Source organism: Mesoplodon bidens (assembly GCF_964165515.1).
Source record: "Mesoplodon bidens genome assembly, chromosome: 11".
NCBI lineage: Eukaryota > Metazoa > Chordata > Mammalia > Artiodactyla > Ziphiidae > Mesoplodon > Mesoplodon bidens.
The window spans coordinates 75,502,924-75,614,167 of record NC_138167.1 but is presented as its reverse complement, the minus strand read 5'-3'; the positions used below and the strand labels follow the sequence as shown (position 1 = coordinate 75,614,167).

The following is a 111,244-nucleotide window of genomic DNA, read 5'->3' as shown; positions in this document are numbered from 1 at the left end:
ATGCCGGGAACTGTAGTTCCTCACCGACCCCATCGAAAAGTGCGCCGGGGGATTTTCAACTTCTCACGTGTGTCTCTATTCCGAGAAGCACTGCCAGATAGAAAGCTGACTGCGAAAAGTTGCGCTGGAATCATTCCCAACGTGACCCCACGCATGGACAAGGGAAAGGTGAAGAACGCGTTGCCATGGCTACCGCTTCCCCTGGTCACGGAGTAAGCGAGTTCTAGGATCCGGAAGTGGTTCCGCGTGACCGCTCCGTAAGGAGGATGTGTTCTGTGCTGACGTTCATTGGAGGGTAGCCCTTAGAGACCGGAGCAACCCAGGCAAAGGGGCGGTCCCGCGTGAGAGGGGCCCGCGGAACCAGTTGATTGGAGAAAAGGAACCAGAGCTGACCAATCGGAAGGAGCCACGCTTCGGGCATTGGACACCGCACCTGGACAGCTCCGATTGGTGGACTGCGGTCCCCCCCACGAGTCCCCATTGGGTACAGGTGGTGCGTGGTACGGCACGATTGGTGGATTCGTGTTTCCCGTCCCCCGCCCTCGAGAAGTGGGGGTGAAAAGCGGCCCGACCTGCTTGGGGGTAGTGGGCGGATCGCAAGGCTTGAGGTGTAAGGATCTGAGCCCGGCGTGGGTGGGGGGGGCGGAGGCGGCCTCTGCGATCAAAGGGGACTTGAGACTCACCGGCCGTGCGCCATGAAGGCCCTGTGGGTGCTGGGCCTCTGCTGCGTCCTGCTGACCTTCGGTGAGTGATCCTGGAGGAGCGGTCCCCCCTGGACGCCCCCCCTCCTCAAGCGCGGCCTCTTCTCGAAGATTCTGGGGGCGCTAAGCCCGGGAGGGGGATTACAGGGCCTGTGCTTGGTCTGTGGGGTGTCCATTGCTTTTCCTCGAAAGAGGCTCGGGGTTTCGTTTACTCTCTCCTTCCTCTGGAAAGACAAAAGGAGAACGGAGTCGTTTTAATCCCTTACACATCTCCTAGTATCCGCTCCTAGAGGGCTCGGCCTCCTCGCGGTGGGGCCTCCCTCGGGCTCGTGCCCCCCTCCCTGCCCTCCCCCGGGAGCATTGTGTGTGCCCTTTCCGGAGGACTTTTGTCAGCTGCCGCAACCTTTGGCCATCAGAGTTTGAGGACCCCCCCGCCCCCCAGGCTTCCACGCCTCGCCAACGCGAGTTTCCTTTCTTAGCCGCTGGGCTGTGGAGCGTGAGGCCCGGGGGCAGCGAACCGGCAGTGTCAGCGTGTTTCACTCACTTTTGCTCGAGCTCCTTAACATCTTAAAATCTCTAAACGTCTCTTCGCTTTCTCAGGCCCCTGGGCCCTTCAGTTCCCCTCGCTAGAGGTTGCACAAATCCTTTTCGTGTTCTGACTTGTGATATTGAAGGCCTAAGTTTTGGCATGGTCAGTTTGGAGGCCTTGTCTCGGCCTGCGGGCAACACGTGTGAATGTAGAAGGGGCCTGGAATCGAATCTGCTCAACAGTATTTATAAAGGATCCCAGGGCCACCCTTTAGAAGTGATGGCTGCCTCCGTATTTCAAAATCTCCTGGGAGACCTCAGTATCTGAACTTACATAAGAAATACGCTTACGTGGGTTTACATTGGATATTTAAACCTGTGGATCCATTCTTACATCGCCCCCTCCCGTATTTGCCAACTGAATTTTGCAACCACTACGCTGGCCCCGTTTGATCTTGTTTCTTCTGAGAAGTACATAAAGCAACGATGCTGAAGAGTTTTCTGGTGTTAAATCTGCCTTCAGGGTCTGTCCACGCTGACGATGAAGTGGATGTGGATGGGACAGTGGAAGAAGATCTGGGTAAAAGTAGAGAAGGCTCAAGGACAGATGATGAAGTAATACAGAGGTTTGTGTTCTTCTGAAACTATACAGATAACCCGTTGGGAACTTGGAATACAGTAGCTTTTTTGTATCTCTTCTCGAAAGATCCAGATGCAGTTTAATACTCTGAATTTAAATAGAGAAAATGTTAGGGGTAGCAAGTGTGTGCATACATAGTATCTCCTAACTTTGCCACTAAGAATGACTGGTCAAAATGAGATGAATTCCCTTGAAAACTATTTTGATAACTCTGTTTCAGAATACTAGCACTATAGCCTTCCTAAGACCTTAGGAAAGGCTTTTCCTTTGGTTTTATGGTCAGTGTGTATACTTAGTAATTTTAAAAAGGAATTCTGTCAGTTGAGCAATGTTTTGATTCGGCTTCTTAGGACTTAAACTTTTGTAGACCCTTAGAAGCCAAAGTTTCCCAGAAAGAGGGTTCCCTGTGAGGAAACATAAATGAGTGTAACTTTGCTTTTTAGGCGAGGGAAGTTGGGTTTATTTTTCTGACAATGTTAAACACAGAGTATTTCCAACTTGCTGTTAAAGGTAATGTACTACTGTGATAAAATAATAATGAGATGGTAGACTAGTAATATAAAGGTTTGCATTTTAGCCTTTTAACCGTTAAGACAACCTTAAGAGATCACTGCGCTCTCATCACAGATCCTATATTTTTGGAGGGAATTAAGTAATGCAGTATTAGTTGATCAAATTTATTTCCTTAGAGAGGAAGAAGCTATTCAGTTGGATGGATTAAATGCATCCCAAATAAGAGAACTTAGAGAGAAATCAGAAAAGTTTGCCTTCCAAGCCGAAGTTAACAGAATGATGAAACTTATCATCAATTCATTGTATAAAAATAAAGAGGTAAGCAACATGTGGTTATGATAATGTTGTTTTGTTTCCGTATGGTAGCTAACTTGTTAACTTTCATAGTGAATGTGCTGACATAGCAATTCCAAGCAAGTAGTTGGCAAAATTAAAAAACCCAGTATGTGCAAGAATCACTACTAGATACCTATTTGTGTGTGTTTGAAGGGAGGGGGAGGGTTGCTAAACATTTTCCCTTCTTTTTTTTTTCCCCCTTTCCCCTCCAACTGTTTTCATGGCCTGCTAAATAGTTGTGAGTCTTAAGTTCAGTCATAACAAACTAAGCCTTGAGTATTGCATACAGAAAGGTCATTAGGAAGGAAAATAGAGTATCAGCTACGCTCAGCAGTTCAGGTGTTCCTTGTAGTCGCTACAGCCCTTTGTGTAGAGAGCTGTGCCTCCTTTTACCAGGAGAGTAATGCCACCTCTGTACCACAGAAGTCTAGTCCTTGAAGAGTGCTTTTTCAGAGTACAGAGCAGAAATAAAATGAGTTTGACATTAAATTTAATGTCTCGTGTATCTTGAGGCTAATCTAAGTGTGTATTAAATCTGGCTTCCATTTAGATTTTCCTGAGAGAACTGATTTCGAATGCTTCTGATGCTTTAGATAAGATAAGGCTAATATCACTGACTGATGAAAATGCTCTTGCTGGAAATGAGGAATTAACGGTTAAAATTAAGGTAAGCTTAGAACAATTTTCTTTTTAACTACAAAGAATTCTTAGAGATAGAGAATGCATATCACTCAAGATAGGCTAGGTTAGGAGCAATAACAATTAATTCCCAAGTGTCAGGGACTTAAATCAGGGGTCAGCCAAATATGGCCTGTGGGTCAAATCTGACCTGCTGCCTGTTTTTATTTATTTTTAACATTATATTTTATTTTTTTCTTTGGCTGCGTCGGGTCTTTGTTGCTGCGTGAGGGCTTTCTCTAGTTGCAGTGAGCGGGGGGCTACTCTTCGTTGCGGTGCGCGGGCTTCTCCTTGCAGTGGCTTCTCTTGTTGCGGAGCATGGGCTGTAGGTGTGTGGGCTTCAGTGGTTGTGGAGCGAGGGCTCAGTAGTTGTGGCTCACGGCTCTAGAGCGCAGGCTCAGTAGTTGTGGCGCATGGGCTTAGTTGCTCCGTGGCATGTGGGATCTTCCCGGACCAGGGCTCAAACCCGTGTCCCCTGCATTGACAGGCGGATTCTTAACCACTGCGCCACCAGGGAAGTCCTGTTTTTATAAATAATGTTTTTGGAACACAGCCATGCCCGTTTGTGTGTTATCTGTGACTGCTTTTAACAGAGACCGTATGGTCCACAAAGCCTAAAATACTCTCTGGCCCTTTTCCAGAAAAAGTTTGCCAACCCCTGGCTTAAATCATCAATCATGGCTGCCTGTGGCCTTTGCTTTGCATCATCTCTATGACACAGGCTGATTGAGCAGCCGCCATCTGAAGTGTAGCTGGTTGCCACGGTGCAGAGAAAGCTTGGAGGGTCTCGCATCAATTAAAGGCTCCAGCCTGAAAGCCACACTCGTGACTCCCACTTGCAACTCGTTGGCCAGAGCTAGTCACATGGCCTTATCCAACCATAAGTGGAGGAAGTATAATCCTACTGTATTTCTGGAAGGCAGAGAGCTGGGAATGTTTAGTGAAGAACATTGGTCACCACAGATTCCAAAGACAGAAGTCATTCAAATTTTGAATCCTTTTAATTTCTATCAAAGAAATAGATGAAACATAAAATTTTATTTTTCTTGAATTTTTTTTTTCATAAATAGCTTCCTTCATTTAGGTCTATCCATGCCCTTTGACATTTAGACCAGTCCTTGCCCTCTTTATATGGATACTTTATCAAATACACTGAACTTACTCTCTATAAAGATGCTTGTGCTTAAGATGTACGCTTTTTGAAAAGGCCATAAAATACTATATGAGGAAAATATCTCAGTTTTGTTTTCTGTATTGGAATTGATGCGGTCCAAAGCTGGTAGTTTCTCAATATATAGCTCAGTATTTCCTTTTTATATCATGAGTAGTGAGCAAGTATAACTGTTTTGTTCTTGTCTTGGTTTTAGTGTGACAAGGAGAAGAACCTGCTCCACGTCACAGACACTGGTGTAGGAATGACCCGGGAAGAGTTGGTTAAAAACCTTGGTACCATAGCCAAATCTGGGACGAGCGAGTTTTTAAACAAAATGACTGAGGCACAAGAAGATGGCCAGTCAACTTCAGAACTGATTGGCCAGTTTGGTGTCGGTTTCTATTCTGCCTTCCTTGTAGCAGATAAAGTTATTGTCACGTCGAAACACAACAACGACACCCAGCACATCTGGGAGTCGGACTCCAATGAATTTTCTGTAATTGCTGACCCCAGAGGAAACACTCTAGGACGGGGAACGACAATTACGTGAGTATTACTAATTCCTAATGAGAATTAATAGTCGTAACGAGGATCTTGATTCTCCGGTTCTGGCTCTGAGCAAACGGCTTATTCTGGGCCTTAATTTCTTTGCCTATAAAAATGAGGAACTTGAACAGTTTTCACCACTTGAAGTATTTTGAGGCCTTGCTAAGGGCCAGACCCAGAGTTATGGTGGCTGCTGTCTATGGAGGGCTTGAAGGAGGAAGGGTTAGCTCTCCAGGGAGAAGGCAGATCGGAGGCCTCACAGACAAGTGGCTTGTCCAGGTTTTCCAGGTAAGCAGGACTTAGAAAAGTGGTGTTAGTCTGTGGAGCATCATGGATAACGGCGGTGGCACAGCGTGTTTACAAGATTCAAGGTATTCCTTGCAGGTGGTGGCAGTTACTGATGGAATTTCTGATGAACTTTGTTAAGGTTTTCTGAAGGTGGTGTGGAGGGTGGCAGGACTGTATGAGAAGAGACTCTTGGGGTAACCTGGGTAACGGTTGAAAACATTCCAAGACAGTAGCCAGGGTTGGGGGCGGGTTGGAGAGCACAGGAACAGATAAAGGACTTGAAGAGAGTTAAGAAAGTTCTTTGGAAGAAAACGTCTCATTCGAGGATAGTTACTAGTTATCGAATTTGATGCGGAATTCATTTTAAGCCAGTACCTATCGTTGGTGTCGATGAGACACATCTTATGCCCAGTATCTCCTGGTGCTTGCAGCTTTGTGAAGCGTGAAGCAGACAGGCGACAGGGCAGCTTTCTGCCTTTTGTTTTTTTCTCCATCTTAGGGATAAAGAAATTCCAATTTAGAGGTCAATTGACTTGCCCAGTTCTGCCAAGTGAAAATGTGCCTACAGTCTTGATTTTTTTCTTAATTCAGCTTAAAATTTTCTCAACATTAAGGATTTTTAAATATTCAGGTAGGAAACAAGCATACATCTATCATTTCGACCAATTTTCTTCATCCCAGAAGACATTTCCTATCTTCATTGTCAGAGATTTTCCTTTCATGAAACTAGACAACTGCACTTTAGTATTTTTACTAATTTACTGTTCTAAATTTACCTTCTCCTGCCTTTCACATCTCCTGATCTCTTTAGGAGGCATCCCTAATAGTTAAACCCCAGGGCCCTCTCTGTTAGGTGGTAGGAGAATACAGGTAAATCACATCTTTTAACTAGAAAGAGATAGAAAATGATGTCCCAAGAGATGCTAATGTCTTAGGTTGCTAAGAGACAGGTGAGACATCTAGATGGAAGCTCCATGTGAGCAAACATTTTGTTGATACTCCATTCCCAGAGCCTAACGAATGACTGGCAGGTATTGGTGTGAATGAATAAGGGTCATCAGGATGGTTTCACACGGTAGCATGGATGGTTGATCAGTAAATGAAATCTTACAACAGGTCCTCCTTTCCTTGGCAAAATTACCTTTTTTCTTTAAGCCCTCCTTCCCGACCATTCACTTAACAGATATTCATTTGAGTGCCTGTTACCTGCTAGGGTTTAGGGCTACAGTGGAGAATAAGACAGTTGCTGTCCCTGCTTTCACATGGCTCATTCGACTAAGGAAGAAAAAACATGAGATAATTTCAGAGTGGCAAATGCCAGAAAGGAAGTTAAGGGATACCTCCCTCATCAGAAGGTCTTTCTGAAATGGTAATAAATTAGGTTCAGATATTCTAGGCAGCAAGCACAGCACGTTGGAGGTTCCAGAGGCAAGAGGCCCGTTTGAGGAACTGAAAGTCTAGAAGTGACAAGGTTAGGATCTTGCCCTGCATACATATGACTTCATCTTGTATTTGACTAATAAAGTAGAAACCATCAGACAATTCAATTTCCTCTCTACTCCTGTCTGTACCCCTAAATTAGCCACCACTGTACCCTTATGAGAGATTTAGTGAGGATTAAATGAGATCATGAAATTAGCATCCTGTAAGTGCTGTAAAAATTACCTCTGTCCCTCGTACTACCATGAGGGAGTATTCTACATTTCTCCCCAAAGCTAGTCTCTGCTTCTCATCTGTTGCCTCTCCCGCCACCTCCTCGGAGACTAAGCATAAATTGATGCCTACCATGTCTTTTAAAGCCTTTCCTGAGCACCTTCCTCTTTCCCATCCAAGTGTAAACGCATTGAAGTCTCTGGTAGGAGGAACGAAGGCAGGTGGTGCCGTGCCCCGTGCTGCTGCCGGGCGTGCGCTCTCTTCTTCCCGCCCCCCATCTACTGTTGAGCTTCTCAAAAAAGCAAACTTGCCTTTGTGGCTACTTCACCTTCTGTTCACAGCTCAGCCCACTGTGTTTTGACTTTATCCACCATCTTTCCATTGAAATAAGTCACCAGTAATCCTTGTTGCTAAATCCAGTGGATTCAGGGTTATTTTAGTTGGTATGGCTCCCAGCAATAGGTTCTTTTTTTTTTTTTTTGTAGTTTTTCTCTTGTGTTTTCTACAGAATTTGCATTCTACTGCTCATACCTTAAAACAATCCATTCAGTACCTAGCTTCATCTCTTTAAACTTCCCATTGCCTACATGTTGATACTCTCTTTCTTCAAAAGTTCAGTTTCAGCCCTTTCACGTTATCCCGTGTCCCTCATGCAGTCTGAACCACTGTCTTGGATCCAGGTTCCAGCTCCTCCTCAGGGTTCTCTAATCTATATTCTTAGTCCAGATCAGGAGTCAGCAAACTTAAAGGATCAGCTAGTAAATATTTTAAGCTCGTGGACTACAGGATCTGTCACATGTCACAACTCTCCTATTCTAGTTTGAAAGCAGCCATAGACAATATAGGATGAGGTTGTATCCTGATAAAATTTCTTATGGGTGCCAGCCAGGGTTTGCCAACCCCTGGTCTAGATCTCTCTACGGGGCCCTGGGCTCATATGTCTAATTGCCTCTTAAATACCTCTAACTAAGATGTCTAACCATGAGCTTCAATTTGCATCCAAAAGTGATGCAACTCTGCACTAACCCCGGATCACTAATGTGTATGCTCCAAGACCAGAGATTTAGTCCCCTCACTAGGCTGTGTCATCATGTGCTGTCTACGTGTTGGCAGGTGCTACGAAACTATAAGCTTTTTGAGGCAGGGAGAGAACCATGGATACAACATTGCCCATATTTACTGGGAACATAAACATCACGACTACCTGCTGTGTTTGAGAGTACGCTGTGATGATTATTTTTGGTGGATGGAGGTGGTGTTTGCAGAAGGGGTGTGAGGAAGAAGAGGAAGCAGTGCTACAATTTTTGCTATTGTAATTATCTAAGCCAGTGCTGTCCAGTAGAGCTTTCTGTGGTAGAAATGTTCTATCACTGCTCTGTCCAATATGGTAGCCACTAGCTACATGTGACTATTGGAATGTGGCAATATAACTAAAGAACTGATTTTAACTTGTATGTAAATAGTCACATGTGACAGGTGGTTACTGTTTTCTCGTCTAGTACAAATGTAAACAATAGTTCAGATTAATTTTCTAGCTTTTTTTAAGAAACATGTTTTTATTAGGGGTTAACTACAAAAATCCCTTGATTTCTAGAGTAGCTATCAGAGTGCATATGATTCTACTTTTCTCCAGAATATTGCAGTGATTTCCCACCTTCAGCTAACTTGAGATTTCTGTTCTCCAAATGAAAAACATCCAGCACATTGAGAAGGTTGAGAACATTTTCATTTTTTTACTTGGAACTAAGAATATTTTCCACCCAAGGGAGTACAAGAAAGTTCTTCCTTTACCATACCCATATTTGGTATATTTAGCTCACAAACCTTTATCGGTGATGAGAGTTCTTAACACGGGTAACGGGGGCATTGTTGGTTATACACAGAATTGCTGGCTATTATAGTCATATGAGTATTTAGACAAATTCATAATCAGATCCTTTAAACCATCATGTCTCTCTCTAAACGTCTTACTTTCTTTGCAGCCTTGTTTTAAAAGAAGAAGCATCTGATTACCTGGAACTGGATACAATTAAAAGTCTCGTGAAAAAATATTCACAGTTCATAAACTTTCCTATTTATGTATGGAGCAGCAAGGTAAATTTGTAGGAATACAATTTATGTGTATTACCTTGGCACATACTCGAATATTTAACACTGAAAGAATGAACGTTAAATATGGTTCTTTCAATACAGGATACTCTCAGTGTTTTCTTACTGAAGATCGATTTTTTCAGCTGTAATTTTGTTTCATATCCTATAGCTGAAATCAGAATTATTAAACAAATGAGTTCAACCGTAATTCTACTTTCTACTTCAACAGACTGAAACTGTTGAGGAACCCATGGAAGAAGAAGAAGCAGCAAAAGAAGAAAAAGAAGAATCTGATGATGAAGCTGCAGTAGAAGAAGAAGAAGAAGAAGAAAAGAAACCAAAAACTAAAAAAGTAAGTCTGGTTCATCTTCCTACTTAAAATATTTTTTAGGTTATAAAGTACCAAACTCGTAGAAAAAGAGATCAGATTTGTTGTTGCCAGGGGTCGGGGGGTGTTGGAAGAAGGTGCAAAAGGTACAAACTTCCAGTTATAAGGTAAATAAGTACTAGGGATGTCACGTACAGCGTGACAAGTAGAGCTAACGCTGCTCTGTGGTGTCTAGGAAAGGTCAGAGAGTAAATCCTGAGAGTTCTCATTATAAGGAGAAACTCCTTTCTTTGGTCCATTTTTTAAAATTGTTGTTTATTCTTTTATTCTCATCTATATGAGATGATGGATGTTAACTTATTGTGGTGATCATTTCACAATATGTGTAATTCAGCCTTTATGCTGTATGCCTAAAACTCATGCAGTGATGTGTATCAATGATATCTTGATAAAACCAGAGAGAGGGGAGAACTAAGGTAAAAAATATTGTTTAGCTTATGTTAGAAAAAACACAGAAACCCAAATATGCCCAGACCGATTTGAGGTACGCTTCAGTTCTTAATGGTCTTCTTTTTTCAAGGAGTGAGTCCGTAGGCCCAGCTTTTTTTTTTTTTTTTTTTTTTTTTTTTTTCTTTTTGCGGTATGCGGGCCTCTCACTGTTGTGGCCTCTCCCGTTGCAGAGCACAGGCTCCGGATGCGCAGGCCCAGCGGCCATGGCTCACGGGCCCAGCCGCTCCGCGGCATATGGGATCCTCCCAGACCGGGGCACGAACCCGTATCCCCTGCATCGGCAGGCGGACTCTCAACCACTGCGCCACCAGGGAGGCCCCGTAGGCCCAGCTTTTAAAACCAAACTGTGTGTGTGTGCGCGTGTGTGTGCGCGTGCTCTCCCTCTCCCCCTCCCCCTCCCCCCCTCTAAGTTTTAAGTAGCAGATGCAGGTCATTTTTATGAAGAGTTCTCTGACTTCCATATATTGCCCAGGACTGATGGCTTATGATATGTTTTGAATTTTAAAAGCTTAAAAAGCTTTTTTGCATCTTTTGTCATGTAGATATCAACTATAAAATTAGTTCTCTGGTCTGCTTAGGTAGTAGAGTAGGTAGAAGTAATGGTGGTGGATTTTGAGAAATATTTATTGTAAGATGTTGGGTTTCTATAAGTCATGAAATAGAAATACATAAGATGTATATCCTTCTAAACTCAAAACAGGTATTTTTAAGAAATAACATTTTAGCTAGTTAAAAATAACTGAAAAAACCTTAATTGGATTGTTATCAATGATAATGAATAACCATTTGTCTTTGTTGTATTAAATAACAGACAGAAGTACTTAAAAAAATTTTTTTTGATCCAGTTGGCAAGAACCATACTACAGCATAGGTACCCTTTGGTGCTTCCTATATTAATACTTTTTTGAAATGTTCTAAAGCTGTGGTTACTGTGGTATAACTATTGATATCACTGGTATATCTGCTAGGAGAGACTAATCAAATACTGTAACTTCAGGTTGAAAAAACTGTCTGGGATTGGGAACTTATGAATGATATCAAACCGATATGGCAGAGACCATCGAAAGAAGTGGAGGAGGATGAATACAAAGCTTTCTACAAATCATTTTCAAAGGTAAATGTTATTTTAGAATAATGTGATAATGAAACATTACTAAATCAAAAATATGTTTAAAAATAGTTTTATAACTATTTCAACACAACTGGTTTCCTTTTTAATCCTGTGTATTTTATATTATGCATTAAAAAAAATTTTACTCTGAGAAGGAATCTGTAGGCTTCACCAAATTGCCAAGTGGTCTGTGCTACAAAAAAGGTTTAGAACTGCCTACTAGGTACATGCTTGATTTCTACTACAGAACCTGTAAGACCTAAAACCATGTTATTGAATGACTTTTAACATAATATTGAAGAGCATGTTTACAACATCAAACATTTCTTTTGAGGTCATATGCCTAGGAATAATTACTAAATCTATTTCCTTGCCAACGTTTTGTTTTCTTTTACTGATCATTTCTTGTAACTCTTAGAATCCAAAACTAGCATTGACTAAAATTGTTTCAAGTTAATGTTTCCTGAAACATCTTGCACAAAAGAGAACAGTTTAATGGACTTAGCACGGCTAGAGAAAACTTAATGTTCTGTGATTGTATTTGTTCTTTGCTCTATTCCATCTGCTAACTTGTTACTTAACCTTTGTTTTCCTTACCTTAACATCCAACCATCCTTTCAGCTTTACTTCCAAAAACTTTCCCTTGGTTCTGCCTCTACTTTCATTCCCGTGAACTCGAAAGTCCTAGTGCATATGTAAAGGTACTTGCGTCTCGAGCAGCTATATTAGAAATACGTGAGCAGTGTGTGATTTTAAGTCTTTTAGAGGCTACATTTTTTTTAAAAAGTTGCAACAGGTGAAGTTAACTTTTAATAACATATTTTATTTAACCCAATGTACCCAACAGTGTTATTTCAACAGGTGATCAGTATAAAAAATTGAGTTGTTTCCTTTTTGGTTTTTTTGTTTGGTTGGTATTTTTGTGAGGTGTGTGTTTATACCATGTTGTCAAAGTCTAGTGTGTGTTTTACACTAACCAGGACATCTCAGTGTGGACTAGCTACATTTCAAGTGCTCAGTAGCCATATGTGGGTATGGTAATGTATAATGCAGGAAATTTCTATCCTTATGCTTTATAGCTATTTACATACCTCTTTTTATCCACTGCTGTTCCAAATTTCATGGAAGAATCCTGTTCCTGAGTACTTTTTTGGTTGAACAGTACACTCATGAAATGTTGTATATTATTTTGTCATTTAGGCAGGGCGGTGGTTTTCCTGTCCTGTTCTCTTACATGTGTGGAACCTAGACTCATCCATCCTTCCCCAGGTTTAGGCGATAGAGTATTATTGACAGTCATCATCAGAACAACCATGTACAGCCAGCTAGAAGTGCAATCTTAATTGTTTCTTCTTCCCTCCTTGCCCCCCACCTCCACTTTTTTGGTAAGGGTACTTTTTTGTTAGTTAAATGTTAAACTGTTAAACTGTGTTAGTTAAATGTGTACGACATAATAAATTGCTTAGCGTTTGCGCTGCCTTTTTCCTGTGCCTTTTGAATGACTAAGATACCAACTTTCTAGGAAAGCGATGACCCCATGGCATATATCCACTTTACTGCTGAAGGGGAAGTTACCTTCAAGTCAATTTTATTTGTACCCACATCTGCGCCACGTGGTCTGTTTGATGAATATGGATCTAAGAAGAGCGATTACATTAAGGTGGGTTTTTATATGGTAAAAACTGAGTTTAAAATTTGAAAGTATGATTTCCAGAAAGTCACCTTTTTTTTGGTTTCTGCTTAGCTGTATGTGCGCCGAGTATTCATCACAGATGACTTCCATGATATGATGCCCAAATACCTGAATTTTGTCAAGGGTGTTGTAAGTATCTGGAGATGAATGGGGGAAGAGGGGATTAGAGTGGGGGTCTGGAAGTGGCGTTTTCTTTGGGTTGGTTGGTTTTATTTTTTTCCAGTGTTTTTATTGCTAACTGAACTTTCTTTTGCCACCTGAAGGTGGACTCAGATGATCTCCCCTTGAATGTTTCCCGTGAGACTCTGCAGCAACATAAACTGCTTAAGGTGAGTGTCTCTGGGAAGAGACCGGCCGCCTTGCTCTTTGGTTGGGCTTCAGAGAACAAGACTCCATTAGTGGAGTTCCCAGGTTTTGCGACTAATCCTTGGCTCTTCAGATAAAGAACTTAATTTTACTCTGGAATGATCAAATCCTGAGAATCTGATTGTTTTCCCCCCAACATTTTATAATAAAAAATTTTCAGACTTACAGAAAAGTTGAAAGAGCAGTGAATACCCATATATGCCCACTACCTGGTCTTAAAGTTAGAATATAAACATTAAAACAATCTTGTGATGGTTTCCAGTGACAACTTAGTTTTTGCTCCATCTGACATAGGAGTACTCACCATTCCCCGCCCCTTGATAAATACCAGCATCTGTATCTTTCACCGCTACTCCCCTGCTACCTTGCGTATTGTATGTTCTCAAAAGTTTGCGATGAGCTTCTGTAAAGTTACTCTTTAATTCTGTTTAGGTGATTAGAAAGAAACTTGTCCGTAAAACCCTGGACATGATCAAGAAGATTGCTGATGAGAAATACAATGATACTTTTTGGAAAGAATTTGGTACCAACATCAAACTTGGTGTGATAGAAGACCACTCAAATCGAACACGTCTTGCTAAACTGCTTAGATTCCAGTCTTCACATCATCCAAGTGACATTACTAGTCTAGACCAGTATGTGGAAAGAATGAAGGAGAAGCAAGACAAAATCTACTTCATGGCTGGGTCCAGCAGAAAAGAGGTGAGGTGAACTTGAACTGGTCCTGGTGTGTAGCTGGGGATTTATAGCCAACTCTTGAGGGAAAAAAAGGAAAACTTACTTATAATTATAAACTGAAGTAGTTATGAGGCCTGTCAGTCACTGATAGGAAGAAAGTCATTTATATTCTCTGCACCTCTTAATTCTCCACCTGTAAAATGGGGTTGCTGGTACTACATAAATGTAGCTACGAGGATGAACAAATATACCAAGGCCAGACTTGGAAATTTTTGTTACTTTCTTAATTTTGTAGGCTGAATCTTCTCCATTTGTTGAGCGACTTCTGAAAAAGGGATATGAAGTGATTTACCTCACAGAACCTGTGGACGAATACTGCATTCAGGCTCTTCCTGAGTTCGATGGGAAGAGGTTCCAGAATGTTGCCAAGGAAGGAGTGAAGTTTGATGAAAGTGAGAAAAGTAAGGAGAGTCGTGAAGCAATTGAGAAAGAATTTGAGCCTCTGCTCAATTGGATGAAAGATAAAGCCCTCAAGGACAAGGTATTCTAGAAATAAGAAATTGTGAAAATTCTAGCATCTTCATTTTTAAAAATGTGTTGTGTCAGCAAATTAAACTTTGCAGCTGGTACTTTTGTAACCATTAAAAGTTGTACAGAACAACATTTAATATTGTAGTTAAATTATTGGGAGGTTGAGCTTAAAATTTATGAGCTACAAAGAATTGATAAGTGTTAGCCTGTGGGTGCGTATTTTTCTTCCCTTTTGTAATTTAAAGTTTTCCATAATTTAATACTGTTTTTGTAATAGCTTAAATTTTTACCGATTAAACTTAAGTTTTAAATGTTTTTAAAAGTTGATGTTTAAGTACTTATTTATGACTGAAAATTCAGATTATTAAATGACAGTTTCCTAAAGATCTGAAGGAGAGGTACTTTTCTGATCTGCCTCCGTTTATGATCTTAAGCGATGAGCCCTTAAGGAGTTGAAATGCAATTACTTCACGACCTTAACTGTTGATATTTCTATATCTCTAACTTTTGGTTTCCTTATCCTAAGATTGAAAAGGCTGTGGTCTCTCAGCGCCTGACCGAGTCCCCATGTGCTCTTGTGGCCAGCCAGTACGGATGGTCTGGCAACATGGAGAGAATCATGAAAGCCCAAGCATACCAGACCGGCAAGGACATCTCTACAAAGTAAGCATCCTCAGGGAAGTCCTGCCGAGGTGTTAGCTCTTGTACAGCCGTCCTTCAGAAGATAATGGCAGCTTCTATACAAAGAACTGAGGTGTTTTAAGTGTCCACCACTGTCTGTTGTATATTAGATAAGTTTACAAAGGGATTAGATTGCTACATTAGATTGCTAAAGAAAAGGTCTTGAAGTTGTGATTTATTTTAAAGTATTTTATCTACAGATGGAAATTTTCTTAATCTGTTACACATAATGTCTTTTGGCATTAGATTATATGCTTGGCCTGGTATCTGGACTTCTTTTACATTTTTAGATAATAGTTACAGATGAAGTTAATGACACTTAAATTTCTTAAAGGAGTTAAATCCTTTTTTTCACCCCCAACAAGTATGCTCCACAAAATAAAGGGTAGAGGGTGCACAAGTTAACGAGTATTTGAACTCAAGGGCCAAGTACTGGAGGTACACTGGGTCTTTGGTACCCTTTATTTTCAAGAAATATGTATTTCAAGTTTTTATTTTAATGTCACAACAATACCTTAGAAAATGACTTCTTCCTTGCTCTTATTCTCTTCTACCTGAAATATCTTCTTATTAGCTACCTAATCATCATACTTTTTTCCCCCAGGCCTAGCTTAAGGATTCTTTTCCTAAGTGTAGTATCCATTGTCACAATCCCCAAACTCCATTTAAAAATATATCTATAATTCATAATTAGCTTGACTCACCAGTGTGTAATATTTATAAAATAAATTGTGACATTCAGACTAGTCAGGATGACAAATCATAATCCTCTAAGTCCTGCGTGTATGATAGGTTATACCAGGATGTAGGGAGACAGGCTTCTCCCTGTCCTCGGCATGCAGCTATAGGAGGGAGAACAGTCACAGGGGATGGTAGGATGCTAACGACGATGAAGGTATACTCAGAACGCATTGCAGCTGACTTCAGAGAAAAGCAGCAGTTTTTCTTAGAACCATATAGGTTGAGGCATTGTGGAGAAGGTGTTACTTGAGCAGCACCCAGACCTCTGGGGAGACACAGATGCAATTAAGATAGTGAATACATTAAGAGGGGATGAACAAGACATTAAATCAGTTCATCCACTCAACAAAGGCACTTGGGATTCATTAGTAAATAAGAGTTCAGGGCTTCCCTGGTGGCGCAGTGGTTGGGAGTCCGCCTGCCGATGCAGGGGACACGGGTTCGTGCCCTGGTCCGGGAAGATCCCACATGCCGCAGAGCGGCTGGGCCTGTAAGCCATGGCCGCTGAGCCTGCGCATCCGGAGCCTGTGCTCCACAACGGGAGAGGCCACAGCAGTGAGAAGCCCGTGTACCACAAAAAAAAAAAAAAAAAAGTTCATTATTGTACTCTTTCATCTAACCACACATGTATAAAGCATGATGTAACAATATATAAGCATGTCGATTTTTCAAAAAGTTGTTCTCTGTAATTATGAGTTAGTAATAGAGTATGGGAAATGCATGGACCCTAAAATTTGATGTTTGTTTTTGTACTCTGTAACAGTTATTATGCCAGCCAGAAGAAAACATTTGAAATTAACCCCAGACACCCATTGATCAGAGATATGCTTCGAAGAGTTAAGGTGAGCAATATCATAGCCATACTCCTTGTCTTTTAATTTGACTACTTTGGACCCTTTAATATTAATCAGGTGTGACTTCTTCCATTTCAGGAAGATGAAGATGACAAAACAGTTTCAGATCTTGCTGTGGTTTTGTTTGAAACAGCAACACTGCGGTCAGGATATCTTTTACCAGACACTAAAGCATATGGAGATAGAATAGAAAGAATGCTTCGCCTCAGCTTAAACATTGACCCTGATGCAAAGGTTTGAAGTAATTTATTGAATGTTTGAATCCCCAGTGTCACGCACATTGCTAGAAATTAATGAGAAACTCCCCCTGTTACATCCTTTTTTTGTCTGTCTCCCTTTGTTAGCTTGACTGTTAACTCTAATTAGAGGATTGACTCTATAGTTCTGGATAAACCGGAGTGAGGTTAATTATGATCTTATACATTTATTTAAATGAGCAAAGTGAAAATAGATCCAAGGTGTTCAGTGCATTAATGGGCTCATAAATGTTCCCCTTAGGTGGAAGAAGAACCAGAAGAAGAACCTGAAGAAACAACAGAGGATACCGCAGAAGACACAGAGCAAGACGACGACGAAGAAATGGATGCAGGAACGGATGAGGAAGAACAAGAAACAGCAAAGGTAGAAACAAACCAAGAGTGGGACTTGCATTTTTAGTTCTTGCAAAGTTAAGACTGTTACAGAAGTCAAGAAATAAGTAGTCATCTGATTATCAAATTCAAAAGCTGGAGCAAATCCCTTTTTTCTTTAAAGTGTGTACTTTGATCTTCCCACTTCCTTTATTCCCTTAGGCTAGCCATCCAGTCTTGAGGTGTTACTAAGCAGATTGTTCCTTAGCCCACGGTGCTTCTGTGTTTTTGCCACTTGCTTCTGCCTTAACTGTAGTAACATTAGGCTATTTTAAAGTTTTGATTGTTTGTTCAGGGACTGTTGATCTTGTTGTTGGGTTCTAAGTTATTTCGCAGATTAGCAAGGTGAGGTGCCAGCCTACAGCTCAAGGTAATGGATAGGCTGGGTCCATTTCAATTGTCTTTTCCGTGCGTGAACCTTCTGTGAGCTAAGGTTTGTTGTGCTGGTTTTTAATGTCTTCTGATTTTTCTGTTTTCACAGAAATCTACAGCTGAAAAAGATGAACTGTAAATTACACTGTCACCATTTGGATCCTGTGTGGAGAGGGAATGTGAAACTTAACTCATTTGTTTTGGGAGAGACTTGTTTTGGATGCTCCTCCCCAGCCCCCTTCTCCCCTGCACTGTAAAATGTTGGGATTTTGGGTCACAGGAAGAAGTGGGTTTTTTAGTTGAATTTTTTTTTTAACATTCCTCATGAATGTAAATTTGTACTATTTAACTGACTATCGGTGTAAAATCTTGTCATGTGTATAAAAATTAAAAAATCCCAAACATTCAGTGTCTTGCCTGTCTTTTCATAATTCATTGATTTTTTTCCTTTCCAGTATTTATTGTGATGTAATTGACATACAGCACTGTATGAGTTGAAGGTGTACAGCACAATGACTTACGTACATCAGGAAGTGATCACCCCAGTAAGTAGTGAACATCCATCATCTCATATAGATACAAAATAAAAGAAAAATATTTTTTAGATCATGTGTCTTGGGTTTTCTTCCTTTCAAAAATAATTCATATTTACTAAAGTGTTTTTTTAAATTATCTTTAAAAATCACCCATAGAAAGAAGAGACATACTCTTCCTTACAGAAGAATTCCAAATAATACATGTAGAAGCTCCCCTTTCTAGGAAGTGGAGCTTAATCCTCCTTTTTCAATGTGGGCTGGATTTAATGACTGTCTTCTGGAGTATGGAAAGGAGAAAACAGTAACTTTCTATAGAGAAACTTGGCAAGTGCTACCTTAATAACCAAGTGATCAAGGTTCATATCACCAGGGATGTCATGTACCCCCTGATGTGATGAGGAGGGTACCTCACCTCTGGTATTCTTTCCAAAACTTCCTAACCTTAACCTAACCTAGAATATGTGAACAGTACTCTTCAAAATTTGTTAAGGTCAAAACCAAAGAAAGGGAGGGTGGGAGGAAGACACAAGAGGGAGGAGATATGGGGATATATGTATATGTATAGCAGATTCACTGTTATAAAGCAGAAACTAACACACCATTGTAAAGCAATTATACTCCAATAAAGATGTTAAAAAAAAACCCAAAAAATAAATAGTCACAGACTGGAGGAAACTAAGGAGACGTGGCAACTAAATGCAATGTAGTAACCTGGGTGAAACCTGGTGAAATCCAGAGTCTGGGACATAGTTCATTTGTGCCTTAGCTCTGGCATGTGTGATGTGTAGCATGGTCATGTAACATGAGGGCATTCATGGAAACAGGCAGTGGGATACAGGAACTGTGCTATCTTGGCAGTTTTCCTGTAAATCTAAATTTATTCCAAAATAAAAAGGCTACCTTTTTTAAATCATCTATAATCCTACCACAAGTATAACTACAGATACTGAGTGAAGATCCTCACCGAGCTGTTTAATTTGTTTTAAAATGTGTTATGGGAGAAACGGTTTCTCTAAATATAGCCATCTGAAATAGTTGCGTTTTTTTGTGGTTTTTTTTGCGGTACGCGGGCCTCTCACTGTTGTGGCCTCTCCCGTTGCGGAGCACAGGCTCCGGACGCGCAGGCTCAGCGGCCATGGCTCACGGGCCCACCCGCTCCGCGGCATGTGGGACCCTCCTGGACCGGGGCACGAACCCGTGTCCCCTGCATCGGCAGGCGGACTCTCAACCACTGCGCCACCAGGGAAGCCCCTCTAGTTCTACTTTTAATACTTGGTTTTTGTCACAGACTTGGTTCTCCGGGAAGCGCTGAGATGGAGTTGAGTGTGCAGAATATTTATGAAGGAGTGCCCTTGGATGAGCACCTGTGGAAGGAAAGCAAAGGAGACTGCACAGAAGGCGAAGTTGAGCAGCGACGCAAGTCCAAACCCAGGCTCAGCCAACCGTGTGGCGAAGTGAGCTGAACCGGGGTCCCTCACAGCTGCCAGCCCCTCTGTGCTGTGCAGCTTTGAGCCGGGTGGTGCTAACAGGCCATCCCCGCAGGAGCTGGCAGCTGAAGGGAGCTCGCTGACGAGCATTCAGCGCTGGGGTGACAAGCCTTTTCCTGGGAATCCAGAGGCCACATTTCTACACCCGCCATAATGTCCATTTTTCACAATGGGGTCAGCTTAAAAAAGGAAAAAATATATATAATATATACCTTGGTTAAAGTTACTTAGAATCAGCACTTACTGAAATGATGGCATTTTTACTTTTGGTACATTTGAATTTTAATAGCTATAAAATTAATTTTTCACCTTCATGAAGCCATTGTCTTGTAGGAGATTTGGGTTCAAATGATGACTCTTGTTGATTTATACTAAATCAAGTAACCTTCCCTAAAGCCTTTGGGAATTCCAACTACTTGCGGAAGTTAGGCACCTCGACTAGAATTACCAAATAAAATTTAGGAAAACATTTTTAAATGTTTAAAAAAAAATAGACTTCTTTCAGTTTTATATAAAGCCCTTGCAATGGCAGCTGTGGCAAGCTTCAACATTTGTAAAGTATACAATTTTTTTTCAAGAAAAAATGTATTCAGTAAATGATGCTATGAAATTTGATACAGAGAAGGGAAGTCTCGTGCACAAGGGCACAGTAAATAATGTATCAGCAAACAGCAATCAGTTTCAACTAAAAAGTCCATCTTCTGGGGACTTCCCTGGTGGCACAGTGGTTGGGAGTCCACCTGCCAATGCCGGGGACATGGGTTCAATCCCTGGTACAGGAAGATCCCACATGCCGCGGAGCAACTAAGCCCGTGCACCACAACTACTGAGCCTGTGCTCTGGAGCCCGTGACCCACAACTACTGAAGCCCGCGTGCCTAGAGCCCATGCTCCGCAACAAGAGAAGCCACTACAATGAGAAGCCCGTGCACCGCAACAAAGAGTAGCCCCCGCTCACCTCAACTAGAGAAAGCCCACGCGCAGCAACGAAGACCCAACACAGCCATAAATGAATAAATAAATGAATGAATGAATAAATAAATTTATTTTAAAAAAAAAAGCCCATCTTCTACCTCAGAATCCCGGCCCTTGTTTTCCTAGGGTAGGGTACTGCTCATCTGTCACTGACAGAATTGAAGATTCTCTTTGTGCTGGGAACATATGATAAAGTACCAAATGACAGAGAGCGGAAAGGAAAAATCTGGTATATAAGTCTGGAAATACACCGTTTCATTTAGTTGCTTTATACTGTTAAACTAAAAGGGCATTGACTATGGAGAGAAACAAAAGCATTTTGTTTGCACTTAGGAATTTAAGATTTCAGCATTGACCCCAAAGATCTCTTATCATGTAGCAATCTGGTAACTGGCTAAGAAGTAATAAGCTTAGACATTATCATTAGAAATTCAGAATTTTTAAAAACTTCTTTTGGAAAAACAGCCCTGAACACAGAGCTGACTGCTCTATAAATTACTTTCGACCTGCTTTCAGACTCAGAAAAGGGCTAACACGTTGCTATTAGTTTCCCAGGGCTGCCATAACAAAGAAACACTAAGTGGGTGGCTTAAAACAACAGAAATTTATTCTCTCACAGTTCTAGGGGCCAAAAGTCTGAAATCCAGGTGTCAGCAGAGCCATGTTCACAGACTCTGGGTAGAATCCTGCCCTGTCTCTTCCTAGCTTCTGGTGGTGTCCCCTGGCTTGTGGCTGCATCACTCCCATCTTTGCCTCTGTTATCACCTGGCATTCTCCCTGTGTGTCTGTCTTTACATGGCGTTTTCCTCTTATAAAAAGACACCATTCAGGGCTTCCCTGGTGGCGCAGTGGTTGAGGGTCCGCCTGCCGATGCGGGGGACATGGGTTCGTGCCCCGGTGTGGGAGGATCCCGCGTGCTGCGGAGCTGCTGGGCCCATGAGCCATGGCCGCTGGGCCTGCGCGTACGGAGCCTGTGCTCCACAACGGGAGAGGCCACAACAGTGAGGCCCGCGTACCGCAAAAAAAAAAAAAAAAGACACCATTCACGTTGGATTAGGGCCCACCCTAATGCCCTCATCTTTACTTCATTACAATTGCAAAGACCCTATTTCCAAATACACACTCACAGGTACTGGGAGTTAGGACTTCAACATCTTTTGGGGGGATACAATTCAACCCATAACAATACTCATTTATGTTTATCAGTTATTTTAGAATATATTTTATAAGAGAATTAAATGCCAAGTGGTGTCTCAAATTTGGGGGTAGAGAACTTGTGACCGTCCAAGTCACAATTGTTTATAATTTTGTTATGTATACAACTCTAAAAGAATTTCAAACTTTAAATATTTCAACTGAATTCAGTTTAGTACAAATAGTACTTTCCAATATTTAGAGAAATATTAACTTCTCACCCTAAGCATTCATGGTCAATGTCACTTTTATTATAGTTAATTTATAATTCCCATTTGCCGTTATAGTCAAGCTTATTCAGAGAAATAAACCAGAATTATAAGGGTAGGAGACACTGCAAATATGTTCTCTCACATGATATTTAAGACTAGGTATCTATCAAACCACATCAGAGGAGCTGATGATATAAGCTTTGGCAGTTTTCAAGAAACACTAGTCAAACCATAACTAAATCTCAATGCATCAGTTAACATCTGCTGAGCACTTCCTCTGCAGTTAGCATTGTATTAGTGCTTAAACACAAGTAGTTTGACTCAGTAAATTCTAAAAATACATATTTAACTCTCATAATATTATTCACAGAGTTCTTGGCAGAGATGAATTTTGAGGTTCATCTTGTCTCTCTTTCAGTCCCAAAAGCTCTGTTTTGTGTTCTCCAGGCTTTGGTGGAATTTCAGGTATTGTCTATAAAAAACAAAAATAAAAACAAACAAAATATATAGATACCAATGCTTTCTAAGGCTGTAATTAAATGTAACCTGAAAAACATCAAAGAAAGTAAAAAGTAAAAAAGAACAAAAAGCCCCCAGCTACTCAATGATAAATCTTTATTATGAGAACCTGCAGTTGATCTATGTCACTTTCTAGCCCTCTGTTTACATGACTCTATCATCTGGGCTACGTCTTAAGTACTAAAGGACTCACAGAGGGAAAGTTTGCATCAGTTATCGATTGACAGATCACGAATCTGAACAAGGCTTTCCACACTGGGAAATTCATTCCTGCACTACTTACTGACCTCTCTACCATGTGCCTGGCACAGAAAACAGATACTAGGAATTAATTCCTTTATTCAAAAACAGTAAGTGCCTATTACGCGCAAAGCATAAAGCAGTAGGCAAAAAAAATACAAAACTGCCTTCAAGAAAGGTGATTTGGGGGACTTCCCTGCTGGTCCAGTGGTTAAGACTCCACGCTCCCAATGTAGGGGGCCCGGTTCGATCCCTGGTCAGGGAACTAGCTCCCGCATGCCGCAACTAAGAGTTCACATGCCGCAACTGATCCCACGTGCCACAACTAAGACCCAGCGCAGCCAAATAAATAAATAAATATATTTTTTAAAAAGGTGATTTTGTTTTATTTAACTTGTAACAGCTTTAGTGAGATATAATTCACACACCATACTATTCACCTATTTAAATACTCAATGGCTTTTGGTATATTCACAAAGTTGCACATCCGTCACTATAATAAATTTTAGAACATTTTCATCACCCCAAAATGCAACCCAAACCCATTAGCAGTGGCTGCCATTTCCACACACCACCACCACCACCACCACCAGCAAGCCATTGCCCCATCTCTACAGACTTGCCTCTTCTGGACATTTCATATAAGTGATATTAGACAACATGTGGTCTTTTGTGACTAGTTTCTTTCACTCAGCATGTTTCCAAGGTTCATCGGTGTTGTCACATATATCAATACTTCATGCCCTTTTAGGAGCAAATAATATTCCACTATAAGGATATACCGGGGAATTCCCTGGAGGTCCAGGGGTTAAGACTCCACACTTCCACTGCAGGGGGCACGGGTTTGACCCCTGGTCAGGGAACTAAGATCCCGCATGCCATGCGGTGCGGCCAAAAAATTTAAAAAAATAAAAATAAAAGGATATAAATACCATTGATTTATCCACTCACCAGCTGATGGATATTTATTTGTATTGCTTCCACTTTTTGGCTAAAATGACAATTCAACTTTGATTTATAAAAAGGTAGCACTTCTTATTTATACACTAAATACATAACCAATTTTTAAGAGTAAAGTGATTTTGGCATCAAAAGTTAGCAATGTCAGCAGAGGTTCTAAATAGCAGTTTGTGTGCGTATGGGTGTGTCTGGACACAACCAAAAATGAATGCTGTAAAATGAGTCCACAGACTGTGTCTTTTGACCTTCTATGCCTCCAATAGTAAACAGATTATAAATTAAGAAAACCAGAACAAGTACAAGTAATGCAAGAGTAAAAGGAAATGCAAAAGGGAAGCTCGAGCAGAAAGCACTCTCTATTCCAGGACGGAGCATCCGCCCTGAGTCTTTGCCTCCTCTTCTGTTTTGATGAGCTGGGCTGGACGGCGAGGAAAAGGTGCCCTTAAAGCTTCTCCCTTAAGACAGCACTGAGCACAAGCCCTAGGCAGCCCTTCCAGTCTCCTCTGCTCTAGAATCCACCCAGACCTCTAGCTGCAGAGACTGAAAGACTCCTGCAAAGGCTGGTGGTGGTTACAATAGTGACTGTAATTGCTGGAACAATACCAACAGACATAGGTAAAGAACATAAATTCCTTAAATGTTAGTAAAGCCAACAGCCTCCTACACACAGTCAGCCCCGGCCTACAAGTCCCTACAGAGGTGCCCCACTGCCAATGTCACCACCCAATCAGGATGAGGTGGCCTGAAACACTTCAGTATGCCCCTTCTAGAGATTCTGGTTTCATGCTGCCACATTCCAAGGTCCAGGCAGCTGCTGGTAACAACGCTTGCATTTTCTGGCTTAAGAGATGGGTGAATGAAAGGGCAAATTTCCCAGGGTCAAATCACAGGCATTCCTCCCTTTGTAAAGCCTGTCTGATGTCTATTCCTGCACAAGCTAGAGACAAAACTGCATTTCTGTGTAAGGTTCTAACCCCTTTCTGTCCCCACTAAGTATCCTTGATGCCTCCGTAGAGTTCAAAAGAAGCAGTCTAAAGTGGTAAGAAAGAGCTACCGCAGCATTGTTTGTACAAAAACTAGATACCAGCTAAACGTCAATAGGGAATTGAGTAAATAATATACGGAAGGGCTTCCCTGGTGGCACAGTGGTGGAGAGTCCGCCTGCCGATGCAGGGGACACGGGTTCGTGCCCCGGTCTGGGAGGATCCCACATACCGCGGAGCGGCTGGGCCCATGAGCCGTGGCCGCTGGGCCTGCACGTCCGGAGCCTGTGCTCCGCAATGGGAGAAGCCACAACAGTGAGAGGCCCGCATACCGCAAAAAAATAATTAAAATAATAATAATAATAATAATAATAATATACGGAATATCTATAGTATGAAATACTATTCAGTGGGCAGAAAGAAAAAAGGCTGTAAGTAAATCTATTCATACAGACATTAACCAAAACAAGCAAGCCGCAGAGAAATGTGTATATGAATTTCTATTTACATGGGGAAAAACACCCCATAAACTCTATGTATGTGTGTGTGTGTATTCAACAACAGTAAACAGTCTGAAAGGATATACCAACCGACAAATGGTAGTTACCTTGGGGAGCAGATTGGATAAAGGAGGTTATCAGCGGGGGGATTTTCACTTCTTACTCTACATGCTTGAATTCAATTGGAAAACTCCAAGGGTGTTGTATTATTTCATTAACAGGTTCAAAAAAGAGAAACACTGAACAGAAAGCTTGGGCTTCAAATCGTCATTAAGCTATGCGACTTCGGGAAATCACCTTCACTCTGCTGAACCTCAGTTTCCTCTTCCGAAAACCAGAATAAACACCTCCAAAACTGTAGTGCTAATTCACTGAAATTAGAAACCAACGAACGATTGGTTCTCTGTGTTACCTGTCCAGAGTCCAGGCAGAAATGACTGCTCCCTGCACTGTGCTCCACTCTATTCACGCCCACAGCATAACACGGAGCACACTCTTGGAATTATTTGCACTGTACTTCCTTGCCTCCACCTCCCCAAGACCATAACTCCTCAAAAGTACCTCTAATTCTCAGTTCTACTTCCGGGAATGCTTATTAAAATTAATTAAAATTCCTCCCTCCTTTGAATGCGTATATTCACTCCTTCCTCATTCGACAAATATGTATTAAGCATCTACTATCAATACATTCTACGGCCTTTTCTAGGTGACTGAGACACAAGAGCAAACCAGACAGGCACAGTCCCTTCCTGGAGATTACATTCTAGTGGAGGAAACAAAGAACAAGTAAAAAGACAAAGGCATAAAATAATTGCAAATCGCCACAAGTGCTCTATCAGAAACGAAGGACTGAGACAGAATGGCAGAGGAGGAATCCTTTGGGGGCTGTACAAAGAACCCTCATTGCCAGAGGAGATATTTGAGCAGAGACTTGACGTTTTGAAGAAGTAAACCAAGCCAATATCTGGGAGAAAAGCATTGCAAGAAGAGAAGCAGCATGACCCTGAGCTTGGGACAGGCTTGACGAGTTTAAGAAACAGCAAGGAAGTCGGTGTGCTGCAAGAGAGGGAACAGGGCTTCCCTGGTGGCGCAGTTGTTGAGAGTCCGCCTGCCGATGCAGGGGATACGGGTTCGTGCCCCGGTCTGGGAGGATCCCACATGCCGCGGAGCGGCTGGGCCCGTGAGCCATGGCCGCTGAGCCTGCGCATCTGGAGCCTGTGCTCCATAACGGGAGAGGCCACAGCGGTGAGAGGCCCACGTACCGCAAAAAAAAAAAAAAAAAAAAAAAAAAAGAGAGGGAACAAAGAAGAAACACTAGAAGATACGGCCACTGGCAGACAGGTGCCAGACCGTGTAAAACTTCAAGACTGTGTAAGAGCAGGCCATGTATTGCTCTAACGGCAATGAGATGCCACCACAAGGTTTTAGGTCCCGGGCAGACGTTCTCCTAATTTCAAGATCACTTTTGCTGCTGTGAAAATGAAGTGGTCCAGGAGCGACGCGCGGGGACCCTCCTGCACTTACCAGGTCCGGCCGGTAGTACCGGTGCACCACCTCCGCGCCGGCGCACATGGCCAGGAGGCTGGCGGCGAACATTTTCAGGTAGGACGTCCAGGACACGCCCGCGGGCATGGTCGGCGGGCTTAAGGGGGAGGGAAAGCGTGCGATGTTAGAACGTTCCCAGGTCCCCACTAAGCCGTGGGGGTAAACAAGCCCCACTGCAACGCAGGGGCGGAGTCAAAACACTGGGGTCCTCAACCATGAAACGAGGGCGCTGAGCGCACGAACGCCCCCTGGAGGCGGAAGACCAGAAGGCCGCGGGTTCTTAGTTGGGGGGCCGGGACTTCGGAGTTCAAAGGCAGCTCTAGCGGAGCGAGCGGAAGGTCGCAGCCAAAGGTTTCCCGCGGGGCCCAGCAACCCCTGGGAGAAGACGCACTACAGACCGCACTGCCCAGCCTAGGGGTGCGCCCCGGGGGAGACTGTACCTCGAGCTGCACTGGCACTCGGAAGCGGGTCAGGGGACGGTTGAAGGGCCCTCCGGAGACGGAGCGGGCGGCCGCGGATCGGACCGAAAGTGCAGGGGATGAGGCCCGCGCCGGACCGGAAAGCCGTTTCACTTCCGGCGTGGGCACGTGACCCGGGCGGAAGTGGGGCTTTCGGCCAGAGCAAGTGTCTTGTTTTTTTCTTCTTTTTAAACCAATACCAGACCTTTCCCGGCCCCAGGCTCTCGGCGCCCTCATCATTCTCTCTATAGTTGAATTTTCTTGGCAGATGTCGAGTCTTGACCTCGGCTCTGGCTGGATTCTTGAATTATTTGTGCTTTCGCACCCACAAAGGAGGTTGCTCACGTTTTAGGAGCAGGTGGAGATTCGCACACTGAGCCACGCGTGCTTAGGTGAGGTCACTCTGGAGTGAGTGAAGTTAAAAGCATTCTCTGTAGTTGTGCCCTGCACGTTCTTTGATACCTGAAACAGAGCCACGCCCAGACAGCTATGACCTTGTGTTATGGTGCCACTGGAAAATGGAAGAATGAAATCGACATTATTTAATCCATGCGTTTTTAAGATTGTGCTTTGCAGACAGACAAATTTATGGTTACCAAAGGGGAGAGAGGCGGGAGGGAGGGATAACTTGGGAGTTTGGGATTAAAAGATACACACTACTATATAAAAAATAAACAACAAGGACCTATTGTATAGCACAGGGAACTATATTCAATATCTTGTAATAACCTATAATGGAAAAGATTCTAAAAAAGAGTATATTCTTATATATTTATATGTATGTATATATCTGAATCACTTTGCTGTACACCTGAAACTAACACAACATTGTAAATCAACTATACTTCAATTTAAAAAAAAGATTGTGCTTTGATATTGGATTACTTTTTGTTAAGCAAAAGGTTAATGCAAGACAATTCTGAAAAATCAATCTTGTGTACATAACATGTATCATGATACATTCACATTTGTAAAACCACTTTATGGCAGTACGTTTGACGTTCAGTAAACTGCATGTATTTAAAGAATACAATTTGACGAGGTGTGACATATTTGTACACCTGTGAAACCATTACTACAATCAAGATTATGAAAACATCAACCACCTCTAAAAGTTTCTTTGCTCCTCTAATTTCTCCCACACAGCCTCATTTCCTAGGCAACCTGATCTTGTTTTCTGTCACTATAGGTTAGTTTGCATTTCCAGAATGTTAAAGAAATGGAATCATACAGTATGTACTATTTTTGGTCTGGCTTATTTCATGCAGCACAATTATTCTGAGATTCATCCACATTGTCGCATGTATCAGTAGTTCGCTCCTTTCTATTGCTGAGTATAGTTATACCACAACTGGCTTATCCATTCGCCTTTGGTTGACATTTTGGTTGTTTCCAGTTTGGGGCTAATACGAATAAAACTGCTATGAACAGTGAAGAGTGCCAGAAAGACGTGTATACAAGTCTATGAATATATGCTTCCATTTCTATTGTGTACATTCCTATGAGTAGAATGGCTGCAGCTAGGGTAGGTATATATCTAACTTTTAAAGAAATTGCCAAACTGTTTTCCAAAGTACTTGTACAATTGTAGGTTCCCACCAACAGTATATGGGAGTTCTAGTTTCTCCACATCCTCTCCAACACTTTAATTAGTCTTTTTAATTTTAGCCATTCTAATAGGTGGGTAATGGTGTCTCATGAATAATCATGTTGAGAATCATGTGTTTATATTTTCTTTGAGGGAAGTATCAGTTCAAGCCCTCTGCACATTTTTTAATTGGGTTTTTTTTATTATGAGTTTTGAATCTTCTTTATATATTATGGATACAAGTCCATTATCAGATAGATTTGATCTACAAATATTTTCTCCCAGTCTATACCTTGTCTTTTCATTTTCTTAATCTTTTGAAGAGCAGAAGTTTTTAATTTTAATGAAGTCCCATTTTCATTTTTCTCTTTAATGGGTCATGCTTTGGTGTTACATCTAAGAAATCTAACCCAGGGTCACAGATTTTCTCTTGTATTTTCTCCCAGAAGTTTTAGAGATTTAAGTTTTACAGTTAAGACTGTGATCCCTTTTTTAAATTAATTTTTATTGTAGTATATTTGCTTTAAAATGTTGTGTTAGTTTCTGGTGTACAGCAAAGTGAATCAGCTATATGTATACATATATCCCCTCTTTTTTGGATTTCCTTCCCATTTAGGTCACCACAGAGCACTGAGTAGAGTTCCCTGTGCTATGCAGGAGGTTCTCGTTAGTTATCTGTTTTATACATAGTAGCGTATATATGTCAATCTCAATCTCCCAATTCATCCCAGACCCTCTTCCTCCCCTGGTATCCATACGTCCATTCTCTACGTCTGTATTTCTATTTCTCGTTTGCAAATAAGTTCATGTGTATCATTTTCTAGATTCCACATATAAGTGATGTTATACAATATTTGTTTTTCTCTCGCTGAATTACTTCACTCTGTATGACAGTCTCTAGGTCCATCCATGTCTCTGCAAATTGCAGTTTCATTCCTTTTTATGGCTGAGTAATATTCCATTGTATATATGTACCACATTTTCTTTATCCATTCTTCTGTTGATGGGCATTTACATTGCTTCCATGTCCTGGCTATTGTAAATAGTGCTGCAATGAACACTGGAGTGCACAGATGTATTTTTTTTTGAATTTTATTTTTTTATACAGCAGATTCTTATTAGTCATCAATTTTTTACACATCAGTGTATACATGTGAATCCCAACTGCCCAATTCATCACACCCCCACCCCCACCTCCCTGCCGCTTTCCCCCTGTGGTGTGGTGTCCATATGTTTGTCCTCTACATCTGTGTCTCAATTTCTGCCCTGCAAACTGGTTCATCTGTACCATTTTTCTAGGTTCCACATATATGCGTTAATATACGATACTTGTTTTTCTCTTTCTGACTTACTTCACTCTGTATGACAGTCTCTAGATCCATCCACTTCTCAACAAATGACCTAATTTCGTTCCTTTTTATGGCTGACTAATATTCCATTGTATATATGTACCACATCTTCTTTATCCATTCTTCTGTCAATGGGCATTTAGGTTGCTTCCATGACCTGGCTATTATAAATAGTGCTGCAATGAACATTGGGGTGCATGTGTCTTTTTGAACTATGGATTTCTCTGGGTATATGCCCAGTAGTGGGATTGCTGGGTCATATGGTAATTCTATTTTTAGTTTTTTAAGGAACCTCCCTGCTGTTCTCCATAGTGGCTGTATCAGTTTACATTCCCACCAACAGTGCAAGAGGGTTCCCTTTTCTCCACACCCTCTCCAGCATTTGTTGTTTGTAGATTTTCTGATGATGCCCATTCTTACTGGTGTGAGGTGATACCTCACTCTAATTTTGATGTGCATTTATCTAATAATTAGTGATGTTGAGCAGCTTTTCGTTTGCTTCTTTGCCATCTGTATGTCTTCTTTGAAGAAATGTCTATTTAGGTCTTCTGCCCATTTTTGGATTGGGTTGTTTGTTTTTTTAATATTGAGCTGCATGAGCTGTTTATATATTTTGGAGATTAATCATTTGTCCGTTGATTTGTTTGCAAATATTTTTTCCCACTCTGAGGGTTGTCTTTTTGTCTTGTTTGTAGTTTTCTTTGCTTTGCAAAAGCTTTTAAGTTTCATTAGGTCCCGTTTGTTTATTTTTATTTCCATTACTCTAGGAGGTGGATCAAAAAAGATCTTGCTGTGATTTATGTCAGATACTGTTCTTCCTATGTTTTCCTCTTAAGAGTTTTATAGAGTCCAGTCTTACATTTAGGTCTCTAATCCATTTTGAGTTTATTTTTGTGTATGGTGTTAGGGAGTGTTCTAATTTCATTCTTTTACATATAGCTGTCCAGTTTTTCCAGCACCACTTATTGAAGATACTGTCTTTTCTCCATTGTATATCCTTGCCTCATTTGCCATAGATTAGTTGACCATAGGTGCGTGGGTTTATCTCTGGGCTTTCTATCCTGTCCCATTGATCTATGTTTCTGTTTTTCTGCCAGTACCATATTATCTTGATTACTGTAGTTTTATAGTATAGTCTGAAGTCAGGGAGTCTGATGCCTCCAGCTCCGTTTTTTTTCCCTCAAGACTGCTTTGGCTATTTGGGGTCTTTTGTGTCTCCATACAAATTTTAAGATTTTTTGTTCTAGTTCTGTAAAAAATGCTATTGGTAATTTGATAGGGATTGCATTGAATCTGTAGATTGCTTTGGGTACTATAGTCATTTTCACAATATTAATTTTCCCAATCCAAGAACATGGTATATCTCCCCATCTGTTGGTATCATCTTTAATTTCTTTCATCAGTGTCTTATAGTTTTCTACATACAGGTCTTTTGTCTCCCTCGGTAGGTTTATTCCTAGGTATTTTATTCTTTTTGTTGCAATGGTAAATGGGAGTGTTTCCTTAATTTCTCTTTCAGATTTTTCATCATTACTCTATAGGAATGCAAGAGATTTTTGTGCATTAATTTTGTATCCTGCAACTTTACCAAATTCATTAATTAGCTCTAGCAGTTTTCTGGTGGCATCTTTAGGATTCTCTATGTATAGTATCATGTCATCTGCAAACAGTGACAGTTTTACTTCTTATTTTCCAATTTGTATTCCTTTTATTTCTTTTTTTCTCTGATTGCCATGGCTAGGACTTCCAAAACTATGTTGAATAATAGTGGCAAGAGTGGACAACCTTGTCTTGTTCCTGATCTTAAAGGAAATGCTTTCAGTTTTTCACCATTGAGAACAATGTTGGCTGTGGGTTTGTCGTATATGGCCTTTATTATGTTGAGGTAGGTTCCCTCTGTGCCCACGTTCTGGAGAGTTTTTATCATAAATCGGTCTTGAATTTTGTCAAAAGCTTTTTCTGCACCTATTGAGATGACCATATGGTTTTTCTTCTTCAATTTGTTAATATAGTGTATCACATTGACTGATTTGCGTATATTGAAGAATCCTTGCATCCCTGGGATAAATCCCACTTGATCATGGTGTATGATCCTTTTAATGTGTTGTTGGATTCTGTTTGCTAGTATTTTGTTGAGGATTTTTACATCTATATTCATCAGTGATATTGGTCTGTAATTTTCTTTTTTTGTAGTATCTTTGTCTGGTTTTGGTATCAGCATGATGGTAGCCTCATAGAACGAGTTTGGGAGTGTTCCTTAATCTGCAATTTTTTGGAAGAATTTCAGAAGGATGGGTGTTAGCTCTTCTCTAAACGTTTGATAGAATTCACCTGTGAAGCCATCTGGTCCTGGACTTTTGTTTGTTTGAAGATTTTTAATCACAGTTTCAATTTCATTACTTGTGATTGGTCTGTTTATATTTGCTATTTCTTCCTGGTTCAGTCTTGGAAGGTTATACCTTTCTAAGAATTTGTCCATTTCTTCAGGTTGTCCATTTTATTGGCATAGAGTTGCTTGTAATAGTCTCTTAGGATGCTTTGTATTTCTGTGGTGTCTGTTGTAACTTATCCTTTTTCATTTCTAATTTTCTTGATTTGAATCCTCTCCCTCTTTTTCTTGATGAGTGTGGCTAATGGTTTTTCAATTTTGTTTATCTTCTCAGAGAACCAGCTTTTAGTTGTATTGATCTTTGCTATTGCTTTCTTTGTTTCTATTTCATTTATTTCTGCTCTGATCTTTATGATTTCCTTCCTTCTGCTAACTTTGGGTTTTGTTTGTTCTTCTTTCTCTAGTTCCTTTAGGTGTAAGGTTAGATTGTTTATTTGAGATTTTTCTTCTTTCTTGAGGTAGGCTTATATAGCTGTAAACTTCCCTCTTAGAACTGCTTTTGCTGCATCCCATAGGTTTTGGATAATCGTGTTTTCATTGTCATTTGTCTCTAGGTATTTTTTGATTTCCTCTTTGATTTCTTCAGTGATCTCTTGGTTATTAATAACGTATTGTTTAGCCTCCATGTGTTTGTGTTTTTTATGTTTTTTCCCCTGTAATTGATTTCTAATCTCATAGCATTGTGGTCAGAAAAGATGCTTGATATGATTTCAATTTTCTTAAATTTACTGAGGCTAGATTTGTGACCCAAGATGTGATCTATCCTGGAGAATGTTCCGTGTGCACTTGAGAAGAAAGTGTAATCTGCTGTTTTTGGATGGAATGTCCTATAAATATCAATTAAATCTATCTGGTGTATTGTGTCATTTAAAGCTTCTGTTTCCTTATTTATTTTCATTTTGGATGACCTGTCCATTGGTGTAAATGAGGTGTTAAAGTCCCCCACTATTATTGTGTTACTGTCGATTTCCTCTTTTATAGCTGTTAGCAGTTGCCTTATGTATTGGGGTGCTCCTATGTTGGGTGCATATATATTTATAATTGTTGTATCTTCTTCTTGGATTGATCCCTTGATCATTATGTAGTGTCCTTCCTTGTCTCTTGTAACATTCTTTATTTTAAAGTCTATTTTATCTGATATGAGTATTGCTACTCCAGCTTTCTTTTGATTTCCATTTGCATGGAATATCTTTTTCCATCCCCTCACTTTCAGTCTGTATGTGTCCCTAGGTCTGAAGTGGGTCTCTTGTAGACAGCATATATATGGGTCTTGCTTTTGTATCCATTCAGCGAGCCTGTGTCTTTTGGTTGGAGCATTTAATTCATTCACGTTTAAGGTAATTATTGATATGTATGTTCCTATGACCATTTTCTTAATTGTTTTGGGCTTGTTTTTGTAGGTCCTTTTCTTCTCTTGTGTTTCCCACTTAGAGAAGTTCCTTTAGTATTTGTTGTAGAGCTGGTTTGGTGGTGCTGAATTCTCTTAGCTTTTGCTTGTCTGTAAAGCTTTTGATTTTTCCATTGAATCTGAATGAGATCCTTGCCGGGTAGAGTAATATTGATTGTAGGTTCTTCCCTTTCATCACTTTAAGTATATCATGCCACTCCCTTCTGGCTTGTAGAGTTTCTGCTGAGAAACCAGCTGTTAACCTTATGGGATTCCCTTGTATGTTATTTGTCGGTTTTCCCTTGCTGCTTTCAATAATTTTCCTTTGTCTTTAATTTTTGCCAATTTGATTACTATGTGTCTCAGCATGTTTCTCCTTGGGTTTATCCTGTATGGGACTCTCTGCATTTCCTGGAATTGGGTGGCTATTTCCTTTCCCATGTTAGGGAAGTTTTGTACTATAATCTCTTCAAATATTTTCTCGGGTCCTTTCTCTCTCTCTTCTCCTTCTGGGACCCCTATAATGCGAATGTTGTTGCGTTTAATGTTGTCCCAGAGGTCTCTTAGGCTGTCTTCATTTCTTTTCATTCTTTTTTCTTTATTCTGTTCCACAGCAGTGAATTCCACCATCCTGTCTTCCAGGTCACTTACCTGTTCTTCTGCCTCAGTTATTCTGCTATTGATTCCTTCTAGTGTAGTTTTCATTTCAGTTATTGTATTGTTCATCTCTGTTTGTTTGTTCTTTAATTCTTCTAGGTCTTTGTTAAACACTTCTTGCATCTTCTCGATCTTTGCCTCCATTCTTTTTCCGAGGTCCTGGATCATCTTCACTATCATTATTCTGAATTCTTTTTCTGGAAGGTTACCTATCTCCACTTCATTTAGTTATTTTTCTGGGGTTTTATCTTGTTCCTTCATCTGGTACATAGCCCTCTGCCTTTTCATCTTGTCTATCTTTCTGTGAATGTGGTTTTTGTTCCACAGGCTGCCGGATTGTAGTTCTTCTTGTTTCTGCTGTCTGCCCTCTGGTGGATGAAGCTATCTAAGAGGCTTATGCAAGTTTCCTGATGGTAGGGACTGGTGGTAGGTAGAGCTGACTGTTTCTCTGGTGGGAGGAGCTCAGTAAAACTTTAATCTGCTTGACTGCTGATGGGTGGGGCTGGGTTCCCTCCCTGTTGCTTGTTTGGCCTGAGATGACCCAACACTGGAGCCTACCTGGGCTCTTTGGTGGGGCTAATGGCAGACTCTGGGAGGGCTCACACCAAGGAGTACTTCCCAGAACTTCTGCTGCCAGTGTCCTTGTCCCCACGGTGAGCCAAAGCCAGCCCCTGCCTCTGCAGGAGACCCTCCAACAGCAGCAGGTAGGTCTAGTTCAGTCTCCCCTGGGGTCACTGCTCCTTCCCCTGGGTCCCGATCACACACTACTTTGTGTGTGCCCTCCAAGAGTGGAGTCTCTGTTTCCCACAGTTCTGTCGAAGTCGTGCAATCAATTCCCACTAGGTTTCAAAGGAATTCAAAGAATTCCTCCTCCTATTGCTGGACCCCCAGGTTGGGAAGCCTGACTTGGGGCTCAGAACCTTCACTCCAGTGGGTCGACTTCTGTGGTATAAGTGTTCTCCAGTCTGTGAGTCACCCACCCAGCAGTTATGGGATTTGATTTTACTGTGATTGTGCCCCTCCTACCATCTCATTGTGGCTTCTCCTTTGTCTTTGGATGTGGGGTATCATTTTGGTGAGTTCCAGTGTCTTCCTGTCGATGATTGTCCAGCAGCTAGTTGTGATTCTGGTGTTCTCACAAGAGGGAGTGAGAGCACTTCCTTCTACTCTGCCACCTTGGTTCCAATCTAGAGTGCACGTATATTTTTGAATTATGGTTTTCTCCAGGTAAATCTGTGACCCATTTTGAGCTAAACGTTTTGTATGGTCTGAGGTGTGCACCCCAGTCTTGTTTTGTTTGCATATGCCTATCCAATTGTTCTAGCACCATTTGTTGAAAAGACTGTGCTTTCTCCACTGAAAGCATATCTTTGTGGAAAATCTGCTGACCAGTTGTCTATGTATGTATGTATGTGTCTATTTCTGGACTCTATTATTTTCCTTTGATATATTGTTGTCTATCATGATACCATACTGTCTTGATTACTGTAGACATATTAAAAATCAGGTAGTGTTAGTCCTCCAATTTTGTTCTTTGTTCTTTCTTTCTTTTTTTTTGTTATATTCACTAGTTTATTTTTTTAGATTCCACATATAAGTGATATCACTGTTCTTTCTTTTTAAAGAGTTGTTTTGGCTATTCTAGATCTTTTCATTTCCATATGACTTTTAGAATCATCTTGTCCATTTCTACAAAAAAGCCTACTAGGATTTTGATTGCCATAATATTCAATCTGTGATCATCTTGACAATATTTAGTCTTCTGACCTATGAACACAATGTATCTCTCCACTTATTTAGGTCTTACTTAATTTCTCTCAGCAATATTTTTGTAATTTTGGGGAAACATCCTTTATCAGATTTATCCCTAAGTATTTCATATTTTTTGATGTTATTGTAAATGGTGTTTTTTCTGGTAATATATAGAATACAACTGATTGTCCTATATTGATCTTTTCTCCTGCAGCTTTGTTAAACTCACTTATTCTAGTACCTTTTTTGTAGGTTTCATAGGATTGTTTACATTAAACCATAAAATGAACTCTTAATAAACACAGTAAGTTTTTTATAGATGTCATTTATCAAGTTGAGGAAGTTCCCTTCTGTTCTAGATTGCTTAAAGTTTTGTTGTTGTTGTTGTTTTTTATTCAGAAATGGACGTTGAATTTTGTCAAATCGTTATCTATATCTATTAAGGTGGTCATAAGGGCTTTTGAAAAATTTGTTTAATGTGATAAATTATATAGAATGATTTTTTTCAAACGTTAAGTCAACCTTATATTAGAGTCGCTCATCCATATCCGTGGGTACCACAACCAGGAATTCAACCAACCACTGATTGAAAATATTAACAAAATCTGGAGAGTTCCAAAAAGCAAAACTTGAATTTGCTGCACTCTGGCAGCTATTTATATAGTATTTACATTGTATTTACAACTATTTACATAGCATTTACATTATATTAGGTAATTATAAGTAATCTAGAGATGATTTAAAGTATATAGGAGAATGTACATAGGTTATATGCAAATACTGTGACATTTTATATAAGGGACTTGAGCACCCATGGATTTTTGGTATCCACAGGGGGGTCCTGGAACCAATTCTCCTTGGACACCAAGGGATGACTGTACTTGGATAAATTCCACTTAGTTGTGATGTATTATCCTTGTTATATATTGTTGGATTTGATTTGCTAAATTTTGTTCAGAACTTTTACATCTATGTTCATGATAGATATTGGTTTGTAGTCTCTTTTCCTGTAGCATCTTTGTCCACTTTTGGTGACAGGGTAATGTTGGTCTCATGAAATAAGTTAGAAAATATTCCCCCCTTTTCAAATTCTGGAAGAGTTTGGCAGAATTGGTATTATTTCTTCCTTAAATGTCTGCTGGAATTCACCAGTAAAACGATTTGGGCCTGTAGTTTTCATTGTGGGAAGGTTTTTAACTACAAGTTCAATTTCTTTAATAGATATGGGTCTGTTCAGGTTATCTATTTATACTGACTGGTCTTCAGTAGTTTGTGTCTTTAAGGAATTTGTGCATTTCATCAAAGTTGCTGAATTTATAGAAATAGAATTGTTCAACATAGTCCCTTATTATTTCTTAATACACATAGAATGTATAGTTATGTCACTTATTTCATTATTACATTGTTGTGTCTTCTCTCCTTTTTTTTCCTGTTAAATCTGGCTAGCAGTTTATCAGTTTTATTGATCTTCTCAAAGTAAAACTTTTGGTGTCATTGATTCTATTGTTTTTCTGTTCTCGATTTCGCTGATTTTACACTCTATATTTTCTTTCTTTTGTTTACTTTTTTTAAGATTTATATATTATTTATTTTATTATTTATTTTTTTGGCTGCATCGGGTCTTAGTTGTGGCACGCAGGATCTGTGTTGAGGTATGAAGGATCTTTCATTGTGGCGCGTGGGCTTCTCTCTAGTTGTGGCGTGCGGGTTTTCTCTTCTCTAGTTGTGGCGCACAGGCTCCAGGGTGTGTGGGCTCTGTAGTTGTGATGTGTGGGTTCCAGAGCATGTGGGCTCTGTAGTTTGCGGCACGCAGGCTCTCTAGTTGAGGCAGGCAAGCTCAGTAGTTGTGGCATGCGGGCCTAGTTGCCCCGTGGCATGTGGGATCCTAGTTCCCTGACCAGGGATCAAACCCACGTCCCCTGCACTGTAAGGCGGATTCTTTACCACTGGACTGGCAGGGAAGTCCCTCTTTTGTTTACTTTGAGTTGAATTTGCTCTTCATTCTCTAGTTACTTAAGATGGAAACTGAGGTCACTTTTTGAAATTAATTAATTATTTTTGGCCATGTTGGGTCTTCGTTTTTGAGCGCAGGCTTTCTCTAGTTTCAGTGAGTGGGGGCTACTCTTCGTTGCGGTGCATGGGCTTATCATTGTGGTGGCTTCTCTTGTTGTGGAGCACGGACTCTAGGCACGCAGGCTTCAGTAGTTGTGGCTTGCGGTCTCTAGAGCACAGGCTCAGTAGTTTTGGCACACGGGCTTAGTTGCTCCACAGCATGTGGGATCTTCCTGGACCAGGGCTCGAACCCGTGTCCCCTGCATTGGCAGGCGGATTCTTAACCACTAAGCCACCAGGGAAGTCCAGAAGCTGAGGTCATTGATTTGAGACATTTCTTCTTTGCTAACACAGGCATTTAATGCTATAAACATATGATGGGGCTTCCCTGGTGGCGCAGTGGTTGAGAGTCTGCCTGCCGATGCAGGGGACACAGGTTCGTGCCCCGGTCCGGGAAGATCCCACATGCCGTGGAGCGGCTGGGCCCCTGAGCCATGGCCGCTGAGCCTGCACATCCGGAGCCTGTGCTCCGCAACGGGAGAGGCCACAACAGTGAGAGGCCCGTGTACCGCAAAAAAATAAAAAAAATAAATAAATAAATAAACATATGATGACCAGCTCTTTGGGCTTTGAATAGCCTTCTGTCTGAAGCCCTCCTTCCTCCTCATGCTCTGCTAAGGCTCACATATAGCTCTGAGAGGGTGGACTCTGGAGCCAGGTTGCCCTGGCAATACTCTTGACTCTGCCACTTAGTAGTTGTGTGAACTTGCACAAGTTATTTAACCTCGCTGTCAGTTTCTTTGTCTGCAAAATATAGATAATAATAGTTGCTACCTCTGATGGTTAATTTTATGTATCAACTTAGGTGGACCATGCTGCCCAGATATATGGTCAAACATTATTCTGGATGTTGCTGTGAGGATGTTTTTGGGTGAGATTAACATTTAAATCAGTGGACTTTGAGCAAAGCATATTGTCCTCCATAATGTGGGTGGGCCTCATCCAGTCAGTTGATGGCTTGAACAGAACAAAAGATCTCCCTGAACAAGAAGGAATTCTCAAGCAGTTGGCCTTCTGATTTGAACTGGGGCATTGGTTTTTCCTGGTTCTCCAGCCTGATAGCCTTCAAACTTGAGCTGTGGCATCGGTTCACAGGGTTCTCCTGAGAATTAAAAGAATTAATATATACAAAGCACTTACAACAGTGCATGGTACATAGTCAGTAAATGTAAGCTGCTGTATTACCTTCATTATTATCATCATTGTTATTGTTATGAATATAACTGTTGTCATCCCTTCTCCTTGTTGCTATGAGCTGTTGGCCTCCAAGGCCCCTATATTCAGCAGAGACACTGGCACATTATTTAACCTTCCTCTTTAACACCTGTCAACAGGACCAACTACATAATTTGCAGACCCCAGTTCAAAGTAAAAATGCAGACCCCTCGTTAAATAATTATTTAAGAATTTCCAGATGGCAGTAGCAGAACATTAAATTAACTAACTATGGGGCCCTTATAAGAGTAGGGCCCTATTCAACTACACAGATCACACACCCATAAAGCTGGCCCTGCCTGCCAGCATCAGAGGCGATTTCCTACCCACTACTCTAGCTTCCTACTTCTTGAGCTTCCCACTAGTAACCTTCACTTCTACTTAATTTTCACAATATGTTCGCCTAATTCATGCATTTAAAAATATATACAGGACAGGGAATTCCCTGGCAGTCCAGTGGTTAGGACCCCTGCACTTCCACTGCAAGGGGCACGGGTTCCATCTCTGGTTGGGAAACTAAGATCCTGCAAGCCATGACATGGCAAAAAAATATATATATATATACAGGAGTACCTCAAAGATGTTGCTTTAAAACTTTTCTGGATTGTGGTCCTGAGTGGTTAGCAAAACCAGAGAGAAAGAAAGGTTGGGCTGTTAATTCATTCACTCAACAAATAATCACTGAATACCGACCATGAGTCAGGTTCTGAGTGACACCTACTTACTAGTAAGCAGAGTATTCGTAGACGTTCTGAAAAGTTTTAAAATGTTATAAGTTTCACTTAAGCAATTCATATAATACAAATCAATATTTCTGTATTTACTCATGAAAGCCCTTTCCTGGAGCCTAGAATGAAGAAGACACAAGTGGCACAGAGCCTCAGCCATTTCCCAGCTCGTGTATTAATGAGTGAGAAATAAACCTTTGTTGCTGTAAACCACTGAGATTTTGGACTCAACAGCATAAAATGTGGAAAGCTAACTAATACAGCAGCCATGTGTCCCATCAGGCTAACTAAAGAAACAGAAAAGCCTATTTCCATTAAGAGTTATTTAATGAAGTCCTTGTACAAAAACCAGCGATTAACTTGAGAACTAAAGAAACAAAACCCAGCTTTAACAGCCAAAGAGAATAAAAGAGGTTAGTCCGGAAGGTTGTAACGAGGAGGTGATGCTTGAGTGCCATCTACTCTCACAGAGTTTAAACTTTTATATTTTTACATATTAAAAGTAAAGCAGAGAACGGTTTACGTAAAATTCCACATTTTACAAAGCCGTTTTACAATCACCCTCATTTTACAGATTAGGAAACTGAGGCCCAATATGGTACAGTGGCCAGGACTCCCAGGTTTTCTGATACCAAAGTCTCTGCTTTCTCCTACATCATAGTAATTACTTAATAGTTAATGCAAATCGCTGTTTTTAATCGCAATAAAATTATCCAGGTGGAAAGGCCTGGATAATTGTGATAAGCATAACCGCCCCACCTACAGAGAGGACTTCCCCCAACTCCAGCCACCAGCCCACCACCGAAAAGCCGGGCGGACAAAACCTTACATCCCTAGAGCGTTCCCCACTCCCTGCCTTTTTATCCTCCACCTTTCCCGGAAGGCCAAGTGGCAAGCAGAAGAACCAACGAGAGGGGAGAGAACGTGATTGGACTGCCCTGCATCATGTGACAAGCACAGGGCGTGTGATTTGGCTCCGGGCAGACGGAAGCGCCGGACGGAGGGTGGGTCTGGCCTGGGGGGAGGGGGACTAGAAACTTGGGGGAGGAGCTTGAGCGCCAGCCGCTGTCCCAGTTCTGCCAGCAATCGAATCTAAGTGTCTGGTTATTACCGTACCGCAGTACGTGCCTGGGCCACGGTACTACAGTGTCCGGTCGCTCGCTTGCCGGGCAGAAGTAGCTGCGCGCGCGATCGGCAGCACGGAATGGAAGCGGAGAACGCAGGCAGGTAAGGCCGGGGCGGGGCACCACCCCTCCCCCCGCGCCCTTCGCCGCGGGGCGGGCCGCGGGCGCGCGCGCGCACGCACGCACGCAGGGGGTCTTTAAGGCCACGGCCCCGGTACAAAGGCCGGGGCCGCGCGTGCGCACTGGCGGCCTGCTCGGGCCGCCCGTTGCATAGGTCCCTCAGCCTGTTTGCTGCTTGCATCTGGGCTCCCCTCTCCAGTCCTTCCCGGCACCTAGCCAGCATTAAAATGCGATAATGAGCAACCAGCAGTCTCCGGTTAGTATTTGTCTCCGGTTACCTTTCTTGGCTACATTTCCCTTCACCCTCCATTACCGTGCAGAGCTGTAAGGATGTAGTATCACACGTGTCACTCCAGGAGTTTTCATCTCAGAGTTGTAGATTTACTGTGTCTTCCTTCCTCAAAGGTGTACGTCAGGGGCACAGGGTAGGTAACATTGCCGCACTAAAGCTCTTGAATTCTGGGGCTAGGAATAACACTCCCAAGAAGTCATCTGAAATTGTGTTCTAGTGGTCTCGGGACTCTCTTAAGAATTTACTTGTAATATGTCCTTTGGGGAGTGTAAGAGGCGTGGAGAGTTTTGCAAAAGCAGAGATCTCGAAATTGGAACCCCAGATGGAAAGCCAAATGAATTAAATACGGTAACAGAGTTTTTAAAAGAAAAAAAAAAAAAAGGTTTACATTGGAATACAATAGTGTTAGACCTAATGAAGAATTATCCTGACTTTTTGGCCATTGGGCCCTGAACTTGAGCAAGACACTAAACTTCTCTGGGCCTGTTCATATCTGTGAAATAGGGCGTCTGTGGAATCCAGTTGTGACATGCTGTGAGTCGGCGTTATGTGGAAGGGGTGTGCTTAAGTAACCAACATAGATTGTCTTAGAGTTTAGGGAAGGAGATATATGTAGATAAAGTGCAGACTTCATCTTGACATTATGAATCAAATCCTGAAATAATTCTATTTCTTTCCGTGAAGAACTTTACAAATAAAAGAATTCACCAAAACTTGTGGAAATCACTCTCATCTTTGTGATCTTCAGATCAGAATTGAAACCTGGGTAACACCTTCCATGAAGTAAATTACAGTCATCTCTCCGTATCCGCGGGAGATTTGTTCCAGGCCCCTCGCGAACACCAAAATCTGGACGCTCAATACCTTAAATAAAATGGCAGAGTCCGGTCGTCCATCATGCCTGTTCCAGAATGCAGATTTGGGGAGGGCTGGTTGTGCACATTGTCAGACCTTACTCAGTGCCTTACAGCAAAGTAATAGGTCTCTCTGGTACAATGTTTAGCTCAAAACTGTCTGACTTATATTTGGTCTTAATCCATTGGGTTATAGATCATTTTTTATTTTGATTTGCAAAGCTTTCACCTTGGGAAATATGGAGAATTCTGTGTTAGTACTCTCAGGAGTTTATCCTTGGGCATTCTGAAATGACTCAGGCCCCAGGTAATCCTGAGAAGGTGGTTCTCTATCATCCTTGACTTGGTGCTAATCAAGGAATGGCATGGAACTTTGAGTATAGTGAATTTACTATTTACTTTGGAAGATTAATTTCAAAAAATTCAAAGAAAAAATTCCATAGATATAGATCCCTTTTTTTAAAAAGAGAGAATAGTTCAAGAGTCTAAATAAGTACTTACAGTCTAAACAGAGAGGAAAAAAGGAAGAAGAGGACCCGTATGTTTCTAATGAGCCCAAGCATGAAAAGGACATTTACCAAAGATGGGAAGTAGGATGCCAAGTCAAAAATGACTGGAAACGTGTGACACAGACCACCGAGAATACAGACAGTTAAGATTAACCCTCAGATGAGATTGGGCTTTCTAGAAATGTTAAAGAGACCAAGAACTTTTTTGAGTTAGTGTGGACAATAAGAAGGACAAGAAAGATTTGGGTTTTCTGCCTTGGTCACTGGCATGTTGTTAGTAGATGACAGAAAATATAAGCACTTAGTTCTGATTTTGATGTTTCATTTCACGTTAAGAAAAATGATTGTAGATGGAAAATGGCCGAATGATTGTTAGGTTTAAAGCTCAAGATCAATGAGGTCATTTAAGAGAACTTTTAGCTGCTCTAACAGAAATCATGTTTCCTGATCCAGATGAGTTGTATTTCAAGTGAGAGGCCAGATTACAGCATTCTTTAATAACTTGTAGACAACAGGAGAGGGGCCTAAAGTCTGAAAATAAACACATGGATCCCTTTTATATTCCACAGGTGGAGTCTGTCGTGGAATTTATTGACTTTGATCCTAAATAAAATTTTTACTTCTCAGTGGCTATTGAACATATTTAAAAGGAACTAGTGACCACTAAGCTACAGTATAAGTTCAGAATAAAGCAAGACCTACCAGGCTAGGTTCATTCCCTTTTTGATAATGATACTAGGCTGGACAGCATCAGAAGGCGGATGACAGGGGTACCTAGAATATTTAATCATCCCCTGTTGTCTTTGTTTTCATTATAACAAATGTATTACATACCAGGCACTGTTTTAAGTGTTTTACATGTGTTAACTAATTTTATTCTCATAATCAGTGAATTAGGTGCTTCTGTCCCCATTTTACAGATGTGGAAGCTGGGACATAAAGAGGTTAAGGAACCTGCCTATAGAACTAGTAAATGGCAGAGCTGAAATTTGAAACCACTTTGTAGTGTGTTTGAAGCAGTGTAGCTTCAAAGTCGGCCTCCCTAACATCTGTACGTTTTGTGGGCAAGGTAAGGATAGACTGGTGGCAGTCCTCTTAGGTGAAATCAAAACTGCTTTACTACTGAGAGTCAAGGCCAGGCTGAAGAGAGGTCTATACTGATGTGCCGTGTAGTCCTACCCCAACTTTTCAGTGTTTCACAGCTTCAAGATGCTGATGGCATGCTGATAAAATATTTGAGTGACCCAAGTCTGTGAGGGGTTTGTGGAATTGATAGATTGAGTCAGAATCCAGGTCAATCCCAACTGGCTGGAATGTGAATCATCTATTACAAAAAGAGGCACAATCCCGTGCTTAAGTATAGATAGAACAGTGCTATAGGTATGAGATAAGGGTGCGGTGATAAAGGGCAGTTTTCATTGATGGTAAATTCAGTATGAATCAACAGTATAATGTTGGTGCCAGTAAAGCTAATGTAATGATTTTGTAATATGTCTCCAGAATGAGGAAGTTGATAGCCCTGCTCAGTTTCAGGATGATGAGGCTATGGAGTATTTTTATTTTGTTTTATCCTAAGCACTAGAAAAATGACCAGATAGTGAGGAAACTTGAAATTGTGCTATATGCACAATAGTTAAATGAGTTGGGGTTCTGGCTCATTCTCAGTTTTTTGTGTTTACAGTTTCTAGTAGACCCTGCACAGTAAGTACCCAGTAATGCATGGTGAATACACGCACTTCCACTTAGCAATATTTAATGTAGGCTTTAAATAGTTATAATGTATTCCACCATAATTTATGTAACTAGTCCCTTTTAATTGAGCATTTGGATTATTTAGCATTGATCGGTATTTTGTAAGTATTCAGTGTTGTGTATGCTTGTTTAAATGAAGGTAATAAAATGTTGCTATAGAGTGAATGTTTGTGTCCTTCCAGAATTCATATGTTGAAACCTAACATATGGTTAGGTTATTTGGAGGTGGAGCCTTTGGGAGGTGATTAGGTCATGAGGGCAGAGCCCTCCTAATTGGAATTAGTGCCCTTGTAAAAGAGATCCCAGAGAGATCCCTCACCCCTTCCCCCGTGTGAGGACACAGCAAGAAGTCAACCTAAAATGAACCATAAAGTAGGCCCTCACCAGTCACTAAATCTGCCAGCACTTTGAACTTGGACTTTCCAACCTCCAAAACTGTGAGAAATAAATGTTTGTTGTTTATAAGCCACTCAGTCTATGATGTTTTGTATAGCAACCTGAACAAACTAAGACAAATATATTTAGAAAAAAAGCAACTTACATCTTTAAAATAGTAGAAAATAACTGAAGGTTAAAGAAGTTGGAGTCATTCATCTTAGAGAAACCTTAAAGAGTTAGTTTTTTGGGTTTTTTGTTTGTTTTAATTTTTATTGGAGTATAGTTGCTTTACAGTGTTGTGTTAGTTTCTGCTGTACAGCAAAGTGAATCGGTTATACGTATACATATATCCTTTCTTTTTTAGATTTGCTTCCCATTTAGGTCACCACAGAGCATTGAGTAGAGTTCCCTGTGCTATACAGGAGGTTCTCATTAGCTATCTATTTTATGCATGGTTGTGTATATATGTCAGTTCCACTCTCCCAATTCATCCCACGGCCCCAAGTTAGTTTTTTGAAATGCAGCAAAATCTAAATTAACTGGACTCCTTAGTCAACTCTGTGTGTGTGTGTGCGTGTGTGTGCGCGCACGCGCGCACGCTCGTGCGCACATGCATGCCCGTGTGTGTTTTGAGAAAGACCTTTGGAAAATACACACTTCATCACTTTCAGACAGTGGTAAAAAACCAGTCCTTTGAGCACTGTTGTTCAGGTGCAGGGGGTGTAAATGGAGGCTAGGAGAGAGGAAAGGGTTAACTGCAGGAAAAGGGGAGAGGTGTCCAGAACATTTGTGTGTGGAGACAAACACAAATGATAGGGGAGAAAAGTCAGCAAGGGGAAATGAAATCATTTATCATGCTCGTAAGTTTGATATCAGGGAATTATAGAAAATTAAAATGCTTTGGGGTCCGTTCTGAGTCTGGACAGGTTTGGTCTTATTTCCTACACTTTCTCCATGTATGTGGAAATCACGGAATCTCACCGCTCATTTTCATGGGGAGGGAACGGAGGTCCTGAGAGGATGCTAAGTGCTCCTCTGTTGCTGTCTCTAATATAGAGACAAGTATTGTTCATAAACATTGCAGAATTCTGAAGTGGCAGTTATCCTATATAAATATAACAAATGTATTTAGGAAATATTTTCACATTAAGGTTGAAATAGGTTCATGCTGCTTCCAAATTCAACTATTGTTAGATAATAGAAAATTTAATTATCCAGAACTCCAGTTTCCTAGCATTCAAGTTCCTAAAGGGTTTGGTACAGGTGTCGTGCTGTCTTCTCCGAGTAGTAAGAATGTAGTCCACCCTCTTTCCTTTTTTTTTTTTTTTTTTTTTGCGGTACGCGGGCCTCTCACTGCTGTGGCCTCTCCCGTTGCGGAGCACAGGCTCCGGACGCGCAGGCTCAGCGGCCATGGCTCACAGGCCCAGCCGCTCCGCGGCATGTGGGATCTTCCCGGACCGGGGCACGAACCCGCGTCCCCTGCATCGGCAGGCGGACTCTCAACCACTGTGCCACCAGGGAAGCCCTCCTCTTTCCTTTTGTTCCGGCTGTTAGGAAGCTGTTAAGATAATCAAGCTAAATTGAATGCTCAAAAATAGTACATTACCTCAGAATTTATACATTCTATTTTTCATAGCTTTCTCTATTTCTTTTCTAATTAAACTTACTGTAAAGTGCCAGGGATAATTTTAGAAAGATTAAGGGACGCATCCATATTATAGCCAAGTTTCTGGATTTTTTTTTAAAAATTGATGCATATCTCTTAAAATAAGACCACATTTTCTCTTACATGTTTTTCACTTTTTCTTCAGCCAGCTGAATTCTGAAATTTTGGCTTTCAGTTTCTGAAAGTCAGAAGTTAATGACCCCTAAATACGCTAAAGGAGCCACATTTTGGAAATTCATTTTTTTTAAGTTCAGAATCCTTTTGTAATGGGAATGGTGTTTCCCTTGTTTTTATATTTTTAAGAGTGGATTTTTGTGAAGTGCTCAAAATGGGACAGATATGTGAAATTTTGAGAGCCGTAACAATAAACATGGGGGAGAGTGAGACGCTGCCTTCCTGACAATGCGACACTCACTTATTGTGACCACATGAGTTTTCTTTTATATATTCTAGCTGAAAGGGGCCATTAGATCTCAGGAAACCATCACTGGCCACAGTCCGAAGTTACAGTGCGTTTTACTGGAATTTCCAAGGGTAGCCACATGAGATCTCTCGACTAACCTAGCTATATATCCAGCTCCTCGTTAGCATATCTCAGTCATAAACACAGCCAGTATTTGGACAATTTATCCAAAAGTGCTATGAATATTATTAAAGAAAAGTGTGAAAAAACAGAACATTTGACTTTGTGCCAGGCAAGGTTTAAGCCCTTTGCTTCTTTTCAATTTTACAACTTAACTTCTAGTCCTTGTCTACATACTTTCTCCATGAGCAGCCTTAGCTCACAATGTTATTTTGTATTCTTTTCCACTTTTTATATATTAAACATTTTCTGTGCTTTTACATATCAATAAATTTAATTTTTAGTAGCTGCATAGTAGACTCATATTAATATACTATAGTTTACTAAATCATTGTATTGTCTTTATTTTTTCATATAATTTGAAAACAATGTATTTAAAGAAATAAAACTCTTCAGATATATAGTTTAATATCTTTCTCACTAATTCTTCATCTTTTCTTTACCATCTTACCCTTAAAGATAGCTTGAAGCTAAAATGCTTCGCCATTGTTTTGTCCATTGAGATTGGGCCCCTGTTTTTCTTTGATCCTCCAGTGTTCTAGCCTAGCCACCCACAGGTAGTTTGTAACCCCGTGTCTGCCTGGGCCATTTAAGTTTATCCTGGGGAATGTTTTAGTTTGCCTTCTTTTTTTAAGAACCAAGTTATTAAGGTATGATTTACATGTTGTAAAGTTCATGCATTTACCGTGTACTGGTTTGCCTTTTTAACCTCAGCTTTCTGAGCACCCTGTTTTCTTTGTCCACACATCACAGAAAAAGAAACTATTAAGCTTGCCACAGAAAACATGGCTTTTCTCTCCAAATGGTAAATGGTGCTTATCCATTTTATTTCCTAGTGTTTTTCTTCCTTCTGCACATTTAATGGCATTTTTTTGGCATCAGCTGTAACTCAGGTTTCATAAAATGTGGGTTTACTTCCCTAGCTTTGTGCTGATAGCAACAGCTTGGGGTAGTGGTTTATAGTCACCAGAAATATTTTTAGCATTTGTTTTCTGTGAAGGCCTGTGTTCCTTACATTGAACAGAACACTTTGAACAGAGTTTAAATCATGTTCAGAAGAGAGGTTTAGAGAAGTCTTTTCCATAAATTCACAGATATTTATGGAAATATCCATTTCTAGTCCTCATTTAGTGGCAAAAAAAACCCCAGCAACCGTTAAAAAAAACAAATCCAATGAATACATAAGTAAACAGGCAAGTAAATCAAAAGAGAACCTTAAGTTCTTAAGGAATGGGGAGATGTTGGTCAAAGGGCACAAACCTCAAGTTACAAGATTAACAGGTTCTGGGGATCTAATGTACAGCATGGTGATTATAACGAATAATGCTGAAGGATATACTTGAAAGTTGCTGAGAGCAGATCTGAAATGTTCTCACCACAAGAAAGAAATGGTAATTATGTGCCCCGGTGGAAGTGTTAGCTAAGGCTATGGTGGTAATCATTTTGCAGTATATGTGTGTCAGATCAACACTGTTGTACACCTTAAACTTACACAATGTTACATGTCAACTATATCTCAATAAAACTGAAAAAAAAAATTTAAATTGCAGGGGATCTTTGTGACAAGAAGATTAAATACTGAAGGTAGGAATACAAATTATTTTTGTGGGTATTTCAACCCTGTATGGGCTGGTGGGCCTTTCAACTGTCTACTAGAAGATTCCCGTGATCTTATTTCAGGGAAGTACAGGCTTACCTGACAGGACTGGTAAGCTTTACTGATGACACATTTTGTCATTAAAACAGTGTGAAAGTTAATTATAGATGGTTAGTAGGCACCCAGTAAAGGATGGGTAAATGTGTACATATGGGAAGAGATCTTCTTCCTCTCTTTGCTTCTGTGGTCAACTCTAAATAAACACTATAATCTGGTTACAAATATTTGGATCCTAATGGTTTTTTAGAGCTGATCATTTAACCTTACATTTGGGTAATCTTGTCTTCTTATCTTATCCTTAATTGTTCTTTCAGCTGTTCCCTTCAGCAAGCGCAAGCTTTTTATACATTTCCATTCCAACAAATGATGGCTGAAGTGCCTATGGCAGTTATGAATGAACAAGAAATGCCAGAAGAAGTTCCAGCCCCAGCTCCTGCTCAGGAACCCACACAAGGTAGTTTTCACCAGGATACTTCGGGAAATTAGCTACTGCATTAGCCAACATATTTAAGAAAGGGTTTAATGATGAATTTTAACTCTGTTTTTGTATTAAAAAATTTAATCCACTTTTTAAGTACTTAATAAGTGCCAGGCACTGTGATAGGTTTTGGGGAATAAAAGAACATGGATCCTGCCCTCAAATATCTCCTGATCTAGTCAACATGGAACTCCTCTGTACGCTAAGTGATGCAGAGGGGCACAGGATGCTGCGGGGCTGGCACCTAACTTGGACTGAGGCTCAGAGGCAGCTTCCCAGAGCTCTGAAATTCAGCAGTGAGGGAGTAGCACATGAAGCACATGACAAATGGGTTGGGGGAAATTCCAGGCCAAGGGAGCAGTGTGCACCGAACCACAGACATGAAGAAGCATGACACAGTTGAAAAACTGTGATTCTGTGTTATTGGAGTCTGGAGTATAGCAAAGAAATGGTGAGAGGTGAGGCTGGATTAGGGGTCAGTCGAGGCTTCTTGTTTAACCTAAAGAATGTGTGTTCAATTCTGAAGGCGATAGGAAGCTGTTGAGAGAATGGAATTAGAGGGGGACTTAAATATAGATGGATATTTTAATATCATAGAGGATAGACTATAATAGAGATATATCATAATATGTATCAAATAATAATAATGTATATGATAATATGGTAGAGAGCAGGGCAGAACTGGGAGGCGAGGCCATGGTTCATGGATTTCTTGTGGGAGGTGAGGGAGAAAGAGGTACCATTCACCAAGACAGGGAATTAGAAGAGAGGAGTACAGATTTGGGGGTGGATGGTAGAGAGGGTAACGATTCTCCTCAGTGTAGCAGTACGGTGTAAGGAATGTGCTCAGAGTTTCAGTTTATGGTTGCAGGAGCACATCTAACTCCACTGCATTGGAGATCCACCCTGCCCTCGACTCTTCTATCTTTCCGGGCAGGGAGCACTAGGACTTCTCCAGCCACCAGCCGATGGAGGTGGACCCCTTGGCATAGGGAGTGGCTGAAGCAGTGTGAGGAGGAGAAGAGAGGACGGATGGGAGGCTCAGTTGAGGAAACGCCAAATAGTAGCGGAATGGGATAGGGGCCCGAGAATGAAGTGCCACGTTAAAGAGTTACGGATGACAAAATCAAGACTTCCTTTGGGTAATTTTATATCGCTGGTGCTTGTCCACAGGTAATTTTCCCCCAAGGAACATTTGGCATTGTCTGGAGATACTTTTGATTGCCATGACTGGCGGGGTGCTACTGGCACCTAGTGGGTAGAGGCCCCAGTTGCTGTTAAACATACTTGAATGTACAGGACAGGCCCTCACAGTCCCAAATCGTTCAGCCTAAAATGTCAGTAGGGCCAAGATTGAGAAACTCTGCTTGAGGTCCTGAGATCAGAGCCCTAGTCTTACCTTTTGACAAGTACTGCCAGCCCAGAGAGTTCATCCCCAGCATATCTCAATTCACCTCTTCGACTGTGTGGGGAACAGAATATACACTCAGTCCCTAAAACAAGCCCACAAGCCATTTGAGTTCTGCTGGAAATTACGGGGAAACTGAATTAAAATGTTTCCCTTCCTCCCTGTTTTTCTATTTATTCTTTCATTTATTGACTTAACTATTTATGTATTTACATTTAGAATTCTTATAAAATGGTACATAGATACTTTGCATCCCTGGGGAGGCCAAGATGCCAGGTAATATTGTGTGGAAATTCAATCTATGATTATAAAGGACGTTTCATCCCAAGAACAGCTAGCAGAGGAAGGAGGGTGGGGTTGAGGCCACACAGACCCAGAAGGGAGGGGGAGGTATTGCAGAGGAGAGTGATGTTGGGAAATAAAAAAGTAGAAAGGATGTTGATGGGGTGACTTTTCTGGGAAAGCTGCATAAAGCTTGTAAGTTAAGTTTTTTTGCATCTACGTCTTGGAAATCATTGTGTTTCAGAGACTCCAAGAGGAAGGAGAAGAAAACCCAGAACAACAGAACCAAAAACACCAGTGGAACCCAAAAAACCCGCGGAAACCAAAAAATCTGGCAAGTCCACAAAATCAAAAGAAAAGCAAGAAAAAATTACAGACACATTTAAAGTGAAAAGAAAAGTAGACCGGTTCAATGGTGTTTCAGAAGCTGAACTTTTGACCAAGACTCTACCGGACATTTTGACCTTCAATCTGGACATTGTGATTGTAAGGATATTTGTTCTCCTTTGGTTTTATAAATAGCATTAGTGGATTAACTTTACTTAACCATATCCTTGCAAATAGCATTTTGCTGAAAAGAGCCATTTCTAAGATCCTCTTGGTAGTAAATGGAGTCACCTTCTTAAGGCTGTATTGTATGGGTGAGTTTCACATCCTGCCACGTGGGTATGACCACAGACAAGCCTGAACCTTCCTAAACACCAGTTTCCTCATTGGTGAAGCAGGGGCGAGGACAGGATGAAGGTGGATCCTTTGGCATAGGGATTGCAATTACATAAAATAATCCACGTGACTCACTTAGGTTGCATGACACCTGTGGGTCCTCCATAAATGATAACACTGATTTTGAACTTTGATTTTTGTCAGTAACTGTAAGCAACATCAGCATGGAAACAACTGTGTAGATGATGTGGAGTCAGCTGCTTGTTGGGAGCTGAGAAGCAGACTTGTGGCTGGACCTGGGCTCAGGTTGATTGATTGCTCCAGCTCCTCTCTCTTTCCAGCCCAGTTGGGGTGAGGCTGCTGGGGATATGAGGGAGTCAAACTGGTTTTTAAAAACAACACCAAAACTTTTAATATAAAGGAAATCTCTTTCCTCAAAATGGAATACTTTGTTCAGGTCAAGAGTTGGTCCTTGATAAAGCAATAGCTTCTGATGCTGGATTAGATTTTTATTTTAATCAATTCAGTTTTTTTTTTAAAGGAATTTTGCTTTTTTAAAAAATTTTTATTTATTTATTTATTCATTTATTTATGGCTGTGTTGGCTCTTCGTTTCTGTGCAAGGGCTTTCTCTAGTTGCGGCAAGTGGGGGCCACTCCTCATCGCAGTGCGCGGGCCTCTCACTATCGCGGCCTCTCGTTGCGGAGCACAGGCTCCAGACGCGCAGGCTCAGTATTTGTGGCTCACTGGGCTAGTTGCTCCGCGGCATGTGGGATCTTCCCAGACCAGGGCTCGAACCCGTGTCCCCTGCATTGGCAGGCAGATTCTCAACCACTGTGCCACCAGGGAAGCCCAATCAATTCAGTTTTATCCACCACTCCTCCATGGAAGCCCTAAGACTTAAGCCTACTTTTCAAGACTAAAATGTACAAACATTTTGTTTTGTAGATTGGCATAAACCCAGGACTAATGGCTGCTTACAAAGGGCATCATTACCCTGGACCTGGAAACCATTTTTGTAAGTGGTTACCTCTTTTATTTATTTTTTTTATTTTTAAAAATATTTATTTATTTGGCTGCATCAGGTCTTAGTTGTAGCACACAGGGTCTTCGTTGTCGCATGTGGGATCTTCGCTGTGGCATGCGAACCTTAGTTGCAGCATGTGGGATCTAGTTCCCTGACCAGGGAAAGGCCCCCTGCATTGGGAGCATGGAGTCTTAGCCACTGGACCACCAGGGAAGTCCCTGTGGCTACCTTTTTTAATATTTTACTTTTAAACTAGATATTCTTGTTAATAGTTTGGGTCTTGTGTTTTGTTTGTTTGTATTTTTGCAGTACGCAGGCCTCTCACCGTTGTGGCCTCTCCCGTTGCGGAGCACAGGCTCCGGACACGCAGGCTCAGCGGCCATGGCTCACGGGCCCAGCCGCTCTGCGACATGTGGGATCTTCCCGGACCGGGGCACGAACCCGTGTCCCCTGCATCGGCAGGCAGACTCTCAACCACTGCACCACCAGGGAAGCCCTGGGTCTTGTTTTTTTAAACCAAATTGTGTTTTTTAAAAAGAAACTATATGGTTGAGTAGATATAATACATCTTTTCTATGTGTTTTTACACAAAAATAAAAGATTTGAAATGATCTGGCGCTGTTAACATTTTGGTGTATAAGCGTGGAGGGGCATGAGAAAGGAGTACTTTCTCTTTTGTCTGAGTTGTTTTCAGTGAGTTTTAACACCTTTTTTAAAATGATTTTTCTTTTTTGTTACTATTCTTTTATCTACAGAATAGTAGCAATAGTACATCGTTGTCCACTACAGACAGAATACTTACCTTTCCAGGTTTCTGCTCATCTTATTTCCTAGGAGAAATGAAATGCATTGGCAATCAAGCTGTAGTAGTTAAGAGAGACTCTGATTGGAGACATTCTCCACAGATGCTTTGTATCTAGCAGAAATTAGTGTTGAAGACCCTCATACTAGTAGAGTGAGTTTTAAAACCAAGTATAACTCCTGTTGTATTGTCCTATATATAAATCGTCTTATCTATTATAACACTGCCTAATAGACAAGGCCTGCAGTAGACAATCAGGAAACACTAGCTGATTAAGTAAACAGCATTAAAAACCTTTACGACAAATTATAGTAATGTAGTTTTGGAACTAATAACATGTTGTCTCCATTATTTGAAGACAAAATTTCTAGAGAAGTTTAAACTTTTCGTTTTCTCCACTGTCAAGATGTTTAAATGCCCTGAGTCCATTGGTATATGTTTATCTGTTTAGGGTTTTCCAGGGGCAGGTGGTGGTACTGCCAATTATTAAAAAGCTAAACAGTGTCGAAGTTTACTACACTGACTAGCTGTGTACTCAACAAGCATTTACTTTGACCCTCTGTAAAAAGGAGATAAATAATAGTAATATTTCATAGTTATGACAATTAAATGAGGTAATCCATGTGAAGGACTTAGCACAGTACCCAGCCCATAGTAATTGCTTGGTATGGTATTTGACCTATGTTATAATTTTTTAAATATCCGAAATCTTTTTTTTTTTTTTAATTTCAAGAGTAGACCCACATCAATACATGGGACAGAAAAACCTTTGACCTTCTACAGAAATAAACTGAACTCTCTTTTTCACAGGGAAGTGTCTGTTTATGTCAGGGCTGAGTGAGGTCCAACTGAATCACATGGATGATCACACTTTACCAGGAAAATATGGTATTGGATTCACCAATATGGTGGAAAGGACGACACCAGGCAGCAAGGATATTTCCAGGTGATTGCATAACATTCGGTTTTATAGGCTGGAACCTTGGTCATGCTGGGAGCCTCACGTACTCTAGGAGCATCCTATGTATCTAGTTTAAGCTGAGCTTAACAGTTATATGACTTGATCTTTTATAGAAAGCTATCTGAATTTAGCATATTATAAATATTGCCATATTTATATTTTGACTACTTTTTAATTCGATTTTAGTAAAGAATTTCGTGAAGGAGGACGTATTCTAGTGCAGAAATTACAGAAATATCAGCCACGAATAGCAGTGTTTAATGGAAAATGTAAGATTTACTTCTAAATTTTATCTTTTTTCTTTGCTAACATTATGGGCAATGTAAATATGCTTGTATTTCATTTTAGGTATTTATGACATTTTTAGTAAGGAAGTTTTTGGAGTAAAAGTTAAGAACTTAGAATTTGGACTTCAACCGCATAAGATCCCAGACACAGAAACTGTAAGTCCTTAAAACTACATTTGTAAGTCAACTAAATATGAATTTTCTCTAGCTAGTTTCCCCTTTTTATTTGTTCTGCCCATTTGTAATTTATGCCGTGAGAAAAAAACACTGTATTTTGTGGAATAATATCAACTTGAAGTAATAGTTGCAAATTAATTCAGATACTGTTATAGTTTTATTAGAAAAAGAAACATTTGTCAGATAAATGTCTTTATGACATTATGTTAGTTATGTTATTTGGCTAAAATATCAAGAGGAGCTGGCTCACAAGCTCATTCGAAATATATTTAATGGCATATTCTTATCAAATTCAAGTGGGTTAGCCCTTATTCAGTTGTGACTTTATACATAAAGGCATCATGAAATAACACATTGGTTTTCAAACTCTATAATTTCTGTGGAGTTTCTGCAGACATTTGATTCAAAGTTTGCTTCTTAAATATAGTTTTAAGTTTTGTTTACAACTTTTAAAATAAAAATACACATGCACAGACCTCTGTGTTATAGACAGCATTTTAAATGATGAGAAGCCAACGTGCTGACAAGTTTTTGTGGAGACCTCAGAATAAAGTTTCTGCCACCAATATATATTTTAACTTCTTTTTAAATTTCTTCTGTTTTTAACAAATATGTGATTGATAAAGTAGGTTGTAGCACTGGTCATTCTTTAAATTGAGGCCTACCCTTGTCTACTTGGGTAAAATTGTACAGATGAGTTCACTACTTCCTATAAAGTACTGCATTATTGTCCCTTAAATGCCAGATGAGGCTCAGGTATGTCTCTTGGATGTGTGATCATAGTAGTGCAATAATAAGTGAACCTGAATCATATCAAGATAGGTAGTTTTAGCTCTTACAAAGATCTGTGAGTGCATTTATCTTATAAAATTTATTCTTTATCATGAAGTATTCAGAGTTATTGATGATATTAGTGATCCAGCTTTGAAAAAATCTACTTTTTCAAGTTTCTGTATCACTTTAATTGAAGACTATCTTGAGCTTGGAAAATGTGCTATTACAAAACCTGGTAGCATTTGCACCTGCACATCTTTCTGAATCAGGATTTTCTAAATGTTGCATAAACAAAACGAAAGTCAATAACGGTTTGTTTTTTTTTCTGTAATATTTGGTATAGAGGCCAATTTTAAAATTGTAAAAAATTGCAACTGGAAAGTCCAAAATTCAGCAGCCTCACTCTTTTATATAAGATATATACATCCTGATATATTTTATGCTCTGTGAAGGACAATTTGTCATCGTCATCCAAAATGATAAATGCAAATATCTTTCTTCCTAGCCATTCCACTTCTAGGAATTTATCTAACAGGTAAACTCACACATATTCAAAATTAAATATATACAAGGTTTTTCAGTACCGCTTATAATATTAAAAGATTGGAAACAACCTAAATGCCCACAGGTGGGCTCTGGTTAAATTATGAAACTACTACACAGCTATACAAAAGGAAGCTTATTTTACTCTGATATAGATACCTGATACAGAATTATCTTTGAGATACATTGTTGAGTAAAAAAAGCAGGGTGCAGGATAGGGAATAGAGAATGTTACCATTTGTGTGTTTTTAAAAGGGGCGAGGGAGAGTACATGTATCAGATACGTTTATTTGATTATATATTCATGGAAAACCTCTGGAACTAGCAATTGATTGCCCTTGGAAAAGAGAGCTAGGTGGATAGAAACAGAATTTGGAGGAAAGACTTTTGTTTTTGTTTTTTTTGTTTTTTTTTTTTTTTGCGGTACGCGGGCCTCTCACTGTTGTGGCCTCTCCCGTTGCGGAGCACAGGCTCCGGAAGCGCAGGCTCAGCGGCCATGGCTCACGGGCCCAGCCGCTCCGCGGCATGTGGGATCTTCCCGGACCGGGGCACGAACCCGCGTCCCCTGCATCAGCAGGCGGACTCTCAACCACTGCGCCACCAGGGAAGCCCAAGACTTTTCATTGTACACTTACATGTCGTTTTGTACGAACACTGGAGGAGGCGGGAAGCCTCATCGTTTTTGATTTATTGACTTTGTACTAAGTAAATATTACAAATTTGAACTCAAACACAGCTACTTTTATTGATTTTGCATATATTTATATAAGTATCAAGTTATTAACCGAAAGACAGATTTTCTAATCTCAAGATGAGTGGATTCAATAGAAATGTAAGATTTCTATAACTACAAAATGTTATGATTCTAGCTCTGCTATGTTATGCCATCATCCAGTGCAAGATGTGCTCAGTTTCCTCGAGCCCAGGACAAAGTTCATTACTACATTAAGCTGAAAGACTTAAGAGATCAGTTGAAAGGCATTGAGCGAAACACAGAAGTCCAAGAGGTGCAATATACATTTGACCTGCGGCTAGCCCAAGGTATGTTACCACTATCACCCCTGTTGTTCGTTTCATGTGTATCTACATTATAGAAAGTATGCTGTGAATTTTAAATTAAGCAGGAGAAAAGAAAACAATTATATTGGCAGCCAGAGTGCTCTGATAACAGGTGTTAGTCACTATTAAAATCCTTTTCCCAAGGACTTCCTGTCTCATCTGGGTGCTCCTGCAGATGTCTAGGAGCCAAGAAACAGTGCAGCTCACCTCAAATTAAATCTAATAGATTTTGACAGCTTTTATGAGTTAATTTGGTTTATGTTACAAAGAGTTTAAAGCGAAAGTTGTGTCTCAGATGTGACATTCAAGAAAAAGATTTGTTCACGATAATCTTTTTTGAATAAAGCTATCTTCAAAATTGTTATACAAAATCAGTTTTAAATCCCTTTTACCCTTCTCACAGAGGATGCAAAGAAGATGGCAGTGAAGGAAGAAAAGTATGATCCGGGTTATGAAGCAGCATACGGTGGTGCTTATAGTGAAAATCCGTGCGGTAGTGAACTTTGCGGCTTCTCTTCAGATGGGCTGAGTATGTCCCCTCCATCTGTTTGTTTCTTTCAAAGACTTGGTTTTGCCAGGATTGGGGAAAGAAGTTTTTTTAGAGAGAGTAAATTCCTGAAGAATGGGAACGGAAATACAAAAATCTATTTAGTGACTTAGAGTGAAAATTCGATTGTTATTTGGTGTTTAACTTCACAAGCTTTTACAGCTCATTTTCTTTAAGTCACTGACTCTAAGTCATTCTAAGTGCATTTCCCTCCTTGAATAACATGAGGATTTATCAGTCCATATCTTAAAATAGAATAGAAATTTACAATTGTATTCAGGAAGCTTGCTTAACTATTTTAATAACAGCTCTCCTTCACTGGACTGTTAAAATCTCCTAATTGATCATTTAAAGCTTTCAAATAGAATAAACTAACATTCTTCCCCCCTTCCACCCCACCCCTCCCGCCAGGACCTGACAGTGGAGGATCAACTTTCAGTGACATTCCAGATGGGCAGTGGATGACCCAGTCATTTACAGACCAGATTCCTTCCTTTAATAATCACTGTGGGATGCAAGAACCGGAAGAAGGAAACCATGCTTAAGAATGGTGTTTCTCAGCCCTGCTTAAATGCTGCAGTTTTAATGCAGTTGTCAAGAAGTGGCCCTCTTGACACCACCTCAAAGTGGTTTGTTAACTGAAGTATTTTATTCATATTTTACTCTGGTGATGTAATCATGGTACAGTAGAACTACTTACGGACATAAGTACTTTGGAAGGAGAAAGTAGAGTTTTTTGTGTATGAGTTTTTGTATTGGAATTAATCTTCATTCCAGCTTTTTATAAACTATCTTTCATTTATGAAGAAATTGATTTTCTTTCGGGAGTCACTTTTAACCTGTAATTTAAAAATGAAAGAGTCTGCATATTTACACTTGATTATTAACTGTGCATAAACTTAGGCGCACCGTTATCCCTTTCCTGCGTAAGAAGGGCATGCTGATGATAAGATTCCCACTGGTAAAGAGGCAAATGTGCTGATTTTCATCTGTGAGGGTTGGTAGTTTTTAGTGGTGTCTGATGGGCTTCCTGAGTTCTATTCACACTCAGACCTCCTTGCTTTACCAGGGGTGAGCGTTTGTGACAGTTGCTTGGTAGTAGAAATGGAGAGTATGGCCTTGCAGCAGCAAGGCTAACCTGGCCTTACATGTCAGGGCCATGAGCCCTGGCTTTGGCCCTCTCACCCCCATGTGTTGGTCCTCTAGTAGGCAGAAACTATTCTGCTGGGATGGTTAAGTTCCAGAGAGTGCAGAAGAGCTTTTAAATTTTGCTACTTCATCTGTGTTTTACTTGAGAGACATACATTTGATAGGGAAGGAACTGAATGTCTCTCTCAGTATCTATCACCAAATTTTATCCTCCTTGGCTTTAAGCATGTAACATGGAAATGATGAGAAATGAACTTTCAGACTGAGTAACAAGATGCTGGAGGTGTTTGATAATCTTATTTAAACTGGTGCTTTATGTACATGAGATGTACTAAAATAAATAATACAGGATTTTTCTTGCTAGGTAAATTGAATAAGCCAGTAATTTAAAAAAATTATTTCTCTTCATCATTGCTATTTGTTACTATGGACTAAGTGAACCTCATGGCCAGGTTATTTTGAGGTAATGTCCCTTTGTGATTTTCTAATGCATTTTCCATGGTGCTACAAATAGTCCAGACTACTAGGCCTGGTGGATATCAAAGCTGGGTATTCAGAAATGCCAGTTGCATTTACTCCTGATCACTTCGGAATATTCTGATTTTATACCTACCCAGGGAGCATGCTGTTTCTTGATATGAAAATATTTATGAGGTTTTGTTTTTTTTCTAAAAGGTTATGTAGCCTGTTTTTTTTTTGTAATAAGAGATACAAATTATTGTTGTGAATCTTACCATACTTTTGTAGCTGTAGCTATGATGGATTTTATTTTTCCTTTAGTCTAGGTAAAGCTGTGTAAAAGTCATTCGTGTTATTTAAATCACGTTCTGTACTGCTGTTTACATGGATGTTTTGTGCAGGTGCTTTGAAGTGCCTTGCATCAGGGATTAGGAACAATTTAATTATTTTTTCCTGAGACTCTGTAAAGCATGTAACTAGGTATTGCTTTGGTTTTTAACAAGTACAGCCTTACGTAGATTTTTTTCTTTGAGTGGAGAAAATACCTTTTAAATTATGATGGACACGCACTAGAGAATGAGTTTGAAGATTTTTTTCAAGCATACAATAATGGTGTTTTTCATTAAATATGACAGATGAACAGTAAATGTTGATATACCCTATACACAACAATATGAGACTTTTTCATTAAATAATATTTAAAAAGTTTTTAAATTCATTTAAAAATCTGATGGTTTTTACAATAAAAAATATTGAAGATGATTATCCTTAAGTTGCATTGTTTTCTTTAGCAAGACTTGTATTCTTTCCCCTTGTTAACCTGAGATCAGTTTGTCTTCTACTATATTTAACATGTAGAATAATATATAATGAAAATCATTAAAAATCTATGAATATTTTATTTTTTCAGACATTTCATGTTTTAAATGTAATATATTGTTCTACCCAAGACAAGACTGACAACCTGTTAAAAAATATCTACATGTGAAAAATACATTTAGAAATTTTTTAAATTTGTGGCTATAATTTCACTCAGAGTTAAGCAAATTGATTGCTGAAATCTCTCTGGGTTTATTTCTTCCCAATAGCATGTTTCACTCACATTATCTTCTATAATTGCCACTTGTACTTAAGGAAGTAAATCAATACCTATATGATTCAAGGTACTATTTGTACACAGTAGGGTTTTTTGTTTTTGTGGATCATTTGTATCAAAGGTACTGTTCACAGAGAACAGTGGTATAGTAGGCTACAAATGGACAATTCCACATTATTTATACAGGAAATGTTTAAAATGTCGTGTTATATCAGCTGTTGGGATGATGGAGTTTAAATATCCCTGCAGGGTCAGGAACAAACCAGCTCTCCCATAAGTCGTTGTGAACACTAGGGAAGTCCCAAGGTTTATGTCTTCCATTCCAGTGGAGTAGTTTTGCTTCCTGCAGAAAATGCTCCGAATATCTGGTGTCTGGATTCCAGCCTTCATTGTGTTTAGAGGAAAGTAATAGGTTTGTTAGGAAATTAAAATTTTATATTAAAAATTCAATACAAGCTCATCATAAAAAAAAAGAGAAATCAGACAAATCAATGGGTATGCAATGAAGAATCTACCACCTACCCTAATTTTCCAAAATAGCCACTGTTAAAGAGTTTCTCGTGAAATTCTTCCAGTAATGTTCTACGTGTATACCAGTGTGTGTGTGTGTGTGTGTGTGTGTGTATTTTGTACCTTGCCTTTTAAAATTACTGTCTTGGAAAACTTTGCACAGCAGCACACGTGAATTCACTGAATCTTTTTTTTTTTTTTTTTTTTACGGTACGCGGGCCTCTCAGTTGTGGCCTCTCCCATTGCAGAGCACAGGCTCCGGACACGCAGGCTCAGCAGCCATGGCCCACGGGCCCAGCCGCTCCACGGCATGCGGGATCCTCCCGGACTGGGGCACGAACCCGTGTCCCCTGCATCGGCAGGCGGACTCTCAACCACTGTGCCACCAGGGAAGCCCCACTGAATCATTTTTAATGACTGCATAGAATGGATATATGACTGTTGAGTGAGTTTCTTATGAAGGACATTTAGGCTGTTTCTATCCCTTCACAAGCATAAACAATGCTACAATGAACAGTCTTCTATGCATATCTTGTACAGATAATACCTGTAGGATAAAATCTTGTATATGGAACTGCTCGATTGAAGGGTCTGTACCTTATAAATTTTGATAAGAGATTGTCAAATTGCCCCCCAAAGACTTTGTATTAATTTCCCTCCCACCCAGAGTTTATAGTTCTTGTTTCTCTGCATTTTCCGTCCTTAATATGGCAGCATTTTCTTTTAAAGTCTTGTGTTTACCCTATAAAATATGACTGAGAATGAGATCTCCTTTTTAACAAACAGCTGCCTCCATTTGAATATTACTCTCCTCATAAGTAATCGCTTAGAGACTACACATTTACCTTGATATTGCTATTGATCAGAATATTTTTAGAATATCTCTTCCAGAAGTACATTAAGATCTTGTGAATATAAATTTTTTAAATATCCCTATCATGTTACATTTTCTTTCTAGGAAAGAGAATGTGGTGTTTTTAAAAAAACAACTGAAAGTCCATTGAGTCAAGAGAGGACGAATAGCTAGAATATTATTATTCTCGTTTAACATATGATGTAAGAGGGAAACACCCCCCTCCAAACCTTTCTTTCATAAACATAGTTGTGCAGGGAGTTTCAGAAGAGGAGCTAGGTGTTTGGGCTGTAGTAGCATAATTGGAATAATTATCAACTTCCAAAGAATCTATACAAGGAAATGCTCATCTGGGGGGCAGAGCCTTCACGTGGGAAGTCTCCAGGAAGTAGGACATTGTCTCACAGCCCCACTACTGAAGGACTCTGTAGGGGCTTGCAGTTTTGCTTTTAGCTAAATGAATTTCATAAATTTTAAAAATCTTAAGCCTACCTGTTTAGACCCAAACTTAATACCCATTAGTGTTACACTGCTTTCTGCTTTCAACAAACTCTAAAACGGAATCATTTTTCAAATGATTTCTGTGTAGCTTTACTTTGCAGACCATCCCTGATTCTAAAACGTTCAGCAGAGATGTAGGCTCTGTTCTACAAGGAAAAATGACTTCTCTCCCTTGGGAAGATTCTGCTCCTTCCTACTTGTCAATAAGTTAGATGGTTCATAAAATGTAATTCTGAGTCTCTGTTCCAAGATCATAAACTGCTCTAACCCTATGGATCTAAGCTCTGCATAGCTGTTCCTACACAACATTTTAATAGATATTCCACTTTGATGAGGTTTTCTACACACTCAGCACATGGAGATGTTGATGTTTGACCTAACAGTGAACCCAACATTATTATAAAGCGAATCAGACAGAATATTAGTGTCCTTAATGTCCCCGTGTCACTCTTCTGTGCATACGGATGCTCAGAAAAATGGGGAGATTCTGGTGAGGCAGAAGAGAGGAGACAGTAACCCAACTTCCACAGTTTTGTCTGTCCTTCCTTTTACAAGGGAGAGTAGGGGACATATCACCTTGCAGGATTGTTCTGAGAGAAGTAATGTTCACGTCTATCCCTGGAGCCTAGCCCAGGGCTTGGCAGTGTATGGGCACCTGGTAAATATAAGTCCACAATCCATTGTCTCCAGTTCTAAAATAATCAATCCCCAAATGTCTGAAAACAAAAAGATTTTTAATAACTTCTTTGGCAGCAAAATCTATAACCCTCTCAGGGTACTGCATAATATAAGTGCATGCACAACATTACCTTTTAAAAATTCAAAACCTTTCTATATTTCTAAACAGATCTGGCCCAGTGGTTTTGGCTAATGGGTTGTAGCCATATGTTTGAATGAATGTGAATGTCTTCTGTGCCAGGCTCTGTCCTAAGCGGTTTACACATATTAGGTAATTTGTTCCTTGTAAAAACATAAGGTTCTATTAGCTTCCTTTTATAAGTGAAGAAACTATGGCACAGAGAGCTTGAGTAACTTGCCCAAGGTCATAGAAAATAGCAGAGTTGGGATTCCAGTCCATACCCCAGAGCCTGTACTCCTGTAGTGAAGAGTGAATAAAAGACTTGAGGGACTCACATAGTGCACAGTCATTAAACAACTTCTTTTTAAAAGAGAAATTGCCGGCTATCTAAATTCATCATAAACTATTATGGTAATTCATTTGGTTTTGTCCACTATGGGCTACTGCAAGAGAGCAATAAAGGCATGTGAAAAAGTCCTGACAGTGCAAGTTCCATCGTAACAATAGTTCATGTTTAGCAAGCACATACTATATACTAAGCATGAGTCTAATTGCTTTTCCTGAATTCCTAGAAACACACCTCTCAGGTCATTTTTATCACCTGCATTTGCAGAATCTGAGGCTTAAGTAACGTGTCCAAGGTTACCTCCAAGGTCACCTGGAGGATTTGAATTGAGGAACCTGGTGCAATAGCACACGCTCCTCACGTTGGTGCTCATTGGGTCTATAAAATGCACATTGGTGTTCTTCTGAAATACTTACCCAGGTGCCTTATGTGCCACAGGGGGTTGATGGTGGAGTATTTCCCGTGAAACACAATCAGCATTGGGGAGGTGGCCACCCCTCCTCCCAGGGAGCTGCTGTACAGATTTTCCCTAAGAAACAGAATAGAAAAGCAACATTTGTCCTGGAGTCCCACAGACTCAGATGAAGTAGAATCTAATCTTTTTTTTTTTTTTTTTTTTTTTGCGGTACGCGGGCCTCTCACTGTTGTGGCCTCTCCCGTTGTGGAGCAACAGGCTCCGGACGCGCAGGCTCAGCGGCCATGGCTCACGGGCTTAGTTGCTCCGCGGCATGTGGGATCTTCCCGGACAGGGGCACGAACCTGCGTCCCCTGCATCAGCAGGCGGACTCTCAACCACTGCGCCGCCAGGGAAGCCCGAATCTAATCATTTTAAAAGGTGTAAGACAGTTCCTCACTATATAATAAGTCTATGGTCTTTCATTTTTCTCCAACTTTTTATTCTGAAAATTGTTAAACCTACACAAAATTGTAAGACGAATACCATGAACTCCCATATACTTTACCTTGATTCACAAAGTGTTAATATTTTGCCATTTTACTTCTCAGGCCTTTTTATGGCAAACTTCGAAGATCCCAAATTCTGATCCTACATTATTTAGAATGACTTTACTCACAAATTCAAGGTTATGATAATATAAAAATATCCAGATAAAAAAGATGGACAGGATATACAATGCCATGATAACAGTAGTTGTGTTATTTTTATTTTCCCTCTTAAAACTTCAATGATGAAAAATGATTTAAAAATTCAATCTTTATTTTACTTTACTTTTTTCTAGCTTTAAGTCAGTCAATGTATTATGCATATTTTAAAGTTGATCTAGGACTTCCCTGGTGGCGCAGTGGTTAAGAATCCGCCTGCCAATGCAGGGGACATGGGTTCGAGCCCTGTTCCCAGAAGATTCCACATGCCGCGGAGCAACTAAGACCGTGCGCCACAACTATTGAGCCTGCACTCTAGAGCCCGCGAGCCACAACTACTGAGCCCACGCACCACAACTACTGAAGCCCGCGCACCTAGAGCCCATGCTCCGCAACAAGAGAAGCCACCACAATGAGAAGCCCGCACACCGCAACGAAGAGTAGCCCCCACTCGACGCAACTAGAGAAAAAGCCTACGCACAGCAACTAAGACCCAACACAGTCAAAAATAAATTTAAAAAAAATTCTAAAGTTGATATAAAAAATTCACTCTTTAAAAAGTTGACTTTACCAACAGGACTTAATAAATTTCATTGGGGGCTTAAACGGACGAAAGACCAAACACAGACATTGCTTTAGGAAATCAAGCTGGATTCATTTTTCTACAGGATCCTTAAGGAAGTTAGCTAAGTCAGGATACACAGCACATTTTCCAAGACAGATGGAAGGGCAAATTTCCACACCCTAAGATCCTGCAGTTATGGATTATAACGTCTAAGTGAATGAGGGTAATATCACTGTTCAGGAAACCCAACATTCTCAATCTAAACAGGCCAGAGGAAGTCTGGGCATAAGCTAGTTGGACTATGTGCCTGAGATCATCAAACTTATTGTTATATAATATATAATATTATTACCAAGAGCAATTCAATACAGTACGTTCAGTCATCTCCCTCAACCACTACAGGCCAACATGAGTTTAGTCCAGGTATGTTCCTGAACTCAGTACAGTGGGATCAGTACAAGGATCAACTGCTCTGATGTCTCCAGGAACCAGACTCACAGGGCCTTTGACTGTTTGTAGGCTTACCCCCTAACCCATATAGGTATAATACCTGTTCTCTCCCTTCCTTAAAATGTTGAAATATCTTCCTGAACCTGCCCTTCTGGAATTCTATCTTCTGTCTATGAATTTCAAACATGGCCTATAATGTTTTCCCCATCATACTTCTTTTGCTAATGATATTGCATTTAATTAATTTACAATTAAAAGGTAGTTTATATGAGTTCTTTGATAATTAAAATGTCTTATATTATCAACATGTATACAGATGAAGCTTGTAAATTGTCTTGTTCAACTCTTCTATAAGCTTTCTAATTTTTAGTCCTTATCATTTACTGAGAGAAGTATGTTAAAATTTCCAATTGGTATTGTGAATTTCTAAATTAGTTTTTGGAATTCTGTCATGCATGGATTATAAATTTTAAGGCCGTGTCACTAAATGTTGTTAAGTGTCATTTTTAAAAAGTTGACTTTATAAAATAATTCTTAAAAATAAATCTATGTGGGGCTTCCCTGGTGGCGCAGTGGTTGAGAGTCCGCCTGCCGATGCAGGGGACGCGGGTTCGTGCCCCAGTCCGGGAAGATCCCACATGCCACGGAGCGGCTGGGCCCGTGAGCCATGGCCACTGAGCCTGCACGTCCAGAGCCTGTGCTCCGCAGCGGGAGAGGCCACAACAGTGAGAGGCCCGTGTACCGCAAAAAAATAATAATAATAATAATAATAATAAATCTATGTAAGAAGGAGAAACTCGACTAAGATAAATGATTTGCAGTCAAAAAGGTTCACTAGAGTTCTGGGAGAAGATTTAAAAATCACATTACTAAACAATTTATTAGAAAATGTTTGTATAATAAGGGATTGCACAGGATCTCACCTCCTATGACATATCGTTTGAGGACGGATTTTTCATCCACTGCTCCCTTTTTTCTCAACAGTGCCTCTGTAAGAAAATCTGACCTCAGATGTCTGAAATATTTCTAACCCCTGAGCTATGCATAAAAAATTAATGGAATAATTTTACTCCCAAGCATGGAAAAAATGGTAGAGGGCCACACATACTCTACATTTTTTTGCATCCATTTCTCCAACTGTTTGGTGATACGCTGGTGCTTCCATTCTGTCATGTTGGCCACAATCACACCAGGATTGAAAGAGCAAGTGCTGGGGCTGATGCCAAGGTCTTTTATCGTCTTCTTACGGTAGTCCAGATAGCCCATATACGTGTTCTATAAAGGAAGAGGACATGTGTGCTTTTGACCAAGGAATCTTTTGTTTCTGGAAAATAACCACTTTCTTGAGACCATCATGCAGCACCTGGGCTTCCTCCTGTGTCACTGGCCACTTCCTGGAGTCCTTTCCCAGTTTTCTCTTGTTTCCCCAACCTCTAAAAACTGAGTGCCCCTAGTCTCATGTCCAGCATCTGCTCCTTTCTGCAGCATCAACTCCCTAGACAGCCTCATCTTTTCTCATGGCTCTAAATCTCTCCGTGTAGATAGCCCGGACCTCTCCTCTGGATTTCCAGTTCTACTACATCTGCCAACTCTATTTGTCCTTGTGGGTGCTTAGTAAGGCAGCTCTCCTTACATCCCCAAACTGATCCCAATCCCATCCCAAACCTGCTTTCCTACAACCTGCCCTACTTCAGTGTCCACTCCATCCTTCCAGGTAGACAGACACCTAAGGTCATTAGGTCATCCTAGACTCCTCCTCCTCATGCACTTTTCATCCAGATATCAGCAAGTCCTGTCGGTCCCATCTTCCAAAATATATTCAGAAGCCAACCACTTATTTTGCTTTTTGACCGCGCCACGTGGTTTGAGGGATCTTAGTTCCCCGACAAGGGATCAAACCTGGGCCCTCAACAGTGAGAGCGTGGAGTCCTAACCATGGGACCACCAGGAAAGTCCCCAGAAGCCAACCACTTCTTACTGTCTCTACTACCTTCCTGGTCCAAACCATAATTACCACTCACTGGATTTCTGCCAGCTCCTCCCAACCTGGGTCCTGCTTCCACCCTTTTCAATCCCACTGTCTCAGTGTTACTCATCTGCTCAAAGCCCCTCCAGTGGCTTCCCCCTCATTCAGAGTAAAACCCAGACTCCCTAAAATTCCTGCCATGCCCTCCACCATGTACCCCGCCCCCAATACCTGTTCAACTTCCATTATTCGCCCCCTTGACCCCTCTGCCACACTGACCTCCTTGTTCCTTTAATACACCAAACACACCCCTGCCTCAGGACCTCTGCATTTGCTGTTACCTCTTCTGAACTGTTTTTCCCCTAAATATCTATTAAGATAGTTGCCTCAGTTCTTTCAGGTGTAGGCTCAGCGACAACATCTCAGTGGAGCCTTCCCTGATCACCCAACTTAAAATCCAACCCCACCTCCACCCTGATCCTCTGTTCAATATTTTACTTGCTTGCTGACCACCTCTTCCCACTAGAATGTAAGCTACCCAAAGGTGGAATTTTAGTTTTATTTGCTGTGTTACTAGCACCTAAAACAGTGTGAGACACATAGCAAGCACTCAACAGCTAGTTTTGAGTGAATGTAAAATGAGGAAGGACACACTATTTCACCCACCTCATGGGATGCTCAAAGACAACATGGATGTAATGGAACTATTTGAGCACTTTTCTATGTGCAGGCACTGTTCTAGGAACTTCACGCATATTACCTCATTAGTTGCATATGATAGCTTTACATGTATTAACTAATTTAACTCTCCCAATGACCCTACCAGAAAAGTATTGATACTATTATTACCTCTATTTAAGAAATGAGGGAGAAAACCACTGATTAAGTAACTTGCCCAAGGTCACAAAGCTACTAAGTGATGGAGCCAAGATTTTGACAGGCAGGTCTGGCCCCAGGGCCTAGGCCTTAAAGTGTGTCACAGCTTAAATGTCACACATATAAAATTATTTCCTGGAACTTTTTTTGAAGAACAGCATTCGATTCGTAAGAGCATCTTGTATTGTAAAGCCATTCTTTTGGTTTCGGTGTTACATCTGGGTTCGACTGTCTTCATTTCTACCAGGGTAAGGAGCTCTTTACCTTGGAACAAAATCAGTATTTTCCTCTACGAAAGGAGTGGGGCGGGGAATAATGGTCAAAACTCTGAAAACAGAACCAAAGGTTCAGTGAGTCTCTTTTACAGAAAACACCATCTCTGCCATAGAATGTGGTTGCCAGTGACTTAGATAACAACCATCCTTTCTGGAGCATTGACTGGACACTTTGACATCATGTTATTTCATCACAACTCACAAAACCACAACCAAATAGATGTTATTGTTGCCATGTTTCAGGTAAGGAAAGCGGGACTTGCAGGGGTGAGTAACTTCCCCTGGAGTCGGTGGGAGCAGATCTGGGATGTGAATGGGAAGCCCGGGCCCCCGGCTGTTTGCCGCCCAGCAGTCCCCCAATCTTCTCCAAGGTGAGGATGACACTCATTCTGAAGTGCAGGGAGGAGAAGGGGCAAAGGGCGGATTCCCGAGACATGTGCCCACCTGCAGCCCCACAAGTCTGTGTATGTCCTGGGAGGAGGGCAAATCGCAGTCATCTGAGAAAGCTGCCGCGTGGCCCAGGGCCAAGGTGGTGTCGTACAGCTCTTGGATGTCCCCTGGATTCACAAACACCAGGAGTTACAATAGTATAGCACTCATTCTAGGGCTAGATAGAGCCTTCGAGCTTAAACAATCCCTGATTTTGCTGTGGGGGAAAAGTATGTGATCCATGGTTTCAAGTGGCTTGGCAATTTTCTTGATAAGAACAGGTCATATCAATTAAAAAAGCCACTTGATAATAAGCTCAGATCAACACTGGTCCGATTTCTTTATTTCTGTTGCTGTGTACGTACCACGCCAATGCTCGTCTTATTTTGCACGCGGAAGAGAGAGAAGGTGACATTTAACACTAAAACTTAGCTCGCTTCTAAGAATGTTATCAGTGAGGTTTTATCCCCCTACATTTTAGGCGTGCAGAAAAAGGAAAGGCCACCTATTACAGACTTTTACAAGCTACTTATTACAGACTTTGACAATCAGAGAGTGGCTCTCAGAAAGTCAACTGGATTGTCCCAGAAAGTATCAACCCCTGTTTTCAAAGTATTCCCTGATTAACAACAACACTATACTCCCAGATTTAATAAGCAATCAAAATCACTGAGCCGCTAGATATTTCAGAAATGAAGAGAGACAGTCATTCTACTTATCAGCTGCTCTGTTTCCGAGTGTTCTTGGCATCGGTGAGCATACCTTGTACGATTACGTCATCATCCAAATAGATGACTTTCTCGTGTTGATGGATAAGCAGAGGGAGATAAAATCGAACAAAGTTCAGCTGTTAAAACAACAAAAGCAGTGATGGTGGGGAAGACACAGAAGGCCCAGTGACTAATAGGGGTGCTCGGGGCGGGGGGGTCAGCTTTGACCATGGCCTCTGCTCAGCTGCAGACCTGGAGCAGAATAAAACAGAGGCTGCGAAGAGGCCTCACCTGAGCTTCCTGGTGCCCAGTTTACCTGGGCCCTGGGACTGAAACCAGCGCTGGTCAGCAGTTCTTCTAGATCCAAACCCCCCACTGCTGAGACTGTCACCGCTTTCATCTCTGTGAACTGATGCAGCGGGCGTCACAGAGGCTGTCAATCTTTCTGGCCACAAACTGCCTGCCTTCCTCTACACTCAGTAATTTGACTACTGTCAACTAAAACAGCCTTAAACACACATGCACACACACACGTGCACACATACATGCAGCACATGTGTGTGCACACACACAGGCACACATACATAAACTCACATGTGCATGCGCACACACCCACATGCACACATACATACATGCACATGTGCGTGTGCATGTGGAGCTCATCTCACACGTCATCACATCACACACACAGGTTCACCCTCCTAGCTCCTTGAACCAGAAAAAAGCCAGAGAAGCATGGGATGAGGATGGGGGTCTTAACGTTTTAATAGCTACAATACCATATAATGCAAAGTGCCACCTCAGCTAGCACGCTTGATAATAAATATCTGGAATTGGGAAAAGATCTTATCATCAGAGGGCTTCGAATTTAGTTAATTTTCAAGGATGGATTTAAATAATAATCACATGTAGAAGGTGGCTGCATTTTCTGTACACCTGCCATCAAAAACACCACTCTTTATGCAGAAGAGGGTCCCTTTTGTAAGAGCTCTTGCAGTAAAACACCTTAAGATTCCCAATGCCAGGAAGAAAGTTGGTGTCTCCTGAAAGTATGTCAATACTCTGAAGTATATAATCTATCTTGCTACCATTTTTCCTCAGCTGCTGGGATACTCTGAGCTAAGTGTAAGGTCCCGGCACGGTACACACAACTGCCTCTGGGCTGGGAATACTTTTTCTAGGCCTCACAATTTGGGCCCTCCCCTGCCCCACAGGCATATTTACGCACATAAATGCATCCTGCATTTTCTTACGCTTCGTTTCTTCTTTCATAGCTTCATTATAGTTTATGTAAACCATTTTACATCCTTTCTGCAGTAGGTGGCTTTTGAATTATAAATAAGCAGAGTTTGGTGGACATCTAAAACTGTTAGGCTTCTAAAACATTCTGTGTGCATCCCAGTGGCTGATGCTCCATACCGAACAAGGTCTCACCGAGAACCATCCCCGACATGTGTGATCCCTACTCACAGGCTGGAGCAGCTCAGGCCTCGCGGAGTCTGGTCTGATCTTTCCTTTGAGTACCGTAGGGTTGAATTCCACGATTTTAAAGTTTATTTCTCTCAGTTTAGAATGTTCGATCCATTTTCTAAAGGGATGACAAAAACAAAAACAGAAAACAACCTCGAGCACACACCTCCAAACTTTCCTCAATTTGCCTATTGCCTCAATCTCTTGCCTCCATAGAAAGTTAAAAGTAAAATATGTGCAACCTTAGTAGAGTCTAGTCTATAAATCCTTCGGATTTTTTCCCCATCTGGTTTAGCTTTGAATCTTTTTTTTTTCTTCATTCACATAACTTTCTGCAAAGGAAATGAAGCAAAATGGTAATAACCAAATATCTCCCCAGATCCACATAATCTCCACAGGAAACTAGAAGAACAAAAAGTGTTCCTTCTTTCTTATAAAGCAGCATCTGTGGTTGATGGTGCTCTCTTTTTTTTTATTGTTTTGCAGTACGCGGGCCTCTCACTGTTGTGGCCTCTGCCGTTGCGGAGCACAGGCTCCGGACGTGCAGGCTCAGCGGCCATGGCTCACGGGCCCAGCCGCTCCGCGGCATGTGGGATCTTCCCGGACCGGGGCACGAACCCGCGTCCCCTGCATCAGCAGGCGGACTCTCAACCACTGCACCACCAGGGAAGCCCAACGGTGCTCTCTTTGCCATGGGTTAACAGCACTGTAAGGAAGCCCGGCCTTCTGAACCTGCTACTTTGACTGAATCGTGTTTACTCTGCTGTTTTGCCTCCAAGGATGATTTGAGTTTACCTTTGCCTCTCAATATTCTGTCCTTGCTCCCCACTTTCTCTTCCTCCTCCTCTACACCCTCTCCGCTTATGTGTTCTCAGTCTCACAGAACTTGAAATACCTTGAACTTCCCTTCATCTCTGCTCTCTCCACTTCCTCCATCCTCCTTAGAAATAGTCACTGTTAACAGCTGGGGATCTTTCTGGGTCTTTTTCTTTACAGAAATACATATATGTACATGTACAAATTTACAGTTTGGGGGTTTTGATTTCATTGCTATAGACTGAATGCTGTGCCCCCCACAGATTTGTATGTTGAAACCTAATCCCCAGGTGATGGTATTTGGAGGTGTGGATTGTAGGAGGTGATTAGGTCATGAGGATGAAGCCCTCATGAATGAGACTAGTGCCTCTTATAAAAGACGTTCATCTTGGGCTTCCCTGGTGGCGCAGTGGTTGAGAGTCCGCCTGCCAATGCAGGGGACACGGGTTCGTGCCCCGGTCTGGGAAGATCCCACATGCCGCGGAGCGGCTGGGCCCGTGAGCCATGGCCGCTGAGCCTGCACGTCCGGAGCCTGTGCTCCGCAACGGCAGAGGCCACAACAGTGAGAGGCCCGCGTACCACAAAAAAAAAAAAAAAAAAAAAGACGTTCATCCCAGTGAACTCCCTTACTCCTTCTGCCATGTGAGAACACAGTGAGAAGGCAGCCTGCTATGAAGCACGAAATGAGCCCTTACCAGACATAGAATCTGCTGACACCTAGAACTTGGGCTTCCCAGGCTCCAGAACTTGAGAAGTAAATTTCTCTTGTTTTTAAGCCAAGCCATCCAGTCTGTGCATTCGGTTACAGCAGCTCAAACAGACTAAGACATTCATAAAGTGGGTCATACTATATGAGGTGTACTGCAACTGTATTTTCCACTTAGTAATATGTCTTGGAGATATTCTATGCCTTCTTTCTTTGTTAATAGCTGGATCATATTCCATAGTTCATTTAAATATTCTTTCACTGATGGACATTTAAGCACTTCACAATTTTTTTTACTGCTTCACATAATGCCGAAATTAACATTATTGTACATATATTTTCGTCATATGTACTAGAATTTCCGCAGCACAGATTCCCAGCTGTTGAAATGGAATGGTGAGTCAAACTATATAAGCATATACCATTTTATTAGATATTGCCATACTGTCCTCCCAAAATTGCTTTACCAATTTATGAAGTGTACATTGTGTAAACAAGGAATAAGCATGTCCATTTTCCTGCACAGGATGGTGTTGTCCTATTTAGTTTTTACCATCCTGATGAGAGCAGTTACATGCCATTGTTTTAATTTGCGTTTCCCTATTAGTAACATGGAATGCCTTTTCGTGTTTGCTGGCCATTTATAGTGTTTTTTTCTGTGAATTGTCTGTACTCTGTGCTCATTTTTCTACTATATGCTCATCTTTTTGAATTTTTTTGGTAAGAATTCTTTATACATTTTGAATAGTAAACCATTGTCTATAATACATGCTGAAAATATCTTGCCTAATCTGTTGTGTGATCAGTTTCACTTAGTGTTTTTCACCAGTTAAAACTTTTTAAATATTAGCAGTCAAATCTGTCAGTTTTTTCCCTTGGGCTCAAGGAGTCACTCTCCATACCAAAATTATACAATTATCCCACAGTTTAGTAAGACATTTAGAATTTTATTTCCTGTTTATTTCTTTTAAATCCAACTCCAATTTATGTTTTAGTATGGTGTGTGATAGGAAAGAGACCACTTTGCAGTTTAAAAATTATAATTAGTGATGATTCTGAGCCACATTAAATTATTATATTATATTAATAGTCTCTCAGGTTAAGAAAGCAGAGAAAAGAGAAACTTTTAGAAAGAAAGACTCATATAAACTGCTTAAGGATTGGGTTTCCTTCATTCATTAGATAATTCACTTCTGCAGAATGATGCATTGCCCTACCGGATTAATGAGGCTTTGCTAAAATTTCCTTAGCTAGGAACACATTTGTCAGGCCATCAGGTAAACCTCAGGTCATTCCCTCATTAATTTGAAGGACATTTATCAAACTAAAGAAAGAAGGGAATCCATGTAAAGAAAGACAAGGACAATTAAAAGAAAGTAGAAAACTCCAAAGTCGGGCTTCCCTGGTGGCGCAGTGGTTGAGAGTCCGCCTGCCGATGCAGGGGACACGGGTTCGTGCCCCAGTCTGGGAAGATCCCACATGCCACGGAGCGGCTAGGCCCGTGAGCCATGGCCGCTGAGCCTGCGCGTCCGGAGCCTGTGCTCCGCAATGGGAGAGGCCACAACAGTGAGAGGCCCGCGTACCACAAACAAACAAACAAACAAACACCTCCAAAGTCTATAGTACATGGATTACCGTATTCTGGACAGAGTGTTCCGGAGTCCAACTACATAGAACAAAATGTTGGCATCAGTGTTGCTGTAGATGCTGTTGATGGCAGCCATAGCCGCACCCATCCTCCCTGCTGCTGCACAAATCACCACTGGAATCTCATCTTCCATATCCTCAGGAGTCTCAGAGTCATCATCTGGAAACATCAAAATCAGAGTCTTGGAACATGAAGGAATTTCACAGTCTGACTTGTCTTCCACACTCCAGGGGGAAGGATAGCATAGTGGGGAAGAGATTGCCGATAATAATCCAATATCCAGTGTCTCCTTCTTCTCTTAGAAATACAACATTGGAACTTTAGCTGGCACATAGCCAACTGCTAAGAATATTTTTCCAGACTCCCTTGCAGCTCTGTGTGATCAAGTGCTGACCAATGGGGTGTTAGTGCCAGTATATGTGCAACACCTGAGTTTGCCCTTACAAGGAATATGCTTACCCTCCCCTTTTCTCTTCCCCCTTCCCTTTGCCTGGAATGTTGATATGATGATAGGAGTTAGAGCAGCCATCTTGGACCATGAGATGGAAGCTGCCTCTTGAGGACACCGAAACTATAAGATAGAAAGGATCCTGATCTGGATGATTATGGAACTGACACATCAGATTTTCACTTGAGAGAGAAAATAAACTTCTATTTTGCTTAAGTCACTATTATTTTGGAGCTCTCTTAAAGAAGCCAATCAGATAGCCTAACACATACACACAGTTGAAAAATATGTGAAGAACTGAAAAGCCTCATTTGATTCAACATTCTTCAACTCTTGTCTGAATTGGAATATTTACCTTGCCTACATTGCTATAAAATATACTGTTTGTGATCTTGCTTTCTGTTATCCACCCTCTTGTTGAGGGAGTCAAAAGTTGATGGCAAAAAAAGGAGATAAATGAAAAAGTATGACTAATGCATAAGATGAATAATTGATTATTCTTCTGATCCTTGGCTATGATATAAAACACTAATGTCATAACATCATATTTCAGTACCACAACACAACTTTTAGGTATGAAGAATAATAATTATCAGTATGTAGACTATTCACTATCAAACAGATATCTGATTTTTACTTAAAGCTCTCTCTTTCTTTACAGATGTCTTTTTGCAAAATCTCTACTATTCAGACCCAGGGTAGTTTTAACTGATATTTAATCCAACAAACGTGTATGAAACTAACCACCCGATACTCTGCTTTGTATAATTTAAGAAATATTGAAAGGCCTCCCTCTTTATCTCCTACATCTCTTCTACCACCTTCCTCCGCAAGTGAAATTTCCACCACTACAATAATTTTTCACAGTATATTTGCTGGCATGAGATAAGGCTCATAATATAATGTTAAGGGTCGGGGGAAGAGAAGACAAAATCCTTTCCAGTATTTGATCCCAATTTGACACATGCATATTTGCAAATGGATCTATGTCTATTTATAGAATTATGAGTAATTTTAATTTCCTTATTTGTGTTTCTTGTACTTTCCACATTCTCCAAAGTAATTACAGGTTGCTTTTATAAAGAGGAGAAACAATTTCTTAAGGGACTGTTCCTTTTGGACTCAACTGTCATCTTGGGGAGGTCCCCTAATCGTGTGGTATGCTGCCTAATCAGATGGCACCTGCAGGCATCTAAGTGATCTGCCTAAATGAAACTTTGACTACGTTTCTTCATTGTTTCAAGTTCTCCCGTGGTTGCTATAGGATGGAGCCCCCTTCCATTCCTGGCACAGGCGGATGCGGTCCCTGTCCACTTCTCTAGCCTTGTCTACTTCTCTTCCAGCGTTGCAAACATACTAGCAGTTGCCTGAATACTGGCACCATATGCTGTCCCTTATCTCAGTGCCTCTTCACAGGCTGTTTCTGATGTCTGGAATATTATTTTCATCCCCTCCTGCATGTCTAACTATTACATATTCATTCCAAGTGCAGTATAGACATTGGAGCCCCCAGGAAGCCTTTAACAGCTCACTAACACAAATTAGTTCAGCCCTCACCCATGCTCACTCAGTCCTTGCTTGTGGGTGGATTTACCAGCTGCACTGCAATTTGTTTGGTAGCGTGTCTTTCCTTTCTCTCCTGTAACGCTAGGAGCTCTGTGAAGGCTGGGACAGTATCTTGTTCACCTCTGTTTCCTCTTCAGCTAGCCCAGTGCTGGAACATGGTAGATTCTCAATACATTTTGGATGGTTGGCTGGCTGGCTGGCTGGGTGAATTCATTAGAAACCTCTATTTGAGCACTTACCACACTGCATGGGAAGAATCTATTCATGTGTATGTCTCCTATACTAGACTGTAAGCTCATTGTAGTATCCCCACTGAGTCTGGCACCTAGCAAGCACTTAATGAAAGTTTGCTGAAATCAACTAAACAGATATGATGCATTGGCCTTAGAGAACAGGGCCCTAGAGGAAAAATTCATGGGTGACTCTTAGGGGCAAAGAAAGAGGGAAGGGTTGAAAACCTGGGCAGTACCTGGCTGTCAGGCTCAGATAGAGCCCTTCATCAGGCTATGCGCAGAATGAGGTTTGGAGGAACACGTCCCCATGAAAGAAGAGCACCCCAAGAGAAGGTCAAACCCTGAGTTTACAGCTCTGCTGCAGACACATCACACCACCATACTGCTTAAGAGCCTCTGCCAGTCAGAGAATCTGGGAGCTAACCTAAGCCAAAAATACTGCTCTCTGCCTAGAAGTCTCCCCTGGACAGAATGATAGATGAAGGCACATTGGAGGAAGGGTGGGAAGATTTTTCACCTGTAATTCTTCACCAATGCCCCATCCTAGCAGATCTTTGGGAATCAGCCATTGTACTACTTGGAGCTGTTATACCAAATGCTGCCTGAGCCAGACCATTAAAAGGTTTGTTATGAGAAGCCATTTGGTGCCCATAAAAATCTCATATAATAATGGCATATGGACTAGAAATTTATTATATTGCTTTAGACCCTTCTCACAAGTAACTCTTACCAAACAGTGTCCATTTCTAGAAGAGGTGAAATGTCTGCACTCCCAGGGCCAAATCTCTGAATCCCATTTCAAATTAGAACTATTTTAGCCAAACATATAAACTTGCTGCACCCCAAATGGGCCAAGAGTGAATCACCAGCATGCTGATTGCAAGGAAATTGTCAGGAGATTCCATGGAATGTCACTATCAGGAGATTACATAGAGTGGTACCATGTTTTTCTTCAGTACATGACTTCCCAGGGCCTCTGGACTTCACGTTATGACACTAGTTCTTTGAATTAATGTTTTAAAAGTTGTGAAGATTAATATGGAATAGGTGAGGTACAGAGGATTTTTAGGGCACTGAAACTATTCTGTATTCTATAAGGATAGATAAATATCCTTATAAATTTCTCAAAACCCATAAAATGTACAACACCAGGGGTGAACCCTAATGCAAACTATGGACACTGGTGGAAATTCCCTGGTGGTCCAGTGGTTAGAACTCCCTGCTTCCACTGCAGGGGACACGGGTTTGATTCCTGGTCAGGGAACTAAGATCCTGCATGCTGCGCAGCACGGCCAAAAAAAAAAAAAATTAACTATGGACACTAGTGAAAATGATGTGTTAACATAGGTCCACGGATTGTAACACATGTACCACTCTGGTACAGGATGTTAATAGTGGGGGAGGCTGTGTGTGTGTGTGTGTGTGTGTGTGTGTGAGCATGTGCATGTGAGTGTGTGCGTGTGCACGTGTGTGTGCGTGCGTGTGTGTGTTTGTGGTGGAAAGGGGTATGGGGGAAATCTCTGTACCTCCTGCTCAGTTTTGCTGTGAAACTAAAACTGCTCTAAAAAATAAAGTCTATAAAATATTAACATGCACTTCTTGAAAAATTCCAGTCAAACAGAAGAGTATCCAAATGGTGATTGTTTTCTGCAGACCTCTCAGCCCACATTCCAAAGGTTACCAGTGTGGTACGTGCCTCTCAAACCCTTCTTAATGTACATACAAAAGCACATACTACATATTATATAAATATTACATGAAATTTGATGTATTATTTTAAAACCAAAATACCACCCTCCCTGCCCCAAAGGAGAATCATTTAAGAGTTCTTTGGACTTCATCTTCAAAAGTAGCCAAAGAATTCAAGTGACAGGGTATCCCAGAAAATCTTTTGCAGTTAGTGAAATTAGGGTATAACTAAGAACATTCAGAATACTACACACACAGTTTAGGTGATCTTGGTATAGTGGTGGGACAGCAGTGATTATAAAATGAAAGTAACATGTGCATGCTCTACTGGGGGAGACTAAAGGGAAAGAGGTGTTCAGCCTAGAAAAACATTTCTCAGTGGATTTCCTACGAAGTCAATGTGTCTTGGGTTTAACTTTGAAACAAACTAAAAAATTTTTAAGCTGAAAAAAAAACAAAAATGAAATCATACTTTTCATAGTCTTCTGTAACCTGCTTTTTCCACTTACATACCACGGACATCCATCTTTCCATGCCAACTATGTTCTTTTGAGTGGTATTTCGTCACACTGATTCTCTCTCTTTTTTAAAATTTTAACACTGTGTGGGATAAAAATGTGCTATTGGATCCATTCATGTGGCGAAAACACTTTATCATATATAAATATATAGCCAATTAGTCAGGATGTGCATTTCCTCACAGTTCTTTTAACAGCTATTATAAAAGCAACACATTTCTTTCCATGGAGAAAGGAATTTGCAATGCGATCAGCTGACTGAATGTGTTGGTTTATGGGCAGGAAGTAAAACATGAGGAGTAACAAGCTCAAAGTTCAGACAACATTTGACCTTGTATGACCTCCTCTCTCTTTGTCTCTCTCTCTCTCTCTCTAGACCTTTCTCAAAACAATGTATTGAGTCATTAGTTACATACTGCTATGGACTGAATTGCATACCCCTAAAATTCATATGTTGAAGCTCTAACCCCCAGTTCCTCAGAATGTGACTGTATTTGGAGATAGGGCCTTTAAAGAGGCAGTTAGGTTAAATGAGGCCCACCTTTAACTCCATATGGCTAGCGTCCTTATAAGAAGAGGAAAAGACACCAGGCCGTGTGAGGACACAGAGAGAAGGCGTTCCTCTGCAGGACAAACCAACCCTGCTGGCACCTTGATCTTGGACTTCCAGCCTCCAGAACTGTGAGAAAATTAATGTCTGTTGTTTAAGCTACCCAGTCTGTGGTATTTTGTTATGGCAGCCCAGGCAGACTAATATAGATTTCTTTAAATTTACCTACTGTAAGTACATAGTTCAATGATATTTAATAAATTTATCCCATTTTAGAACATTTTCATCACCAGAAAATTTCCCTTCAGCTGGGTTGCAGTCAAGCCACTCCCACTCCCAGCCCCAGGCAACCACTGATCTGTTTTTCTGTCTCCATAGATTTGCCTTTCCTAGAAATTTCCTTTAAATGGAATCATACAACATATGGTGTTTTTGGTCTAGCTTCTTTCATTTAGTATGTGTGTGAGGTTTATTCATATTGTATCATGTATTAGTGGTTTGTTCCTTTTTATTGTTGAAAAGTACTCCATTGCATGGATATAACACATTTTATATATTCACTACTTGATTCACATGTGGATTGCTTCCAGTTTGGGGCTACTATCAATAATGCCCTATAAACATCTGCATACATATCTCTGTATGGAAATCATTCACTTTCCAGAGGCTCCTAATGTTCATCTAGACCTGATTATACATATTTTTAATTTTTTATGAATTTTTAATTAATTAATTAATTAATTAATTTTTGGCTATGTTGGGTCTTTGTTGCTGCACGCAGGCTTTTCTCTGGTTGAGGTGAGCGGGGGCTACTCTTCCTTGTGGTGGCGGGCTTCGCATTGTGGTGGCTTCTCTTGTTGTGGGGCACAGGCTCTAGGCACGTGGGCTCCGTAGTTGTGGCGCACAGCCTTAGTTGCTCCGCGGCACGTGGGATCTTCCCGGACCAGGGCTCGAACCCGTGTCCCCTGCATTGGCAGGTGGATTCTTAACCACTCACCTCCAGGGAAGCCCTTATGAATTTTTTTATATTGAAAAAGTCAGCGTTGTGAGAGCAGGGACGTTATTTTGTTCCTTGTAGTGTGTCCAGTGCCTAAGCCTCTGGCTTAAAAAAAAATTGTGAATATCAATGTATATAATGCACCAAAATATTAATTGTATTTGTCTTTGGCTGATACAGCTACAGGTAATATTTTTCCTTTGTATTTTCCATAAATGAGTATATTCATTTTGCTGATATAAAACAGTAAACTAATGAAAAATAAAACACTACTGGTGCTACTTAATTTTTGTGTGTTGGCTTTGTATGTTTGGAGAAGTGAGGTTCCATCCCATGCAATTCACCCCTGAAGAGGGAAACCGGGCTCCCCAGTGCAGCTGGAGGAGGACATATGGTCAATGCAGCGATTTTGCTCATAAGCAAAATTATTGAGAGACTCCAAAAGGATGGATGCAGAACAGGCCACTCAGAGCGAGGTCCGAAACCAACAGCCTCAGCATCAACTGCGAGTTCATCAGAAATGCAAATTCTCAACCCCACCCCCAAACTACTGATTCAAAACCTGGGGCCAGGGCTGTGTTTGAACAAGCCCTCTGTGTGATTCTGATATGTGCTAAGTTTGAATAGTACTGATCATTCTAGAACACAACTGAAAATTTGGCCTTGGGTGGATATTCTAAAAGCAGGTACTTGGAAGCTGACTGAACTTTTGTTTCTCTCTGAACCCAGCTATTGGAAGGACTCAAACTGTGTTCTTAGGTATCTCATCTTGATGGACCACATGCCTGCCTGCCTGCTCCATTCTTCTTTTTTTAAATATATTTTTTCTTTGTGGTAAAATACGCAACATAAAATTTACCATCTTAACCATTTTCAAGTGTACAGTTCAGTGGTATTAAATACATTCACACTGTTGTACAATCATCACTGTCATCCATCCCCCTAACGCTTTTCATTTTGTAAAACTGAAACTCTATACCCATTAAACAATAACTCCCCTTTCCCCTCCCCCCCAGCCCCCCCCCCAGTCATCACTATGCTTTCTGTCTCTATGAATTTGGTTACTCTAAGTACCTCATGTTGGTGGAATCACAGAGTATTTGACTTTTTGTGACTGGCTTATGTCACTTTGCATACCTGTTTCGTTCCTGAGCACAGTCCCCCTATGAACTTTCTTATACAGAATCCCACAGATGGTCACAATCAAAAGGAACAGCAACACCTGGTTAACTGAAATAAAAACAGAAACATGTTCAAGTATAACCTATCAAACTGAAATTGTGGAATAAGTTTAGAATAGCCAGTGGGAACAGACGCTCTCCCTGACATACACAGGACTGGAGGCCTGGAACCTTCCTCTAAGCAGGTAGCACATGGAGTCAAGAGTTAATCTGTGATACTGCTGATACTCAAGGATACACAGATGTAGTTTAAGGACAGCCAGAGCTAAACCCAGGCAGTCTGATTGCAGAAGCTGTAACCTTGATGATTGCATGGTGCTGCCTCTGGAGCCACTTTCTGTGCAGGAATACTTTGTTTCAAATAATAGCCAACATTTATATAACACTTAGGATGAGCCAGTGCTTATTATGAATACATGTTCTTAGTCATTATAACAGCTGCTTCTCAGTTAGTTCTACCACTGGTCAAGGATGATGTACATAAAACTCTTGCCCTGAGTAAGAGGTTAGAAGATCCCAATACCTCTTCCCAGTCTAAGCCTCCAGGGCCATCCTTTCCAGAACAGTGATGCTTGCCCTTAGGATCTACTGAGAACTAGAATGGTGTTGGACAGTGTTTTCCTAAGTATGGAGCCATACACCACTGGTTGTACATGGGATGATTTAGGAGGCTTGTGTTCATAGAATTAAGTAACATTAAATCACAGTGAGAAATCAGTCCTAATTTCATATGCAGGCAGGTAACAAAAGCTACCCAGAACTGAATAACACTACTGTAACCATATATATTTGTACAATCACCTTCTTTTGAGACATAACTGTTACTCTACTTATAGTAAGGATATACACTTTCTATTACAAGATACACTTATAATTTTTTAAATGAGTCAATTTAAAGAAAATAGTAAGTCATGCACAGAACAGAAGGAACGCAGATGATGAAAAGTTGAGAAAGTGGTACACTGCCATATGCGGTACACAAATGCCTGCAGTTTAGTAAACATTGGTAGAAGGGGAAAGGGCTGGGATTTGAAGTCAGACTCAAATCTCATTTTACCACCTACTAGCTGTGTGGCCTTGGACAGGTTACTTAACCTCTCTGAGCCTCAGTCTGCTCATCTGCTAAATGGGGATTGTAATAATAACCATTACCTTGCAGGGGTGTTTTGAGAGCTACCAAAGGTAATGTAAGCCCAATAAAGACTTTAAAATTGTTTTGTATTATTATTTACTATTTTTGTGTGTCAAGATATTTATACTTATTTGCCTCATACTGATCTATTTTCTGGCCCCTAGGCCTTTGTCTTTACATTTGTAAAAGGAAGGAGCTGGACAATCTCCACGGATGCCTTCCAGAGCTATGTCCTAAGGCTCAATGGTTCTGCCTTGCTGACATCCATCTCCTCTCTGCCTTTCTGGGTTATCAGATTCAGCCAGAGACAACCAGATACTATACTCAGTTTAAAACAAAACTATAGAGAAACAGAAGACAAGGGACAAAGTTCTGTAGTTTATCGATACAACTGATTAACATTCACTTCCCACAGCCACTTTGAGGAAGCAGCCTAATGTCTACTATCATCTGACCCTTTTTTAATATAAGTATGTCCCATGCAATATTGGGGATATACTTATACTAAAAATTATTCATAGTTTATTAGAAATTCAAATCTAACTGGATATCTTGTCTTTTCATCTGCCACATTGGGCAACTCTATTCTGAGGGTAACTAACACAATTAGGTAATTATTTTCCCCTAGATTCACAAACAACTGGATATAAAATCAGAGGCAAGTCCAGGTTTTGATGGGGTCTGAAGATTACATAATTTGAAGTGAATCTTTAAGAATAAGAAATACGAAATTACAAACACTAAATTAGGCAGGAACATGAATACTTATTTAAAATGAGAAAACAAATAATATTTGCAACTTTTACGGAAACATCTGGCCCCTCTCATGAACAAAACACTCAACAACTTTCTACGGAAATCATCCTCATGTGATGATGCCAACAAGTGTCTGTGGGAAAACTATCCATGAAAACCAAAGAAGATTAAAAAAAAGAAAATGAATAAGATTCAGCATCAAAACAGTCCTCCAAAATATCTATTTTTAATCATAATTTTTAAAAGTTTGTAATCTTACTTTTTCGTAACAAAGCCATGTGTGTTCATGTGGATAAAAACTGTGACCTGTGGATTAAAGAATAAAAAGTATTTTTAAAAGACAATCAACCCAAAAGTCATAATACAATGATTAAGGACTACATCTTTGACCATTTGCTATGTGGAAAATTTTGCAATCATTCTTAACTGTTCTGAATCTAGAATTTTGAACTAAATATTTCTTGAATTCAGCGCTCACCTCTTCAAATTGATTTCTCTGGCTGTACAAAACGTACAAAGGACTCCCAAAGCATAATCTATTACCTTCTCCAAAAACTGCCCTGTCAGCCCTCTGGGTTAGCAGATCAGATGGCACTAACTGGAAGAAATGTCACATAAGAAGTTTTCCTTGATGTAAAATATCAATCCTGTGCCTTTTTTTCCTGCTATCATAACTTCATTCCTTCGATAAGGAAGCTTCTACATCTTCAGTAATCCCTTGTGAAAACAGAACCATCCTGAGAGGGGCACATTTTACACATTATTCAGTAAATATTTATTGAGATCCTACTAAAAGCCCAGCACTGTGCTATGTACTGGGGATGCAGCAATGCACAAATCAGTCTCAGTCCCTATCATCATGGAGCTGCTTTCAGTAGAGAAAACAGATATTAAAATGTAACAAGTAAAACAATTAGATTATGGTTAAGTGATACGAAGTAAAAAACAGAAGTGCTGGGATAAAGATGAATAGAGACTGGGAGGCCTCTTGGTGAGAAATCAGGAAACACCTCACTGAGGAGATGACATTTGATCAGAAGAAAGGGCAGGAGCCAGTGGGGAGAATGCAGAAGAGCATCCCAGGCAAAGGGAACAGCAAGTGCAAAGGCCCCGGGGCTGATGATTCTAAGTACCGCAAGAGGTTCAATAAGGCTGGAACAGAGTGGACTAAGGGAGAGACTGGCTAGAAGAGGCTGGAGACAAACTGTGGGGTCTGTAAAGGAATATGGATTTTATTTATTTATTTATTTATTGGCTGTGTTGCATCTTCATTGCTGCACGTGGGCTTTCTCTAGTTGCAGCGAGTGGGGGCTACTCTTTGTGTGGTGTGCGGGCTTCTCATTGCGGTGGCTTCCCTTGTTGTGGAGCACGGGCTCTAGGTGTGCAGGCCTTAGTAGTTGTGGCTTGCGGGCTCAGTAGTTGTGGCTCATGGGCTCTAGAGCACGCAGGCTTCAGTAGTTGTGGCGCGTGGCTCAGTATTTGTGGCTTGCAGGCTCTAGAGCGCAGGCTCAGTAGTTGTGGCACACGGGCTTAGCTGCTCGGCAGCATGTGGGATCTTCCCGGACCAGGGATTGAACCTGTGTCCCCAGCATTGGCAGGCGGATTCTTAACCACGGCGCCACCAGAGAAATCCCTGGATTTTCTTTTAAATGCATGTAACCCCCTTCATCAGCCTTTGTCTTCCTTAAAGCCCTAAAGCAATGTTTTTCAAACATTCCCACAGAAATTCTGATGATAAAGGAGAGCGGACACTCCAAAGTCATCCCCAGTGAGTTCAAAATATCTTACAAGTTTCTTGTTTTACCTTCAAGTTCATGTAAACTGTACATAAATATAGGGGAAAAAAATAGTCCCTTCATTGTCGTAAGAGCTCCTCTCAGGGAGAAAACTCTTCTTTATGAAATCAAGGTCTTCTATACACAGACGTGATGGATAGGGGTGAGATCAGGAGAAAGCTAACTGGGTCGAGTAAATGATGAGCTGGAATCCCCAGGTTTGGCAGCAGCCCAAGAAGAACAGCGTGTAAGGAGGAGAAAGATCACAGGACAGGAGCTGCCAGTCGCCCAAGAGAATTTCTTTCCCTGTGCAGATGAGCCCTAGGGACTTTCAAAGAACTGGAATTTCCAATATGCAGTCCACAGTCTCTGCCATGCCCTGCACCTTCTAATCCCCACACTACCTCTACACTGCTTTCCCCTCTGGATCTAAAGACACATGTTGCTGTGTTTGAGGGAAATCAAGGGAACGGGGCAATGTTCTTTATTTCGGACCTGGAGGACAGGGGAGAGAAACAACTGAGCTAGAAAGTTCTGTGGGCACCGGACATGAGAATGGAAGTCATCAAGAATTGGTACAAAGTTTGGAGGGAATATTGGATGGAGGAAAGGTGAGTTAATTGTGAGTTAATTGCATTTGAATCTCCAAATCTATGGCAGATGGCAGGAATCTTAACCTTTTTTTGACATAAGTATCTTGGAAGTCTGGTGAATCCCATAGACTTCTTCCCAGAATTATGTTTTTAAAAGCTTAAAAGATATATTGTATTATAAAGAAAACCAATTACAAAATTTTTTAAAAAAGAAAATTATCAGAATATTGGGGGAAAAAACAAATTTGTGATACCTATAGCATTAAACATGCTTCTTTATTAAATAACAAGGGCTATTAGCAGGTATAATACTTATTGTAACTTTAAGTAGTAATGAGCTTTTAAAAATGTGAGATATTTGTAACAACTGTAATGTAACATGAAAGTATCTGATTTATACTGATGATGATGTCACAGGTACTACAGTTACTTCTGTGGTTTGTTTCCTATATTCACAAATGAAGGAAATACTCAAATTTTTTCTCATCTAAGTGCATGAGAAAATGAAATGTATCCATGGACACTTTGAGGGTCTGTGCATCCCAGGTTAAAGGTTACAGAATCCCTGGGGTAGGTTGATTCAACTGACATCTGGGTTAATATGTCATAGAAAAGTCATGTTTTTAATGTTTTACCATCTAGAAAAACTGCTGCTTTGGGAAGATTTGCCAGGTTTGTGCTGTGGCTTTTTGCAGTCTTAACCACTGGACACCAGGGAAGTCCCAGGGACAACTTCTTTTAACAGAAGAGGCAACTACTTCTTTAGAGAATAAAGAATTGGCCTTATGAGAACTATTTTTCTGCCAAGACATTTGAGACATGTTGACAAGGTAATTTCTTTATAGTGTCCTGGATTTCCACAAATTTCCTGTTGTGAACTTCCATAATTAGAAAGAGTGCTTCACTCAGGGAGACACAAATGGTGATGTATAACAAATATTCAGTATACCTCTTTTTTTTAATAGACTTCCTGTGACACATGTAATTGATTAATTGCATATTAACAGGTCAGCTTCAAAATATGACTTGATTTTCTTTTTTTTTTTTGTAGCCGTGCAGCATGTGGGATCCTAGTTCCTCGACCAGGGATCAAACCCATGCTCCCTGCAGTGGAACTTCAGAGTCTTAACCACTGGTCCACCAGGGAAGTTCCTTGACTTGTTGATTTTTAAATGTTTAAATTTTTACATATAGTAGAATTCGCTTTTCTGCTTGTATTGTTCCATGAATTTTAACACATGCATAAATTCCTGTGATCATCACAACAAATGAGAAAAAGAACAATTCCAACACCTCCAAAAAATTCTCTTGTGCTGCCCTTTTGCAGGCAAACCCAACTTGACACCTAACTCCCGGCAACCACTGATGTATTCTCTGTGCCTATAGTTTTGTCATTTCTAGAATGTCGTGTAAATGGATTCACACAGTATACAATCTTTAAAGACTCTCTTCTTTTGCTTAGCATGATGCATCTGGGATTGATACTTGCCGTTGCATGAATCAATAATTTGTTCCTTTTTATTGCTGAATAGCGTTCCATTGCAAGGATGTATCACAGTTTATTTATCCATTCACCCATTGAAGGACATCTGAGCTCTTTCCAGTGTTTTTTGATTATGAATAAAGCATCTGTAAACACTTGTTGAGAGGTTTTTGCATGATTTTAAGTTTTTAGTTCTCTGTGGTAAAGACCTAGAAGTGGGGTTGCTAGGTCATTTGGTAGATGTGTGCTTATAAGAAATTTGCCCATCTGTTTTCTGGAGTGGCTTTTATCATTTTGCATTCCTACCAGCAATGGAAGAAAAGTCCAGTTGCTCAGCATTCTTGTCAGCACTTGGTATTTTATTTTAGCTGTTCTAATATGTGTATTTCATGGTGGTTTAATATCATTGGGATGGTTAATTTTATGTATCAACTTGATGGGGCCATAATAGTTGGTCAAATACTATTCTGGGTGTTCCTGCAAGGATGTTTTTGGATGAGATTAATGTTAAAGCAGTAGTGTAAGGAACACAGCTTGCCCTCTCTAATGTGGGTGGGCCTCATCCAACTAGTTGAAGTTCTAGACAGAACAAAAAAGCTGACCTTCCCCTGAGTAAGATAATTTCTCTGGTTTGACTGCCTTTGAAGTGGGACATTGACTTTTTCCTACTACCTTCAGACTCAAACTGAAACTCAAGCTCTTCCTGGGCCCTGAGCCTGCCAGCCATCAGACTGGATCTACACCAGCAGTTTTCCTGGTTCTCAGACCAGCAGACTCAGACTGGAGCTACACCTTTGGCTCTCTTTAGTCTCCAGCTTGCTGACTCGGCCTGCAGACCTTGAGTCTTGTTGGTTTCCATAATCACATGAGCCAATTCCTTATAATAAGTCTTCTTCTACATACATATACATCTGATTGGTTCTGTTTCTCTGGAGAACCCTGACTAATGCACTGGGGAAGTATCTGTTTAAATCTTTTCCCAATTTTTTTTGTTTGTTTTTTTGTTTTTTGTTTTCGTGGTATGCGGGCCTCTCACTGTTGCGGCCTCTCCTGTTGCGGAGCACAGGCTCCGGATGTGCAGGCCCAGTGGCCATGGCTCACGGGCCCAGCCGCTCCGCAGCATGTGGGATCTTCCTGGACTGGGGCACGAACCCGTGTCCCCTGCATCGGCAGGTGGACTCTCAACCACTGCGCCACCGGGGAAGCCTAGGGAAGCCCCTTTTGTAGCACTATTTACAATAGCCAGGACATGGAAGCAACCTAAATGCCCATCAACAGATGAATGGATAAAGAAGATGTGGTACATATATACAATGGAATATTAGTCAGCCATAAAAAGGAACGAAATTGGGTCATTTGTAGACACGTGGATGGATCTAGAGACTGTCACACAGAGTGAAGTTAAGTTGGAAAGAGAAAAACAAATATCGTATATTAACGCATATAAGTGGAACCTAGAAAAATGGTACAGATGAACCAGTCTGCAGGGCAGAAATAGAGACACAGATGTAGAGAACAAATGTATGGACACCAAGCGGGGAAAGGGGGCTGGGGGTGGGGGTGGGGGTGGGGGATGAATTGGGAGATTGGGATTGACATGTATACACTAATATGTATAAAATGGATGACTAATAAGAACCTGCATTATAAAAAATAAAATAAAATAAAATTCAAAAATTCAAAAAAGAAAAGCCACAGACCCTGTTTTTGTAGCCCTCCCAGCTTCCTTTATCCCCTCTAAAAAAGTGTTCTCCTCTTGCCATGAGGGAACTTGCACGTGGCTCACCATGGTTGCAGACCTCAACTTCTCTGCTAATTGTGAATAAACCCATTTTTGCTGGAGGAGGGAAAAAATTCATCTTAGTTTGGAAATCTAAAATTAAATTTTGTCACATATTCATTCATTTCTTTGTGGCATTTTCCAGGAGTTGGAAACTGACTTCCTTTATCTTAAAAAACAAACAAACAAACAAGCTAATTTACCATAAATAACAATTTGTCTTGAAAACTCAAAATTTATTTTAAAATTAAATTGATCCTTCTTTATTACGGTTCTTCAAAAGAACTTCTGAACTTGACGTTTGACTGGATGCAGCCGTCAGCAAACAGGGAATAATAACCTTTAGAAATCAGCAACATGACAGAGAAGGCAGGATAGCATAGTACCCCAGGGTTTCTTTATGAACCAAAGTGTTGTGAGAACTTGCTGGCAGTGATCTAGGGAAACTCTTCAACAGGGATTTCATTCAAGCTTTTAACTCACTGTAAACAAGTGGCTACAATGTCCCTTTCATTTTCCCGGGATATAGACTGTACACCCAGGAGCTCTGAGTGCATTTGCAGCGGCTCTTCTCCTTTTCCCCTCTTGCACTTGGGAATGAATTGAGTCAAAAAGCATGCTACTTATGATTCTTCTGAGATTGGTTTCAGGTACCTTTTATCCATTTACTATTCTGGATGATATACATTCGGCTAACTTTTTGAGGTAATGTCAGCCTAGAATCGTCTTTGGCCACATGTCTGTTCCCTTCCAGAGACCATCTGGTACCACAGGAGAGAATGAGGGGGAGACCAGAAGGCTCTGGGCTCCAAATCCCTGAGGCCAGCTCCTCCCTGTATATCCCAGTCAGCCAAGCCAATCAATTCCCCTCTTTTCCTTAAACTTCTTTGTAATGAGGTTCAATTTCTTGCAAACGAATCCTTACAAATACATTCCCTGTGCAGAATGGGATGTATATATTACTGTGGCCAGAACGGGATGGATATATTACTAATTCCATTTTTCAAATGAGGAAATTGTGGCTCAGAGAGGGTCAGTAACTTGCTCAAAATCACACAGCTGGTAAATAGTAGAACAGGGATTTGAAATTAGGGCTCTGTGACTTCAAATCTGATGCTCTTTAACCACAGGTTCTGAAACTCATGAAAGGCTATTCTGGCTACCCCAGAGGCAGGTGAGGTGGGCTCCAGGTAACTAATGTCACTGTGTGTTGATGAAATTTCACAGCTCCCAGGCGAGGTTGGTCTGCTCTCCCTTGAGTGCTCCATTACTCTAACTACTGAGCTCATGCCAAAGAGTAAGTGCTCACTCATCTGGCAAGGGGGCTCGTCTTTCCCCTGTCCAGCATGGTGCAACTCTAAAATTTCTTTAAGATAAAATAAGAAGGGCTTCCCTGGTGGCGCAGTGGTTGAGAATCTGCCTGCCAATGCAGGGGACACGTATTCGAGCCCTGGTCCAGGAAGATCCCACACGCCGCGGAGCAGCTAAGCCTGTGTGCCACAACTACTGAGCCTGCACTCTAGAGCCCGCGAGCCACAACTACTGAAGACCGTGCACCTGGAGCCCGTGCTCCGCAACAGGAGAAGCCACCACAGTGAGAAGCCCGTGCACCACAATGAAGAGTAGCCCCCGCTCACCACAACTAGAGAAAGCCCGTGAGCAGCATCAAAGACCCAACGCAGCCAAAAATAAATAAATAAAAATTTTTTAAAAAAGATAAAATAAGAGGATTCAGGAAACTGATATGCACATCTAATTGCAAGGCACAGCAGTAGTGAGCCAAGGAGGGAAATTCCTGAAGCAGGTTCTTGTAGGAAACCTTCTAAGGTGCTTTTAGAATACAAGGCAGAAAGGAGTCCCTGAGAAGCATGTACCTCCAAGAGAAAGCCTGTTTCATTTACTTTTTATTTTGTTTTTTTTTTTGGTCGTGCCTCACGGCTTGCAGGATCTTAGTTCCCTGACCAGGGGTAGAACCCCGGCCCCTTGCAGTGGAAGCATGGAATCCTAACCACTGGACTGCCAGGGAATTCCCTGTTTCATTTATTTTTTAAAAAACATATGAAATTGTATAAAGATTCAGTATGCCTGATTGGCATACTTCTCTCCCTCTTCACAATTTGATCTCATCTCTGACGGTGGCACGTTCCGTTTAAACTGCTGTAAACTGGTATTTCCAGTGCTTGCCGTCAAAAGCATTCTAATAGATTAAGTAGGTGCGCAAGAGATGTTTGCAGCTTCTAGAGAGGAGCTGATGGTATGGACTTGGCAGAGGGATCAGAGCTGTAAAGGGGTAGGAGAGTGATGGGGGGAAGTCAGGGACGAGAGCTGGAGGAAACAGCTACAAGACATCTTAAGAAGACATAGAATAAGAAGCAGAAATCTGGGGCCAAGGGAAACGAGTGTCTGGAGCAGAGTGTGAGATGGCATATTCTGGGTTACCATGGTTCCTGCCTGCGACAAGTGCAGCACAGGACTCATTACTATGCGGGCAAGGCCCAGGTGCACGGGAGGTGCAGGCCACCTGCCCGCTCTCTACTCCTCTACACGTGTCCTGTGCGTAGCCTGCGGGACCCCACACTCGCCTGCTTCCCCACCACCTTTGGGGACCGCTCATCCTCAGCCTCTTTGGCTGTTCCCCCATCTCTGGAACCTCTAAATGGTGGACTCTTCTGGCTTGAAATACCATTTATATGCCTACAACTCCCAAATTACTGTCTCCAGCCCAGATCTCTCACATGGACTCCAGACTCCTAAAGCCGAGTGCCCACTGGGTGGCTCTAATTGAAGGCATCCTCATATCCAGATTCGAACTCCTGACATTTGCCCAAAACACACATCTCCCATCATCTCCCCCCAACTGCACAACGGCAACTCCATTCTTCTAATTGCTCCAGAGAAAATAAACTTGGTGTTATCCTTGACCCTTCTCTGTTTCTCATTCCCCACAGATGGACCGACCACAAATCCTGTCAGTTCCACCTTCAAAATATATCCATGATCTTCACCACCGGTACCGCCTTCTCCCTGGCCTGATCACCACCATCCTTTGACTGGATGATTCTGCCTGTGTCTCCTTTTAGTTGGTTGTGTTGTGTTCTGTTTAAAATTCTCCAAGCCCTCGTTATTTCTCTCAGAGTAAAAGCCAAAGTCTGTACAGTGTCCTACAAGATCTCACTCGACCACACTGGCCTCCTTGTCAGGCATTCTCCTGCCTCAGAGCCTTTTACACTCGTTCCCTCCACCCGGAACGCTAGTCCCTTCACCTGGAACACTCCTGCCAGATATCCATGTGGCTGGCTCCTTCGCGTCCCCCAGACTCAGTCAAAACCGCCTAACCTCAGCAACACATATGTCACTTCTCCTCAGCAATGACCACCGTCCAACATACTGCCCATTTCATCGCTGGTCTATTGTCTGCCCTCCTGGTGATAGGCTATAAGCTCCTTGAAGGCAGGGCATTTTGTCTGTTTTGTTCATTGCCATATGCCCAGCATGAGTGCCTGGAGATATGAACCCTCAAAAATATTTACAAGGCTTCCCTGGTGGCGCAGTGGTTGAGAGTCCGCCTGCCGATGCAGGGGACGCGGGTTCGTGCCCCAGTCTGGGAAGATCCCACATGCCGCGGAGCGGCTGGGCCCGTGAGCCATGGCCGCTGAGCCTGCACGTCCGGAGCCTGTGCTCCACAACGGGAGAGGCCACAACAGTGAGAGGCCCGCATACCACACACACACACACAAAAAAAATTTACAGACTTATAAAATTTTATAATATAACTACTTTTATAATATAAAAGATTTATAGAACACATGACCCTCTCCTCCAGGAACCTGCACAGCACCTCAAACCTCATCTGTTCACAACTGAAACCAGCACCTGCCCCACAGAAGCTCCTCCTCAGTGTTCTCTGAGCATCCTCTTCCACCGCTCCCTCCCAATCCCTCATCCAACCAATGCCTGATTCCTACAGTTTCACCTCCTAAGTGTTTCTTAATCCATCTCCTTTCTACCCTGCCTCATCTCACTGATTAACTCTGCAGTAACTTCCCTCCTGGACTTCCTGCCTCTAGGATTTCTGCTCCCTCCCCTTTCCCAATCCATCACTGGTACAGCTGTCACAGTGACTATTTTTGTTGTTTAATAATTACAGTAAATTAATTTGAAATATACATGCAGGTTGAGTACCTTTTTTTTTTTTGGCCACACCGCATGGCAGATCTTAGTTCCCTGACCAAAGATGGAACCCGTGCCCCCCGCAGTGGAAACGCACAGAGTCTTAACCACTGGACTGCCAGGGAAGTCCCAAGTACCCTTATTTTTTTGTTCGATTTTTCCTTTTCTTTTTATCACTTGAAACATTTAAAGTCTACCAAAAAGTTGAAAGAATGAATTTTCATATACCCTACACCAGATTCACCAATTGCTAACACGTTGCCATATTTCCTTTCTCTCTTTCTCTCTCTCTCTTCTTCCCTCCCTCTGTATATATATATGTATGTGTATATATATGTATATATATATATATATATATATATACACACATGACTCTTCAGCCCTACATACTTCAGTGTGCATCTCTTAAGAACAAGGACATCCACCTATATAATCACAATGCCATTATCACACCTAAGAAAAATAACATTAATTTAACATCACTGGATAAGCAGTCCCTATTCAAAATGTCCCCACTATTCCAATATTGTTTTTTATAGTTTGGTTGTCATATCTTTAGTTTCTTTTACTCTTGATCAGTCCCACCTCACCACACTGCCTTTTTATTTTTCATGAACTTTTTTTGGAAGAAAACAAGCCAGTTGTCTTGTAGAATCCTACTGACTAAAGAGTTACTATATGATCCAGCAGTCCCAATCCTGGGCATATACCCAGAGAAAACTAATTGGAAAAGATACATGCACCCCAATGTTCATAGCAGCACTATCTACAATAGCTAAGACATGGAAGCAACCTAAATGTCCATTGATAGACGAATGGATAAAGAAGATGTGGTATATACACACACACAAACACATACACACACAATGAAATACTACTCAGCCATAAAAAAGAATGAAATAATGCCATTTGCAGCAACATGGATGGACCTAGAGATTATCATACTAAGTGAAGTCAGAAAGAGAAAGACAAATAGCATATGATACCACTTATATGTGGAATCTAAAATATGATACAAATGAGCTTATTTACAAAACAGAAACAGACTCACAGACATAGAAAATAAACTTATGTTACCAAAGGGGAAAGGGATTGCGGGGAGAGGGATAAATTAGGAGTTTGGGATTAACACATACACATACAGTAAGGACCTACTGTATAGCACAGGGAACTATATTCAGTATCTTGTAATAAACCATAATGGAAAAGAATCTGAAAAAGTGAATATATACAGTGTATAAAAAGTGTATACAGGGCTTCCCTGGTGGCGCAGTGGTTGGGAGTCCGCCTGCCGATGCAGGGGACATGGGTTCGTGCCCCGGTCCGGGAGGATCCCACATGCCGCGGAGCAGCTGGGCCCGTGAGCCATGGCCGCTGAGCCTGCGCTTCCGGAGCCTGTGCTCCGCAAAGGGAGAGGCCACGGCAGTGAGAGGCCCGCATACCGCAAAAACTAAAAAAAACAAAAAAGTGTATACAAACACACACACACACACATGCTCATATATATAACTGAATCACTTTGCTGTACACCACAAACTAACATAACATTGTAAATCAATTACACTTCAATCAAAAAGACAAAAACAAACAAACAAAAAACCCCACTACTCTGAGTGTTCCTTTCCTCCCTAAAGCCCTTCACTGGAAATCCAGTAACAAAAGGTTAAGATTGGAGCTTAAGATTCCCCTAGGTCCTCTGTGCCACGCCTTCCATCTAAGCTGAACTGCCTGAAAGTTAGTCTCCAGCCCTCCACTGTCCTTCACACCCAGGTCTATGCTTCTCTTTTTTTTAATTAATTAATTAATTAATTTGTTTATTTATTTTTGGCTGCATTGGGTCTTTGTTGCTGCATGCGGGCCTTTCTCTGGTTGTGGCGAGGTGGGGCTACTCTTCGTTGTGGTGCTCGGGCTTCTCACTGCGGTGGCTTCTCTTGTTGCGGAGCACGGGCTCTGAGTGTGCAGGCTTCAGTAGTTGTGGCACGTGGGTGCAGTAGTTGTGGCACGTGGGCTCAGTAGTTGTGGCTCGCGGGCTCTAGAGCGCAGGCTCAGTAGTTGTGGCACACGGGCTTAGTTGCTCAGCGGCATGTGGCATCTTCCCGGACCAGGGATCAAACCCGTGTCCCCTGCATTGGCAGGTGGATTCTTAACCACTGCACCACCAGGGAAGCCCTCTATGTTTTTCTTGTCGCTGAACTTTGGTTCATCCAGTCCCCTCTGCCTCGAATGCCCTTTCCCCTCCTCTTTCCCCAGTAAATTGCTACTTGTGCTTTAAAGACTCCTCCTCCTCCTTCAGGAAGCCTTACCTGATTACCCTGCCTGGGTGCTCCCCTAATCTCCATTCCCATGCCTATCCTTGCACACAGAACACTGTGTTCTAATATCATGGGTGTGCCTGTCTCCTCCACTAGACCATGAGATGGCAGAGGACAGGGACTGTGGCCGACCTACCTCTGTGTGCCTCAAGAAATGTGTGTGGAATGAATGAGTGAGAAATAGGAGAGAGGAAGAAAGGGCTCTTGCTGTTCTGTTCTTCAATCCCAGGAAGAAAAGGGTCTGCATACCCTCACTAAGGAAAAAGCCACAAGGCGGGTAAAGCCAGGTTGATGGTCCCACTACAAGAATAAAAGCAGGGGCTTCCCTGGTGGCTCAGTGGTTAAGAATCCGCCTGCCAATGCAAGGGACACGGGTTCGAGCCCTGGTCTGGGAAGATCCCACATGCCACGGAACAGCCCATGCACCACAACTACTCATCCTGTGCTCTAGACCCCGTGAGCCACAACTACTGAGCCCACGTGCCACAATTACTGAAGCCCGTGCATCTAGAGCACATGCGCTGCAACAAGAGAAGCCACGACATGAGAAGCCCGCGCACCGCAATGATGAGTAGCCCCCACTCACCACAACTAGAGAAAGCCTGCGCGCAGCAACGAAGACCCAACACAGCCAAAAATAAATAAATAAACAAATAAATAAATTTATTTTTTAATAAATAAATAAAAGCGGAGGGCTCGGGTCTTCTTATTGGCCTTTCTCTTACCATCACAACAAGGAGCCCCAGAACCATGTTCCCTGAGCCTCTGTAAGCTTTCCTAAGCTGAGTGATTTCTGTGTTGTAGTTTCCCTGTAGTAACAAATAGTCGCGACTTCAGCATTAAGGGCCCATAGGCCTGTCTTCAGGACAGCAAGAAAGATGCAGCTGGGGAGTCATCTCACAGTGTTGGAAAGAGGAAATCCCTAGGTAAGGCCCTGGATGGTTGGAGCTTCAAAGGGGAAAGGTCCTAGGGCCTGTGACTAGGAAGAAAAAGGAGAGCTTAGGGAATTGATCTGGACCAGAGAAATGTCTACGAGGTTTAAAAACAGGTCCCAGAAGATCTTGCATGGGGAGTTGTTTTACCAAATGTCAAAGAGTTTGGGCCAGTTGTCAAACCTGGAAAGAATGTCTTAAGACCTGGCAGTGGCTAAGGGGATTAGCTCTATCTTGGAAGAAAAGGCAAAAGTGGGAGGGCCTCCAGAAAAGTATTCCAAAAATCAGAGCCCATAAGTTTTATTTTACATGCCAACTCTAATCAGTTGGTAGGAGCTTTCAGGACTGACAAATTGAGGAGTCTAAAGCCATCACAAGACGCAGTGAAAGAAAGAAGGAAGGAAGGAAGGAAGGGCACTGTGATTGATTAATCATGTCTGCCATGGGTTCAGGTAAGGAGGTAATAGGAGAGGACCTGGGAATCAAAAAGGAATATAAAAGGGGGGCTCCTAAAATGTATTTTTGAATGACTTAAATCTGGCAGGGCATATACCTGAGTGGAGACATCATGGGTTTTGTCATTAGACAGAGCTGACTTTGAATCCTGGTTCTGCCTCATTTCTTACTGTGTAATCTTGGGCAATTTACAAAACCCAGTCTGTAAAATGGGATTGTTTTGCAGGTTAAATTAAATAATTTATTACAATGATAACAGGAGACACTTACATAGTAATTTCTATTAGCCAGGCATTGTTCTAAGACCTTTATATGTATATTAATTAATGTGATTCCCACAACAACCCTATAAGGTTATTCTTCTCAGTTTACTGATGAGGAAACTGAAGTTCAGGAAGATTAAGAGACCTGCCAAGAAGCTCTGTGACTTCACGGGACTCTCTAAGACTTGACCCTGAAGTTCACATGTGCATAAAATACATTTAATAGAGCACTTCAACTTCAACCAGGCAGACTACAGAGTTATGAACAGGACAGGAGCATGGGTTCACTTGAAGAAAAGAGAAAGAAGGACAAAACCAGGACTTAGGAATTTGCCCTCCAACAAAACACCTCTGGCCTTTTTACTTTTTGCTGGAGCGTGAAAGGCTTACTCCTGATCCACCAAAATAAGCAGGGTGGGGATGTCTTCAGTTTTGCAGACGACCCATTCTGCTTTCTCCTGTGATGGATTGAGGCATTTTTTCACAACATGGCTTTAGACCAGGTGCCGACAAACTCCAGCCAGAGCCTGCCCATCACCGTTTTTTTAAAAACAAAGTTTTGTGGGAACATAGCCAGGCTTATTCTTTGATGTTGCTGTTTGATGTTTTTTCCATGGTCATTTCCACACTACTTCCGCATAACTGAGTCGTCATGATGGAGACCATCTGGCCTGCAGAGCCACCTATCTGGCCCTTTGCAGGGAACGTTTGCTGATCCCTGCTGCCCACCTTAGGCCAGATTTTCTACATATCAATATGGCATGCATGATCAATCATCTGTCCTTAACCAGGGAAGGGAGAACAAGATGTCCCCTTGGGTGTTTGCCAGGAAAGGTATGAAGTAGGATGTCCCTGAGAAGAACCAGGGTGAAAACACATGTGGTCAGGATAGGATATTGCAGGGACTTCCCTGGCGGTCCGGTGGTTAAGACTCCGCTTCTACTGCAGGGGGTGCGGGTTTGATCCCTGGTCGGGGAACTAGGATCCCACATGCCACATGGCATGGCCAAAAAAATAAAAAATAAATAAATTTTTAAAAAGAATAGGATATTGCAGAGTGCCTATGTTAATCTATGTGATGTGATAAAATGGCTCTGTGTCAACTGGGAATCACAGTGTTAAAAAACAAACTTAAGCAGATTTCTCATCTGCAGCAGCGGTCCCCAACTTTTTTGGCACCAGGGATCGGTTTGGTGGAAGACAGTTTTTCCACAGACGGTGGGGGGAGGCTGCGGGGGGGACGGTTCAGGCGGTAATGCGAGCGATGGGGGGCGGTGCGGGGCGGCAGATGAAGCTTTGCTTGAGCTCGCCCGCCGCTCACCTCCTGCTGTGCGGCCCGGTTCCTAACAGCCACGGAGCGGTGCCAGTCTGCGCCCCGAGGGTTGGAGACCCCTGTTCTGTGGGACTTCTCAGGACTTTTAAAATGCCATCATGCCTTGAGAGTGCTGAGAGGGGGACATGGCTCACAGAACGTATTTTCCCCACGGGACTATCTTCTTTGGAACATTCTTTGGCAGACGCTGAAATAAAAGAAATCTTTAGAATCATGCCCCTGGGAACTAGGAATGAAAATGGTGAGGGCTGTGGCTTGCTGAGCATGTCTTTCTCTCAGCAGGGGAAGAAGCAGGAGAGCTAAAGAGAGCCCGAGTGGAAAAAAAGGGGAGGTGTTTGAAGAGAAGAAGGAAGGAAGCAGAACCCTGGAGAGACAATTTGGACGGATGTGAGGAACACCTGGACGACTGGACTATGGGAGGGAACGATGTGTCAAAAGCAGGGCTGTGGCCCAGTGCAGGGTGTGTGGTCACTTTCACCACCACCATTGTCATCATCAGCACCACCAGAGAAGCTGACCTCCCCTGAGGCCTCACTACTCCGCAGATCCTGCATTATGTCCTTTAGACACATGATGTCGCTTAATTCCCAGTTTACAGATGAAGAGATGGAGTCACCCAGAGTCAAAGTTTATAAAGCTTATAAGTGGCAGCGCACAGACTCACCTCTGTGAGTCGGACCCCAGAGCCTATGTTCCCACCACTACCCTGCACTGCTCTACTGAGTTAGAGGGAAGCCTGGAATTCCATTATGCAGCACACAAAGGATACTGTATACAAATGCAGCACCAAAACATTCAGAGGAAAAGACAAAACAAACCAATGTCACTTTGGATATTTGGCTGCACGGGCCAAACAGCTAGAGGACTGACTTTTTTCCACAGCACATTCAGATGTTTGGATATCATATTTTCTTCCCCTCTCTCTTCTTACTCTTGTATTAACTATCCCTTCTTAACTTATGTCATAAATTATATATCAGGCTTAGCCAAAGTATTACGCTTGCTCATAAAGTGAACAAAAGAAGGCATTTTTTTGAAAGTTAAAAAGCATTTTCAACCCGACCGTTATGACTACCATATTTACAATAAGCCTCACTTAGATTTCATACAACTGCCAGTTCTTTTGGGGGGGTTGGGGCCCTCAGAATAGCTTCCTAGGACAGATTCTGAAAACATGAATCACAGCTCCATTAAATCTTTTGTGGCTCAGAAACAGACCAGCATTAAATGCTAGCATTTATCCAGTCCTAGCTAACAGATGATTTCCACACTTAAAATATGATGAAAATAGTAAGTAAATCACACTATTTGGGGGTAGGGGGACGGAGATAAACCCAGGTCTGGAAAAGCAGTCCAGGATGTGAAAAACTTGCACATTGAATATTTTGGATTCGCAGCGATGGCAAAAAAAAAGAAGAAGATGCCGCTAGCATGCTACAAACATCAGCTGGAGGGCCTGAAGGTGGTTTGCGTGGGATAGTCCACCTCTGATTTACTTTCTTGCATCTACAGCAAAATAAAGGACAGCTGCCAGCAGGCCAGGGTGAAATAGAAAGGCTGTCACCCTGCTGTAAATTTCTGTTTACCTGGTGAGCGGTGAGGGCAAGGCTCCTCCGTCCAGAAGAGCTGCAGGGCAGAGCATTCAAATCGTGGCTGGCCCTGGGATGACGCCCTTTACACTGCTTCAGCTGCTTCTACAATCCCACTGGAAATCTCAAAGGGCTGGAGAGCCTCAAGGCCAGTATTCCGTTTCCAAGACAGTCTTCCTCCCCCACTGCACCTCCCCTGCTTGTGCAGACTCTGGAGCAGCTCGGGTTTCTTCCACCCCTGTTCCAGGCAGCTGGGAATCTAGGCGTTGTGCTGGCTGAGTGATGTGGCCCCTGAAACCACTTCCAGATGGGCTTGGCGGGTCAGACTTCCTCTCGCAGCCTCCTCCGGCAGCCCGCAATCATTTCAAAAACAAGGCTGCTCTGGAGGAAAACATTCCAAACTGGAGAAAAGCAGATGCTTGGAGGGTGAATTTCCACCACACGTTGGGTCTAAGGTAAACTTTGAGAGGGCAGAAGTGAAAAAATTAAGTTCATACTGATTTTAAGAATATCTTTCCTGGCCACTAGCTTCTCCTAAAATGCCCTAGTCATTAAAATGCTGTTGTCCCCAAATCAAAGCCCAGATAAAAACTGTGGTCTCCCTTCGACCAAGGCAATGATAGTGACGGAACTTTCAAGATGGTGTGTTTTGTGACTGAACATGGGAAGGAATCAGGCAGTGAATCAACCCCACCCAGCTCTGTGCTGTTCCGTGTTCCTGCCACTGATTCTCAGAAATCCAGGAAATGGTGCCAGCACTTTGCCTGGGATCATGGAATTTATTTAGCAATGGCCTCTCTCCCTCATTCCTATAAAGAAATCAGTCTGCCTCTGCTCACTGCCACCTTCTAAAGTGGTATTGCCCAATAGAAATATAATGCAAGCCACACTGTCATTGAAAATTTCCTAGTAGTCACTTCAAGAAAAGTACAAAGAGGTAAAATTAATTTTAGTGATAAATTTTACTTAACATAATATATACAAAAATATTATTTCAACATGTAATTGGTATAAAACTTATTAACAAGACATTTTACACTTTTTGTTTTGTATGAAGCCTTTGAAATCTGGTGTGTATTTTACACCTGCAACACATCTCAATTCCCAAACTAAATTTTATCAGAAACAATTGATATGTATTTAGATTTGATAAAATTTACAGTTTAAAAAATAGATTCACATATTCAGGTTGCTCCAAACATACTTCAAAATTTTCCAATAACTGAATCTTGAATCAGTTTTTCAATTTAAATCGATTAAAACTAAGTAAAATTTAAAATTTGGTTCCTCGGGACTTCCCTGGTGGCGCAGTGGTTAAGAATCTGCCTTCCAATGCGGAGGATGTGGGTTCGATCCCTGGTCAGGGAACTAGATCCCACATGCATGCTGCAACTAAGAGTTCGCATGCCACAACTAAGGAGCCCACCAGCCGCAACTAAGGAGCCTGCCTGCCACAACTGAGACCCAGTGCAACCAAAAATAAAAAGTAAATAAAATAAAATTAAAAGAAATTATGTTTGTTTAAAAATAAATAAATAAATAAATAAAATTCAGCTCCTCAGTGGCACTAGTCTTTTTTTTTTTGGCTGCATTGGGTCTTTGTTGCTGCAAGTGGGCTTTCTCCAGTTGTGGTGAGCAGGGGCTACTTTCATTGCGGCGTGGGCTTCTCATTTTGGTGGCTTCTCTTGTTTCAGAGCACAGACTCTAGGCTCGTGGGCTTCAGTAGTTGCAGCATGCAGGCTCAGCAGTTGTGGCTTGTGGGCTTAGTTGCTCCGAGGCATGTGGGATCTTCCCAGACCAGAGCTCAAACCCATGTCCCCTTCATTGGCAGGCGGATTCTTAACCACTGCACCACCAGAGAAGCCCCTCCTTTACTTCTGCTGGGCCATGTGCTGAGCTGCAAGAGGCTTACTGTCTATGACCTGTATTTCCAAATTGGATGCACAGATTCTCCCCTGGGGAAGAATTGAGAATAGAAAGAGATGTAGGATATAAGGGGCACCCTAAGTGTAGTGGCTTCCAGCTTGGGCTCTGGAGACAGACCGACAGACCTAGGTGTTAGCTCAGATGTTACACTTACACATTCCTGAAAATCTCACCTTCAGTTTCCTCATCTGTAAAGTGAGGAAGCTTCTTGTGAGGGTTAAAAGACATCATGCATGTAATGCACTCAGTAAGGGCTCAGAACATGGAAGTTATTATTATTGTTGTTGCATGAAGACACCTCAAGGTATAAACAAGAGAAAGAAATTGTAACAGTAAGCAACCGGTAACCTTTTTCAAAAAGTCCAAATGAGTTATATACTGTTTCAAACACTGGTAGCCTGATACAACTTAATAACCTCTCTGCTTCTTCCCTTCCAATAGAAACACTCTGTCATTTGAGGTGGCAACTGTCTAGTTAAAAATACCTCCTCAGAGGTCCTGAAGCTAGAGCGGCATGTGAGCAGAAGCTGGCTGTCTGTGACTTCCTAGAAAGCTATTGTTTTCCTGGCAAAGAGCTGTTTGGTGCCTTTTGCCCTTTCCTCCTGTCTGAAACCCAACCTTGGTACCTGGAGGTAGAGTCGCCATCTCGCAGCCCTGTGGATGAAAGGCCCATCCCGTGCTGCTGCATATGGTCCCACGGGCTGCGTGCAGAGACCACCATGGCAAGTCAGTCAGGGTCCCGGCAGGACACAGATGGCCCACCCCAGTGAGCTAATGGTGGAGACTCTGAAAACAGGTACTATTTGAAAAGGTGTAGTCAGTGTTAGGGAAACCTGGTTAAGAATTAATGCTATAGAACTTCCCTGGTGGCACAGTGGTTGAGGGTCCGCCTGCCGATGCAGGGGACACGGGTTCGTGCCCCGGTCCGGGAAGATCCCACATGCCGCGGAGCGGCTGGGCCCGTGAGCCATGGCCGCTGAGCCTGCGTGTCCGGAGCCTGTGCTCCGCAACGGGAGAGGCCGCAGCGGTGAGAGGCCCGCGTACCAGGAAAAAAAAAAAAAATTGATGCTATAGCACCAGGAGTGGGAGGAAGCAGCCGCAGGGAAGGGCTGCCCAAGAGGAGCGCCCTCTGTTCACCCCCACTAAAGGGACTAGGAGGTACATTACCCCAACCTTACAATCTCCCGTTGGTGGCGCCTCCCATTGGCCAAACCCAGCTGGAAGTCAGAGACCTGGAGACGTCAGGTGATGTAATACATTTAGGTCAGCCTCACGGCACTGAACAAGTTAAAGAAGAGTAGAGAATAGATCTTCATAAGCCAATGGAAACTATCCGTGCCCCGGCGCTGGGTGACTCAACAGCCCTGCACATGTTAAGTGAGGAGGGCAGAGCTAGAACACAGGAGAAGCCTCAGTCCCGACGGCACCGGGAGTCACCAGAGCAGCCTGAGCTGACTGCTTACAGAGCATCTAACCGTGTGAGGAAAATAAACCTGGATGCGGTTAAGTCACTTTGGTTAGGTTTCGGTTATCTGCCTGAACACAGTCCTATGCCATCTATATGCATTTTCGATTTGTGCTATCATTAGTCAACACAATGTACCTCTGAGTCATTATTATTCCATGTTTATTTCTTATTAGTTGAAAGCCAAATGTTCATCATTTCTTACCCAATGGGCCTGCCTTGGCTGAGTGTATTACTTTGTAGATAAGTAGGTAAGATAAACTCTATTAAGGCTGATAAATGTGACGGGAAGGGAAGGAAGCAGCATTGTGCAGCAGCAGTGAATCACTGCATTGGGTCAGGCTGACAAGCCTCTATTTATTGCCTCGGTCTCCCAGGGCTGGGCTCCAGGATCATCCACATGGGGCAGGAAATACAACTATGGGGGCTTCAATTCCCTCTCTTTGGCTGGTGGGGCTCAGTGATGGGTCATCTCCTTGTCCAGAGCTTAGCTGCTCTGGCTCTTGCCGGCTACCCCCTGAGCTGCAGCAATCGCTCCTGCACCGGACTCTTTGCACAAAGGGTCCCTTTCTCCCACGTGAGATGACTGCTTTTCCTCCCTGGCTTTTGTGCCAGCTCCTTCCTCTGGTAATTGGTGTAAGCTCTACCTGGCCTGGGGTCCTGCCCTGCTCTGGCCAGCTGCCCTCTCCAGGCCTTGGCCGCGGCTCTAGCCATGGCTGGAGCCCTGTGATCTGGGAGCAGACCTCTCAGACACCATCTGCTTCCTTCATCTCAGGAACAGCGCCTGCCTAGGCTCTCTACTGTTTAGCTCTGCCTACCTGCTGGCACTCCTCAAAACCCCTTCTCAGACTTCTGCCAATAAGCCCTTGGCCTGAGTTCTCAACTGATATTAAGGTATCCCTTGGACACGGCCATTTTACATTCTTGGCTGAAAACACTGCACTGTCTGCCACCTCCCAGCACCAGTCCCTCCCTCTTGGACTGACTCCTCAGTGGCCCGTAGCTCAGGAGGAGTAGAAACAGTAGTAATATAATGAAAATGATAGAAGTTAAACAATCTATTACTTACTAAATGCTAACCACGTGCTAGGCATTTCATAAGTGCAGCACTGTCCTTGCTCTGCGTGGCATCAGCACAAATTTCATTCACCACAGTGTAGTTTCATAACATCAGTCCCCCGACACCACAGTTCAAATCTGTTACCACAGTATATCAACTGAGTAATTGGATAAGTACTAACTTTGCTGCTAGCTTTTCAGTCCACAAAATTACTACATTATTACTACTACAAAATTACTACTACAGAGCCACATCAATGATGAGTGACCAATCAAGTCACTTCTTTGACAGTCTGTCAGTGATTGGTCACTGGATAGCTGTTATTCGGCTTATGTACAGACAGCAAAGCATGTAGTTGTGTTGCTTCATTAATTCCCAGTGGGAAACCCATGTGACATCTACAAAAATGGATAATAGAATTGGCCAACAAAGAGAAACGTCAGCAAAGAAACAAAAAATGATAATAGTGGGAGTGACATTCAAATCAAAGGTAAATGAAGGTAGAGAAGAGATTAGTTGGCCGTGGGATGATACTGCCGCTATTCAACTCTAGCTATGCAGCCAGAAAAATCTAGTAAGGGTGAGTTTACGAACATAAGTAAGGAAAGTGGTTGTGATGAGAGGGATGGAGATATTCCAGAGGAAATGACATGGGCAAAAAATTCACATTAGAGAAACTCTCAAAGGTATTTTACGATGTTAAAAGTGCAAAGGATAAAATATGGGAAGCTGATCCAAACTTAGAAAGGAGTATGACCATCTTCCAAGGCACAGAAAAGATGCTCACTCCTTACAGTAAGTTATAGGGCAAGAAGGTAAGCACTGCTCAGCTGCTCTTGGTAAGTTTTATACCAAAACCAAAACCAAAACAAACCCTAAATATTTAATTTTCATCTTCAATATGTCCAATGTTTTAAATTACAGTAGAACAAATAAACATTAAGTCTACTATTTTTTTTCATTTCTTTAGACATTTAAAACCAACAGTAAGAGAACTTTAAATATTTTGACAAAAATTTTTAAAGATCATGAACAAAACAATTGTCATTTTTCCCATTAGTAATTAAGATCCCTTTGCAGGGTTTCAGCTTCCATGGCCATTTTCGCAGAACTGCACTCTCATGCAAAGCAAGGACAGCCTGTACTTTGCATATATTATCTCAGTTGATCTTCAAATTAACCTTAAGAAATAGATGCTACTACAATCCCCATTTAATAGACAAAGCATCTGAAGCTCAAAAAAATAAATAATTTGACCAAGACCACATAGCTAGTAAACGGCTATGCCTATTGAATTCTAAATCCTGTGATCTTAACCTCTATGCTATACTAAGATTCCAGGTAAATGATGGTGTTTGATATGGGGGAGCGGGAGTGAAGGAGAGAAAGTGGTGACAGATGAAGGCATCTTCTCTAATGTAACTTCAAAAGGCTAGAGCAGCGCTGTCCAATGAGCTTTCTGTGTTCTAATATATTTTTATAGAATATAAACAACTATATAATCAATGAGATAGACATATATTCAACCCTAGTACATGTGTAAATCTACATGTACTTCTGAATCCATCTTTTCTTGATCCTCTAGGATCTTGCTCAATCAAGTTTCAACCTGCCCTGAGACAGGCCTACTTGGTTAACTCACCAATTCTCATTTCCAACCTTCTTCTCCCTTGCCTGCTTCTCATTACTGAGGCTAAAAACAAACAAACAAAAACACTTTCCTAGACTGTTATAGCCACCCTCCTGCAAGAAGACCCCCACGGTCTGTTCTTCTCTTCTTTCTCTGTGATAGAACCTTGACTATTACCCGAGCACTTGGCCATTCTAAATAAAAACTACATTTCACAAACTTCCTTCAACTAGCTGTGGCCTTGTGACTAAATACTGGCATATGGGATATAAGGAGAAATAACACGTACAATTCCAGAATGTGTTCTGGAGAGGGGAACATTCCTTTCCCCTACTCTTTCCTGCTGGCTGGAGTGTAGATGCAATAGCTAGAGCTGGAGCAGCCATCTTGGATCATGAGCTGGAAGGAGGAATTCCAGTCTACAAAGTCTACAAATTTCTGAAGATGTGGTGAAATAGAGCTGCCATGCTGGCTTTGGACTGCCATTTCCGAAGTTCATTTACATGGGAGAAACATAAACTTTTAAAGCCTATTTCTGTCACTATAGCTTACGTAATCTTAATATACCAAATGCCCCAGTTCTGGTCAGTGAAACCTAAGAGCGAGTATGCTGGGTGGCTTCTGGGCAAGATGCTTTTCCTCCCTGTAAAACGGAAACCCTATTTCCCCATCCTGGCTGTCCTCCTGCTTCATGTCTTTGGGCATGGTTGTATGGGGACACAATGTTCAAAGGTACAACAACCTTCTTTTGACCATAAAGGAAAAGTCAAGAGAAATTCAGAGCTGCTACCTGGAACCGTAACACCACTGAACTGCTGAATTAACCCTAGACCTACCTACCCCAGATTTCTTGCGCAAGATAATTAAGTGCCTTATCATTTAGCCACACTGTGTCGGATATTCTGCTACTTGTAACAAAAAGCATTTCCAAATGACATATTCTTTTGCTATGATTTAAATGTTTGTGTCCCCCTCCAAATTCACATGTTGAAATCCTCACCCCCAAGGTGATGGTGGAGGAGGTAGGGTCTTTGGTATTTTGGTGCTTAGGTCATAAGAGGGGAGCCCTCATGAATGGGATTAACGCTCTTATAAGAGACCCCAGAGAGCTCCTTCATCCCTTTCACCAGGTAAGGATACAGTGAGAAGTCAACAGTCTGAAACCTACAAGAGTATCTTCAGCAGAATCTGACCATGCTGGCACCCTGATCTTGGACTTTCAGTCTCCAGAACTGTGAGAAGTAAATTTTGGTGGTTTATAAATCACCCAGCCTCTAGTATTGTGTTACAGCAGCCTAAGCAGACTAAGACATCGCTATTGCTCCTTCAGTCTTACCTTTTCAAATGGATCCTTCTTCTGAGCCCACAACCATGTTCAAGCCTCATCCTTGGGAAAGAATGAGAAGAGCTTGCTCTGTACACAGCCATTTCTCCCTCCAGCCACTGTTTTTTCTTTCCTTTTGGGGCCAAGTCTCTGTAAAAAGTAGATTATACATGTTATCTGTGCGTCCTCACTTGTTATTCATTCTTCAATCTTCTGTGGCTTCCCTCCTCCCACTCCAATGAATATTTTAATCTAGGCCATTAATAACCTCTTAGTTTGCAGACGTTGCTGCTTCGTATTTTTCTTATCTGACCTCTCTATGGCTCTTGGCTTTGATAACCACTTCCACTCTGTGAAAGCCCCTTAGCCTGTGGCTTCTTTGACATCGCCCTCACCCAGTTCCCTTTTGACTTCTCTGGCTATTCGTTCCCCATTTCGTTCATGAGAGCCTCCTGCTGTCTTTACCTCTTAAGAGTTGGTTTCTTCAGGGCACTATTCTGCCTCATTTTTCTCTTCCCTTTCTACACTCACCTCCTAGGTGGTAACTTCCATTATTAAAGTTTCAAAGATTGAAGGTAGCTTTCTTGAGAATTGGGGACCTATTCTAGACTCCTCGCTTAAGCAGCATTGAGTCAAAGGTGCTCTGGTAAAATATCTTTCCCACTGGATTAAGCATCCTGTCATGTATTGAACTGTGTCCCCCCAAAAAAGATATGTTTAAGTTCTAACCTGTGATTGTGACCTTATTTGAACATAAGGCCTTTGCAGATGTAAACAAGTTAAGGTGAGGCCATTAGGTGGGCCCTAATCTGATACGACTAGTGAACTTATAAGAAGAGAAGAAACACAGACACACAGGGACAACACCATACGATGATGGAGGCAGAGGTTGGAGTGATGCTGCTACAAGCCAAGGAAGGCCTAGGATTGACGGCCACCACCAGAAGCCAGAAAGAGGCAAGGAAGTATTCTTCCCTACAGGTTTCAGAGGGATCATGTCCCTGATTTTGGATTTCTAGACTCTAGAACTGTGAGACAACAAATTTCTGTTGTTTTAATACACCTGGTTTGTGGTACTTTGTTACAGCAGTCTTAGGAAACTAATACAGACCTCCACCACTATCCTGAAGCTCCTTATCTAAGCAACCAGTTATCACTTGTAATCTCCTTTGTCTTAACATTTTGCCTTCATCTCTCCCTTAGTTCAGAGATTTTCAGACTTTCAAATATCATACACCAGTTTTGATTTTTTTTTAATTTGAATATCAACATTGGGTTTACAACTTTTAACTTTACCCTTAGTCTTTTGCTATAAGGATATTAAAAAAAACAAAACAAACAAAGAAAAACTACCATCCACTTACAGCATCAGTCATAAAAGGTAGGACATTTTAACACTAAACTCTCAGAATAAAATACAATTCTTTAAATGAAGTATTTAAAGTTTTATGAAAAACTCATGGCTCTACCCCAACTTTTCCAGTATTGTTTCAGATACCTAAAAACTTTTTAACTGAAACATTTAAGAGCCCAAGTTCTGTATGTGACCAAGAAAAATATCAGTACATAAATATTCATAGCTTTCTTTGTTTCCAGCCACCTTCCTATTCCAATTCCAAATTCTCTTTGACCATATTATGAAAGTGGGGAATTAATCAGTGACAGGAAACACTTGAAAAGCAGGAGCTGGAAAGAATAGTAAGAATTCCTTTTTAAAAGGGAGAGAATTACATCTCAAAAGGAAGTTTAGATGAATGAGAAGGTGGGAGAGGCATGGTTAGGCTTGAGGGAATTGGGGGAGGAGAAATGAACTAGGCATACGAGAGAAATTGAAGATAGTAAGACGAGCGAAATGAAATTTTAGGAAATTTGGCCTACCATTATGTGTATTCCCTCTTTGATACCTTCTTGAGAGTGTGAGGTAGTGATTTAAATTGCTTTCATTCCCCCTCGCCCCCACCTCTGCCGCTGGACTTGTATTACTTTGAGTGTGATTCTGTGTAGGACCAGATCACAAAGAAGCCCGGACTTAACAGGGTTACTTATGACTGTATTCACGGTAAGTATGGTTCAGTGGTTAGGGGTTGGGTCTCTGGAATCAGAAGTTCTGCGTTTGAATACTGGCCCTAATTCTTTTCTGCTGTGTGCCCATGAGAAAATTACTTTACTTTTCTGTGCCTCATTTCCCCATCCACGAAAGGGAAATAACAGTACCCACTTCACTGGATTGTTAGGATAATCACAAGTTAATTCATACAAGGCAAGGAGGACAGTGCTTGTCAATGAAAGACCCTCAAATGTTAGACAGTAATGAAAGATAAATCTATATATAACCTCCCACCTGCTTAAGCAAAACAAAACAACTTTCGCGGCTCACCGTTCCTAAACTTCTTGGCATGTCACCCTCCAAATCTGATCTGCCTGATTTGCCTTTGCAGGCTTAGCTCCCACCTTCCCTCCGGTGTTCCTAGCCGCGGGTGGCACGCAGCGCTCGCGGCCTCTCCACCATGGTCCATACTACCTCCCTCCCCCAGCCTTCAGGGGCATCCTCTACGCCCAGGCGCTCTGCGCGCAGTCACGCCCTCGGCGGAGATGGACTTCCCTCTCCTCTCCCCGCGCTCCCCGCACTTCAAAACCTCTACGAGAGCTTTTCTCTTGCTGTGTTGTCATTGTTTAAAGCATCTGTCCCCAACCTTTTTGGCACCAGGGACGGGCTTCGTGGAAGCCAATTTTTCCACGGAATGGGGGGCGGGAATAGTTCAGGCGAAGAGGAAGCTTCGCTCACCTCCTGCTCACCCCCTGCTGTGTGGCCCCTTTCCTAACAGGCCCGGACAGGTTGCGGTCTCCGGCCTGGGGGTTGGGAACCCCTGTTTTAAAGGGTCTGACTTGCCCGCACATCCTAGATGCTCAAAGTGGCCGTAAAGGAAAACGCTGTATCTTCTCCCGCAAATAAAAAACTGGAGGCTCTGGATGGGGAGGGGAGACTGGTCGGTAGGAAATTTCCTTCCAC

The 111,244-nt window shown here is 41.6% G+C and overlaps 4 protein-coding genes across 12 annotated transcripts; 2 read left to right on the top strand and 2 right to left on the bottom strand.

The window, feature by feature from the left end:
• Window positions 1–573: 573 nt before the first annotated feature.
• Window positions 574–18,029, top strand: HSP90B1 (heat shock protein 90 beta family member 1). Its single transcript, XM_081250182.1, has 18 exons — window positions 574–744; window positions 1,753–1,855; window positions 2,559–2,700; window positions 3,269–3,385; window positions 4,764–5,095; window positions 9,019–9,130; window positions 9,357–9,479; window positions 10,963–11,079; window positions 12,599–12,736; window positions 12,821–12,898; window positions 13,033–13,098; window positions 13,568–13,837; window positions 14,109–14,354; window positions 14,871–15,007; window positions 16,530–16,608; window positions 16,699–16,854; window positions 17,119–17,241; window positions 17,731–18,029. Exons 1-18 carry the CDS (start codon window positions 696–698, stop codon window positions 17,758–17,760), a joined length of 2,418 nt encoding a protein of 805 aa, XP_081106308.1. The 5' UTR covers window positions 574–695; the 3' UTR covers window positions 17,761–18,029.
• A 4,012-nt stretch (window positions 18,030–22,041) lies between these two features.
• On the bottom strand, window positions 22,042–27,321 carry UQCC6 (ubiquinol-cytochrome c reductase complex assembly factor 6). Its single transcript, XM_081248809.1, has 3 exons — window positions 27,212–27,321; window positions 26,751–26,868; window positions 22,042–22,496 (listed from the first exon to the last, which is right to left on the bottom strand). Exons 2-3 carry the CDS (start codon window positions 26,856–26,858, stop codon window positions 22,389–22,391), a joined length of 216 nt encoding a protein of 71 aa, XP_081104935.1. The 5' UTR covers window positions 26,859–26,868; window positions 27,212–27,321; the 3' UTR covers window positions 22,042–22,388.
• A 14,115-nt stretch (window positions 27,322–41,436) lies between these two features.
• Window positions 41,437–60,740, top strand: TDG (thymine DNA glycosylase). 2 transcript variants are annotated; one of them, XM_081249893.1, is made up of 11 exons: window positions 41,437–41,633; window positions 49,235–49,268; window positions 49,656–49,795; window positions 51,754–51,995; window positions 53,120–53,189; window positions 54,811–54,946; window positions 55,148–55,230; window positions 55,310–55,404; window positions 57,612–57,783; window positions 58,205–58,330; window positions 58,760–60,740. In XM_081249893.1, the coding sequence occupies exons 3-11, from the start codon at window positions 49,705–49,707 to the stop codon at window positions 58,891–58,893; spliced, it is 1,149 nt and encodes a 382-aa protein (XP_081106019.1). In that variant the 5' UTR covers window positions 41,437–41,633; window positions 49,235–49,268; window positions 49,656–49,704; the 3' UTR covers window positions 58,894–60,740. The 2 variants fall into 2 exon arrangements, with proteins under 2 accessions (XP_081106019.1, XP_081106018.1); XM_081249892.1 differs by lacking the exon at window positions 49,235–49,268.
• GLT8D2 (glycosyltransferase 8 domain containing 2) lies at window positions 58,255–108,384 on the bottom strand. Of its 8 annotated transcripts, none has more exons than XM_081249895.1 (12): window positions 108,247–108,384; window positions 100,827–101,289; window positions 99,059–99,427; window positions 84,403–84,452; window positions 82,212–82,304; window positions 75,061–75,232; window positions 71,904–72,021; window positions 70,486–70,570; window positions 69,739–69,851; window positions 67,286–67,452; window positions 64,478–64,590; window positions 60,899–61,436 (listed from the first exon to the last, which is right to left on the bottom strand). In XM_081249895.1, exons 4-12 carry the CDS (start codon window positions 84,419–84,421, stop codon window positions 61,264–61,266), a joined length of 1,053 nt encoding a protein of 350 aa, XP_081106021.1. In that variant the 5' UTR covers window positions 84,422–84,452; window positions 99,059–99,427; window positions 100,827–101,289; window positions 108,247–108,384; the 3' UTR covers window positions 60,899–61,263. The 8 variants fall into 8 exon arrangements, with proteins under 8 accessions (XP_081106025.1, XP_081106026.1, XP_081106027.1 ...); XM_081249897.1 differs by lacking the exon at window positions 99,059–99,427 and adding an exon at window positions 63,493–63,632 and having other exon boundaries at window positions 61,370–61,436; window positions 67,291–67,452; window positions 84,403–84,449; XM_081249896.1 differs by lacking the exon at window positions 99,059–99,427 and adding an exon at window positions 63,493–63,632 and having other exon boundaries at window positions 61,375–61,436; window positions 84,403–84,449.
• Between the last annotated feature and the right edge of the window lie 2,860 nt (window positions 108,385–111,244).

Excerpts from the sequence above, each read along its gene's own strand:
- UQCC6 (XM_081248809.1), bottom strand. The coding sequence starts at position 26,858 with ATGCCCGCGGGCGTGTCCTGGACGTCCTACCTGAAAATGTTCGCCGCC. Across the intron at positions 22,497-26,750 it reads GGTACTACCGGCCGGACCTG|ACAATACCTGAAATTCCACC; the intron begins GTAAGTGCAGGA and ends TGTTTTTTATAG.
- HSP90B1 (XM_081250182.1), top strand. The coding sequence starts at position 696 with ATGAAGGCCCTGTGGGTGCTGGGCCTCTGCTGCGTCCTGCTGACCTTC. Across the intron at positions 14,355-14,870 it reads ATAAAGCCCTCAAGGACAAG|ATTGAAAAGGCTGTGGTCTC; the intron begins GTATTCTAGAAA and ends CCTTATCCTAAG. Across the intron at positions 16,609-16,698 it reads ATATGCTTCGAAGAGTTAAG|GAAGATGAAGATGACAAAAC; the intron begins GTGAGCAATATC and ends CTTCCATTTCAG.
- TDG (XM_081249892.1), top strand. The coding sequence starts at position 41,611 with ATGGAAGCGGAGAACGCAGGCAG. Across the intron at positions 54,947-55,147 it reads GGCAGCAAGGATATTTCCAG|TAAAGAATTTCGTGAAGGAG; the intron begins GTGATTGCATAA and ends ATTCGATTTTAG. Across the intron at positions 57,784-58,204 it reads TGACCTGCGGCTAGCCCAAG|AGGATGCAAAGAAGATGGCA; the intron begins GTATGTTACCAC and ends CCCTTCTCACAG.
- GLT8D2 (XM_081249895.1), bottom strand. Across the intron at positions 69,852-70,485 it reads TGATGACGTAATCGTACAAG|GGGACATCCAAGAGCTGTAC; the intron begins GTATGCTCACCG and ends TTGTGAATCCAG. Across the intron at positions 67,453-69,738 it reads ACAGACTTGTGGGGCTGCAG|AACACGTATATGGGCTATCT; the intron begins GTGGGCACATGT and ends CTTCCTTTATAG.